This window comes from Balaenoptera acutorostrata, chromosome 9 (assembly GCF_949987535.1).
Source record: "Balaenoptera acutorostrata chromosome 9, mBalAcu1.1, whole genome shotgun sequence".
NCBI lineage: Eukaryota > Metazoa > Chordata > Mammalia > Artiodactyla > Balaenopteridae > Balaenoptera > Balaenoptera acutorostrata.
In genome coordinates, this window is record NC_080072.1 from 72,828,286 (window position 1) to 72,972,464 (window position 144,179).

The 144,179-nt window shown below is 41.9% G+C and overlaps 5 protein-coding genes, 1 long non-coding RNA gene and 1 other non-coding gene across 7 annotated transcripts; 3 read left to right on the plus strand and 4 right to left on the minus strand.

Moving 5' to 3' along the window:
* Window positions 1-5,252: 5,252 nt before the first annotated feature.
* On the minus strand, window positions 5,253-6,818 carry LOC130708882 (lysine-specific demethylase 4D-like). The gene has a single exon (XM_057553277.1). The coding sequence runs from the start codon at window positions 6,816-6,818 to the stop codon at window positions 5,253-5,255; it is 1,566 nt and encodes a 521-aa protein (XP_057409260.1).
* A 22,524-nt stretch (window positions 6,819-29,342) lies between these two features.
* On the minus strand, window positions 29,343-30,266 carry LOC130708883 (lysine-specific demethylase 4D-like). Its single transcript, XM_057553278.1, is given in 1 exon segment — window positions 29,343-30,266. A coding segment is annotated over 1 exon segment (921 nt). The 5' UTR covers window positions 30,264-30,266.
* Window positions 30,267-45,762: 15,496 nt separating this feature from the next.
* On the minus strand, window positions 45,763-47,328 carry LOC130708884 (lysine-specific demethylase 4D-like). Its single transcript, XM_057553279.1, has one exon. The coding sequence runs from the start codon at window positions 47,326-47,328 to the stop codon at window positions 45,763-45,765; it is 1,566 nt and encodes a 521-aa protein (XP_057409262.1).
* A 23,906-nt stretch (window positions 47,329-71,234) lies between these two features.
* On the plus strand, window positions 71,235-85,795 carry LOC130708885 (uncharacterized protein C11orf97 homolog). Its single transcript, XM_057553280.1, has 4 exons — window positions 71,235-71,376; window positions 76,084-76,188; window positions 83,666-83,791; window positions 85,782-85,795. The coding sequence occupies exons 1-4, from the start codon at window positions 71,235-71,237 to the stop codon at window positions 85,793-85,795; spliced, it is 387 nt and encodes a 128-aa protein (XP_057409263.1).
* A 13,073-nt stretch (window positions 85,796-98,868) lies between these two features.
* LOC130708969 (U6 spliceosomal RNA) lies at window positions 98,869-98,975 on the plus strand. The gene has a single exon (XR_009009379.1). It is a non-coding gene; the product is annotated as a U6 spliceosomal RNA (small nuclear RNA).
* A 3,734-nt stretch (window positions 98,976-102,709) lies between these two features.
* LOC130704532 (alpha-(1,3)-fucosyltransferase 4-like) lies at window positions 102,710-109,693 on the plus strand. The gene is made up of 2 exons (XM_057553622.1): window positions 102,710-102,841; window positions 103,239-109,693. The coding sequence occupies exon 2, from the start codon at window positions 103,354-103,356 to the stop codon at window positions 104,545-104,547; it is 1,194 nt and encodes a 397-aa protein (XP_057409605.1). The 5' UTR covers window positions 102,710-102,841; window positions 103,239-103,353; the 3' UTR covers window positions 104,548-109,693.
* Window positions 109,694-125,687: 15,994 nt separating this feature from the next.
* LOC130708795 (uncharacterized) lies at window positions 125,688-128,812 on the minus strand. Its single transcript, XR_009009160.1, has 4 exons — window positions 128,700-128,812; window positions 126,915-127,668; window positions 126,109-126,156; window positions 125,688-125,851 (listed from the first exon to the last, which is right to left on the minus strand). It is a non-coding gene; the product is annotated as an uncharacterized LOC130708795 (long non-coding RNA).
* Between the last annotated feature and the right edge of the window lie 15,367 nt (window positions 128,813-144,179).

The window sequence follows — 144,179 nt, forward strand, 5'->3', positions numbered from 1 at the left end:
AAGTAGGGAAGTATTCAAACAACAATCTCCATGATGATTCCTTAAAAGAAGAACAAAGTGGGGTGACTTCTCCTTTACCGAACTGTGATATTTGAGCTTCAATGGACAAATATATCTACGTACAAAATAGAGAGGCCAGACACAGACACATGGATATGTGGGAGTGTGCCTATGATGGAGGTAGTGTAGTGGTAGTAAACCAATGGGGAAGGATGGGCTATTTAATATGTGGTAGTGGCAGTGGCACTATTTTGGGGGGTGGAATTGGAGCTTGACCTCATACAACTTACCTAAATAAATTTGAGGTGCATTACAGACGGATACAACAGAGAATTTTAAGAGAAAATATTGAAGAATGTCTTTATGAACTCAGGGTGGAACAATGGCTTAGAGAACCAAAAGCACCATGATGGGAATGTCTGATATATTTAAATGATTCCAAACTAATGACTGTGATGGTTAATTTCACATGTAGACTGGGCTAAGAGATGCCTAGATAGCTGGTAAAGCATCACTTCTGTGTGTCCTACATTGCTCTTCAGGGAAGAGATTAGCACTAGCATCAGTAGACTGAGTAAAGAGCGCCTTCACCACTGCAGGTGGGATCACCCAAACCACTGAGAGCCCAGATTCAACAAAAGAGCAGAGTAAGGGTGAATTTACTCTCTCTGCTTGAGCAGACGCATCCGTCTGCCCTTGCTTTGGGACACCTGACGTGGGCACTCCTGGTTCCCAGGCTTTCGAACCCAGACCCAACCATATTCCCTGTTCTCCATCTTGCTGATGGCCCACCTGACAGATCGTGGGATTCCTCAGCCTCCATAGCCAAATGAATGAGTTCCTCTACTAAGAGCTATACACATATGTCCTACCGGTTCTATTACTCTGAAGAACCCTGACTCATACAATGACTTAAAAAATTAAAAGAAATTACAGTCTAGGAGAAGTTTGTCATCATACATGAAATAGACAATGAATTAGTATCCTGAATATCACATAACTTCCACATAACAACAACAAAAAATAGTCAAACCAAAAAAAGTAGGCAGAGCTTTAGAATAGGTAATTCAGAAAAGAGGAAATCCAAATGGCCAATAAATACAAGAAGATGTGCAGGATCACTAGCAATCTGAGAAGCTATTCTCTGCCCATTTCGATTAGGTCTGACAATATAAAAAAGTGGGTCAAGATAGGGAGAAACCAGAACTCTCCCACACTGCCAATAGAGGTGGAAATTGGAGGGCAAGCTGGCTTTTCCTAAAAAGTTAAAAGTGAACATAAATACAACCCAGTAATCCTATATACAAAGCTGTTCTGTAAAGCATAGTTTGAAATAACAAAGATTTGCAAATAACCCTATTGTCCATCAGCAGCAGAAGGAATAAAATAAAATAAATTACACAGATCTAGTTGACTTTGTTGAACTGACTAAGAACTATAGATAAGAAAGTCTTTAGATCTTGTAACTGTAATATTGACTTTTTTAAAAGTTGATGGTGCGGGTATGTTGTTTAAACCACATGACATACTACTTTTCGATTTCGTAGCCTTTGTCTACAAACTTTATGAATATACAGTGGATTCGTGTTTGTTATTTCTCAGGAGTGGAGAGAGGCCTAAGAGAGATCGTGGCAGTGAGAACAAAGGTGGCTCTATCCTTGCCTTTATGTAATTGTCATTGTCAATGTCCCTTGCTTTTCCAAGATTAAGTATAGCAACAACTTACTGACCATGGAAGAAGAGCTGGATCTGGGTATCTTTTCCTGAGAAGAGTGGTCCAGATTGTGAGTATCTAAATGAGTGTGCCGGTTGACTTGAAATAAAATAGAATTTTCAATAGAATTGCTTGATGAACCCCCTTCATCACCACCCCCAGCTCCTGATCCTTTCAAGAAGACTAATTTTTTTTTTAATGGAAGTATAGTTGATTTGCAATATTGTGTTAGTCGCAGGTGTACAGAATAGTGATTGTGATATACATATGTTTTCAGATTATTTTTCATAATAGGTTATTTCAAGATATTGAATACAGTTCCCTGTGCTATATAGCAAATCCTAGGGGTTTTTTTTGTTTGGTTTTCGTTTGTTTTGTTTTTTTGTGCAAATCCTTGTTGCTTATCTGTTTTCTGTACAGTAGTGTGTATCTGTTAATACCATACCCCTAATTTATCCTTCCCCTGCTCCCTTTCCCCTTAGCTAACCACAAGTTTGTTTTCTATGTCTGTGAGTCTGTTTCTGTTTTGTATATAGATTCACCTGTATTGTTTTTTAGATTACACATGTAAGTAATCTATTTGACTTTTTCTGTCTTACTTACTTCACTTAGTATGATATTCTCTAGGTCCTTCTATGCTGCTGCAAGTGACAATATTTCATAATTTTGTAGCTGAGTAATATTCCACGATATGTATATACCACTTCTTCTTAAACTAATCATCTGTTGATGGGAACTTGGTTTGTTTCCATGTCTTGGCTATTGTGAACAGGGCTGTTATGAACACTGGGGTGCATGTATCTTTTCGAATTAGAGTTTTCGTCTTTTCTGGATATACGCCTAGGAATGGGATTGTTGGATCATATGGTAGCTCTATTTTTAGTTTTTTTAAGCAACCTCCATACAGTTTTCCATAGTGACTGAACCAATTTGCATTCCCACCGAAAGTGTAAGAGGGTTCCCTTTCATCCACACCCTCTCCAGTATTTATTATTTGTACACTTTTTGATGATGGCCATTCTGACAGGTGTGAGGTGATACCCCTCTGTGGTTTTGATTTGCATTTCTTTAATAATTAACGATGTTGAGCATCTTTTCATGGGCCTGTTGGCCATTTGTATATCTTCTTTTGAGAAATGCCTACTTAGGTCAAGAAGACTAATTTAGGAACCAGTATACTGGTAAAACTAAACTGTATTTTTCACATTGCTTCTCTTTATTGGGCAAAGGAAATTTTGTTTCAAGTATAAAAGTGAGTGAAAATATAAGGAGTGTAGTGGAAGAAATATTTTCTGAAATTTATTTTTGTTTCTTGGCCTTCAAATCGCCCAATTTTGTTAGCCTAGGCTATTTGGAGCGTGTATCTGCCGGGAAGAGATTGTGATATCCCTGAAATATAACAAGGAAAATTTCAGTTTCTAAAATTTAAAATAGCAATATGAGCCAGGCTACTGTCTTCATAGAGACTTTTCAGAGTTCCCTTATTTCTCTGCACTGCCATATCCACAATTGACCTAAATGAAAGGACCAAAAGCCCTCAAGATCTCTCAGTTACTTATCACATGAATGTTTACTCCTTGCTCATATGAGATCTACTATGGTCCAGTTGCTCTCCAGGGCTGCTGCCTTCCCAGTAATTCCAGTCTGCTTCCATCATGCGGTTCCACCATCTCAATACAGGGCTTAATCATCTTTCCAGCCAAGCATCCCACTGCCATCCTCCACTGAGGAATCTGAGTTCAGGCTCTCAGCTTCAGTTTTCCACAGAATATACTACCACAGTGTTGCCTAGCTGCATGGTGATAGGGATGAGAAGTGGGCTTTTGCTACTCCTCAATCAGACCTTCAAACAAGCCTTACTTTTTCATTACTGCTGTCTTTACTTTTACATGGTGCTTCAAATTCCAGAATCTTACTGAACTTCTGTAGGGGAGAGCTGGAGGGAAGACAGATGTGGTTTGATTCTCTGAAATGTTCCCTTCTGCATCCAAACTATCATTTTCAATTTCCAAAATTTATTCTGAGTTTGGCCACTTCTGTGCATCTTCAACACTATGGCCTAAGTCAGTAACCATCAATTCTCACCTGCATTACTTAGATGTTCTAACTGCTTCTCCTGCCCCCAAGGGGTCCACAGAACAATTAAGGTGATTAGTTAAATATGTAAATTATATCATGTCAAGTGCTGTTTTAAACTTCCAATGACTTCTGATTTCAAGTTGAAAAAAACTCAGATATTTAACATGAGCTACAAGGTCCTGCATACCCTGGACCCTGCCTCTCCCTTCTCAGTGCCCCAGACACAAATGAGCTTCCTCTCTATCCACACAATAACACCAAGCTCTATGTTAGGGCTGTTACACTTGCTGTTTCATCCTAGTGGAAATCAGCTCTGGACCTTCCTTCTTGTCACTTGGGACTCAGAAAGGTCTCCTGCTCTACGAAGTATTCCCTGCCCACCGGAACCAAACTGCCCATTCTGCACTAGCATCCCATCCCCTTTCGTCTCTTCACAGAACATATGCCCACTTGAAATTGTCTTGTTCCTTTATTTGTGGATTTGTTTATTGGGTTGTATCAATGACTTAACCATGTGAAATATACATACAGCATTGAGAAGGCAGTGGTGACTTGCAGAGAAGATTTTCACAGGCTGGCACTTATTGTCCTATGTTTGCTCATCTCTCCTAGCAACTTGGATCAGCCAAGTGCCAGGTGATTTCCACCAAGTCATCCTTCAGATCGGGCTGCAAACCAAATCCCCCAACCGAGCCCGCCAGCTGGAACCCAACAATCAACCCCAAACTCGCTCACCAACATCACACAAGGCAACCAGCTCATAAAAATAAGATTTGCTTGAAATGTTTTGGTATAATTATTAAGAAAAGTGCAGAAAAAACGACCACCTGTCAGTTGACTGACTGAACAACACAAAAAATAAAGTCAGATTTTAACATTCTGGTTACCTTTAATATATTTAATAAAGTCAGATTTTAACATTCTAGTTACCATACTGGCAGAGAACACATTTTCAATACATCAAAGACTCAGAAAGATTATCAATTATTATCTTAGTCTCTACTGACCTAATTGGTCAAAAGGACCTAGTTTGGCAAGAAAAGTGGGAAGAGAAGGGGGAAGAGGAAAAGGAGAGAGACTGGAGGGTAATCAAAGCCCAGGGTTCTTTAGAAGTTCAGCAGCATCCAGAGCTGGCCCACAGGATGGGAGTGTGAGGTAGATTGGGCTCTGGCGACCTCAGCAGGACCTAGTTCCCAGAGACACTGGAGTGTCCAGTGCATGAAACCTCAGTTTGTGACACAGGAGTTAGCAGTGTCCAAAGATTCCAGGGTCTGGAAGGAAGAACAAACTTTGGAGAATTTGGTAAACACCACGGACCCAGCCCGTCCAGCGGCAGCACAGGAGGCACTCTCACGCAAGACTAGTGACCTGCAAATACCCAAAGCTCTGAAATGGAAATATGACCAGTCTCAAAGGATCCCCACGCAGGAGCAGTGGGGTAGAAAGGCATCCCCTGGGCTTAGGGGACGGGGCCACAACCACAGCCAGAAGCCGTGGAGGGATGCTGGAGCCCAGGGCTGAGCGGGGCGGCGCTGTCCGGCGAGGGTGCATCCAGAGGCAGGGGCTGAGCCTCTGGGTCCTGATCTGTGTCTAACGACAGCCTCCTCTTAGCCCTGGGGGGAGCAGCTGGCTCCTCAGTGCCCTGTTCCCAAGGACGACGACAAGGGCCACATCTTCCAGCTGGGTGGCGATCCGGGGCGGATGGACCTGGGGTCGGCGGCTGGGACGGGCCGGGCTCCCCGGAGGTGCTGGTGGCCGCATCCCTGAACTGGGCGGCAGAGCAAGAACCCCGGGCCGGCGAGGGGCGCCGGGACACAGAACGCACAGGGACTCGGTGGCTGGTCCCACCGCCCGCGGCTACAGCCCTAGGGGGGCGCAGAGCGCGGCGGGGCAGGTGGTGCCTCTGGCCAAGAGCGGCTCCCCCGGGCGCGCGGATCTCCCTCCAGGCGTTCAGGACCTGGCTGTCCGGCGCCGTGGGCTGCGTGTGGTCCACCACGGTCCGGTCCTGCCCGCGTTTCCACAGCTCGTAGCGCTCCGGTTGCAGGATGCGCACGAAGGCGTCCATGGAGAAGGCGACCCGGGCCTCCCCGCAGCTGCACTGCAAGGCCACTTTGCCATAATCGATCCAGCGCGGGGAGGCGAAATTGATGGCTTCCGCGCAGTTGAAGCCATGGTTGAAGCCAGAGTGGTAGCCATAGGGAAAGGTCACCATGAACTCTCCAGCCTCCTGAGTGACCCGATCGAAGGGGATGCCGTTGTCCTTGAGGACCGTGGGCGAGATGAGAGCCACCTTGTGCCGCAGGAAGGCCTCACAGCCCCGCGCGCTGCCCGGGAAAAGCTCCCTGGCCAGGCGTTCCAGGCGCCGGCCGTGCTCCGGGGGCACCGCGTACCACGTCTTGGGCTCCCCGAAGTGCAGGTAGTTGATGCTGTAAAGGTCCATGTCCTCCGTGTGCCAGGCGAAGGCGGTCTTCCACATGCCGAAGTACAGGTACGGGGTGTTGACGCCTTCGATGACCACTCCGCACTCCTGCTCCAGCAGGTCCTGAATGGTTCCCAGGTGTCCAAGGTTCCACTGCTCCGTGTTTTGATCGAATAAGGAGCCACTCACGTCCGCACCATATACTGGTGAATCATAGAGGCGTGTTTTCCAATATTTTCGCTCCAGCTCCTTAAAATCAAAGTGTGCTGGAGTCCGGTATTTTGCACTATTTGCTAAGTGGTGGTACTCACCCACGGTCATGGCTTTCTTCTTTTTGTGGTATTGAGTAAACACACCTGCCTGCCCAGAAGTCACCTGCTGGAGGGGAGCGGCTATTAAGATGTCATTGATATCATCATAGGTCTGTCTGGCTTTCCAGTCCTTGGGTGGAATGATCTTCGCCACGCCTGCTCGGTGTGCACCTTGGGATTCCATATAAGCAATGTATTTATCGAAATCATTAAATTCTTCTTTGGTTGGATGAAATACCATTATTCTACAACTTGGGTTCCGGGCCCAGTTGGACCTAGACTTCATAGCTTTCATTAATAAGCAGGAAACTCCCAAGTTCTGATGTGTGTTCTGGGCAGGTGAGGATGCTGGAAAACACTACTTTTTCAAAAATGGGTTGGAGTATATCAGCAGGAAGCCCCAGTAGACTTTAATGCAATGAGTTGATAATATTTCGTAGGCTTGCTGATTCTCCAGGGGACTCCACGCTGGGCAGAAGCCTTGCTCAGGACTGATGCCGGCTGAGCCTACAAGTCTGTGATGCCCTTGGTTGACACTTGGCTCTGTCCTCTTGAGATCTCGTGAATCACCCAGCCCTGGCTGGGTATCCCAAATGCAGTGTCTTCAGGGCAGAATTGAAAACAAAACCTAAAAAGAAAAAGAATAGAGACAGGTTGAAAACTGATGGTTGGAAATAGTTACAAGGCAATTAGAAAGAAAACACCACCATGGACTTTAATTGCATATTCAAATAAAGGCTAAAATTTCATAAGTTTGACAATACAAGAAATGGTGTTGTTGTGAACAATGGAAATTCTTGTACTCTAGTAAGGAGAACGGAAATCATTACCTTCACTTTGAAAACCTATTTGGACAGTATCCACTAAAATTGAACTTACCCATGTGCTATGATTCATGCCTAGGATATGTGTATGCCTGTGCAATGAAAGTCAAGTCCAAGAATGTTCAGAACAACATGATTTCAGTAGTCAAACACTGGAAACAACTCAAATGCCAGTCAACATTAGAATGGATAAGTACATTGTAGTATATTCATACAATGGAATACAATACAGGAATGAGATAAACAAAAACTACATGAAAACAAAAGAATAATTCTATAAACATACTACTGAGCAAAATTATCCGGACTCAAAAGAATACCTATTCTATGCTTCCATTTATATAAAGATAAAAAGGTACCTATAAGATGATGATATTTTTTGGTACCAACATAATGTATGTTAAAAGTCAGAGTAGTGGTTACCTTTGTGAAAGAGAGAGGTTGTGAGTGGGGCTGTGAGGAAGTCTCTAGAATAATGTGAATATTCTGTTTTGAACCCAGGTACTGGTTACACAGCCATCAGAGCGACTCAATGTCATAATTCTTCAAGTTATGATGATTTTCACAAATTTCTATCAAATAAATTTTTTAAAATTTATTTAAATTATTTAAATAAATTTAAAATTATAGTTTAGGGTGAAAAGCATTAAAACAGAATGATATCTTTCATTGTACAAAAAGGAAAAAGAAGGGTGATTGAAAATATATGAACTAAACATTCAATTGAAGAAACTATAAAATAGAAGAAGAGAAAGAAGGGGTAGGCATAAAAAAATAACAAAGAATAAAGACAAAATTAATGGAAGAAAACACATACAAGACAGAACACTGATGACCAAAAATATTCTTGGAAGAAATTAATGATAGCAATAAAGCATGGGCATAACTGAGCATAAGAAAGAAGGGGAAAATAAACCACTAGGAATGAAATAGTGCACAAAAGAATTTTTAAAAGCTCGAAAGAGAATCTTAGGAGAAACTTGACAGCAACATTTTCAAAAGATAAGAGAAAATAATAAATTTCTGGAGAGGAAACATATCCAAAATGGATGCAAGAAACACCAGAAAGCTTGAATAACACCCCAGTATAAGAAGCTGGTTCAAAGTATGACCCCTGAAAGTCCAGGAGACGCATCATTTTGCATGTGAATCTAGAAAAGTTTCAAGAAACAGTTAACTCTTATTGTGCAAATTGCTTCAGAGTATAGAAAAAGCTGGAAAGCTACTCAGATGAGGCTATTCTGCTCTCTGATAGCCAAAGGAAAAAAGGACAATAAAAAATAAAGCTACAGGCCATTTTTGTTTATAAGCATAGAGGAAAGCATAAAATGGAATGTTATCCAATGAAATGCAGCAATATAGTAAAAGAATAATACATGATGACCAAATAGAATGCAAGTATGATTGAACATTGGAAAATTTAATGATATAATTCAGAATATTAACAAAGTAAATGAAAAATATCATCATCTTATAGGTACCAAAAAAGCATTTGATGAAATGGAAAATCCATTCATGATTTTAAAATTCTTACTTGCAAAGCATCAAGAGACACTTTTTTTTGTAAGATAAAGAATTTCAAGGTAAAAATAGCAATGATCATTCTTAACAGTGAAACAAAAGTAACATTCTCATTAAAGTTAGGAAAAAGAGATGCATCAGCATGAAAAGCTGCTCAATATCACTAATTATTAGAGAAATGCAAATCAAAACTACAATGAGGTATCACCTCACACCAGTTAGAATAGGCATCATTAGAAAATCTACAAACAACAAATGCTGGAGATGGTGTGGAGAAAAGGGAACCCTCTTGCACTGTTGGTGGGAATGTAAATAGATAGAGCCACTATGGAGAAGAGTATAGAGGTTCCTTAAGAAGCTAAAAATAGAATTACCATATGATCCAGCAATCCCACTACTGGGCATATACACAGAGAAAACCATAATTGAAAAAATACATGCACCCCAATGTTCATTGCAGCAATATTTACAATAGCCAGGTCACGGAAGCAACCTGAATGCCCATCGACAGACAAATGGATAAAGAAGTGGTGGTACATATATACAATAGAATATTACTCAGCCATAAAAAGGAACGAAATTGAGGCATTTGTTGAGACGTGGATGGATCTAGAGACTGTCATACAGAGTGAAGTAAGTCAGAAAGAGAAAAACAAATATCGTATATTAACGCATGTATGTGGAATCTAGAGAAATGGTACAGATGAACCGGTTTGCAGGGCAGAAGTTGAGACAGAGATGTAGAGAACAAGCGTATGGACACCAAGGGGGGAAAACCGCAGTGGGGTGTGGGTGGTGGTGTGCTGAATTGGGCGATTGGGATTGACATGTATGCACTGATGTGTATAAAATTGATGACTAATAAGAACCTGCAGTATAAAAAACCAAACAAACAAACAAAAAACAACTAATACTAAACTTTTTTTGGGTTATTTGTATGGAAATATGTTAATATAAAGCTTTCAGACATTACATGAAATTTCCAGAAATCTTATATCTTCTGGTCTAATGTTATAAGTCATAATTCTAGTTATTACTTTAAAATGTATATCTCAGAAATAACAAAATTTCCTTGTCAATTGCATTATTATGAACTTTCATCCAATCTTTAACCGTGGTCATTTTCAAGTCTTTTGTTATTTACAGACAGTTCTGGGTGTTCTCTGATGCTTTTGCAAAAATGTTCCTATAAAAGGGTCTCATCTTCAAGGAATTCATGGAAAAGACTCTGACAAGTACAGGTTTCTGGTAACTGACTATACTGCTGAACTGAATGAATAAGCATGTTCAGAACACTAATGGAAAACTGATGAATTCATAAAAGTGCTAACAAAAGATCAAGATGAAAAAAAAATTAATTACGTGGGACTGAGTCAACTTATGAGGATGATTTAATTTTTGTGACTTTCTGTTTGAATTAAAAAAAGAGAAATCCCACAAGGACTCAGAGGCAAAAAATATACAAATCAAATTCCACTGCAAAGTAAAGGAGCTGTTACAGTGGAGAATTACTGGACTGAATCTCAATATTATGACATAGTATGAGTGAGTTTCATGTTTGGTAATTGCAATCATTGTTGCTTTTGTTGTGGTCATCCATTTACAATGCTTGGTGTCAGTTTATTTATCCCTTATAAAAATAAAATACAGTGTGTGTGTGTGAAAAGAAAAAAACATATTGAAAACAATGTGAAAAATAAATCTCACCATGTACACTCCACTTTCCACTTGAACTGTGTAGAGCAAATGTAATAGTTATGATTTAGGACAGAAAATATATGTGTACAAATAAGAAAACACAAAAATAACCAAAGCAAACTATCTCATTAACCCAATTTCAAGTGCTCCCTTATTACTGTTTCCTAATCCTCTTAAGCTCCCCTAATTTCCACCATTCAAATATTCTCTCTCACTTTCCCCTGTCCTCAAACTTCAGGCGCCCCTATTCCACCCCACTTAGAATCCTCCGAATGTCCGAGAAGTCCCTAAGTGATCTGGCCCACCAACACCTCTTGACCTCACCCCTTTCGACCCTGCTCCTTGCTCTCTCATTCCAAACACATTCCTGGCTGTGTCTCAAAAAAGGCCGCTATACTCTTGTCTGATGGTCTTTGCACCCAGGCAACTCTCAAGCCTCAGCCCAAACATCACCTTTTCAGGGAACTCTCCTCTGATTGTCTTGCTTTGGATAAAAGTAGAGACGATTTTCCTTCCAGGAAAACAGGTACTCTCTCAACAAAACATTTCCAAATGAAACTTGAACTGATGGGCAGTACCCATGTATCTCTTCCAGATATACTGACATCAGCCCCATGGTAACTCCAACGTTCCTGATTGCATCACAGTGGAATCCAACTGGCTCTTCCAACTGTCTACTAAAAGGCCTCCTTTTTAAAGTTATCAGCCCACAAAACACAGGTATTTTACCTGAAATTTTTCCTTTAAGATTTCTTACAAGAAAATAAATCAGATCTAAATATTATACAAATTTCAGGGTCCTTTTAGGTCCAGAGGGATTTCCCTGGGAAAGCTGCCAGAATGGGAGGAGCTAGCACAGTTGTCAGGGCATTAAACACCACTAGTATTGGGTCAGCACAAGAACCAGGGAGAGGAGAAGAAAACCATGCTACAGAAATTGGTGAGGAAGAGCTCAAATGCCTTTAGAGAACAAAGGCATTTAGTCTTCCTCACCCTGTAGTCTCCCCAATAAGACTTCGAAAGATCAGCTTGCCTGCCATTGTTCCAAGTAATAGAAACTCCCCACATCTCCTATGGTCTGCAAGAGGTGCCAGAGGTCCCTATATCTTATCTGGGGTCCATTCAAGACAAGAGGAAGCTGGGGCTGGGGCCCAATCCTCTAGCAGCCCTCTCCCCAAAGAGGTCAGCACAATTGGGCTTCAACATAAAACATTTCTCCTTTGGATCTGGGATCAGGGACAAAAAAATAGCCAAGGAAGGGCTTGCTCTCTGTGACCCCTGCTGGTAGCTTTTGTAAGAGTGCATCAAAGGAATGTTTGCTGCAGACCCGAATACTGGTGGCAGGGGCCCTTTGAGTGAGCGGTAGTAGCTCTGTGTACCTCTGCCCTGGAGCCTCATGCACCATGGAACATGCAGAAGGTAGGTAATGGAGGATTAAAACACTCTTCTCTTTTTCCAACTTTAATGTCAAAGGAAAAAAGAAACAATCTCAAGGTTTCTATAGAATTTGTTGGTAATAAATGGTGGGGAGGGGAAGTGGTTGACAATCTAGTTCATCCTTGAGGGAGTGTGACAAATGCAGTTCACTTAGCCTCTAAAGATTGGTTGGAAGTCAAATAATCTCTCTCTTCCTATTCCAGAAACACCTGATGAGCACTCAAGGGCTCCCCCACCATTGTCCTCTTTTTGTTTCACAGGTGCACTTATTTCATCTCTCAGAAAATACTAAAACCAGACACATATTGAGAAAGCAAGCTTCATGTAATAATCCTTATGCTTAAAATTGCCATTGCAATCTAGTATTTCTGTTGTGTTCTATTTTGTTCCCCTTTAAAAAATATGCTGCTGGTAACCCACATAGTTGTTTCTATGACCCACTAATGGCTCATGTCCTGCAGTTTGGAAAGATATATTCTATAAATCATGTTGAGTCTTTTGATCTTTCAATGGCGGAGACACAATCACATTTGCTTTCTGGGCAGAAATGGGCAGACTGGAGTGGCCTAGAATGAATGAAGGAAAACATTTATAAAGATCCAGATGAGAGATGGTACCTTGGAGTGGGGTGGTGGTTGAGACAGAAGCAGAGTGCCTCCTAGGGTGCCTTCACTCACATCTTATTATTTAATCTTATTTCCTCAGTGTGCCACGTGGGGAACTGGACCAGTGCATTCAGATGCTTGTCCAAGATGGCATAATCAGTGAGTCCTGAGCCAGATTTGAGCCAGGCCCATCTGCTTCCTAAGCCTGGCCTTTCCTCTAAGTCACAGCAAATCCATGAGGTTAGCCTATAAAATAGGAGAGAAATTGTCAGAAGAGCACATTTTGGAGCTTAAGAACCAATTCCTTGGAGGCTTCAATACCTGAAAAGTTTGACTATGTTTGGCCCCTGAAATGAAACCTAAATTTATTTCTTAATTAAAAAAAAACCAAACAAGACACATACAGTGTGATGTCACAGTAACAACTAGACTTGGAGTCCCCTTTGATCTGGAGTTGATGACCCTGGTCACGTGGTACTTGTCCCTCCGCCAGGTCATCCTTACCCTTGTACACCTCTGCCATGTCCTCCATGGCAGGCTGTGAGGATTATGGTTTTCATGGGATTTTTTAATATTTATATTACTATCTAGGATTATACATGTTCCCCAATGTCGATTCATGTTGTCAACTCTAAACACAATTAAACAAGGAGAAATCAATCCCTCTCTTTCTCATGTTCTTTATATATGCTCTATTATGCTGCTTGTCATGTAAGGGTATTAATCATTCCTCTGTCTGTCTTCTCTACTAGATCATGTACTTCGCGGAACAGGGTGGTCCCTTCTTAGTCTCTGGGTCCCATTGGCTACCACAGAGTCTGGAATAATAGATGTCAAATTTGATAATTATGTTGTGCTTGAAGAAATGCAGAATATAGAAATAAATTCTCAGTTTTTATGACTAAAGCATTTATATGATTTTCATTCACCGTTTTTCAAACTTTCTTGATCCCTGCCCCCTCCTTTGATAAGCATAACTTATCTCTGCCACTACTCCCCCACCCCCTTCGGCAAATTCTAGTTTTTCCCCAGACCCCTGTCAGTGACCAACATGCACATAACACAGAACATTTGCACATCCCACAGCCAGGGCGATTTTGTCTACTTTAGTTCCTTTTAGTTTATAGTACAAACAAGAGAGCTTTTTGTTTGCCTGCTTTCCAAAGATAAATTACATGATAATACTGAGTTTACTTTTGCAAATTACAAATGTCCTCACCCCAAAATTCTAGAACACAGTACGTCATGGGAGTACCTTGATCTAATTAAAGTTTTTACTGACAGCTCATTCTAGGGGAAGCCTGTCTTTTACAGCATCTTTATGAGCGATCATTCACTGTCTCCATTTGATCACCTCTGGTCCCTTTTCTTTGCCACTGACTCTCTTCTCCTGGGGACGAGGTTTCAAACCAGATCCTCTTAGGCCTCTGCATTCACACCCATGCCAATCCAACATCTGTCGATAGCTGTCAGCAAAGATCTGAAGGGAAAGAATAATGGCTGATGTGGAATAAAATGACATTCTATTTGGATTTCAGTGGTTTGGTTAATTATGTTCCAAGCTGTTTGAAGACATGAGTCAAACTAGACCCTTCTCCAGCCCTGCAGCCCTCACCACCTCATCTCTCATACCCAGTATTCCATCCCTTCATCCCCGCCAATCCATTCTGCAGCTGCAGTAACTTCCTAAAATAAATCTGATGACATCATCCTACTCTTACAGCCCGTCAATCGCTCTCCATTTGCCTTAGGATGAAACCCTGCTCCCTACCCGACCCCCAAAACCACTGAGATCTGATCCCTCCCTCTTGGGCCTCACCTCTGGCCTGTGCCACCTGGCCGTCTATGCTCTGAGCAGTACTTTTCAACTTCTTGCAGTTTCTACCACAGACAGTGCTCTCTCTTGTCCCTGCGACTTTGCATCATAAAATACTTCCCTTGGCCTGGAATTCTCACCTTGTATTCCCATCCCTTCATTTCTTTCATTTAGCTTTTTTTTTTTTTTTAACACAATCCAGCTAAACATTAGTTCCTCAGGTCATCCATCTTCCTAACAAGCATGTCCTCACTCACCCCTTGCCCTCCTCCTGCCCGTGAGGTTAAGGGCCCTTTCTGATTGTGCCTTTTTTTCTTGCAGCTTGTGGGATCTCAGTTCCCTGACCAGGGATCGAACCCAGTCCCCCTACAGTGGAAGCACGGAGTCCTAATCACTGGACCACCAGGGAATTCCCTGATCGTGCCTATTAATCCCAGTATTTCACCTGTATCTAATTGCTACCTTCCCCCTCAGACATAAACATCGTGCCTGCTATACAGTAAGTATTCAATACAGTGAGTAAATAAATGAATAAAAGACAGGGAAAAAATCCCTTCCATGAAATTTCATGTGGAGTTTCATGGCTCTAGTTCATTCATTCATTTTCAAAATGTTTTAAAAACATCTACCATGAGCACTGGCTAGATGCCGAGTATTCAGGGAGGAACGAGGTTAGACTTGGTCCCTCTCTCATGCCAGCACCTCGCAGGGCTCCATGGGTAACCAGAAAAGAAAGCAGAAGTCAACTGATGCTCTGCCTTAGACAGGGAAGGGCAACGCTGGGGAACTTTCTCGCCACGAGTGAGTTCTGTAACGTAGACTTCATGCTGTGTCACCTCTAGCCCAGGGCAAGACAGATACCGAACTTTGTACCACAGAACTTGAAGTAGGTAGGGAAGACAGACAGACAGACCAGACAAGGAGTTCCGATACAGTGTGAGAAGTGCTCCTTAAGAGAGCTATGTGCTATGAGGGCAGAGAAGGGTCGCTGAAGCTAATCTGGGAGAAGTAGCTCTGGAAAGACAGTAGCAATGGGGTAAAATCATACTTAATGATGAGATATGTTGAAACTGTGGCTTGTAAACTGCAATAATGATTAAATTTCTAGGTCCCTGAAGCTACTTCTTTGTCACTCCTCTCTGTTGATTGTCAAACGCTTGTATGAAATTGACAGGTATGGAGGAAATTAACCCCATTTGGATTATGAGGAGAGGCAAGGAGGCTGAGGAGTAGCTCCTATTTGGGTGAGCATGCCTGATTTATTTTCCTAATCATGACTAAACCTAAGAAAGCATACCAGGCTCAACCCTCAAGTGAGAAGCAGAAGGCCTCAGAGTCAAAAGTGGTGGTTGACACCCAAGCCAACAGGAGGCTGAATCACGCTCTCCTGAAACTGTGGACAGAACTGTCTTCTTTCTAGCAAAGCTACACCTTGGATGGTGTCTAGAAGTAACGCTAGACAACCGCAGTCCTCATAGAAGGAGCCATGTGTCCACAGGCACGCTCTCACCCCATGAGCTTGCACTAAAAATGACATATGCTCCATAGAACTCCTGAGCACTTCCGGATTGCTCAGCTTTGCGATATTGTTCCAGATGTTAGGGGACAACTGCGGACAGGAATAACTTTGAGTCTCCTCATGTGGAGAAATATTCAAAATAACTTTTCTTAAACTTATTTTTTTCGGCTTTCCTTATCTGCAGGGAGAAGAGTGTAGTGGTTATGAGCTGGGCCCTGGAGTTCGACTGTCTGGGTGCAAATGCAGTGAGATCCTGGGCACATTGTGGAACCTCTCTATGCCTCAGTTTTCTCATCTACAAAATGAGGATAAGGATAGAACCTACCTCCTAGAGTTGTTTTAATTATGACAACGTGCATTAATATACCATGTTTCATTGATTCTGAGACATGCATTTTTCACATTTTAACATGTCTGAAATTGAGGTGCAATTTAAAATCAATAGCATAGCATAGTTTGGTTGCCTCAGTGGTATGAAAAATAACGGTGTAGCTTGTAATCAGTTGCATCTTAGATGTGACGAAATTCAGGATACAAAGAGCTTAGAAAAATACATAGCACATAAACAGTACTAAATGAATATTTAATAGATGATATAGATATAAAGTATACATAGTTCTTCTAACTTCATCAGAGCCAACCTATATAGCTCATTTTTAAACAAATGTCCAATATCGCAACGGCAAATGATCACATGACTGACCCATTTCCCAGGAAAGAGAGAAGCTGCTCTTCATACTTGGCCTGCAGTTGGTGGAAGCATCTGGTACCCATCCCTTTATCTTAGCCAAAATCTCAGAGAGCTGATATAACTGAGACCCACTGAGATGTGGATACCTTGGACAGGTAAAATTTGATGCCTCTTTAGATCAACATTCTTCTCCTAATCATTTATTAGAGTGACTGGTTCTTCGAGACCCAGCAGAGAAGTAGGATCTCTGACAGTGAGGCTCAGAAATCCAGCTCTCACCCCAAACCTGCACACACCAGGGAACAAATCCAAAGCCCTAAGTTACCCAACTGCTCTTCTTAGGAGGATAGTGATCATTGGACTACCATTCCCCAAGTGACTAATGAGAGTCTTGTTCTCCAGTTACAGACCCCGCTATCCCTAAAAGAAGATGCAATAAACACATTTTCTAAATACCAGCAAATTTCCAGTGATGCTCTAGTGAACCTTGGAGACTGGTTCTATAAGCAACTCCTAAGCCTCCGCTACCAGCTTTAATTCAGCTCAACTCTGGGCCCCAAAAGGAGTTTATTCAGATGGCGGACACGCAGACATGAGTGAATGTTATATATTTAGACAGGGCATCAAAAGGAGCTTCCCTGGCCTTTTGTTTCTTGCTGATTGCGTATTCCCTTTTAAAATGTATTCGACTGTCAATGGGAGAAAGCAGAACATTCTGTTTTAAACTTCCACATTTTAAATTTTCTTCATTTTCAATAATCTGTGTATCTTTCATCTGTATTGTTTTATTTAACTGAAACAAACATATATTGCCTTTGTATTACGAAAGTTTTTTTTACTTTCCAGGAAAAAAGGAAAATGAAGTTCTATTAATATGTTTATAATAGAAAGAATAATTATAAAAGTAGAATAAAAAACTAATGCATGTTATGATCACAGTGTGTGAACATACGCAAAGTATAATAAAAGACTGAGAAAAGCTAAATAATTGCCTTTGCACGATAGGTAAGTAAAATTATTTTGTTTTATTTTTGTGTATTTAGAATTTTAGACAGAAAAACTATCTTACAAAAGAAAAAATGAAATTCTTTTTCAAAGCAAATAGTATTAAATTCAGCTGAAGTTTGGAAACCACTGTAGCTTTTGTAAATATAGCTTTTTAAAAAACTCACAGGAGTATTTCATTTTCGCTAGCTTTTCATAGATCACCAAGGCACTGAGTCATTTTATAATACAAACAGGAAATGGAGGTTCTGATGAAGCAAGATGACCAAAATCCACCTTCTCCAGATATTGATAAACTGCTTGGCTTGGCTCTCTGGCCTAACGCCTGTTAATATTATTTAGTATTTTCATAGTCCTTTCAGGATGATATAACAAAATATCATAGTGGCTTAGAAACAAGCATTTACTTCTCACTGTTCTGGAGGCTGGGAAGTCAAAGTCAAGGGGCCAGCAGAGTCAGTGTCTGGTGAGAACCAACTTCCTGGTTCATAGATGGCCGTCTTTTTGCTGTATGCCCACATGGCAGAAGGGGCAAGCAAGCTCTCTCTGGTCTCTTTCGAGAGGCACTCATCCCTTTCATGAGGGCTCTACTCTCATGACCTAATCACCTCCCAAAAGCTCCACTTCCAAATACCATCACATAAGTTTCAACGCATGAACTTTGGAGGGAGACAAACATTCAGTCTATGGCAGTAATGTTGAAGACAACAGTCTGTTCAGTGGGTGAAGGAGGACCATTTAACTTAAGTAGATGGTCTCTTTTTTTCCAAATATTGATGTGGATAGAGGAGACACTTATTTATTCATTCAGCAAACACTGAGTGCCTTCCTCCGCACTGTGGGCTAGGCTCAGTGCTAATTGCTGGAGACACAGAGTGTATAAAACATGGTCTCAGCTGTCCTGGAACTCACAATCTCAGCTTTCTACCAGGTCATCTCGATTTTCAATACAGAACTTTAAACATTTATTTCAGAAATCTATTTGCCTAAGTATCTATTTCAGTATAAGTACTTATGAATTTAAAATAATTTTTATTTAAAATTTAAATAATAAATAATTTAATAATTTAAAATAATGTTTATTTTTATCACTGCAAAATATATTAAGGAAAACCTTCAGTCCTATCTCTGTCTATATGTGTCTGTCTTAGTCTGAATATGACAGCATCTGGCAATTGCAAAAGAACTCCAGGAGTGCAGATAAATGGAAAAAGCAGAGGTCTGGGTATCAGGAGACTTTGATTTAAATCTAAGCTCTGCCATTTATCAGCTTTTGGAGCTCTCTGAGCCTTAAATCCCTCATTTGTAAAATGGGAATAATAAGACCTACCTCACATTTTTGACATGAGAATGAAATGAACTAAACAATGTGAAGCACTTAACCTATAGCAAAACTGAGCAAATGCTAGTTTGTTTCTTCCATATAGTTTCACTATTTGGAGGTGGACAGTCTTTCATTAAGGGGGGAAAAAATGCAATTACAAAAACCTTGAATTTACAAGACAGGTATTTTTAGGGCTCTGGCTTTCTTTTCAGAAAGATTAAATTCAGATTATAAACAGGTTAGCTGCAGGATTCACCTTGATAATTCAATTCCAAATCAAGATAGCACAGAACCTTCGCAGCACAACCCTCCAGAGACCAAAAAAACCCTTGATCCACTGGCCTTGACCAAGTCTCAGGTAGCCTTCCGAGGCACTAGCACTGGGATCACTGTGGGCAGAAAGTGCTCATTAGGACAAAGCCTGCTGTGTGTGGGTCCATGTAGCAGGCGAGACAGTCAGACGCGATCTCCACCTCGCTGTGCAGCAGTAACTTCACCAAGGTTCAGGCAACTAAATAAAAATATGGAAAAAAAAAACACGATCAGCAGATATTGAAAAACACAACACAGGGTGAGGGAGGGATGGATTGGGAGTTTGGGATTAGCAGATGCTAACTATTATGTATAGAATGGATCAACAACAAGGTCCTACTGTACAGCACAGGGATCTGTATTCAATATCCTGTGATAAACCATAATGGAGAACAACATGAAAAAGAATATATATATATATATATATATATATATATATATATATATATATATATATATAACTGAATCACCTTACTGTACAGCAGTAATTAATGCAACATTGTATTGATAAATCAACTTTACTTCAATAAATTAAATTAAAGATAAAACAGAACACAAATTATCTTGCAATAAGAAGATGAGGGAGGGGCAAAGAAAGTCCCAATGGTCCATGCTAAGACCCAGGAGGTACATAGTAGGTGACCACCCTCCTCTGATCTGTCTCAAAAGGCTTTATTGAGAAAAATGGAAAGGAGCCAAAAGAACCACGACTTTGGCCATGTTCACTGAACCATCTACTGTCTCCCTAGACTTGCTACCTGGTTCCCCGGCTCCTAATTTTGTCCACCAGTGGTGACTAGATGACCTGTCATTTTAACCACATTACTGTCTGTCTCCTCATGAAGATGCCTCTTCTTGATGCTTTATGCTCCCTGCCCGTTTACCCCAAGAGCTCTGCCTACAATTCCAATGGTGTTTAGACTGTGGTCTCAATTCCTGGTCTCTCCCAGGCCTGTCCCCTCACCTTGCCCAACACAGTGTAAGGCCCCTGTCCCTTGCAACAAATTCTGCTCTTCAAGTCACTGAGTATTTGAGGCCTTTGTCTTTGCTTTATTAATCTGCTCCACATGGACCCAGGGCCCAACAATGAGGGCATCTGTTACAGATCTAATATTAGCAACAGACACAAGTCACGTCATCTTGTATAAAGAAAATAATGAGGGAGAAACATTCGGTCACTAGCAGAGACGTGGCAGCGTTAAGCAAGGGGCTGTGTCAAACGCTGGGGCTGTCTGTCATTCAGGGAGGGCACAAAAGAGGGGAGGGAGAAGATTGGAGAGTGTAAACCGTCCTTTCTTTCCTTCTGTTCTGCTGTCCTAGGGAAATACGACTGCCCTGCACAAGTCCTACCATACCTGGCCCCAGGTCAGGCAGAGAGGTCCCCTGTCCCCCTAGGAGGACATCCAGAGGTCTTAGATGGTGAGTGTCAGAAACAGCCATGCTTAGGCCTCTGGAAGGTGTGCCTTCAGCAGAGGGGCTACCAAACTAACAAGTCACTGGATTAAAGACCCTTGGCCACGTGGCTTAGGGGACGCCGGGTGTCTCCCCTTTTCTAGCAGCTCCAAAGGTCCAGCGAGATCAGTTGGATTAGCCTCCATGGCTTGTGGAATCTCTGCAATCCCAATGGGCTGTTTAGAACAGGGGGCAAGTCTGAGCTCTAGAAATGTTTTATTTGGCTACGAGGACTTGGAAGTGTTTTTTTAACTAGCTGTCAACATTTACATTTTTTTTTTTTCATACAATCCCAAGTTGTTAGCTTCTCTGGAAAATTCAGAAAATGACAACCCCATGACCCTCATTCCCACAAAATAATAGTACACTGGCCCCCAGGAGACTCCTTGGCATTACGATGGGGCATGAGCCTCCCCCCTCACAGCAACAGTCACTTAGATAACCGGCCTGAGCCGGGTGGGAAAGGGAATTTTCTACCAGGGGTCAAGGGTCTCACAGGAAAGGTGAGCAGTGGGCAGGAGTGGATGAAGGAAGGAGATGAACCCCATCTCAAGGAAATACAAACTCCCACCGCCCAAAAGCCAAGCCCCAGGTACACGGGCCTGACAGAGAGACTGCCAGCCAGCCCAGCCTGGACACTGTGACCCACAACCAGAGACACAGAAACATTGGCCAAGAAGCCTGCACAGAGCCTTGTCACGTGTCCATAGTTGGAATGAAGATGGGGAATGCCGAGGGTGGGAGAGAAGAATGTGTTCTCTCCGTGTCCCTCCATCCTTCCACTGGGCCTGACGAGGAAAAAAACAAACCTTCTCACTGGCGCTTGCTGAAGAATCTAAACTCCCATCCACCCCTGCAGCCTGACTCCCCATGGACCAAAAGTTAGATAGGTGGGTGTCAACCATGACTGCACAGCAGTTGTAACATTTGTACTGCAGCCAATGCAGCCGAAATTTTGGGGTGGTGAGGGGATGGGGGGAGGGTCTAGACATCAGTGTGTTTCAAGTGTGATTCCAGTGGGTTGAGGACCAGCGCACTGCAGCGGTGCCTGTCCACCTTGAACATGCCCCTGACTCACCTGGGATCTAGTTTAAAATGCAGATTCTGAGTGGTAGGTCTGCGGCCGAAGTCTGAGCTCCTGAACTCCACCAAAGTCAAAGGCGATGTCCGTGCTGTGGATCCCGGCCTCACTTTGAGTGATAAGAATCTACAGCCTTTTCCAAGAGGCACAGGAAAAGATGTTCAACATCGCTAATTATTAGAGAAATGCAAATCAAAACTGCAGTGAGATATTACATCACACCAGTCAGAAAGGCTATCATCAAAAAATCCACAATTAATAAAGGCTGAAGAGGGTATGAAGGAAAGGGAACTCTCCTACACTGTTGGTGGGAAAGTAAATTGGTATAGCCACTGTGGAGAACAGTATGGAGGTTCCTTAAAAAACTAAAAATAGAGCTACCATATGATCCCACAATCACAGTACTGGGCATATATCCGGAGAAAAACATGGTCTGAAAGGATACATGCACCCCAATGTTCATTGCAACACTGTTTACAATAGCCAAGACATGGAAGCAACGTAAATGTCCATCGACAGGGGAATGGCTAAAGAAGAAGTGGTACATATATACAATGGAATATTACTCAGCCATTAAAAAGAATGAAATAATGCCATTTGCAGCAACATGGATGGACCTAGAGTTTGTCATACTGAGTGAAGTAAGTCAGACAAAGACAAGTATTTTATGATATCGCTTATATGTGGAATCTAAAAAAAATGATACACATGAACATATTTACAAAACAGAAATAGACAGACTTACAGAAAAAACTTACTGTTATTCGCAGGAAGATGGGAAGGGATAGTTAGGGAGTTTGGGATTAACATGTACACACTGCTATATTTAAAATGGATAACCAACAAGGACCTACTGCATAGCACAGGGAACTCTGCTCAATATTACCTAACAACTTAATGGGAAAAGAATTTGAAAAAGAGTAGATACATGTATATGTATAAATGAATCACTTTGCTGTGCACCTGAAACTAACACAACATTGCTGTTCACCTATACTCCAATATAAAATAAAAAGTTAAAAAAAAGGAAGAAGAAAAAGCTATAGCCATTTCCTTTTTCATTCTCCTTTCAAGTACTTTAGCAGGGACAACCCCAGGTCTGTCACCTCTAAGTCTGAAAGTAATAATAGTAATGAATAATATTATTAAAGTAATACAAAATAAGTAATAATAATAACTTCAATAATAGCTAGACTTTGTTGTGTGCTTCTTGTCGAACACTGTGCTGAAATCACACTTTTTTAAACAAAATCTTCAACTAGATGTGAAATAATAGCTTATTTTTACTTCAAGCTGGTTACTACTCTAAGTCTCTTACTTATATTAAGTCAGTTGAGCTTCACAACCATCCTATTGCTGTGAGTACTGTTATTATCATGTCCAGAAGCAGCCCGCTGAGGTCACACGGTTTTATGAGCGCAGCCCTGGTGTTTGGACACAGGGTGTGTGCTGGGCCCCACTGGCTCTCCCAGGAGCAGGGGCCTAGGAGTGCCGAGTCACTTGCCCGTCGCCCTAGCAAAAGGCAGAGCTGGGCTTCCAATCTCCATCTGCCCGACTCTACAGACTGAGCTCTTGGAAAGAAAAGTGAACGATGTATACAAATTGGGAGTCAGGGTTCTTGGCACATTGTAGACACTCATAATATGATAACCACGTTTCCTGTCTCTAGCCTACTTGTTTTTACCTTTCTCCTAGAGTAGCCAGTGTGAACTGTAGACAAGCAGTTACGAGGGTGTCTTTATCCATTTGGGCTGCTATCACAAGGTACCATAAACTGGGGGGATTGAACAACATTTTTTTTTCACGGTTCTGAAGGCCGAAGTCCAAGCCTAGGGTGCCAGCATGGTCAGCTTCTTGGTGAGGGCTCTCTTCCTGCTTTACAGACAGCCACCTTCTTGCTGCATCCTCACATGGTGAAGAGAATAATCATCTCTCTTTTTAGAAGGGCAATAATCTCATTCATGAGGGCTCAACCCTCATGATCTAATGACTTCCCAATGGCCCCACCTGCAAATCCCTAATTGGAGATTAAGGTGTCAACATATGAATTTTAGGAAGACACATTCGGTCCATAGCAAGGGGGGAGAGAGTGGGAAATCGGAATGAAACACAAGAAATGGGATTGAAATGACCCGGCTCCCTAAAAGAGCCAAGGAATGTCAATGTCATGGGCGGAGGAAGGGGGGGATTTGACAATAAGCCACACTCATTCCTAGAGTGAAGCAGCCAGTGGGGGCATTCAAAGCCAGTCCCATCCCCCTGCAGCCCTGGTAAGAAAAGAATACCTGGAACAGCCATCATTCTCCCCAAAATGTGACTTGTGCCCATTTGTCAGGTACGATTGAGAAAAGTGAACAAGAGAGCTGCCATGAGCCCGAGAACAGACTGAAACACGTCTGAGAGCCCCAAGAGGCTTTGGCCCTGAACTTGAGGCTGACTGTTCCCAGTAAAAGATACCTTTCTTCACAGGCTCTAAAACCAGCAGTTTGGGGGAGAGCCTGCCTATGGTTATGGTAGCTGGGAAGAAGCTGTGGCGTGGTGAAACTGCCTAATTGCCTGTCTGTTTCCAAGCAGGTCATAAACTTCATAGTATGTTCCCTTAGCATGTAGTACTAGACTGGCACGGTGAGGGGGCTTAACAATATTTGTTGCGTCAATGAATGAAGATCTCATATCAGAAAAGAGAAACAGAGTTTATTCTCTGGCTCTGTAAGTTATTTCAACCCCCATCTTAGAACTGTATATCTTATTTTAAAAGACATTTAACATGGAAGCAATTATACTATAATAGGAATTATTTATTTATTTTAGGTGTTTCTTATGATGCTAGCTCTTGTTTCATTTCTATTGTTGGTTTCAAGTCATTCACTTAGTCGACAATTTTCATTGAGTCTTCACTAAACAGAGAAAGCCAAGAAAGGTAATTATCAACTGTATTAATCTGGTTCAATCCATGAGCTAAACCATAGGTTAATAAAGTTCTCAGGGTCCTAGACGGTCATGTGTAAGTACAGTCAAGGTGATATACCACAGGAGAGGTGAGGTTAGGTCACCTGGTTACTAAGGAGTTTCTCCGGAAAAAGAAACTTATGCAATAGACCCTTGACATTCCCAGGGAATGGATCCTGAGCTCTTTCTTTGCAAATTCTTAATCCTAGCTCTTTCCTAAAAATTATCCTTATCTGGAGCCAGGATTTCCCGCGCATAGCCTCAAATTCTAAATCTATAGCCCGTTCAACTCTGACACCTGATCTCTCACCTGGTAGCCGTTTTTCCAGAGAATTTCTCCTGAAGTCTCCTGAGGAGCTTCGTTCACTGCTCTCCACATTATTTGAATATGGGCCTCAGCACAATTCCAAAATATTGACTGCATTGATTTGGAGTTGCTCATAAGTAGCTGGGATGGCTGTTGTCAATTTAATGAATGCCAGTGATCTGCTGGGTCTGTTAAAGTCCCACCTAATTCAATACGAGTCAGAAACGTGACATGTCAGCTGATACAGCAGGAAACCAGAACCTACAGACCTTCTGCTCTCAGGATTTGCCTCTGGGAGGAAAGATAGAGCCATTTCCAGGGATGGCTGTGAATTATCAGTGCTTTCAAAGACTCTGTGGCCCCCAAATTCCTCCATCCCCAGCTCACCTAAAACACCAATGGCCCCGATCACTCAGTGGGAGGAGTTTGCATTAACTGAGTTATGACATACTGTGCCTTCCCCCCGCCTCAGCTCCCGCCGCCTCTGTCCTGCTCTCCAGCCACGTTGCTAATCTGTGAGCACCTTAAGGCTGCCCCCACCGCAGGTATTTGCATGTGTTGTCCCTCTGCCTAGAATGATGCTCTCACTCCCTTGTCCACAGGGCACACTCGAAGACCACACTCCCAAGAGACCACCCTCTCCGACATAGCAGTCTTGTCACTCTCTAACCCCTTACTCTGCTTTATTTTTTCTCCTAGCCCTTATGACTGCTTGACTTGTTATGTGTCTCTTTATAATGGGAATATAAGATCCAGGAGAACTGAAACTTTGCCTTTTTCACTGTTGTGCCCCAATTCCACAAACAGTGCCTGGTACACGGTAAGTGCTTAGTAAACACGTGCTGAATGAATGAATGAATAAGTGAGTGAGTGAACGGGCCCTGAAATATATAGGCACCATGTGAATCTTTTGAGAAGAGGCTCTCTGAGAGATGGGACAGAGAAAAGCTGCTCTCTGAAGTCTACAGGCCTAGACGTAGCTCTGTGTTAGGTAGAGGGGCCTGAACATTTAGGGCACGAGGATACTGGATGCCAGGATCCTAGAAAAATCCAGAAACCTGGCCACACAAATGTTGCATTTTCATAGAGTGGCACCTCCATCATGTTACCCATGTCCAACAGGGCTCAGTTGTGCCCTTCCTCTGTCCTCCCTGAAATTGCTTATCCCCCTAACACCCACCACTTGCTGAGGAACCGTGAGAAGGGTCTCATTATTACCCTGTAATCACTGCAGGTCAATGACAAGGAGCTTGTGAGGCATTTCAGTTTGAGAGGCTGGTGAGCAGAGCGGGATGGGCAAGGGCTGTTCCTCACCAGGATCTGTTCAACTCAGCTCAGCGTCCATTCCACTTATCTCGGTAGCCAATTCCTAGCATCTGTTTGTGGTTTCCTATTTAAAGTGATGAAAGGTAACACAAACATTGGGGGAAAAAGCAACTTCAAAACCCATATATGGGGCTTCCCTGGTGGCGCAGTAGTTGAGAGTCTGCCTGCCAATGCAGGGGACACGGGTTCGGGCCCTGGTCCGGGAAGATCCCACTGCCGTGGAGCAACTGAGCCCATGCGCCACGGCTACTGAGCCAGCGCTCTACAGCCCGCGAGCCACAGCTACTGAGCCTGCGTGCTGCAACTACTGAAGCCTGCACGCCTAGAGCCCATGCTCTGCAACAAGAGAAGCCACTGCAATGAGAGGCCCGCACACCACAACGAAGAGTAGCCCCCCGATCGCCACAACTAGAGAAAGTCCACGTGCAGCAACGAAGACCCAATGCAGCCAAAAATAAAATAAAGTAATAAATAAATTTATTAAAAAAAACAAAAAAAAAACAAACCCATATATGGTCACCATCTAACGACATAAATATCATGGTGAAGTTATTTCTAAATATCTGGAAAGGAGTCCTTACTCACACGGAAACTGAATTGGTGTAATGGTTAATCTCTTTGAATAATTCATTGTGGCCAGGTAGTCAGACAAATCCATAACTGATGCTTTTTATAAATCTTAGAGGAGTCCCAAGACCCGAACTCCAACCTCTACAAGTTACGTTTAAATACAGGTTCTAATGTTCATCTTACAACTTTGGGTCCTAAGTAATAGTGATAATAGGTAATATTTAGTTAGCACAAATTATGTTTGCCCGGATCTGAACTTGTTATGTGCAAACTCTCTCAGAGGTGCAATGTGGGTAAGAGCTCATTTTGCCTAAACTGGCAAGTGGAGAGCCATCGAAACCTGATTTGTTGAAGGACTACTAAACAAGTTGGTGTAGGAGTCTGAATAGGCTGGGTCCTCTGGCTCTTGACTGATTGTGAAATCTTTACCTTGCCTTTGTAACACTGTAACAAGGAGAAATACCCCAAGGAGTGGAATTTGCAAATGGGTATGTGTGACCTTTTGTGCAAACATGAGGTAGATCAGGAGCAAAAAAAAAAAAAAAAAGATCAGTTTTCTACCGGTAAGAATAATTGGCAGTTTCTTACAAAACTAAATATAGTCTCACCATACAATCCAGAGATTGCACTCTTTGGTATTTACTCAGATGAGCTGAAAACTTACATCCACACCAAAACCTGCACACAAATGTTTATAGTAGTTTTATTCATAATTGCAGAAAAACTTGGAAGCATCCAAGATGTCCTTCAGCAGGTGAGTGGATAAATAAAGGGTGGTACACCATACAATGGAAAATTATTCAGCAACAGAAGGAAATGAGCTATAAAACCACTAAACGTGGAGGAAAGTTAAAGGCATATTATTACGTGAAAGAAGTCATTTGGAAAAACAAAACTATGGAAGCAGTAAAATGATCAGGGGTTGTCGAGGGAGGGGGGAAGGGGAGATGAATAGGCAGAGCACAGAGGAGTTTTAGGCAATGAAACTATTCTGTATGGTATTATAAGTGTAGATACACGTCATTATACATTGGTCAAATCCATAGACTGTACAACACCAAGAGTGAACCATAAATTAAATTACGGACTCTGGGTGATAATGAGGTGTCAGGGCAGGTTCATCGATTGTAACAAATGTTCCTTTCTGCTGTGGATGATGGTGGAGGAGCCTGGGAAGGAGTATGTGGGAATCCTCTGTATTTTCCACTTAATTTTGTTGTGAACTACTCTGAAAAAATAAAGTCTATTAATTAAAGAAAAGTAACGTGTAAGCCTGGGGGGTGGTGAGGAAAACAACAGAAGAACTGAGCATCAGAGAAAGAATATGAGCGGATGTCCTTGGCCTTGGGCTGGCCCTAGAGGCCAGGAGAGTGTATGAATGCACATCAAATTAACTGAGCACCTCCTACATGCCTGTCACATTTACATCCCCAGTATCTTCACAAAACTCTCGCACTGTAATTCTGGCTCAGAGAAAATCAATGATTTTTTTGCTGAAGGTCCCACGACTAGAAAGTAGCAAAGCGCAGGTTTGAATGCCATTTCTGCTGACTCTAAGTCCAGTTCTCCCCTCTAAGTAACTGTCGGAAAGGTCAAAGCAGTGACTGCGGAAAAGTTTGCTTTACGAAAGACAACATGCTTCAGATTCAACTTTGCACCTATGCATACAGAGTGGGTGCATGGATGGACTGAGTTTGTGGATGGAGGGAAAACACAAAACCACATCAACAGCATCACATTTATTTACTTCACCATTAAAAGAAAAAGAAGAGGCTGCAGGGGAGGCGATAGGGAAGGAGTACTGAATAGAGAATCATTATTACTATCCAGAGTAATAGCCTTTCTGGAATTTCCCATACCAAGGACAAAATTTCATAATGGGCAGAGTCAGGTTCTCCTGGGAGTCACCCTCTCTGCCATGATGAGGAAGGAAAGCTTCTGCAGCTCTGGAGAGAGGCCAGGGAAGGTGGCCTCACAGTCTGGTGACAATGCAGACCTCCCCAAGTCTCCTTTCTTCTCTGCAGTGCATGCCAGAGACAAAGCTCATCTTCCTCACCTCTTCATGGCCACACTCATCTTATTCTTCCATCTCCAAGCCTGCTCCAAGAAAACAATGTCTTCATTCCATATTGCTTCAGGAAAACAGGAGGCAACACACACACACACACACACACACACACACACAACACACACACACAGTTTCAGTACCTTATAAATCTCTGGTCTTAATGCTACTATTCTACCCTCCAACTCCCTTCCCAGCTGGTAATTATAGGTCCCCTTTAGAGCCCCCACCCAGCCACCGACTTTTAATCTCCTAAGGGTGCTCACCTGAAATCTCCCTTATTCTGACCCAGATTTTTCCAAAAGTCATGCAGAGCCCTATTCCCAGGCCACTTTGCCATAATCGGTCCAGCGCGGGGAGGCGAAATTGATGGCTTCCGCGCAGTTGAAGCCATGGTTGAAGCCAGAGTGGTAGCCATAGGGAAAGGTCACCATGAACTCTCCAGCCTCCTGAGTGACCCGATCGAAGGGGATGCCGTTGTCCTTGAGGACCGTGGGCGAGATGAGAGCCACCTTGTGCCGCAGGAAGGCCTCACAGCCCCGCACGCTGCCCGGGAAAAGCTCCCTGGCCAGGCGTTCCAGGCGCCGGCCGTGCTCCAGGGGCACCGCGTACCACGTCTTGGGCTCCCCGAAGTGCAGGTAGTTGATGCTGTAAAGGTCCATGTCCTCCGTGTGCCAGGCGAAGGCGGTCTTCCACATGCCGAAGTACAGGTACGGGGTGTTGACGCCTTCGATGACCACTCCGCACTCCTGCTCCAGCAGGTCCTGAATGGTTCCCAGGTGTCCAAGGTTCCACTGCTCCGTGTTTTGATCGAATAAGGAGCCACTCACGTCCGCACCATATACTGGTGAATCATAGAGGCGTGTTTTCCAATATTTTCGCTCCAGGTCCTTAAAATCAAAGTGTGCTGGAGTCCGATATTTTTCACTCTTTGCTAAGTGGTGGTATTCACCCACGGTCATGGCTTTTTTCTTTTTGTGGTATTGAGTAAACACACCTGCCTGCCCAGAAGTCACCTGCTGGAGGGGAGTGGCTATTAAGATGTCATCGACATCATTGTACGTCTGTCCGGCTTTCCATCCTTTCGGTCGAATTACCTTGGCTAGGCCAGCTCAGTGTGCACCTTGCGACGCCATGTAAACAATATATTTGTTGAAATCTTCAAATTCTTCCACGGTTGGGTGGAAGATCATAATCTTCCAACTTGGGTTCTGGCTACCAAAGTGCTTAGACTGCATGGCGGCAATAGAATAAGCAACGGACTCCCAGCTTCTTAGGTATGCTTTGGATACCTGAGAATGCTGGGGAGTAACCCCTTCCCTATACTTTCTTTATTTTTAAAGAAGTTTAGATATATCTGAGAGGCAGGAACTCAGACTTGAACTTTTAAACAAACGAGGTGGTATCTTCTCCAGGCTTGTCAATCCACCAGAAGGACTCCGCTCTTGTCAGCATTTTGGAGCCAAAGGTAATAGAGTATTTCATAGAGGAGAGGGCTCTCTGAGCCAAGTCCTGCCTCAGCCTGCAGCTCTGTGAGTTTCCTCTGTTAGGGATATAAGTGCCTGAGGCCTCTCCAGTTTCCCAGGCTTGAGTGCATGGGTGGCTTCTCACCTCACTGTAGCAGAAAGTCTCTTCATGGAAGTTTCCAAGCCAAACCTACAGAAAGTACAAAATATTGAAAATAAGTGGATGACAAAACAAAGTGATTTAACATCAAGTTAAAGAAAATTGTATAGCAATCTTAATTTCAAAGTTTGAATTTAAGGGCAAAAAGTACACTCTTTTGGTAGGCATGTAAACTGGTGCAGCTATGGTGCATACTATGGAAAACAGTATGGCAGTTCCTCAAAAATTTTAAATATAAGCAACATATGATGCTGCAGTCTCACTTCTGGGTATATATCCAAAGGAAATAAAAACAGAATATCAAGGAGATATCTGTCCTCCCTCATTCTCTGAGGTATTATTCACAATGGATAATATATGGAAACAACGAACATGTCCAGCGATGCTTGAATGGTTACAGAAGATGTGGTATATATATACAATGGAATAATACTCAGCCATAAAAACAATGAAATTTTGCCCTTTGCAACAACATGGATGGTCTTGGAGGGTACTATGCCCAGTGAAATAAGACAGAGAAAGACAAATATGGCATGGCATCACTTATATGTGGAATCTTAAAAAAAAAAAAAAAAGTAAAACTTACAGAACCACAGTAGAAAAGTGGTTGCAGGGGAGGGCAGGGAAAGGAGGGTAAAAGGGTACACAGTGAAGAAAGTCTCAGGAGCTAATGTTAACCATGGTGATTATAGTTGATAACACTGTGATATATAGTTGAAATTTTCTAGAAGGGTAGGATTTAAATGTTCTTACCAAAAAAAGTAAATCTATGAAGTAACTGTTTTAATTAACTAGATGGGGGGAATCCTTTCACAATATATATCAAATCACTACAAAGTTCACTGAATATTTTACAATTTTCTAAGTCAATTATACAGCAATAAAGCTGAAATGTAAAAATAAAAAATTAGGGCAAATCATAAGACAGAAAAAGAGGACTATCTAACTGAAGTGTAAGGACATTAAGCAAGCTTGAAAATAAAGGAGTTAAGCACTCAACTCAAGAAATTGGATGGCTTAACCCAAAAGATAAATTAGTGAAAGGAAAACAATGATATAAGCTGAAACAATTACAAAAGAAAACATAACACCCAATAGAAATGATGACTGAAACCAAAATGCAATTTGTAGACCACTAAAAGTGTAAAAACATAAGCATAAGAGAAAAGAGAGAAAAGGACAAGCAAATCACATTATAATAAAATAAGGGAACACAGATAAAAATCTACCATTATAGAAAGAGTGCCTATGTAAACAAAAGCAGGAAAAAAGTACAGAACACAAATGTACACATCCTTAACAAGCATTATCCTTAATGTGTAAATACTTGAAACATTCTAATTAAAATCTAATCATTACTTTTCATTGATAGACAAATTATTAGAAATATAGCGTTCACTCAGAATACGAGAAAATATTTGCAAATGAGGCAACTGACAAAGGATTAATCTCCAAAATTTACAAGCAGCTCATGCAGCTCAACATTAAAAAAACAAACAACCCAATCCAAAAATGGGCAGAAGACCTAAATAGACATTTCTCCAAAGAAGATATACAGATTGCCAACAGACACAGGAAAGAATGCTCAACATCGTTAATCATTAGAGAAATGCAAATCAAAACTACAATGAGATATCATCTCACACCGGTCAGAATGGCCATCATCAAAAAATCTACAAGCAATAAATGCTGGAGAGGGTGTGGAGAAAAGGGAACCCTCTTGCAATGTTGGTGAGAATGTAAATTGATACAGCCATTATGGAGTACTGTATGGAGGTTCCTTAAAAAACTAAAAATAGAACTACCATACGACCCAGCAATCCCACTACTGGGCATATACCCTGAGAAAACCATAATTCAAAACGAGTCATGTACCAAAATGTTCATTGCAGCTCTATTTACAATAGCCAGGACATGGAAGCAACCAAAGTGTCCATCAACAGATGAATGGATAAAGAAGATGTGGCACATATATACAATGGAATATTACTCAGCCATAAAAAGGAATGAAATTGAGTTATTTGTAGTGAGGTGGATGGACCTAGAGACTGTCATACTGAGTGAAGTAAGTCAGAAAGAGAAAAACAACTACCGTATGCTAACACATATATATGGAATCTAAAAAAAAAAAAAAATGGTCATGAAGAACCTAGGGGCAAGATGGGAATAAAGATGCAGACCTACTAGAGAATGGACTTGAGGATATGGGGAGGGGGAAGGGGGGGCTGGGACAAGGTGAGAGAGTGGCATGGACATATATACACTACCAAACATAAAATAGATAGCTAGTGGGCAGCAGCTGCATAGCACAGGGAGATCAGCTCAGAGCTTTGTGACCACCTAGAGGGGTGGGATAGGGAGGGTGGGAGGGAGGGAGATGCAAGAGGGAATAGATATGGGGACATATGTATATGTATAACTGATTCACTTTGTTATAAAGCAGAAACTAACACACCATTGTAAAGCAATTATACTCCAATAAAAAAAAAAGGAAATCTGTATCTGTATTCTATAAGGAATTTTAATTTCAATTCTGTCTGCTCTTATAATCTGTGCATTATGAATTATTTTTCTGAATGGATACACATCTGTGTATTTTCTTCCCCATCATGTAAAATGATAAAAATAATTTACAAGTGGAAAAATGTAACATGAACTACCAAAGTGACCCAGAAGGCACATATGATAGTGATGAGTAACTATAATAAAGAGAATATATCTTCAAAAAAAAAAAAAAGAGTAAAAAGGTTTTAATTCATTTAATAACAGAAATACATGGCCCCAGTGAAGAAATCTAAAAATGATATGCATGCAATGCTTGTACTTTAAATGCATAAATAAATGAGAATTTTACCAGGGAAAAAATGTTGCTTTCTGATATAAAATGTCATCCTTTTCACCTTTATGCTTTAAAGGAAAAAAAAAAAAGGCCAAAGCTACAGTAATCATGACAACATGGTACTGGCACAAAAACAGAAACATAGATCAATGGAACAAGATAGAAAGCCCAGAGATAAACCCACGCACCTATGGTCAACTAATCTATGACAAAGGAGGCAAAGATATACAATGGAGAAAAGACAGTCTCTTCAGTAAGTGGTTCTGGGAAAACTGGACAGCTACATGTAAAAGAATGAAATTAGAATACTCCCTAACACCATACACAAAAATAAACTCAAAATGGATTAGAGACCTAACTGTAAGAGTGGACACTATAAAACTCTTAGAGGAAAACATAGGAAGAACACTCTTTGACATAAATCACAGCAAAATCTTTTTTGATCCACCTCCTAGAGTAATGGAAATAAAAACAAAAATAAACAAATGGGACCTAATGAAACTTCAAAGCTTTTGCACAGCAAAGGAAACCATAAACAAGACGAAAAGACAACCCTCAGAATGGGAGAAAATATTTGCAAACGAATCAACGGACAAAGGATTAATCTCCAAAATATATAAACAGCTCATTCAGCTCAATATTAAAGAAAAAAACACCCCAATCCAAAAATGGGCAGAAGACCTAAATAGACATTTCTCCAAAGAAGACCTACAGATGGCCACGTAGCACATGAAAAGATGCTCAACATCACTAATTATTAGAGAAATGCAAATCAAAACTACAATGAGGTATCACCTCACACCAGTTAGAATGGGCATCATCAGAAAATCTACAAACGACAAATGCTGGAGAGGGTGTGGAGAAAAGGGAACCCTCTTGCACTGTTGGTGGGAATGTAAATTGATACAGCCACTATGGAGAACAATATGGAGGTTCCTTAAAAAACTAAAAATAGAATTACCATATGACCCAGCAATCCCACTACTGGGCATATACTCAGAGAAAACCATAATTCAAAAAGACACAAGAACCCGAATGTTCATTGCAGCACTATTTACATTAGCCAGGTCATGGAAGCAACCTAAATGCCCATCAACAGACGAATGGATAAAGAAGTAGTGGTACATATATACAATGGAATATTACTCAGCCATAAAAAGGAACGAAATTGAGTCATTTGTTGAGACGTGGATGGATCTAGAGACTGTCATACAGAGTGAAGTAAGTCAGAAAGAGAAAAACAAATATCGTATATTAACGCATGTATGTGGAACCTAGAGAAATGGTACAGATGAGCCGGTTTGCAGGGCAGAAGTTGAGACACAGATGTAGAGAACAAACATATGGACACCAAGGGGGGAAAACTGCAGTGGGGTGGGGATGGTGGTGTGCTGAATTGGGCGATTGGGATTGACATGTATACACTGATGTGTGTAAAATTGATGACTAATAAGAACCTGCAGTATAAAAAAACAAACGAACAAAACAACTAATACTAAACTTTTATTGGGTTATTTGTATGGAAATATGTTAACATAAATGTTTCAGACATTACATGAAATTTCTAAAAATCTTATATCTTCTGGTATAATGTTATAAGTCATAATCCTAGTTATTTAAAATGTATATCTCAGAAATAACTAATTTTCTTGTCAACTACATTATTATGAACTTTCATCAAATCTTTAACCGTGGTCATTTTTAAGTCTTTTGTCATTTACAGACAGTTCTGGGTGTACTCTGATGCTTTTGCAAATATGTTCCTATAAAAGGGTTTCATCTTCAAGAAATTCATGGAAAAGACTCTGACAAGTACAGGTTTCTGGTAACTGACTGTACTGCTGAACTGAATGAATAAGCATTTTCAGAACTCTAATGAAAAACTGATGAACTCATAAAAGTGCTAACAAAAGATCAAGATGAAAAAAAAAATTAATTACATGGGACTGAGTGAACTGATGAGGATAAGTATAATTTTTGTGACTTTCTGTTTGAATTAAAAAAAAAATCCTACAAGGACTCAGAGGCAAAGAATATACAAATCAATTTTCACTGCAAAGTAAAGGAGCTGCTACAGTGGAGGATTACTGGACTGAATGTCAATATTATGACATAGTATGAGTGTGTTTCGTGTTTGGTAATTGCAATCATTGTTGCTTTTGTTGTGGTCATCCATGTACAATGCTTGATGTCAGTCTATTTATCTCTTGTAAAAATAAAATACAGTGTGTGTGTGTGTGTGTGAAAAAAAAAAAAAAAAGAAGTGAAATCTGGGAATCTGAGAGCAGCTCATCCAGGACATCTCAGTAAATGCTGAATCCCAAATGCGATGAGTTGTGTGGGGCTGCTTGTGTTCACTGGAACAGCCGATTTAGACTCTAGCAAAGGGCAGGGTGGGTCAGAGAGGAGAGCGGAGGGTTTCTTTTCTGTAACTAGAGGACTCGATGGATCAAAGGATCCCAGGCCATTAAAATCCTACCTTGATGTAGTTTGTTCATTGATCCACAGGCTTATGGAGGATTCCCTCCATGTGGATTTTTGTGGATTTGGGGAGAGATTTCCCCTGCCAAGGCCCACTGGCTACCTTTTCCAGAACTGGCGATCACAATTTGCCCATCTCCCTTGGTAAAGAAGGACCACCTGGGTCTGCTTGTCTAAGCAGGATTTCCCCCCTGCTCCACATACACACACTGCCTCCCCCCTTCCTGCTTCGTATCAGGGCCTGGGCAGACTGGCCCTGAGGAGGGGGAAGAGGGCCCCTCCCGATCTCCCCTCCGCATTTTCCTGGGCCGTGGCTTCCATGTCCCACGTTGTCCCACCCTCCAATCATGTGTACAAGTTGTCATCAAGAGAATAAGTAAAAATGAAAGTATGTAGGCTCATATTTTCGAACTGTCACCTTTGTTCCCTCATGTCCCCCATCTTCTAGTGTCTTCCGTCGTCCCTGGCTCGTCCAGCCTCTCATCGTGGCAGCAACCAGACCAGTCTTGTTCTCTGCCTTACGGATGTATTAGCAGAAAACAGAGACAAAGGAGCAGATTCTGGTGTCTGAGTTGTAAATGCCTAGCCCCTGAGAGGAAACAAAATAACTCCAGTGGATCCTCTCTGTTTGAGGTGGTGACTGATGAGTCCAAGCCCCCCCAGACCACACAAAGGTCCCCTGGGCTGAGGTGGGTTGGGAGGTGTGGTAGATGCCGGAAGACCTGCTCACAGCCCAACATTCGCAGAGAGCTGCCCTCAGAGGGGCCCACAGATGACAACAAGATGCAGATGTAAAGGTACATGTGCTTCTGTTCACAATCACCAAAATGTGAAAACAGCCCAAGTGCTCATAAACAGCTGAATGGATACACAAAATGCGGACTATCAACACAATGGAATATTATTTGGCCATAAAGATGAATTAAGTACTAAATACCTGCTACAACATGGATGAACTTTAGAAACATTGTGCTGAGCGAAAGCCAAACACAAAGACCACACATTGTATGATTGCATCTAAGTGAAATGTCCAGAATAGGCAAATTCACAGGAACAGAAAGTAGATTATTGGTTGCCAGGGGCTGGGGGGAATAGGGAGTGACTGCTAATGGGTGTGGGTTTCCTTTTGGGATGATGAAAATGTTCTGGAACTAGAGAATGTTGATGGTTGCACAACGCTGTGAACGTATTAAATGCTACTGAATTGTAAAAAAACAAAAAAACAAAAAAACTCAAAAGGATATCCCAATGTATAGTTCCCTCTCTCTCTCTCTCTCTCTCTCTCTCTCTCTCTATGCATAAATAGTGTCATTTTTTAAAACTTCTGGTAGGAAAATAACTCTTTTGCTCATAAGCACAAATTACAGAAATAAAGTGACCTACCTTCTACCAACAAAATCCTGATTCCAGTTGGAGATATTCAAGGACCCAGAGAGAGAGACAGTGTTCTCTGGGCAGCTGGCCTCCAAATGCAGACCCATATCCTGATGGCTCTGGCTTTCTACCGGGGCAAAGGTATAATTTGATCAGCACCAATCATGGGTAATTGCTCTGCTTGGTCAGCCCACTTTGTCTGAGCCCTTTTGATTTTTTAAACCAACCTTACAGCGAGCTAAGAGGTTGAAAATAAAAGGAGTGGGAAAGTCAAACCAAGCAAATATTAAACAAAAGAAACCTGGTCTAGCAGCAATTAATATCGAATGTATTTATAAGGTAAAAGAAGGACAGCTTATAGTTATCAAAAAGAAAATCTCACGGGAAAGATTACAGTGATGCACTTTACGCACCTAGACACACAGCACTGAGATATAGAACACAAAGACTGAGAATTATAAGGTAAAACTGACATATTTGCAATCATGGTGGGAGGTTTGTTTTTTCAAACACTGTTCTCCCAGAAACTGATAGACATGGAGAGAAGAAAATTAATAATGTTATAAAAGTTTAAACAATAAATTTAACAAGTTTGATTATATTACCTGCAGCAACCACATAGCAAAATGTTTTTCAACACATATAAAACATTTACAAAAATTTACCACTGTAAGACCACATAATAAATCTCAATAAAAATTCCATAGAATCAACATATTGAGTACCATCTTGATCAATCTTTTATTTCAATCATGAAATTAAAATTGAAAGTCAATAATCAAAAAACTAAACACAACCATATTTATTTAAAAATGAATATCCACATAACATATACAACAATATCCATATAAGAGCTAAAAATCTATTGATTTTTAGTTGTACGCAAGTAGTTAGTAAGAACTAAACCAAAATACCTCCGAATTATTTGAAAGAAAAAAAAGATAAAAATGATAGAACAATTCAAAAAACAAAAGGGAAACAACCATATACAAAAATATAAATGATTAATAAAATAGAAGTCTGTTACGTAAAAAATAAAGAACTGGTTAATAAATTATATAGTCCTCCCTGCTACAGGAAAGGAGTGCTCCCTGAGCGTGAGAAGCAGGTGCAGAGTGGCAATCGGGGATGGGAGTCGGGGAGGGGCAGTGATTTTATAGAGGAGGACCCTGCCAAACACCATTTTTACCAGGTCAACATCAAGAGTCATAAACTGGGAATTCCCCAGCAGTACAGTGGTTAGGACTCCGAGCTTTCACTGCCTAGGGCCCAGGTTCGATCCCTGGCTAGGGAACTAAGATCCCACAAACTGCGAGACGTGGCCAAAAAAAAAAAAAGTCATAAATTACTTTGATAGTATATGTCCTTGATATGATGTGATTAAAATGTGATAAAATTCCCTCCGTAATCTTCCTCCAAAAACATACAGAAACCCAAGATAATCATAAGAAAAGCATCAAATTCCAATAGAGGGGCATCCTACAATATACCTGACCAGTATTCCCCCAAACTGTCAGGTTTCTATACAAACTTTTGGTCAAAAACGAGGAAAGTCTGAGAATCTGTTACAGCCAAGAGAAACCTAAGGAGACATGAAAACTAAATGTAATTTGACATTTTAGATGAGATCTTTGAACAGAAAAAGGACGTTGGGTAAAAGGCAAGGAAATCTGAACAAATGACAGCCTTTAGTAGACAATAACATGTTGACATTGGTTCATTAATTGTAATCAATACACCATGGGAAGTAAGATGTTACTAATAGGGGGACATGTGAGTGGAGTCGGGTCAATACTCCCTGATCCACGTGCTCAAATTTTTGTAAGTCTAAAACTGTCCAAAAATTAGGTATTACTAAATATAATATGGTAAATAATAAATAAACAGTAGAAGGCATCAATAAATAATATTAGAATGAAAAAGATTAGAAACATAATCTGAGTTTTGGAAACAGTCTACAATACAACACACTATAAACCAAATGATTCTATGAACCACTATGTGACAATTTTTTAGAGCACTTTTAAAAATATTTTAAATTATGAAATAAAAACTGTTCACAGAAATCTGTAAAGCATATATGTACACTTCAGCAAATCACTATAGAGTGAACAGAAGTGGAACCACTACTCAGGTCAAGAAATGCAACATTGCCAGGCACCTGGCTGCCTGACTTGTGCTCTTTTTCCCAGATTACAGCCCCTTCTGCCTCCTACACTGACCTTATCCTAACTATTCACGTAGTAATTTTGGTAAACATTATAAAATTAAAACTCTGTCCATTTTTGAAAACTTTATATAACCTTGAAGAAACACAACTGTATTCATGTACTTTAGTGTATTTTTGGTGTATTTTTTCATCATTTACACCGTTACATGCAGCTGGAATTTTCTGTTTCAGGGCTGTAAAGTATTCAACCATATAAACTTTCTACTGTTGATGGGGCTTTGGGTTGTTTCCACTTTTGGTCTCTTACAAACAGCGTTGCTCTGAAACTTCTCTGACGTGTATACTGGCCATAGAATATGTAAACTTCAACTTGCCAAATTATTTCAACACATTTTACCAGTTTACGCACTAGCTGCATGCAAGGGTGCTCATCACCCTTCACTTTTGCAAACCTTTGGTGATTTTCTGCCTTTTTAGTTTTAGCCGATCAGGTGAGGGCATAGGGGTAGCTCATAATGATTTGCATTTACTTGGTTCCTAATAGGAGTGAACCAATTTTCTGATGATTATTGGCTGATTGGAGGTGCTCCTTCAGGAAGTGCCTCATCAAGTATTTTGTCCATTTTTCTGCTGGGTTGTCTGTCTTGGTAGTAGTTATATGTTCTGCTTATTACTTCTTTACTGGCTATGAGTAACACGATATCTGTTCTCACTCTTTGATTTGTCTTTTCTCTCTCTTTTTCATTGTTTTTGATCCACAGAAGTTTCTCTGTACCTCTAACAGAACAAATATTATTAAAAATAGCTAATATATGGTGACTATCTAATGCCAGACACTGTGCAATGCACTCTGCATAGAATAATTTATTTATGCCTTATCTTCATAATGACCCTATAAGGGAAATCCTATGAACCCTATTTCTCATATGAGGAAACCGCATCAAGGAGATATTAAGAAACTTGCTCAAGGTGACAGATCTAGTAAGTAGGGAAGTATTCAAGCAAGAATCTCCAAGATGATTCCTTAAAAGAAGAACAAAAAAAAAAAAAAAAAAGAAGAACATAGAGGGGTGACTTCTCCTCTACCGAACTGTGGTATTTGAGCTGCAATGGACAAATGTATCTGCGTACAGAATAGAGAGGCCAGACACAGACACATGGATATGTGGGAGTCTGCCTATGATGGAGGTAGCATACCAAACCAATGGGGAAGGATGGGCTATTCAATATGTGGTAGTGGCATTGGCACTATTTTGTGCACGGAGTGGAATTGGAGCTTGACCTCATACCACTTACATAAATAAATTTGAGGTGCATTACAGATGGATAAAATACAGAATTTTAAGAGAAAATATTGAAGAATGTCTTTATGAACTCAGGGTGGAACAATGGTTTAAAGAACCAAAAGCACCATGATGGGAACGTCTGATATATTTAAATGATTCCAAACTAATGACTGTGATGGTTAATTTCACATGTAGACTGGGCTAAGAGATGCCCAGATAGCTGGTAAAGCATCATTTCTGTGTGTTCTGCGTGGCTCTTCAGGGAAGAGATTAGCACTTGCATCATTAGACTGAGTAAAGAGCGCCTTCACCACTGCAGGTGGGATCACCCAAATCACTGAGAGCCCATATTCAACAAAAGAGCAGAGTAGGGGTGAATTTACTCTCTCTGCTTGAGCAGACGCATCCGTCTTCTCTTGCTTTGGGACATCTGACATGGGCACTCCTGGTTCCCAGGCTTTCGAACCCAGACTCAACCATATTCCCCATTCTCCATCTTGCAGACAGCCCACCTGACAGATTGTGGGATTCCTCAGCCTCCATAGCCAAATGAGTGAGTTCCTCTACTAAGAGCTATACATATATCTCCTATCGGTTCTATTACTCTGAAGAATCCTGACTCATACAATGACGTAAAAAATTAAAAGGAATTACAGTCTAGGAGAAGTTTGTCATCATACATGAAATAGACAATTAGTATCCTGAATATCACATAACTTCCACATAACAACAACAAAAAATAGTCAAACCAAAAAAAGTAGGCAGAGCTTCAGAAGAGGTAATTCAGAAAAGAGGAAATCCAAATGGCCAATAAATACAATAAGATGTGCAGGATCACTAGCAATCAGAGAAGCTGTTCTCTGCCCATTTTGATTAGGTCTGACAATATAAAAAAGTGGGTCGAGATATGGAGAAAGCAGAACTCTCCCACACTGCCAATAGAGGTGGAAATTGGAGGGCAAGCTGGCTTTTCCTAAAAAGTTAAAAGTGAACATAAACATAACCCAGTAATCCTATATACAAAGCTGTTCTGTAAAGCATTGTTTGAAAGAATAAAGATTTGGAAATAACCCTATTGTCCATCAGCAGCAGAACGAATAAAATAAAATAAATTCCACAGATCTAGTGGACTTTGCTGAACTAACTAGGGACTATAGATAGGAAAGTCTTTAGATCTTGTAACTGTAATATTGACTTTTTTAAAAGGTGATGGTGGGGTAAGTTGTTAAAACCACACGACATACTACTTTCGGTTTCGTAGCCTTTTGTCTACAAACTTGATGAATATACACTGGACTCCAGATTGTTATTTCTCAGAAGTGGAGAGAGGCCTAGAGGAGATCGTGGCAGTGAGAACAAACGTGGCTCTATCCTTGCCTTTATGTAATTGTCATTGTCAATGTCCCGTGCTTTTCCAAGATTAAGTATAGCAACAACTTACTGGACATGGAAGAACAGCTGGATCTGGGCATCTTTTCCTGAGAAGAGTGGTCCAGGTTGTGAGTATCCAAATTGAGTGTGCCGGTTGACTTGAAATAAAATAGAATTTTCAATAGAATTTCTTGATGAACCCCCTTCATTACCACCCCCAGCTCCTGATCCTTTCAAGAAGACTAATTTTTTTTTAATGGAAGTATAGTTGATTTGCAATATTGTGTTAGTCGCAGGTGTACAGAAAAGTGATTGTTATATACATATTTTTTCAGATTATTTTTCACAATAGGTTATTTCAAGATATTGAATACAGTTCCCTGTGCTATATAGAAAATCCTTGAGGTTTTTTTTGTTTTGTTTTTGTTTGTTTTGTTTTTTTGGGCAAATCCTTGTTGCTTATCTGTTTTCTGTACAGTCGTGTGTATCTGTTAATCCCATACCCCTAATTTATCCCTCCCCTGTTCCCTTTCCCCTTAGCTAACCACAAGTTTGTTTTCTATGTCTGTGAGTCTGTTTCTGTTCTGTATATAGATTCACTTGTATTGTTTTTTAGATTACACAGATAAGTGATATATTTGTCTTTTTCTGTCTTACTTCACTTAGTATGATATTCTCTAGGTCCATCTATGCTGCTGCAAGTGGCAATATTTCATCTTTTTGTGGTTGAGTAATATTCCATGGTAGGTATATACCACTTCTTCTTAAACTAATCATCTGTTGATGGGCACTTTGTTTGTTTCCATGTCTTGGTTATTGTTAATAGGGCTGCTGTGAACACTAGGGTGCATGTATCTTTTCGAATTAGAGTTTTCGTCTTTTCCGGATATACGCCTAGGAATGGGATTGTTGGATCATATGGTAGCTCTATTTTTAGTTTTTTTAAGCAACCTCCATACAGTTTTCCATAGTGGCTGAACCAATTTGCATTCCCACCGAAAATGTAAGAGGGTTCCCTTTCATCCACACCCTCTCCAGCATTTATTATTTGTACACTTTTTGATGATGGCCATTTTGACAGGTGTGAGGTGATACCCCTCTGTGGTTTTGATTTGCATTTCTCTAATAATTAGCGATGTTGAGCATCTTTTCATGGGCCTGTTGGCCATTTGTATATCTTCTGTTGAGAAATGCCTACTTAGGTCAAGAAGACTAATTTAGGAACCAGTATACTGGTAAAACTAAACTGTATTTTTCACATTGCTTCTCTTTATTGGGCAAAGGAAATTTTGTTTCAAGTATAAAGGTGACTGAAAACATAAGGAGTATAGTGGAAGAAATATTTTCTGAAATTTATTTTTCTTTTATGACCTTCAAAACCCCCAATTTTGTTAGCCTAGGTTATTTGGAGCGTGTATCTGCCGGGAAGAGATTGTGATATCCCTGAAATATAACAAGGAAAATTTCAGTTTCTAAAATTTAAAATAGCAATATGAGCCAGAATACTGTCTTCATAGAGACTTTTCAGAGTTCCCTTATTTCTCTGCACTGCCATATCCACAACTGACCTAAATGAAAGGACCAAAAGCCCTCAAGATCTCAGTTACTTATCACCTGAAAGTTTACTCCTTGCTCATATGAGATCTACTATGGTCCAGTTGCTCTCCAGGACTGCTGCCTTCCCAGTAATTCCAGTCTGCTTCCATCATGCGGTTCCACTATCTCAATACAGGGCTTAATCATCTTTCAGGCCAAGCATCTCACTGCCATCCTCCACTGCGGATCCTGAGTTCAGTCTCTCAGCTTCAGTTTCCCACAGAATATACTACCACACAGTTGCCTCGCTGCATGGTGATAGGGATGAGACATGGGCTTTTGCTACTCCTCAATCAGACCTTCAAACAAGCCTTACTTTTTCATTACTCCTGCCTTTAGTTTTACGTGGTGCTTCAAAATTCCAGAATCTTACTGAACTTCTGTAGGGGAGAGCTGGAGAGAAGAGAGATGTGGTTTGATTCTCTGAAATGTTCCCTTCTGCATCCAAACTATCATTTTCAATTTCCAGAATTTATTCTGAGTTTGGCCACTTCTGTGCATCTTCAACACTATGGCCTAAGTCAGTAACCATCAATTCTCACCTGCATTACTTAGATGTTCTAACTACTTCTCCTGCCCCCAAGGGGTCCACAGAACAATTAAGGTGATTAGTTAAATATGTAAAGTATATCATGTCAAGTGCTGTTTTAAACTTCCAATGCCTTCTCATTTCAAGTTGAAAAAAACTCAAATATTTCACATGAGCTACAGGGTCCTGCATACCCTGGACCCTGCCTCACCCTTCTCAGTGCCCCAGACACAAATGAGCTTCCTCTCTCTACACACAAAAACACCAAGCTCTATGTTAGGGCTGTTACACTTGCTGTTTCATCCTAGTGGAAATCAGCTCTGGACGTTCCTTCTTGTCATTTGGGACTCAGAAAGGTCTCCTGCTCTATGAAGTATTCCCTGACCACTGAACCACACTGCCCATTCGGCACTCTCATCCCATCCCCTTTCATCTCTTCACAGAACATATGCCCACTTGAAATTGTCTTGTTCCTTTATTGGTGGATTTGTTTATTGGGATGTATCAATGACTTAACCATGTGAAATATACATACAGCATTGAGAAGGCAGTGGAGACTTGGAGAGAAGATTTTCACAGGCCGGCACTTTTTGTCCTATGTTTGCTCATCCCTCCTAGCAACTTGGATCAGCCAAGTGCCAGGTGATTCCCACCAAGTCATCCTTCAGATAAGCCTGCAAACCAAACCCCCTAACCGAGCCCGCCAGCTGGAACCCAACAATCAACCCCAAACTCACTCACCAACATCACACAAAGCAACCAGCTCATAAAAATAAGATTTGCTTGAAATGTTTTGGTATAATTATTAAGAAAAGTGCAGAAAAAACGACCACCTGTCAGTTGACTGACTGAACAACACAAAAAATAAAGTCAGATTTTAACATTCTGGTTACCTTTAATATATTTAATAAACTCAGATTTTAACATTCTAGTTACCATACTGGCAGAGAACACATTTTCAATACATCAAAGACTCAGAAAGATTATCAATTATTATCTGAGTCTCTACTGACCTAATTGGTCAAAAGGACCTAGTTTGGCAAGAAAAGTGGGAAGAGAAGGGGGAAGAGGAAAAGGAGAGAGACTGGAGAGTAATCAAAGCCCAGGGTTCTTTAGAAGTTCAGCAGCATCCAGAGCTGGCCCACAGGATGGGAGTGTGAGGTAGATTGGGCTCTGGCGACCTCAGCAGGACCTAGTTCCCAGAGACACTAGAGTGTCCAGTGCATGAAACCTCAGTTTGTGACACAGGAGTTAGCAGTGTCCAAGGATTCCAGGGTCTGGAAGGAAGAACAAACTTTGGAGAATTTGGTAAACACCACTGACCGAGCACATCCAGCGGCAGCACAGGAGGCACTCTCATGCAAGACTAGTGACCTGCAAATACCCAAAGCTCTGAAATGGAAATATGACCAGTCTCAAAGGATCCCCACGCAGGAGCAGTGGGGTAGAAAGGCATCCCCTGGGCTTAGGGGACGGGGCCACAACCACAGCCAGAAGCCGTGGCGGGATGCTGGAGCCCAGGGCTGAGGGGGGCGGCGCTGTCCGGCGAGGGTGCATCCACAGGCAGGGGCTGAGCCTCTGGGTCCTGATCTGTGTGTAACGAAAGCCTCCTCTTAGCCCTGGGGGGAGCAGCTGGCTCCTCAGTGCCCTGTTCCCAAGGACGACGACGAGGGCCACATCTTCCAGCTGGGTGGCGATCCGGGGCGGATGGACCTGGGGTCGGCGGCTGGGACGGGCCGGGCTCCCCGGAGGTGCTGGTGGCCGCATCCCTGAACTGGGCGGCAGAGCAAGAACCCCGGGCCGGCGAGGGGCGCCGGCACACAGCACGCACAGGGACTCGGTGGCTGGTCCCACCGCCCGCGGCTACAGCCCTACGGGGGCACAGAGCGCGGCGGGGCAGGTGGTGCCTCTGGCCGAGAGCGGCTCCCCCGGGCGCCCGGATCTCCCTCCAGGCGTTCAGGACCTGGCTGTCCGGCGCCGTGGGCTGCGTGTGGTCCACCACGATCCGGTCCTGCCCGCGTTTCCACAGCTCGTAGCGCTCCGGTTGCAGGATGCGCACGAAGGCGTCCATGGAGAAGGCGACCCGGGCCTCCCCGCAGCTGCACTGCGAGGCCACTTTGCCATAATCGATCCAGCGCGGGGAGGCGAAATTGATGGCTTCCGCGCAGTTGAAGCCATGGTTGAAGCCAGAGTGGTAGCCATAGGGAAAGGTCACCATGAACTCTCCAGCCTCCTGAGTGACCCGATCGAAGGGGATGCCGTTGTCCTTGAGGACCGTGGGCGAGATGAGAGCCACCTTGTGCCGCAGGAAGGCCTCACAGCCCCGCGCGCTGCCCGGGAACAGCTCCCTGGCCAGGCGTTCCAGGCGCCGGCCGTGCTCCGGGGGCACCGCGTACCACGTCTTGGGCTCCCCGAAGTGCAGGTAGTTGATGCTGTAAAGGTCCATGTCCTCCGTGTGCCAGGCGAAGGCGGTCTTCCACATGCCGAAGTACAGGTACGGGGTGTTGACGCCTTCGATGACCACTCCGCACTCCTGCTCCAGCAGGTCCTGAATGGTTCCCAGGTGTCCAAGGTTCCACTGCTCCGTGTTTTGATCGAATAAGGAGCCACTCACGTCCGCACCATATACTGGTGAATCATAGAGGCGTGTTTTCCAATATTTTCGCTCCAGCTCCTTAAAATCAAAGTGTGCTGGAGTCCGGTATTTTGCACTATTTGCTAAGTGTTGGTACTCACCCACGGTCATGGCTTTCTTCTTTTTGTGGTATTGAGTAAACACACCTGCCTGCCCAGAAGTCACCTGCTGGAGGGGAGCGGCTATTAAGATGTCATTGATATCATCATAGGTCTGTCTGGCTTTCCAGTCCTTGGGTGGAATAATCTTCGCCACGCCTGCTCGGTGTGCACCTTGGGATTCCATATAAGCAATGTATTTATCGAAATCATTAAACTCTTCTTTGGTTGGATGAAATACCATTATTCTACAACTTGGGTTCCGGGCCCAGTTGGACTTAGACTTCATAGCTTTCATTAATAAGCAGGAAACTCCCAAGTTCTGATGTATGTTCTGGGCAGGTGAGGATGCTGGAAAACACTACTTTTTCAAATATGGGTTGGAGTATATCAGCAGGACCCCCCAGTAGACTTTAATGCAATGAGTTGATAATATTTCTAAGGCTTGCTGATTCTCCAGGGGACTCCACGCTGGGCAGAAGCCTTGCTCAGGACTGATGCCGGATGAGCCTGCAAGTCTGTGATGTCCTTGGTTGACACTTGGCTCTGTCCTCTTGAGATCTAGTGAATCACCCAGCCCTGGCTGGGTATCCCAAATGTAATGTCTTCAGGGCAGAATTGAAAACAAAACCTAAAAAAAGAAAAGAATAGAGACAGGTTGAAAACTAATGTTTGGAAATAGTTACTAGGGAACTACAAGTAAAACACCACCATGGACTTTAATTGCATATTCAAATAAAGGCTAAAATTTCATAAGATTGACAATACAAGAAATGGTGTTGTTGTGAACAATGGAAATTCTTGTACTCTGGTAAGGAGAATGGAAATCATTACCTTCACTTTGAAAAACTATTTGGACAGTATCCACTAAAATTGAACTTACCCATGTGCTATGATTCATGCCTAGGATATGTGTATGTCTGTGCAATGAAAGTCAAGTCCAAGAACGTTCAGAAAAACATGATTTCAGTAGCCAAACACTGGAAACAACTGAAATGCCAGTCAACATTACAATGGATAAGTACATTTTAGTATATTGACACAATGGAATACAATACAGCAATGAAGATAAACAAGAACTACATGAAAATATAGAAATAACTCTATAAACATAATATTGAGCAAAATTATCTAGACTTAAAAGAATACCTATTCTATGCTTCTATTTATATAAACATAAAAAGGAGGCAACGTAATCTATGTTAGAAGTCAGAGTAGTGGTTACCTTTGTGAAAGAGAGAGGTTGTGAGTGGGGGTGTGAGGAAGTCTCTAGAATAATGTGAATATTCTGTTCTGAACCCAGGTACTGGTTACACAGCCATCAGAGCGACTCATTGTCATAATTCTTCAAGTTATGATGATTTTCACAAATTTCTATGAAATAAATTTTTTAAAATTTATTTAAATTACTTACATAAATTTAAAATTATAGTTTAGGGTGAAAAGCATTAAAACAGAATGATATCTTTCATTGTACCAAAAGGAAAAAGAAGGGTGATTGAAAATATATGAACTAAACATTCAATTGAAGGAACGATAAAATAGAAGAAGAGAAAGAAGGGGTAGGCGTAAAAAAATAACAAAGAATAAAGACAAAATTAACGAAAGAAAACACATACAAGACAGAACACTGATGACCAAAAATATTCTTGGAAGAAATTAATGATAGCAATAAAGCATGGGCATAACTGAGCATAAGAAAGAAGGGGAAAATAAACCACTAGGAATGAAATAGTGCACAAAAGAATTTTTAAAAGCTCGAAAGAGAATCTTAGGAGAAACTTGACAGCAACATTTTCAAAAGATAAGAGAAAAGAATAAATTTCTGGAGAGGAAACTTATCCAAAATGGATGCAAGAAACACCAGAAAGCTTGAATAACACCCCAGTATAAGAAGCTGGTTCAAAGTATGACCCCTGAGAGTCCAGGAGACACAGCATTTTGCATGTGAATCTAGAAAACTTTCAAGAAACAGTTAACTCTTATTGTGCAAATTGCTTCAGAGTATAGAAAAAGTTAGAAAACTACTCAGATGAGGCTATTCTGCTCTCTGATAGCCAAACGAAAAAAGGACAATAAAAAATAAAGCTACAGGCCATTTTTGTTTATAAGCATAGAGGAAAGCATAAAATGGAATGTTATCCAATGAAATGCAGCAATATAGTAAAAGAATAATACATCATGACCAAATCGAAAGCAAGTATGATTGAACATTGGAAAATTTAATGATATAATTCAGAATATTAACAAAGTAAATGAAAAATATCATCATCTTATAGGTACCAAAAAAGCATTTGATGAAATGGAAAATCCATTCATGATTTTAAAACTCTTACTTGCAAAGCATCAAGAGAAACTTTTTTTTGTAAGATAAAGAATTTCAAGGTAAAAAATAGCAATGATCATTCTTAACAGTGAAACAAAAGTAACATTCTCATTAAAGTTAGGAAAAAGAGATGCATCAGCATGTAAAGCTGCTCAATATCACTAATTATTAGAGAAATGCAAATCAAAACTACAATGAGGTATCACCTCACACCAGTTAGAATAGGCATCATTAGAAAATCTACAAACAACAAATGCTGGAGAGGGTGTGGAGAAAAGGGAACCCGCTTGCACTGTTGGTGGGAATGTAAATAGATAGAGCCACTATGGAGAAGAGTATAGAGGTTCCTTAAGAAGCTAAAAATAGAATTACCATATGATCCAGCAATCCCACTACTGGGCATATACACAGAGAAAACCATAATTGAAAAAATACATGCACCCCAATGTTCATTGCAGCACTATTTACAATAGCCAGGTCATGGAAGCAACCTCAATGCCCATCGACAGACAAATGGATAAAGAAGTGGTGGTACATATATACAATAGAATATTACTCAGCCATAAAAAGGAACGAAATTGAGTCATTTGTTGAGACGTGGATGGATCTAGAGACTGTCATACAGAGTGAAGTAAGTCAGAAAGAGAAAAACAAATATCGTATATTAACGCATGTATGTGGAATCTAGAGAAATGGTACAGATGAACCGGTTTGCAGGGCAGAAGTTGAGACACAGATGTAGAGAACAAGCGTATGGACACCAAGGGGGAAAACCATGGTGGGGTGTGGGTGGTGGTGTGCTGAATTGGGCGATTGGGATTGACATGTATGCACTGATGTGTATAAAATTGATGACTAATAAGAACCTGCAGTATAAAAAAACAAACAAACAAAAAACAACTAATACTAAACTTTTTTTGGGTTATTTGTATGGAAATATGTTAATATAAAGGTTTCAGACATTACATGAAATTTCCAGAAATCTTATATCTTCTGGTCTAATGTTATAAGTCATAATTTTAGTTATTACTTTAAAATGTAGATCTCAGAAATAACAAAATTTCCTTGTCAATTGCATTATTATGAACTTTCATCCAATCTTTAACCGTGCTCATTTTCAAGTCTTTTGTCATTTACAGACAGTTCTGGGTGTTCTCTGATGCTTTTGCAAAAATGTTCCTATAAAAGAGTTTCACCTTCAAGAAATTCATGGAAAAGACTCTGACAAGTACAGGTTTCTGGTAACTGACTATACTGCTGAACTGAATGAATAAGCATGTTCAGAACACTAATGGAAAACTGATGAATTCATAAAAGTGCTAACAAAAGATCAAGATGAAAAAAAATTAATTAGGTGGGACTGAGTCAACTTATGAGGATGATTTCATTTTTGTGACTTTCTGTTTGAATTAAAAAAAAAAGAAATCCCACAAGGACTCAGAGGCAAAAAATATACAAATCAATTTCCACTGCAAAGTAAAGGAGTTGTTACAGTGGAGGATTACTGGACTGAATGTCAATATTATGACATAGTATGAGTGAGTTTCGTGTTGGGTAATTGCAATCGTTGCTTTTGTTGTGGTCATCCATTTACAATGCTTGGTGTCAGTTTATTTATCCCTTATAAAAATAAAATACAGTGTGTGTGTGTGAAAAGAAAAAAACATATTGAAAACAATGTGAAAAATAAATCTCACCATGTACACTCCACTTTCCACTTGAACTGTGTAGAGCAAATGTAATAGTTATGATTTAGGACAGAAAATATATGTGTACAAATAAGAAAACACAAAAATAACCAAAGCAAACTATCTCATTAACCCAATTTCAAGTGCTCCCTTATTACTGTTTCCTAATCCTCTTAAGCTCCCCTAATTTCCACCATTCAAATATTCTCTCTCACTTTCCCCTGTCCTCAAACTTCAGGCGCCCCTATTCCACCCCACTTAGAATCCTCCGAATGTCCAAAAAGTCCCTAAGTGATCTGGCCCACCATCACCTCTTGACCTCACCCCTTTCGACCCTGCTCCTTGCTCTCTCATTCCAAACACATTCCTGGCTGTGTCTCAAAAAAGGCCGCTATACTCTTGTCTGATGGTCTTTGCACCCAGGCAACTCTCAAGCCTCAGCCCAAACATCACCTTTTCAGGGAACTCTCCTCTGATTGTCTTGCTTTGGATAAAAGTAGAGACGATTTTCCTTCCAGGAAAACAGTTACTCTCTCAACAAAACGTTTCCAAATGAAACTTGAACTGATGGTCAGTACCCATGTATCTCTTCCAGATATACTGACATCAGCCCCATGGTAACTCCAACATTCCTGATTGCATCACAGTGGAATCCAACTGCCTCTTCCAACTGTCTACTAAAAGGCCTCCTTTTTAAAGTTATCAGCCCACAAAACACAGGTATTTTACCTGAAATTTTTCCTTTAAGATTTCTTACAAGAAAATAAATGAGATCTAAATATTATACAAATTTTAGGGTCCTTTTAGGTCCAGAGGGATTTCCCTGGGAAAGCTGCCAGAATGGGAGGAGCTAGCACAGTTGTCAGGGCATTAAACACCACTAGTATTGGGTCAGCACAAGAACCAGGGAGAGGAGAAGAAAACCATGCTAAAGAAATCGGTGAGGAAGAGATCAAATGCCTTTAGAGAACAAAGGCATTTCATCTTCCTCACCCTGTAGTCTCCCCAATAAGACTTCGAAAGATCAGCTTGCCTGCCATTGTTCCAAGTAATAGAAACTCCCCACATCTCCTATGGTCTGCAAGAGGTGCCAGAGGTCCCTATTTCTTATCTGGGGTCCATTCAAGACAAGAGGAAGCTGGGGCTGGGGCCCAATCCTCTACCACCCCTCTCCCCAAAGAGGTCAGCACAATTGGGCTTCAACATAAAACATTTCTCCTTTGGATCTGGGATCAGGGACAAAAAAATAGCCAAGGAAGGGCTTGCTCTCTGTGACCCCTGCTGGCAGCTTTTGTAAGAGTGCATCAAAGGAATGTTTGCTGCAGACCCGAATAGTGGTGGCAGGGGCCCTTTGAGTGAGCGGTAGTAGCTCTGTGTACCTCTGCCCTGGAGCCTCATGCACCATGGAACAGGCAGAAGGTAGGTAATGGAGGATTAAAACTCTCTTCTCTTTTTCCAACTTTAATGTCAAAGGATAAAAGAAACAATCTCGAGGTTTCTATAGAATTTGTTGGTAATAAATGGTGGAGCGGGGAAGTGGTTGACAATCTAGTTCATCCTTGAGGGAGTGTGACAAATGCAGTTCACTTAGCCTCTAAAGATTGGGTGGAAGTCAAATAATCTCTCTCTTCCTATTCCAGAAACAGCTGATGAGCACTCAAGGGTCTTGGGGATAGATTGTTATGAAGGAGAAGCATTGTTCAAACATGACCCTAGATGTTCGTCCTAAGATGCCTGAGCAATAGGCTAGCCTAGACTCCTTCCATGACTGGAGGGCTATAGCATCCAAAAGGGCCCAAGGTCCCCAGTTGCCTCCTAACATACAGGGCTGCTGGCTTTCCCGGACAGCTCCTGTAAATGGCTGGCATGATATCTAGGCCGCTTAATTCCTCAAGCAGTCTGAAGCTCCCTTTCCTAATAAGGTTGCTGTCTTCAAAGCCCTATATGAAGGAAGAGCACTGGGGAAGGGGCCTCCACTAGAACAAAACCCTCCTCAACATGGGCAGCCTCTCCATGTAGACGCTGAGGAAATGCAGAGCCGATGTGTGCCTTGGTCTTGATGTGTTTCCTGAACTCATATTGTATGACTCTGTGTAACTGTCCACCATTGACAAGGGGACCCAAAAGATGGGAAGAAAGCAAATAGTAAGGTTTCATCAGGGTTAGGGTTTTCCAGCCATGTGCATCTCAAGGAGAGAGGAACAAGTGTCTTGATGGATTGGATGGAGGGATAAGAGTGATTAAAATGATGGACCAGTAAATTTATCCTGGGTGAAAAAGGAAATGAGAACATGAGGGCAATGATGGAGAATGAAACAGTGCCTGATTCATGGGCTGAATGTCTCCATTAGGTCAAATACTTCTATTAGAACACTAGGAAATGTAAGCTAGAAAGAGAATGGGATGCTTGAAGCATAGCTGGTACTCTCATTATTCCCATTTTATGGAGGAAGAAACAGGTGTAGAAAAAGTTATATTTAACTTCATAGCTTGTGTTCTCAATCTCTAGAGTTATTTTTGTGCTTGTCTTATCTTCCATATAAAACTACTTTGAGAGCATTGTCTAGGTCTTGTTCATCATCAAATTTTCCAGGGGATCTTGGTACTCTATATCGTGCACACTCCAAAAATTTTTATTAAAAAAATAAGTAACTAAAATCATTTGGCACACACTGCAGTCTCTCTCCTCTTGGTTACACCTCATCTTTCTCCCTACTCTCCTATCTCAGGGGAAGAGAAGATACTCCCCCTCTCCAGAGCTAATCTTGCCATATAAACTCCTTAAATTGACACCTCCCGTGAATTCCAAAACTACGGTCAATTAAGTGATCACTATCGCCTCTGTAAAGACTTAAATCATCAGTCATCAGTCTGTTTCCTGATTTAAGTTACATCCTGTCTCTTACCTTCTCTCCAGAGCTCTCCAGAGCTAATCTTGCCATAGAAACTCCTTAAATTGACACCTCCCGTGAATTCCAAAACTGCGGTCAATTAAATGATCACTATCGCCTCTGTAAAGACTTAAATCATCAGTCATCAGTCTGTGTCCTGATTTAAGTTACATCCTGTCTCTTACCTTCTCTCCAGAGCTCTCCAGAGCTAATCTTGCCATATAAACTCCTTAAATTGACACCTCCCGTGAATTCCAAAACTATGGTCAATTAAATGATCACTATCGCCTCTGTAAGGCTTAAATCATCAGTCATCAGTCTGTTTCCTGATTTAAGTTACATCCTGTCTCTTACCTTCTCTCCAGAGCTCTCCAGAGCTAATCTTGCCATATAAACTCCTTAAATTGACACCTCCCATGCATTCCAAAACTACGGTCAATTAAATGATCACTATCGCCTTTGTAAAGACTTAAATCATCAGTCAACAGTCTGTTTCCTGATGTAAGTTACATCCTGTCTCTTACCTTCCTTTCAATACCGAACATGTCAAAACAGAAACAAAAATAATCTACCTTTACAAAAACATTTCCTCATCTCTCTCGTCTTCTGATTCTGACCCCACTTCTCCACTGAAATTGATCTCTGTCAATCATCACATTGTCTCCCAAGTGCGCCTCCATGGGTTACACTTTATCTCTCTACATCATTGATTGATGGAACACCTCCTTCCTCCTAAAATGTCTCTGACCTCTAGGGTACTGATAGTCTTCTCCGGTTCTTTTCTTTCTCCTTGGTTCCACTTCTTTTTCCACTATACAAATGCAGTCTTATTTCAAAGCTCAATTCTCATCTCTCTTTTAACTCTTTTTATTTCTCCCTTTCAATCTCCTTTTTCTGTTCATGGCTTTCTTTAGTATCACACTCTCTCTCTTTAAAGATATTATTTATTGCCATAGCTTTCTCTAATAGCACTGACTTTCTCCTGCGCTTGTGATTTGCTTTTCCTTCTTGACTGGCCACTGAGCCCCTGAAAACCAACTTATTTAGTACAAATTGATCATCTCTCTCCTGAAATTAACTTCCTCCTTTAGAAATCTTTTTTTCTAAGGATGGGAATACAGTATCCTAGTTACCGTTGGCTATTACAGCTCCGTCTCCCTAGACATATAGTCGGTGATGTCAGGGGATCCCACGACAGTCTACTGTGAGGCCCCAGGGACACCTGGTTACCCCAGGGAGGCTTCCTGTGCTCTCCTTCCTTCTATAAGGACCCAAGGATCCAGCTTGCCTACCTCTCCTCCTTAGAGCTGTCACCACTCAAGCTAGACCCTGAGGATCTACAAGTACCCGTCACCTGTATCATGTGATAATCTCCCCATCTCACTGTAATTTTTAATCTTAAAAATTCTTCTATAAGGATTTTATTTAAAACTATATAAATATATAATCAAATTTTTCATTCTATATGAAAACATCCTCTAGAGAAATGAAAAGAGAAGAGTGTAACAATTTACAAGGAAAATTAATGTCAAAAATTTAAATACCATGCTAAGGGTCTTTCCCCTAATAAACCCTAAAATGCTGATTATGAATATCACAGAGGCCCTCATTTCTTATTGAATTCTTAATAGACAACTAAAAGAAGCCTTGAGTTGAGTATTTGCTTTTGTTTTTCTTTTTGTTGGCTTTGCCACGTGGCATGTGGGATCTTCGTTCCCTGACCAGGGATCAAACCCGTCCCCCTGCAGTGGAAGCACAGAGTCCCAACCACTGGACTGCCAGGGAAGTCCCCTGTATTTGTTTAATAAACTAAATTATTTCCTTTTTACATTTCTAAGGATCCTAGGAGGTATGCGGCCGGGCTAGCATCTATATAAAATAAATAATCTAGATACACATTAATCTTCAGATATTGAGCATCCAAAGGAAACACTCTGATTCTGTAAGTGTAACTCTGTGCTCAAACCAAAACTTGTCAGAATTTGCCGGGTACAATTACGGTGCTCCTTCAGTGCTCCAGACAAATGTCTTCTCTCCGGGTCTCAGATGGTTGCTTTTACTGTGAAACCGCCTCCGTGTTTCTTTCAATTGGAGCCACAGGTACTAGCTGAGAATAAGCAGCCTTACATTTCAGTTACTCTTCCATTTTACCCTTATTCTTGGTATCCCCAGTAACACAGAAATTCTTCCTCTAAGGAAACTTGACAATTCTGACAATTGAAGAAAAGTATTTTTATCAGAATGATTAGACTTGATGGATTTCTGGATATTAGGAGTCTTTCAAAAATAATTCCACTAAGCTTTCCTGGGGTGTGTGTGTGTGTGAGTGTGTGTGAGTGTGTTTTAAACTGGGGAAGGTAAGAAGTGAAGTAAGTTTAATAAGTCCTCTCACTGTGGCCATTGTCCAGATTGCTCATTGTACAGATTGCTCAACAATTTCAGGACAGCAGGAAAGCCTTCTTGTCTTTCATGCTCCGTGCATATTTCAAAGCTATTCTTTCAAATGAGGATTGTTGACAGAATGCCTCAGACGTTAGCCATTGTTTCTGCTGACAGCCAATATCTAAATGCTGTGTTTAATAAATTTCTTCTCACATTAGAAAGTCTACTTACCGTTTATTGAAAATAATTATAACCATCATATTTGATGGCTAAATAAATTCTATTGGATGGAGATATGTGACTCAACTTTCCCCCTATTATTGGACAGTTATTTTGTTTTTTACTTTTCCACAAGTTTTACTAATCCCTTATAAATATCCTATATTTCAGTACCTAGATCAGTATATTTGGTAAAATATTAGTGAAATAATGAAATTCCTTGGATTAGATAACTAGAAATGGAATTACTGCATTGCAAGTGTTAAACATTTAAAATCCTTAACATGTATTGCCAAAACTTTCCAGAAACATATCACTTTACATCCTCACCATTAACTTTGCTCTGAAAAAAAATCTTTAATAATTTGGTAAGAAAATTATTGTGAAAAATTTTGGTGAAAAAGTGTAGCTCAAGTTTTAATTTATACTTCTTAGATTACAACTAAGATTGACTTGTTTTTCTTCAATGAATGCTAGCCATTTGTATTGGTTCATAACCTTTGCCCATTTTTCTCCAATATGGTTCTAGTGTTTTTTCTCATCTACTTACATGAACATTTTATATATTATGTGACTATTCTGCATATTTTACACAGCATATGAACATTTTACTTGTCATGGGAATATTTTCCATATTAAACCCTTTGTTTAATCTGTTCATAGATTTTTCCCAGTTTGCCATTTCTTTAATTTATATTTAATTTTAATTTTAAATGTTTTTCACATATATTTCAGTTTAATATATTAAAATGTTGAGTTGGCCTTTTCCTTTGTAATGCCTTTCATGGCCTTTATGTTTAGAAAGTTAGAAAGTTATTTGCCCATCCAGAGACAGATAAATATTCTCTTATGGGGTTTTTCCTTTTTATATGTTAATTGTACTTTTTTTTTTTTTTTTTTTTTTTATACTTTTAAATTTTATTTATTTATTTATTTTATGGCTGTGTTGGGTCTTTGTTTCTGCGCGAGGGCTTTCTCTAGTTGTGGCAAGCGGGGGCCACTCTTCATCGCGGTGCGCGGGCCTCTTACTATCGCGGCCTCTCTTGTTGCGGAGCACAGGCTCCAGATGCGCAGGCTCAGCAATTGTGGCTCACGGGCCCAGCTGCTCCGCGGCATGTGGGATCTTCCCAGACCAGGGGTCGAACCCGTGTCTCCTGCATTGGCAGGCAGATTCTCAACCACTGCGCCACCAGGGAAGCCCAGTACTTTTAATTTTGATTTAAATTATACCTTTAATTCTAACTGGGGTTTTGGGTTTGTTTTATTAACTTGTTTTATTGTTTTGTGAGTGTGGTACGAGGAATAAGGGAGATATAAGTATGATTTCTAGGCCTAGTGTGCTGTGTTCCTCTCTATTAGTTTATAAGAGCTTTTCTTTGTCCCAGTGCTCTTAAATGTTTTCCGTCTCAAAATTCTGGTTCTTTAGTTTTATGAAAGCTTTTTAGTTACTTCTTTGACAACTTCCTCTAGTTTCTCCCTCTGTACATTAACTCCTGTATTTGGATATCATACCTCATGGGCCGTACCTCCAATTTTTGTGTCTTTTCTTCTTCCAATTTTCTATCCCTTTATGACTATGCTTTACCTTCTAAAATTTTTTCTCATCTTTATCTTGTAAACCTACTTCTATTGTCTTTTTCATTTCTCCTATCAAACTTATAATTTTTAACAGCTCATTTCTGTCCCCTTAGGTTTTTCAAGTGTACATAGCTTCCTTCCCTGTCTCCCACCATTGTCCTCTTTTTGTTTCACAGGTGCACTTATTTCAACTCTCAGAAAATACTAAAACCAGACACATATTGAGAAAGCAAGCTTCATGTAATAATCCTTATGCTTAAAATTGACATTGCAATCTAGTATTTCTGTTGTGTTCTATTTTGTTCCCTTTTAAAAAATATGCTGCTGGTAACCCACAAAGTTGTTTCTATGACCCACTAATGGCTCATGTCCTGCAGTTTGGAAAGAAATATTCTATAAATCATGTTGAGGCTTTTGATCTTTCAATGGCCGAGACACAATCACATTTGCTTTCTGGGCAGAAATGGGCAGACTGGAGTGGCCGAGAATGAATGAAGGAAAACATTTATAAAGATCCAGATGAGAGATGGTAGCTTGGACTGGGGTGGTGGTTGAGACAGCAGCAGAGTGCCTCCTAGGGTGCCTTCACTCACATCTTCTTATTTAATCTTACTTCCTCAGTGTGCCACGTGGGGAACTGGACCAGAGCGTTCAGATGCTTGTCCAAGGTGGCATAATCAGTGAGTCCTGAGCCAGATTTGAGCCAGGCCCGTCTGCTTCCTAAGCCTGGCCTTTCCTCTAAGTCACAGCAAATCCATGAGGTGAGCCTATATAATAGGAGAGAAATTGTCAGAAGAGCACATTTTAGAGCTTAAGAACCAATTCCTTGGAGGCTTCAATACCTGAAAAGGTTGACTATGTTTGGTCCCTGAAATGAAACCTAAATTTATTTGTTAATTAAAAAAAAAAAAAAAGGCACATACAGTGTGATGTCACAGTAACAACTAGACTTGGAGTCCCCTTTGATCTGGAGTTGATGACCCTGGTCACGAGGTACTTGTCCCTCAGCCAGGTCATCCTTACCCTTGTACACCTCTGTCATGTCCTCCATGGGAGGCTGTGAGGATTATGGTTTTCATGGGATTTTTTAATATTTATGTTACTATGTAGGATTATACATGTTCCCCAATGTCGATTCATGTTGTCAACTCTAAACACAATTAAACAACTGGAAATCAATCCCTCTCTTTCTCATGTTCTTTCTACATGCTCTATTATGCTGCTTGTCATGTAAGGGTATTAATCATTCCTCTGTGTGTCTTCTCTACTAGATCGTGTACTTCGCGGAACAGGGTGGTCCCTTCTTAGTCTCTGGGTCCCATTGGCCACCACAGAGTCTGGAGTAATAGATGTCAAATTTGATAATTATGTTGTGTTTGAGAATATGCAGAATATAAAATTAAATTCTCAGTTTTTATGACTAAAGCATTTATATGATTTTAATTCACTGTTTTTCAAACTTTCTTGATCCCTGCACCCCCCTTTGATAAGCATAACTATCTCTGCCACTACTCCCCCACCCCCTTCGGCAAATTCTAGTTTTTCCCCAGACCCCTGTCAGTGACCAACACGCACATAACACAGAACATTTGCACATCCCACAGCCAGGGCGATTTTGTCTACTTTAGTTCCTTTTAGTCTATAGTACAAACAAGAGAGCTTCTTTTTGTTTGCCTGCTTTCCAAAGATAAGTTATATGATGATATTGAGTTTACTTTTGCAAATTACAAACGTCCTCATCCCATGATTCTAGAACACAGTATCTCATGGGAGTACCTTGATCTAATTAAAGTTTTTGCTGACAGCTCATTCTAGGGGAAGCCTGTCTTTCACAGCATCTTTATGAGCGATAATTCACTGTCTCCATTTGATCACCTCTGGTCCCTTTTCTTTGCCACTGATGCTCTTCTCCTGGGGACGAGGTTTCAAACCAGATCCTCTTAGGCCTCTGCACTCACACCCATGCCAATCCAACATCTGTCGGTAGCTGTCAGCAAAGACCTGAAGGGGAAGAATAATGGCTGATGTGGAATAAAATGACACTCTACTTGGATTTCAGTGGTTTGGTTGATTCTGTTCCAAGCTGTTTGAAGACATGAGTCAAAATCGACCCTTCTCCAGCCCTACAGTTCTCACCACCTCATCTCTCATACCCAGTTTTTCATCCCTTCATCCCCGCCAATCCATTCTGCAGCTGGAGTGACTTCCTAAAATAAATCTAATGACATCATCCTACTCTTACAGCCCGTCAATCGCTCCCCATTTGCCTTAGGATGAAACCCTGCTCCCTACCTGACCCCCAAAACCACTGAGATCTGATCCCTCCCTCTTGGGCCTCACCTCTGGCCTGTGCCACCTGGCCGTCTATGCTCTGAGCAGTGCTATTCAACTTCTTGCTGTTTCTACCACAGACAGTGCTCTCTCTTGTCCCTGAGACTTTACATCATAAAATACTTCCCTTGGCCTGGAATTCTCACCTTGTAATCCCATCCCTTCATCTCTTTCATTTAGCTTTTTTTTTTTTTTCTTAAACACAATCCAGCTAAACATTAGTTCCTCAAGTCATCCATCTTCCTAACAAGCATGTCCTCACTCACCCCTTGCCCTCCTCCTGTCTTACGTGATGTTAAGGGCCCTTTCTGATTGTGCCTTTTGTTTTTGCAGCTTGTGGGATCTTAGTTCCCTGACCAGGGATCTAACCCAGTCCCCCTACAGTGGAAGCATGGAGTCCTAATCACTGGACCACCAGGGAATTCCCTGACTGTGCCTATTAATCCCAGTATTTCCCCTGTATCTAACTGCTACCTTCCCCCTCAGACATAAACATCGTGCCTGCTGTGCAGTAAGTATTCAATACAGTGAGTAAATAAATGAATAAAAGAAAGGAAAAAATACCCTTCCATGAAATTTCATTTGGAGTCTCATGGCTCTAGTTCATTCATTCATTTTCAAAATGTTTTAAAAACATCTACCATGAGCACTGGCTAGATGCCGAGTGTTCAGGGAGGAACGAGGTTAGACTTGGTCCCTCTCTCATGCCAGCACCTCGCAGGGCTCCATGGGTAACCAGAAAAGAAAGCAGAAGTCACCTGATGCTCTGCCTTAGACAGGGAAGGGCAACGCTGGGGAACTTTCCCGCCACGAGTGAGTTCTGTAACGTAGACTTCATGCTGTGTCACCTCTAGCCCAGGGCAAGACAGATACCGAACTTTGTACCACAGAACTTGAAGTAGGTAGGGAAGACAAACAGACAGACAGACAAGGAGTTCCGATACAGTGTGAGAAGTGCTCTTTAAGAGAGCTATGTGCTATGAGGGCAGGGAAGGGTCGCTGAAGCTACTCTGGGGAGAAGTAGCTCTGGAAAGACAGTAGCAATGGGTAAAATCATACTTAATAATGAGATATGGTGAAACTGTGGCTTGTATACTGGAATAATGATTAAATTTCTAGGTCCCTGAAGCTACTTCTTTGTCACTCCTGTCTGTTGATTGTCAAACACTTGTATGAAATTGACAGGTAAGGAGGAAATTAACCCCATTTGGATTATGAGGAGAGGCAAGGAGGCTGAGGAGTAGCTCCTATTTGGGTGAGGATGTCTGATTTATTTTCCTAATCATGACTAAACCTAAGAAAGCATACCAGGCTCAACCCTCAAGTGAGAAGCAGAAGGCCTCAGAGTCAAAAGTGGTGGTTGACACCCAAGCCAACAGGAGACTGAATCACGCTCTCCTGAAACTGTGGACAGAACTGTCTTCTTTCTAGCAAAGCTACACCCTGGATGGTGTCTAGAAGTAACGCTAGACAACCGCAGTCCTCATAGAAGGAGCCATGTGTCCACAGGGACGCTCTCACCCCATGAGCTTGCACTAAAAAAGACATACGCTCCATAGAACTCCTGAGCACTTCCGGATTGCTCAGCTTTGCGATATTGGTCCAGATGTGTGGGGACAACTGCAGACAGGAATAACTTTGAGTCTCCTCATGCAGAGAAGTATTTAAAATAAATTTTCTGAAACTTTTTCTTTTCGGCTTTCCTTATCTGCAGGGAGAAGAGTGTAGTGGTTATGAGCTGGGCCCTGGAGTTCGACTGTCTGGGTGCAAATGCAGTGTGATCTTGGGCACATTGTGGAACCTCTCTATGCCTCAGTTTTCTCATCTACAAAATGAGGATAAGGATAGAACCTACCTCCTAGAGTTGTTTTAATTATGACAACGTACATTAATATACCATGGTTCATTGATTCTGAGACATGCATTTTTCACATTTTAACATGTCTGAAAAGGAGGTGCAATTTACAGTCAATAGTATAGCATAGTTCAGTTGCCTCAGTGGTATGAAAAATAATGGTGTAGCTTATAATCAGTGGCATGTTAGATGTGATGAAATTCAGGATACAAAGAGCTTAGAACAATACATAGCACATAAACAGTACTAAATGAATAGTTAATAGATGATATAGATATAAAATATATATAGCTCTTCTAACTTCATCAGAGCCAACCTATATAGCTCATTTTAAAACAAATGTCCAAGATCGCAATGGCAAATGATAACATGACTGACCCATTTCCCAGGAAAGTGAGAAGCTGCTCTTCATACATGGCCTGCAGTTGGTGGAAGCATCTGGTACCCATCCCTTTATCTTAGCCAAGATCTCAGAAAGGTGATATAACTGAGACCCACTGAGATGTGGATACCTTGGACAGGTAAAAATTTGATGCCTCTTTAGATCAACATTCTTTTCCTAATCATTTATTAGAGCGACTGGTACTCTGAGACACAGCAGAGAAGTAGGATCTCTGACAGTGAGGCTCAGAAATCCAGCTCTCACCCCAAAGCTGCACACACCAGAGAACAAATCCAAAGCCCCAAGTTACCCAACTGCTCTTCTTAGGAGGATAGTGATCATTGGACTACTGTTCCCCAACTGACTAATGAGAGTCTTGTTTTCCAATTACAGACCCCGCTATCCCTAAGAGAAGATGCAATAAACACATTTTCTAAATACCAGCAAGTTTCCAGTGATGCTCTAATGAACCTTGGAGACTGCTTCTATAAGCATCTCCTAAGCCTCCCCCACCAACTTTAATTCAGCTCATCTCTGGGCCCCAAAGGAGTTTATTCAGATGGCAGACACGCAGACATGAGTGAATGTTATGTATTTAGACAGGGGATCAAAAGGAGCTTCCCTGGCCTTTTGTTTCTTACTGATTGTGTGTTCCCTTTTAAAATATATTCGACTGTCAACCAGAGAAAGCAGAACTTTCTGTTCTAAACTTCCACATTAAAATTTTTCTTCATTTTCAATAATCTGTGTATCTTTCATCTGTATTGTTTTATTTAACTAAAACAAACATATATTGCCTTTGTATTATGAAAGCTTTTTTTACTTTCCAGGAAAAAAGGAAAATAAAATTCTATCAATATGTTTATAATAGAAAGACTAATTAGAAAAGTAGAATAAAAAACTTATGCATGGTTTGGTCACAGTGTGTGAACATACGCAAAGGATAATAAAAGACTGAGAAAAGCTCAATAATTGCCTTTGCCCGATAGGTAAATAAAATTATTTTGTTTTATTTTTGTGTATTTAAAATTTTATACAGAAAAACTGTCTTATAAGAGAAAAAATGAAATTCTTTTTCAAAGCAAAGAGTATTAAATTCAGTTGAAGTTTGGAAACCACTGTAGCTTTTGTAAATATACATTTAAAAAAAAACTCACAAGAGTATTTCATTTTCACTAGCTGTTCATAGATCACCAAGGCACTGAGTCATTTTATAATACAAACAGGAAATGGAGGTTCTGATGAAGCAAGATGACCAAAATCCACCTTCTCCAGATATTGATAAACTGCTTGGCTTGGCTCTCTGGCCTAACCCCTGTTAATATTATTTAGTATTTTCATAGTCCTTTCAGGATGATATAACAAAATATCATAGTGGCTTAGAAACAAGCATTTACTTCTCACTGTTCTGGAGGCCGGGAAGTCAAAGATCAAGGGGCCAGCAGAGTCAGTGTCTGGTGAGAACCAACTTCCTGGTTCATAGATGGCCGTCTTTTTGCTGTATACCCACATGGCCGAAGGGGCAAGCAAGCTCTCTCTGGTCTCTTTCTAGAGGCACTAATCCCTTGCATGAGGGCTCTACTCTCAAGACCTAATCACCTCCCAAAAGCTCCACTTCCAAATACCATCACATAAGTTTCAACGCATGAACTTTGGAGGGAGACAAACATTCAGTCTATGGCAGTAATGTAGAAGACAACAGTCTGTTCAGTGGGTGAAGGAGGCCCATTTAACTTAAGTAGATGGTCTCTTCTTTTCCAAATATGGATGTGGATAGAGGAGACACTTTTATTCATTCAGCAAACACTGAGTGCCTTCCTCCCCACTGTGGGCTAGGCTCAGTGCTAATTGCTGGAGACACAGAGTGTATAAAACTTGGTCTCAGCTGTCGTGGAACTCACCGTCTCAGCTTTCTACCAGGTCATCTCGATTTTCAACACGGAACTTTAAACATTTATTTCAGAAATCTATTTGCCTAAGTATCTATTCCATTATAACTACTTATGAATTTAAAATAATTGCTGTTTATTTTTATCACTACAAAATATATTAAGGAAGACATTCAGTCCTATCTCTGTCTATATGTGTCTGTCTTGGTCTGAATAGAACAGCATCTGGCAATTGCAAAAGAACTCCAGAAGTGCAGATAAATGGGAAAAGCAGAGGTCTGGGTATCAGGAGACTTTGATTGAAATCTAAGCTCTGCCATTTATCAGCTTTTGGAGCTCTCTGAGCCTTAAATGCCTCATTTGTAAAATGGGAATAATAAGACCTACCTCACATTTTTTTTTTAATTTTTATTTATTTATTTATTTATTTATTTATGGCTGTGTTGGGTCTTCGTTTCTGTGCGAGGGCTTTCTCTAGTTGTGGCAAGCGGGGGCCACTCTTCATCGCGGTGCGCGGGCCTCTCACTATCGAGTTCTCTCTTGTTGCGGAGCACAGGCTCCAGATGCGCAAGCTCAGTAATTGTGGCTCATGGGCCCAGTTGCTCCGCGGCATGTGGGATCCTCCCAGACCAGGCCTCGAACCCGTGTCTCCTGCATTGGCAGGCAGATTCTCAACCACTGCACCACCAGGGAAGCCCCTACCTCACATTTTTGACTTAAGAATGAAATGAACTAAACAATGTGAAGCACTAAACCTATAACAAAACTGAACAAATGCTAGTTTGTTTCCTCCATATAGTTTCACTGTAGGTAGGTGGCCAGTCTTTCATCTGGGGGAAAAAATGCAATTACAAAAATCTGGAATTTACAAGACAGGTATTTTTAGGGCTCTGGTTCTCTTTTCAGAAAGATTAAACACAGATTATAAATAGGTTAGCGGCAGGATTCACCTTGACAATTCAATTCCAAATCAAGATAGCACAGAACCTTTGCAGCACAACCCTCCAGACAAGGATGTCTGCTGTCACCACTTCTATTAAACAGTTTACTGCAGATTCTAGTCAGGGCAGTTAGGCAAGAAAAGAAAAGAAAAGACATCCAGATTGGAAAAGAACCAAAAGTACCTCTATATGCAGGTGATATGATCTTGTATATGAGAAATCATAAGGAATCCACTGGGAAAAAAGTATTAGAACTAATAAATGAGTTCAGCAATGCTCCAAGATACAAGATCAATATACAAAAATCAACTGTATTTTTATATAGTATCAATGAGCAAACTGAAAATTCAATTAAGAAAACAATTTCATTTATAATAGCATTGAAAAGAAAAAACATACTTTGGAATAAACTTAACAAAAGAAATACAAAACTTTTGCTCTGCGAACTATAAAAGATTGTTGAAAGAAACTAAAGAAGCACAAAATAAACAGAACGACATCCCATTTTCATGGATCAAAACACTTATTATTGTTAAGATGGCACTACCCCCCATATTGATCTATAGATTCAATGCAATTCTATCAAAATTCCAGCTAACTTCTTCACAAAAATTGACAAGCTGATCCTAAAATTCATATGGAAATGCAAAGAACCCAGAAGCGCCAAACAATCTCGAAAAAAAAAACAAAGTTGGAGAACTCACACTTTTTTGTTTCAAAACTTACTAGAAAGCTTGTGGTACTGGCATAAGGATAAACATATATATCAATTTTGAATCCGGAAATAAACCCTCACATTTATGGAGCACTGAATACTTTTGACAATAGTGTCAAGACAATTCAATGGAGGAAAAAATAGCCTTTTTCAATAAATGGTTCTGGGAAAACTGGGTATCCATGGGCAAAAGAATGAAGTTGGACTCCTACATCACACTATAATGTTAATACAAAAATTAAAATGATCAAATACTTAAATGTAAGAGCTAAAATTATAAAACTTTTAGAAGAAAACATATGGAAAAAATCTTCATGATATTAGATTTGGCAATGATTTCTTGGATATGTCACCAAAAACACCACATTAAAGGAAAAATATTGATAACTGGGACTACATCAAAATTAAAACTTTTTTAAAATCAAAGAACACTATCAACAAAGTGAAAGGCAACTCATTAAATGGGAGAAAATATTTATAAACCATATATCTGATAAGGGATTAATATCCAGAGTATACAAAGAACTCTCAAAACTCAACAACAACAAAAAACCCAATTCAAAAAAGGATAAAATACTTGAATAGACATTTCTCCAAAGAAGATACACAAACAGCCCATAAACACATGAAAAGATACTCAAATCACTAGTCATTAGGAAAACGCAAAGCAAAATCACAAAGAGATACCACTTCACATTCATTAGGATAGCTAGCTGTTATATTTTTTAAAAGGAAAGTAACAAGAGTTGGCAAGGATATAGAGAAATTGGAACCTTTGTGCATTGCCGGTGGCAATGTAAAGTGGTGCAGGCACTTGAAAAAGTTTAATGGTTCCTCACAAAATTAAACACAGAACTACCATATGATCCAGTAATTCCATTTCTAGGTATATGCTCAAAAGAACTGGAAGCAGGAACTCAAAACTGATACTTGTACACCAGTGTTCATTGCAGCATTACTTGCAACTGCCTAAAGGTGGAAACAACCCAAATGTCCATCAACAGATGAACAGATATACACAATGTTGTATGTACATACAATGGAATATTATTCAATCTTAAAAAAGGAATGCAATTCTGATTCATGCTACAACATGGATGAACTTTAAAAACATTATGCTAAATGAAATAACCCAGACACAAAAGGAAAAGTTTGTATGATTCCACTTATATGAAGTACCTAAAGTAGTCAAATTCACAGAGACAGAAGATAGAACAGAGGTTACCAGAGGGCAGGGAGAGGGGGAAATTGAGAATTATTGTTTAATGGGTACAATTTCTGTTTGGGATAATGAAAAAATTCTGGAAATGGATAGTGGTGATGACTGTACAACACTACGAATGTACTTAATGCCACTGAATTGTATACTTAAAAATGGTTAAAAGAGTAAATTTTATGTTATGTACATTTTATCACAATAAAAATAAAGCAGTTAGACCTCCAGATCCCCCATACCTAGCAGCTAGATGGTTGACCACCCCCCCACCGTCCACTCCAGCAGAAGATTGGAGGTAATTCACTGAAGGAAGTCAAACAGGCTCTCTGGATGGAAGGTACAAAGCACAGTTGAAGGCAGGACCACCATACTGAAATGGGAATTTCATGAATACTTACATTCTACATATTAAGCCTTCAGTTCTCTTCTCCCCCTCACTTCCCAGGGTGCTGGTATCAGACTGATTCCCTCCAGCAGGGAGACCGGAGGAGTCACTCCATGGAGAATCAGAGCAGTTCACGAGATAAGACCTTAAAATACCAACATGAGGGCTTCCGCAACTGAACAGCCGAGACAGATCACCCGTCAGTGAAACCCCCAGTTGATAAGCCCACCTCTATGCACAGAATCATATGCCCACTACTAGATAGGGCAAGACAGTCAAAGATCACCTGAAGGTAGAGGAAAGCTACTAAGAGAACAAAACAAACTAGAACAGGTAACTTGGGGGAAGCAACAATTATACAAGAAGAAAGTAACATTGGAAATGAGTGTATCATTAATATCCTTAGACAGATAAGATATTGCATCCATGGCATAAGGCCAAAGTGTTATACAAAAAAGAGAGTTCTGAGAAATTAGAAACTTGATGGCAGAAGTGAAAAATAAACAGCATTGAAAGTACTGTTGAGGAAATCTCCAGAAAATAGTGCAAAAATACAGAGACATAAAATAGAAAAAAAGTCAGAAAATTAGAGGACAAATCAGGAGATCTAATATATAAATGACAGGAGTTCCAGAGGGAACAGAGAAAAAATAGACATTACAATAAAACAATTCAAGAAAAAGTCTCTAAAATGAAGGACATGAGTTTCTAGATTGAAATGATCTGCTGAGTGCCCAGCAAAATGGTTGAAAATTTACCCACATCAAGGGGTATCATCATGAAATTTCAGAACATTGAAGACAAAGAGAAGATCCTCCATGTTTCTAGAAAGAAAGAACAGGTCCTATCCAAGAGGTCAGGAATAGAATGGCAGTAGAATTCTCTGTGGCAGCAGTAGATGCCAAAAGACAATGGAGCAATGACTTTAAAATTCTGAAGAAAAATTATAGCCAAATTAGAGTTCTTTATCCAGCTAGACCCTCACTTTAGTAGAGAATAAAATAAAGATACTTTTAAACCTGTAAAAACTTGGACATTTTATCTCCCATACACAATTTCTGAAAAAGCTCCTGGAGATATGCTCCACCAAATAAGTAAGGAAACCAAGAAAGAGAAGAATATGGACTCTAGAAATCAGGGATTCAAGGCAAGAGAGAGGCATGCTGGTGAAGGGAGATCCTTATACAACAGCTGTGCAACCACAGGTCTGGAGAGCGACCAGTGCAGACTGGGGCAGGTCAGAGGTCTCTCTGGAAGGGACTTTTTCAAAAGGATGAAATTGATAGAATTCCTCATGTGTTTGGATATATTAAGAGATTTACACAAGGAGAGTTTGGGAATTAATTAGTGATAATGACATTAAAAATCAAGCAAATTGGGGTTTCCCTGGTGGCGCAGTGGTTGAGAATCTGCCTGCTAATGCAGGGGACACGGGTTCGAGCCCTGGTCTGGGAAGATCCCACATGCTGCGGAGCAACTAGGCCCGTGAGCCACAACCACTGAGCCTGCGCGTCTGGAGCCTGTGCTCCGCAACAAGAGAGGCTGCGATAGTGAGAGGCCCACGCACCGCGATGAAGAGTGGCCTCTGCTTGCCACAACTAGAGAAAGCCCTCGCACAGAAACGAAGACCCAACACAGCCAAAAATAAATAAATTAATTAAAAATATATATATATATTTTTTTTTAAAAAAAGGAAAATGTTGAGTGGCCTTAGACTTGCCAAATATAAATTAAAAAAAAAATCAAGCAAATTAAAGAGCAAGGGACCTAGAGAGTCTCATATTAAGTGAAGTCAGAAAGAGAAAGACAAATACCATATGATATCACTTGTATGTGGAATCTAAAAGAATGACACAAATGAATTTATTCACAAAACAGAAACAGACTCACAGACATAGAAAACAAACTTTTGATTACCAAAGGGGATGGGGGGGAGATAAATTAGGAGTTTGGGATTAACAGATACACACTACTATATGTAAAACAGATAAACAACAAAGACCTACTGTGTAGCATAGGGAACTATACTCAGTATCTTGCAATTATCTATAATGGAAAAGAATCTGAAAAAGAATATATATATATATAACCGAATCACCTTGCTGTGCACCTGAAACTATCACAACATTGTAAATTAACTATATGCCAATAAAAAAAGGAAAAAGAAGCAAAAAAAAAAAAAAAAATGCAAGGCAACTATCAACTCCAGGTAATTAAAATGTTGTACAGAAAGAAAAAGTGAGCCTAGGATATTGTGCAGTGGATAAACTCAGCTGCGACTAGAGTTTACATAGCCATAGTAAATGAAAACCCTCTAGGCAAAATTTCAATTTATCTACATTGGGAGTTTGAAGGTGCAGTTAAGTACATGTGAGGTGGGAAGCATGGAAGAGAGCTAAATCTTCACTCTCCCATAGCAGGAAATCAAGACATGATATCTGAAACTAAAAAATCTAAAGAGCAGCAAAATAAGCAGTTGGTTATATGGTTGTAAACGCTAACTTATCATCCAGAAGAGGTGAAAAGTGGAGTAAAATGGAGGTAAAATGGAGGCAGATGGGGTCCCCTGTATTTGGCTACAAATCTTGTAGAACCATTTAATTCTGCACGTTTAGCTTTCATAAAATTAACACCACAACATATTTTTAAATGACTGCAAAAACAAAAGAAAAGCAACTTCTTGCTCCAAATAAAACTCTAGATTTTCCCATTTTCTATTCAAATTAAACTTTTCTGAGTTTGATTTCTTCATCTGTAAAATTTAGTTTTTATATGGATTCAAATAGATTGTGAATACAAAAGTGCTTGGACACTACAAGAGTTGTTTATTAATAATAACAACAACAACACCTTACAATCCAAAAGTTGGGAATCCTCAACATTGATTTATTTGATCATGTGTGTGTAGCAGGGAGCGGGACACGACAAGCAAAGCACTGCGTGAAACCAGAGACCTTTCCTTGAACTCACTGCCCAATCCCTCCTCCCGCCCCTACTTGTTCCAGGTGGTGATTTATTCTTTAGCCTTTGGGGCCAAACTTTTCTGAATTCGGATTCCGGCTGTGCCACTTCTAGCTGTGTAACCTCAGACAATATCCTTAGCTTTTCGGAATCTCAGTTTCCCTACCAGGGAATAGTAAACCCCCTCTCGCCAAACTGGTGTCACAAACAAACGAGAGATTAATGGAAAGAAAGTCCTTTGCTTTGGTCGGTAAGTAATTGCAGCTCCCCAACTCCAGCGCCTTCCTGGGCGCGCGGGACACCTGCAGACTCCCGCTGGGAGCGGCTCGGGGCGGGGAGGACCCACAGTCACCATGGCAACCGGAGACGCCTCGTGTTCCCCAGCAGCTTGCGGCGGAGCAGAGAAGGCCAGCCGGCCGCGCGCCGCGAAGAAGACCCCCGCGGCATGAGGGGGGAGGAGGCGGTGACCGCGGTGGCGAGGCCCGAGGCGGGCCGCGACGGCGAGCAGTCTCGGCCGCCCGCAGGCCTGGGGTGCGGGGCGCGCGGGGAGACCGGAGGCCGCGGCTCCCAAGAGTCCCGGAAGCAGTGTGAGTTCCCTTTCAGCCTCGGACCCCGCGGGAGGGACGTGGACGAGGAGAAGTGGTGAAAGATGAACTGGGGGAAACCGGAGTAAGACTAGCTGAAGCCGCAAAGGTTTTGTAGGGAGGGGGCGAAGCTGCTGTTTTGGCAAAGGCAGGGGTGATGGTTTTGTGGCCGAAGGCATCTGGTCCATTTCCGCAAGCCCTCCTTCATAAAAGGCTACCTGAGTCCAGGTAGCCTCCAACTTAATTGGTAGTGGCATTGGCCTGGAAGGTATTGAAAAAAATTGTGTGTGTATATATACATACATATGATATTAAAAATATTAAATTATAAAATATATCTTAATTATAAAAATGTGTAAAATATAATATATAAGTTTTAAATATATGTAAAAATATGTTTAAATTATAAAAATGTGTAAAATGTAATATATAAATTTAAATTTTACACATAATAAAACTATGAAATTTATTTTTTAAATACATAAATGATATACACACATGGAAATATGCAGATCATTTTTGTCAATTCCTTCATTTTACAGGCCAGGAAACTGAGGTCTACACTAGAGGAAAGGAAGTGACTTGCCTACCATCATTCAGTGCTGGAGAAATCCTTCAAACACTTAAACCCCCATCTCTTGGATTATCAGTTCATAAATTATGATTACCTGATCCTTTTAGAATCTCACAATCATGGGCCACATTTTAACACACTGCTGTTGTTTCCTCCCTGCCCTGCCGAACACACAAACAACATTCAAATAACTAGAAGCAGTTCTGGTTCACAGTCACAGCCAACATGGTTGAGTCCGCGCTAGGTCGAAGTGCTCTTCCATACTGTTCCATAAATGTACAGATATTTCACAGCCCTTTGTGTCCCACAGGTCTTCAGTAGGTGGTAAGGAATGATGAAGATGAAAATAATAGGCCGAAGAGGAAGGCAAGCGTTCCCAGCCCTTTTGCAGCGCCTCCCTGATTGCCTCTCCAGAGCAGCGTGGCTTCCTCTGCACCAGGACAACAGAGGAGCGAGGGTTGGGCTGAAGCGGCTCAGCTTCCGCTCCTCGAGGGACCACGCACCCTCCTCTTGGGAGACGGAGACCCCCCGAGGAGCCACAGAACTGCTGCCGCCTGGTGAAAGGACCTCTTCCCTCAGCATCAGCCACAATGTGCCTGACTATGATACCTCATTCCTGTTACTGTCAACAGCATGCAGAGACCTTATTTACAGCAACTAAATTCAGTATATATAAGTATTCAGTACACTTAAGTAATTCCTTACTCCGACTTAAAATTCTATCTATCTGGGAATTTTCCTGTTAAAGATGCTATAATTTAAAGGTTCTGTATTCCCCATGACTGTAGGAGTAAAAGGTGGAATTAACCATTCACTCATCAATTTGACAACTATTGAGTCCTTTCTGCATGTCAGGCATTGGGCTGGTTGCTGGGAAATGGGTAATGGATTAAGGCAGGTGTCCAGACTTTCAGGAGCTCACAAAGTCAGGGTGGGGGGCATATGAAGAGTTCCTGCCTCAGCCTTCCTGAGCTCCTGGCCTCAGCTGAAGTAGAGACAGAATATTTACACCTGCACAAAGTACCCATTCAATTTTCAAATTTTTTTTTTTGAAAGGTCTTCAATCTCTATTTTTTGGAAAGGTCCCCAGTCTCTGTACAGCTTCTACTCCCTAATCACACATCTGCTCCCAAATATACACAGATAAAATGTGGTGCTTTCCCACTGAAACATTTTTGAATTATATAGTGGCGGCTATTTGAGCACCCACCAAATCTTTCATAGACTCAGTGTTACCTTTCTTTTTTTCTTTTTTCAGTGTTACCTTTAAAATAATTTGTAGTGCTTTCACCACGCTGGCTGAACTATCCCAGTATTCTCCATTTTATTAAATCAGTGAATCCAGTACAATCAGGTTAGTGTAGTGTGGTGGGGCTATAACCTCCCTTGATCTGAAAATTATACTTCTATTAAGTGGATCTAAAATTACATGAGCTGTTTTGACAGACACATTATATTATTAACACACATAACAAACGCAGTCTATGACATCCTTAGTTTCTCTTTCCCCCCCTGTCCAATTGAAAACATTTGACCCAGGCCTTTTCTGTCCTATGCTTATGCAATTCCTTTGTTTGGTCCTAAATACAGGTCGTTATATGTATCCCCAACCATCCCGTCCTATGAATTTTAGCACTTCATTCTGGGTGTAGAAGGCCCTTTGAGTCCTGAGTTTGCCATTCAGCACATGAACCGTTCACCAGGTTTGTGCCATTCTCACATTTGGTGAGTTTGCTGAAAGTTCCTATATTCAAATTAACAAATTAAATGGTGACCCCAACAGTTCCAAGTAGAGTCTCTAGAAGCCCCTGATCTGTCAGTCAGCATCTTTGGCGTGGGCGCTCTCTGCCAAAGAGAAATGCACGTTATCAAATGCCTTGCTGAAATGCGCACACTGCACCGTGACTACAGCGTCTCCCTGGTCTGTCTAGTTTAGTAACTTGATTTGAGAGAGGTAGGTAGGCACGACTTTTAGTTTTTATGACTTCTGGAAGTTACTTTTTCGTCTATCAAATAGGAATAATTATACCTGCCCATAGGTTGTCCGGAAGAGAGATTATGTATGTAAGATGCCTAGGGCACGGTAGCATTCAATAAATTGTAGCAATTGTTATTAGCCAGCTTGTTTGCTTGCTTTCTTTCTTTCTTTCTGTCTTTCTTGGAGCTGGGAACATTTGTCTATACTAGCTCTTTACTACTATCTCATTTTTCATAGTTCCTCAAAACCTTTGGTGATTTCCTCTGTAAATTCTCATAACAGAAGGGCTGAAATTTGTCAAGAGACTTGAACTTAGAGCAAGTGATCTCCTCCTCTCTTCTGAACTATTATAGGCTTTTCTTCTTTCTTGGCCACATTTCTTACACCCTTTTTCTGCCTGAAGATCATGATTTAACCAAAAAAGTTTAAACCAAAGTTAAGCTAGAGTAATTCTGACCTTCATTCATCTCTCATTCATATGACTCCTAATTTGGGGGAAACAAGATTCAGAAAGTATCCAACTCTGCCTTGTTCATGTCTGAGGGTGTGTTTGGGTCTCATGACCAGGAATGAACCAGACCCACAGCCATATGCAGCAGGTCTTTTTCCCCATTTGGGTCAGTCTGCACACAAGTCAAAAGTATTTACTTGTCTTCCCTATCGGTTAGTCAGGAAAAGATGACACCTGCCATAGCTTTGTGTTGGTTAGTTAGGTTTTCCATGGCTCCTTGGATTGAGCTTTTGGGCACTAAGACTAGAGCTACCGGATCCCTGATGTTCACAAGGCTGCGTGCGCAGACATGCATATAGAAGAATATTTCACTAATTGAACAATGCTTAGTTCCACTTGAAACGCATTTGTTGAGCATCTATTATTATGTCAAACTCTGTTCTAGGACTCTAATGAACTGAACAGACAACATCCCGGCTCTTATGGTATTTATGGCCTGGTAAGGGAGACATATGGTAAACTAATAGGTACACGAATAATTGTATATAAAGTAAATGAGGCTGCACACACATTGCAATAAATCAAATGAAAGAAAAGAGGAGAGTACTATGAGAAAAAGTAACCAGGGGCATTTCAAGATTGTGGAGCCAAGGAAAGTTTCCTTAAAGAACTGACATTTCAGCATAGACCTGAAATTCAGGTAGAAGTTACCCGGGGGAAAAAAAATTAGGAGAAAGGCAATTCAGGCAGAGAAAATAGAATGTTCAAAGGCTTCCATGTGGGGATGGACAGAAGGGCCATGTGGTCGGAGCTCAGAGAGCAAGAGAGAGAAGCTGACAGGAGAGATTAGAGAGATGGAAGGGCTCAAATGACACAGCGCTCCCTGGGGTGAGCAGAAGAAATGTAGCTAAAGTACTTAGAACAAATAATCCATCCTCAACTATAGCAGTGTTGTCTTGTGGGGGCAGGTTTAGAGGACAGGAAAAAGTCCTATGTCCATTAGTGGCTCACTACTACAATTCAGGTTTATTCTTTAAAAGATGATGAGGGACTTCCCTGGCGGCGCAGTGGTTGAGAGTCTGCCTGCCAATGCAGGGGACACGGGTTTGATCCTTGATCCGGGAAGATCCCACATGCCATGGAACAACTAAGCCCGTGCACCACAACTACTGAAGCCAGCGCGCCTAGAGCCTGTGCTCCACAACAAGAGAAGCCACCGCAATGAGAAGCCTGTGCACAGCAACAAAGACCCAATATAAATAAATAAATAATAAATTTATTTTTTTAAAAAGATAATGAAATACTGCTAGACTCTTCTGTATTATGTATCTGGATTGTAGGCTCCAAGCATACATCTTTCTTATTCATTGCTGTGTCCTCTGCCCCAAATGCCTGGCACAGAGTATGTCTTTAATAAGAATTTGTTGAATAAATGAAAGTTTTCTTCAAGCTAATGAAGAAAACTTCATATATTACTTCATAACACCTAAAAGAGGTATCTGAAACTTAACCCCCAAATGTAAAGTTCCCCCCAAAACTAAAAGTTACAATGGAAGAGATCTTTCCAAAATAGAGTCTGCAGGGTGAATCGTCTGCTGTTTATATGGAAGGATTTGTCTCTTTAAAAAGTAGTTATTCATGTAGGTAGTGGCTAGAAGGTTGGGCAGAATTTATGATAAGTAACCAGTTTTGTTAATGTCTTTTTAGGGAAGAAACTTTTATATTGTGAGCCACATAAGAGAATTAAGGAAGTACTGGAAGAAGAACTTTATATTAAGAGAGATGAATGCCACATTAAACATCCACCTGCAGGTAATCTCAGTAACAAATGAGGTATATTTGCAAAATGGATATAAAATTGTCTGTCTGATGGCAGAGCGATTATTTTATTTATTGCAAAACCATGACTATTAAAAGAAAAATGGGTCCCTGGGAAATTCTTGGCTAATTTTATAATTATTTTGCCTATTCCAAATAAAGTGTTGTATTTAGAAAAAAAATGAGCTAGGTATCAGAATCTACATTGCTGTCCCACATTTTTGGTGGAGTTATTTGTATTTAATGATAAGTAGAATTTTTTTCCAAGTGCCTGAAAAGCACAATAACATATTCTATCTTTATCAATATAAGTATGAGCAATAACAGTGGTTCTCAAAGTTTAGACTGCATCAGAATTACCTGGGAATTACCTGTTAAAAGCAAATAGCTGGGCCTCATCCATCAGTTACTTCTGAGTAACTGGCTCAGAACGTCTTTGGTGGGACTTCCCTGGTGGCACAGTGGTTAAGAATCCGCCTGCCAATGCAGAGGACATGGGTTCGAGCTCTGGTCTGGGAAGATCCCACATGCCGCGGAGCAACTAAGCCCGTGCACCACAACTACTGAGCCTGCGCTCTAGAGCCCATGAGCCACAACTACTGAGCCCTCGTACCACAACTACTGAAGCCCGTGCACCTAGAGCTCGTGCTCCTTAACAAGAGAAGCCACCTCAATGAGAAGTTTGCGCACCACAATGAACAGTAGCCCCCGCTCACCGCAACTAGAGAAGAGTCTGCGCACAGCAGCAAAGACCCAATGCAGCCAAAAATAAATAAATAAATTAATTAATTTAAAAAAAAAAAAGGTCTGGGGTGGGGTCCAAGAATTTGCATTTCTACCAGGTTTCCGGGTGACGTTGATGATGCTGGTCCAGGGACCCCACTTTGCAAGTCACTGACCCAGAAGAATCTAAGTCATTTAAATCGGTCAAAGCAGCCAAGGATTTTATCCCACATACACATGGTATATGAGTTACATGGCCTGGGCATTGAGAGCTTGCACTGATGCTTCATTTGAAAAAAGATATGCTCTCAAGAATCCCTCACAGATGTTATTTTGAAACTGCTGGATCCCCTCATTTTCATAGTTCCTTCTCAATGATTGCTAGGTGCATATTTCATGCTTTTCAAACCATCAGGTTTTTATTGCAACCCTCTTGGGTACCAGCAGTTGCTTGAAGATATAAAAGAACTGTTAAGGCACGACTCCTATACTCAGAGAAGTTGACATTTTCTGAGGAGGATTGTTAAACAACTGTCTGGTGGGACCCAAATTCACTAAGAATTCCTAAGAGAAGATGCTGCAGGCCCAGAGGTACATCTTTTCAGACTCCATGGTGTATTTTCCCACTTTTTTTTTTTCGTATTTCTTCACTCTTTATTCGGTCCTCTTGATCTATTTATTGATCTCAATACCAGTGCCACATTGTCTTTGTTACTATAGCTTTATAATAAGTCTTTTTTTTTCCAATTTTTAAAAATGTTTTCCCACTTTATGTTTTAAAACCAGCATAGAAACACCTTTTAGGGCTTCTTGTGTCACCCATTCTTATGGAAAGAGATCAACAAAACGGCTCATTTTGTTCATATAGTGTCTTGAAGGAAAGTTGAAAGTCTTAGAGTGTGAACTCTATGGATGGATGCAAAATGACCTACTAAATTACTTCTCTGAACCCCAATCTACATATACTACTTCCCTGGTGATTAAAAAAAATAGTTAAGTCCATACTATTATATTTTGGGTCACCTTCATTGTTTTCAGTGATTACATAAAAGCTGATTTATACACTAGTTGGATGTTGTATTATTCTTAATGGATACATTTGATTATGAGACACTCTAAATGATTAGGAAAAATCATTTGGTTTATAAAAATTCATTTTTCTAGGCAGTGTTTTCAAATATTCTTCATGTAAAACGGAGAATGCTTGGGCTGCATGGGGAGCTGCATTTTAAATAACATCCACCAGAGGTCGCACGGAGGTGCTATTTTAGCTTAGAAAAATCTTTCAAAGCTGAGGATTGATTCTGTAAGGTTAAGTCTTAAAGGGCTCTACTGATGAAAAACAAAAACCTACTATATTTTTTCTTTTCCTTTTCTTCTTCTCCTTTTTTTAATGGCTGGGGGCGCCACGTCCTTGGCCAGAATAGGAAACTAGCACCCAGGGAGAATGCCACACTCTTCCAGCCTAGCCCAGAGGGCTGGCAGCTCGGGTCAGCCACTGGACCTTCTAGAAGGAGGTTTTCAGTGACACACTCTTTTAAATATCAGAAGAAAGCTATGGCTTCTCTTGCTGGAAAACACACCTTGTCACGTACACCCATAATTCTGCATAAAATTCTGAGGGGCTTGTATGATTTATATCGTAGCTATTCCCAGATGTTAGGAGTAAGTATGCTTGACCCATTCATTGTCTTCACTTCTTTACTTATCGTTTGCTCCTTCACCCATCCCAAATAGGCTTTTGCTTCCATGAGTGCAGGGAAATTGTTCTTTTCCAGATTGCAAATGACCTTTTTCTTGAAGGTCAAATGCAGTGATCTTGAAGGTCAAATTCAATCTCCTGGTTTCAATCGTACCATCTATTGAGGGGCATTTGTTCTGAAGTTAAGCAACTTAAAAGAGAGCATGTTTTACTTCCGATTGAGCTAATGATGACAATAATGGACGTACCCCAAAGCAGTGGACTTAAGTTATTTCTGTCCTTTTTTCTTCTCCTTTGGTTGAATGAAATTGGTAAAAGGTCAAAAGTTTCTTCTCTTTGGGTTGCACAAAATCAACCAAAGGTCAAAAGATCCAGAAGTTAGGTTTTAAGGATGTTTAACAGAGTGAACATTACATTTATTTTAGAATATTGTTATTTGGGTAGCAAGAAGGGACTCAGGAAAAAGCCGTTCAGTGAGGGACCCTCAGGTGATTGAGCTATGCCACCTGTTCTTGTGGTCATGTATGACAACAGTTAATAAGAGCTGTGAAGACCTTGCAGTGGCCAACATGTCCCAGGTGATTATTACTGTGCACCCCATATTTGGGTCTGGGGAATGGCATCAGTGACAACAAGAAAAATGGACTGCCAGGCCTCTAAGCCTTCCCTTCTCTGGGTTTTTGAGTCCTTCTAGGTTCCTGATGTAGAGCTATATGGGTTCAGTGAGAAGGGGAGGGGTAGGTGGGTGAAGGGAGGCTCTCTAATGATGATGATGATGATGATGGTGGTAATCATTCATAATTTTATTTATTTATTTATTATATTGGCCATCATTCACAGTGCGTCTCCTGGACATGAAAGTTTTTACAAATTACCTCTCTTAATCTTTGCAACAACCCTATGCTCTTATTGAAACTGCAGAATGCGTTTTGGGACTTAGTAGAGCGTAGAGCTTGGTAGAGCTTCTGTCTCCGTGCGGAAAGAATTCAGTGAGAGACAGAGTGACAGGTAAGCAAAGAGTTTGTTAGTATAGGACACTTGTGAGATTTACAAGTGGGTGGGCAAGAGGGTGGCACGCCAAGAACTTAGTGGGCTGCAGTTTTATAATCAAAGGAAAAGTGGGGAGAGTAGACATCAAGCTTCCATCATCAGTTTCTCCTCCACATTGGGCAGGAGTATTCTTGTCCCTACATGGTCAAACTGGGACTATCACGGAGCAATGGAAATAAGCAAAAAGGCGGTTACATATACTAAAATATGGTAAATCATCTCAGGTTTCAGTTTAATGTCACCTTTTCCTCGTATTTTTGTTTTTAGTGTGCACAGAGAAGCATGTCCTAGGAATCATTAACTTACTGGCCTCACTGGACAGGATGTGGGTCTCATTCCACCATTGTTTCATTGTTTTGGGACATGTCTCATGCTTCTGGTGCATGGTTTTGTTGCTAAGCAAGCCCACTTGGTTTTGTTGTTAAGCAAGCCTGCTTTCTTGAGTGATCATTAACTTATAGGGGTCTCCCATACTTTTTTCTTTACTTATGATCCCTTAGTGGGATTAACTATTTAATCACCTACTTTGTCCCTGTACTCTGTCCCTATCATTATTATTCCCATTTTGCAGCTCTGGAAGCTGAGGCTTGGGGGAGGTACAATGACTTGCCTGTTGTCACACAGTGGGATAACTGATACTTGAATGTAGGCTCATCAGAAGCTGATGTCTTTGCTCTTAGCCATTGGGATATACTTTAAAATATAAGATTATGTTTTCTTAGAGGAAAAAAGATTTGAAACTGTACTGGTAGCAAATAGTATTCTCTTCAGTAACAACAAAGTTGTCACAATCTTCTCCAGGTTTAAGTTCAAACTTGAGGTAGAAGAGGTTTCAGAGGCTTTACACATTCCTGCCCCAAGCACAGGGACCTGGATCTACAGGGTCTCATCATCCTGAAATGATGAAAAGAAGAAATGCAATTTTCTGATCAGATCTGCTGTCAGGTGTAAATGGAATTTGGGCAACCTATGGAACCTTCTGGATAAGTAAGAATTTAGCTAACATCACAATTCATATATTCTTAGTGGTTCCCTGAAGATTTCCCCCTCCTTACAACTTTTTTAAAAAGAAGAGGTAGGTTTATGAGACATGCATTATGGGACTATTGCATTCATTTTGCCATTTATTTTAAAGCTATTTCTACATTTTGAAAATTTTCTATAGAGGACCATGTGGAAATACATTAATGTACTACTTTAATGTTTTCAAACTGCAAGGGCTTTTGTACTTTTCTGGCTAAAACCTGCAGAGTTTATGGTAGTCATGAAAAATTTGATTCATGAAGCTCACTAGTGTTCTCTTATACATTTCCTTTCCCAATGAATTTCAAGAGTGTACTGTCAGATGCATTCATTTGTGTCTACATGTGCCTGAATGCATGCAAACTTAATGTTGAGTCTGGTTTGTTTATTATGTTTAGTACAAATTTAAGAAATGTGAAATATTACCCAGCAAGTGTGGATATTTTTGCTATTCATTAATTCATTCAACAAAAATGTTTTTGTACCTATAATATACAAGGAACTTACTAGACACCAAAGGCATGTCAAGATAATTACAAAAAAAATAATAATAATTACGGAGCTTAGAAGTCACCAAATATAAATTTAAATTACTTAAAATTTTCTTCCTCTGAACATGTTTACACAAAGGAAGAATAGACAATATGTTTCTCAACTGGCTTTTAAAGCTCCAAGGTTCCTTATTCACAGTCCTGAGACAGCTGGGGAAACAAAAATATTTTTAAAAGGCGACCTTCTGATAGACCAGGTCAGATCCCATTGGGATCTAAAATTTTACGCTAAAATTTTCAGCGTAAAGACTTGGTTTTGTAACTTTAAAATTCAGGATAAAAACACACCTAAAAAGGTTTTTGAGTAGAAGAGGTTTGGGGGCATGAGAAGAGGAGAGAGAAGAAGAATCTCTAAGATTCTGAACTTCAAGGAAGGATTTGATTCCTTTCTCTTAGCGTCTCTCTTATGCTTGCTGCCCTTTTCCTTTTCAGGTTAAGCTGCCAACATTGAGGTCTCTCTGGCCCCATTGTTCTGCACAACCCCCCTTTGTCTTCCTTCCTCCTCCTGGAAAACATTTGCCCAGAGCTGAGAGAGTTGAATTTCCCTTTAAAGAAGCCGCTGCTTCAAAGGATAGTCACACTTCTTTTTGGTCCTCTTTTCCTCCAGTTGAATATATCACTTTCCGTAATGTCTTCATGCCAATATCCTATCAAATCAAAGTCATGCTATTTTTCCCAGCACCCTCTATCCCCAAGTACAGTAAACACTTACGTATAACAACATTTTGCTTTGAGCGGTTTTTTTCCATGCATTTCTAGGCATATGCATTTACATTTCAGGTATTTTCTCTATTAAGCCATAAATGTGATTGCATCTGAAAGAGCCACCTAGATTAGACTAGTACAATTCTTCTATCTAATTTGATGTGGGTTTTCTACAGAGTTCTACCTCTGGATTTTTAACCGTTTTCCATTTACCAGACCTTCCCACAATGTGGAACAAATCTAAATCTATTTTCTTGGTTTCTCACAGGGTGTCACGGGGGTTATTGAATAAATGTTTGCGGACTCCTACGTCTGAGAGTTTGTTACCCTTTTCTATCTCTAGACGGGTCAGGAAAGGAAACTGGCTTGATGAGTAAGGGAAGATTTGGGTTAGGTATAAGGAACAGCTTGAACTTTGTAAGGTCTTGGCAGAAGGAGATTGTGGAGTCTTCCTTGAAGGTCTTTGAAGAAGAGGGAGGAAACGAATCTTGACAGATAGCTCCAGCCACTCCATTCAGGAGCCGGGAAGGAGGGGAAAGGACTTACATTCAGCCTGGTGGGTCAGCTCAGTGACTGTGCCTCTGGAAATAGAATCTGAGTCCATGCTTGTACAGGAAAATCATTGTCCCTGTAAAAAGAAAAAGAAAAAAAAAAAGCTACTATTTATTGAGTACAAAGCACTTATGTCCATTTCATCCAAATACTATAATAGTCCTTCAAGGTAGATATTATTGTCATCCCCATGAAGGAACTGAGACATCGTAGATTAAAGAACTTGCCCGAAGTCATAGAATTGGTAGGTGGTAGAGCAGAGATTGAAACCCAGATCTCCTCTGAACTCAAAGGCTGTGCCCCTACTCATTGCATGGTACAGACTCCTTTAGGGAGAGATCATGTCAGTGGGTATGCCAGTGGGCAGCCTTGGATCTGTGGAGACTATTGGGCATTGACATTTGCAGCTTCAGAAATGGGAAAAACAGCTTACGGCATTTACCTGAATTCACTTCTTTGTTTGACTTGGGTCACAGTTTTCTACACAGTAGATTTTCACTAAATGCTTGTTAACTGATTCCCAGAATCTAAACATGTGATTTTAGGATATGGAGAAAAGCCCAGTGCAAATCATTACTAAACCAATACTTATTGGTGGTATTAGGATTTAGGACTATAATTTGCCTTGCACAGTGCATAGACATCACATTACAGATATTTTGTTATGATGTTTTCCAGTGAGTTTACTATTTCTTTCAAGGGGGAGATTAAACAACAACTAGTTTAGAAGATTGTTGGATCTATTGAATGAATTACTCTGGTAATTTTGGGTTATGTTATCTTTGGAAATACTTGTGCTTCTAGGAGTTAAAGCAGAATCAGACAAGATTGCCTGATGAAGCCCATATATTAATGATTATTTATTCCTGATTTCTCTGTGTCTTGCTATTTGTATTTCTTAATTGACTTTTCATCTATTTCTTTAGGGGCAGGTTAAATTCATAACACTGTAGAGGTTTAATTGCATAGGGAATAATTCAATGAATGAATTAGAATTACAGATTAAACAAAGGCTAAAGACCTTGGGTGGTTTGATAATCAAACCAAATAAACCTCCACCCAAATGGCTAAAGAAAATAATCACCAAGTAAATACTTTAGGAACGTTTTGTGCTGAAAAGAGAAGAAGCTAATAATCATTATCTTGCTTTTGAAAATATTGACAGTGGCCCTGGAAGGGATTTGGAGCATTAAAAGGAATCTCCCTGTGGGAGGCTTGAAGCCAGGACTGCCGAGCAGAAACAGTTTACTGCCACAAGCCAAGTACTATTCGAGGCACGGAGGGCTACAAAGTAAGACCTGGATACCCTTGACTTCCACCCCAAGTATGGAAGATACTGAGCTGTTTATAAACCAGTGGTGTATGCTTTATTTACAGCTCCCAGTCAAAATCCAATCTTCTTTTGACTTGCTTCTCTCAGGTTACTTGCAGTTTAGCTACATTGCCTTATTGTGGAACTTAAATAGTAATAGTTTAAGTAACCAATTTACCCCATGGATACAATAGAAGTTCACACTCTTGAGTTATACTCCTGACTCTTTCCTTTCCTTTTTATCCACGGAAGGCCTTCCAGCACACAGGCTCAGTGGGGAGGAATCTTGCACTGTCCTTTCTTCTAGACAGAAGATCTGCGTTTACTAGTGGAAATGAGGAAAGGGAGAAGAGGGAATTCAGGAAGAATAAGGCAACTGCTTTGCTAGGTTCCATTAGTTTTACCCTATTTTAGGTAGGAGGCCACCAGGCTGGCCCCAGTAGACTCTTCCTCACAGACATTATGTTTGGGGAAAGAACTGTTACTCATTCCTCACTGCCCCAGCCAGCGTCTGCCAGTGATATTTGTGGCAGGATGTGGAGAAGGCAGGGGTTCTGACATGGAAGCACAAGCAGTGTCCAGATAGTGTACGGACATACAATTGGGTCTGTAAGTCCTGAAAACAGCTCTACAATTGGGAGGGAACCCTGGGCTGAGAGGAAAGAAGTGTGTAAGTGCCAAGCTTGGGTCCTCTTAACCAAGATATGAGTCATACTGGCAAATGCTATATAGCACTTCATATTCTAGATTCTTCATATATAATTATCTACTAAATCTTTACAACAATCACATGAAACAAGTACAGTTCATTTCACAGATGAGGAAACTGAGGCACAGAAAGGTTTGAATAATTTACCCAAGTCACTCAGCTAGTGAGTAGAAGTCACGAGGCACCACCAACTCTGTGAGCCAACGATGCACAGGAACTGGGCTGTCTGGTGAATCTGGAATGGGGTGAGGGCTCAGCCCAAGTGCCACAAAGGAGGGGCGTCCCCAGGGAGGAAGCCTCCAGAATATGGATTCAATAGGAGGAAAATACAGCCACTAAAGACTGCAACACAAGGTGAAAAAATAAACAAACTTGTTACTTAAGGGGATTCATGTAGCAAAAAGGAACCAGTAATAGAGACCTGGGTCTAATAATAATAAAGTAGTAGTAGCCACCATTTATCATGTGCCAGGCGTGGCAGTCTTTTATAGTTATGTAATCCACAGGGTCACATGAGATGAGGGATTCAATCTTCATTTTTCACGTAAGAAAACTGAGGCTTGGAGACATTACATTACCCAAGGTACTATGTCTAGCGGGTAGTGAGGCCAGAACTACAAACCGGTTTCCATCTGACTCCAAGACTATGCTTCAAGCTTTGGGCCATCATGGCAGAGAATTCGCTCATCAGAAAACAAGGGTGGAATAGTAGTGGTTAAAGAGGTACAAATGCCAGGGCCATGGGAATGCAGGGTTAGGAACCTGGGAGTCAACTACATGCAAAATCCACAGAGATGTGAGTGACCTGAAGTAATGGTTGTTGCACCCAAGTCTGGGACACTTGCCCAGTGGGGGCTATTTATTTCAGCTTTCCACCCAATTTTTCAGGTCCCAACTCTAGTGGGCAAATCCATCATTCCAAGAAAACTCACAAAGCAATTTAGTTTAAAGATGATTTTCTAAATGCCATATTATAAGACTGGTTTGAAGAACAAATTACCTTCATTTGAAGACATAGAAGTGCAACAGATTACCCGATTTATCAATTGGAGGCATATAATAAAAAATATATGTTTGATTTTGACCATAATTACATTACTTTCATCCATACGGTTTAGGAGAAACTTATTCACAGCTCCCGCTCATTGATACTCATCCACACTACCTTCCTAGTGGCCCCCAGCCCTCTATCTCCAGCCTACATCAAGCCCTTACAGTGGTCATGTTATAGTATGTAACTGACATTGTTGTATGTTTTAGCTTCATCTCTGTAAGTTACCAGCTGCATTTTGCCATATAAACTGCTACTATCTGCTCTACAAATCACAACTGATGAATCCATAAGAATTAGCTGATAACTGATAACTGAGAATTAGATATTTCTCATTATCAATTAGAAAAGTTAGATGCAAGACAGAAATATCACAGATGAACAAAACCCACAGATAACTCTCAAAAATGGGTCAGTATTAATTCAGAAACTGTCAGAAACCCAATGAAGGCGGGACCCATGTCTCTCTCACTCACCACTGTTTGTCAGGCACTTAGCACTGTACCTGGCACGGTAGGTGCTCAATCGCTATCAGTCACAAGAATGACCACGCGAATGATGAAACAGGAAATACATAAGTGTTGAATGCCTCCTGTATGTTCGGAACCTTCTTGCTGCTACCCTACACGTCTCCCCCTCCACAAAAGTATATGGTTTTCCCTCTTTGAAGTACTAAATTAAACAATGTAAACAATAGAAGGAAAAGCAAGGGAACCCATTGACTTTAGTGTATGAGTCATGAATAGTTGTGCATATCTTCTATACACGCTGATGCTTTCAAAGAGAGGTTTTCCTTGGAATACAATATTTCCAGAAACCTCTCCTATAAAGTGTACTTTAGGTAGATAATTTGGGCAATCCTCACTGCCATCTTTTTCCTATTCATTTGTGCTTCTTTTCCTTTTTCTCATGAACAACACGATCACTGTAGTTGTAACTCCTCCAACATTTAATACACGTCATTTAAAATTTAAATTTAGAATCATGATCATCTAATTGTAGTTCTAAATCCTAAAACAGTTTTTGGTTAGAGACTATGAAGCATCTCCTGCTTTCATTATACTAACAAGACTGAGTCATTTACCTTGATCGTTTTCTTCTTATTCTGTGGCATGTAACAACAACAATAAAATCATAATATTAAAGTTGTCCAGCCCAGCACTTCTCAGGCTTTAATGTGCCTACAAATCACATAGGTATCTTATCAAAAAGCAGTTTCTGATACAGTCGATCTGGGGTGGGATGAGATTTTGCATTTCTAACCAGCTCCCTGCTGGTGCTGATGTTCAGACACTATACTCTGAGTAATGAGGGTCTAGAAGACCGAGGTTTCTCCAGTTACTTGAATCACATGGGTAGGGCTTTTACATTCTGCTCTACCAAATGAAGCACTGTTAAGAAAATTAAATCAATTTTAGATTAAAACGGGGTTGGAATTAAAGAGCATTTCCCCAAAGTAAAAACTTACTTATTTGTTCACTTATTGCTTTACTCTAGGATAAGATGAACAATTTTTCCATTGAGAAGAAACCTCTTTCTCCTGATGTCTGAAAAAACGGAAGAAACCCAGGCTTGTTTCACAGTTTAGATGTGTTTAAAAAAATGTATATTAGCCTGTAATTCCTATTATTGATATTAGTTCCTATCTATAAATTAATCCAAAGCAATGAAAGACGATTGGTAAAGTTTTGCTAAGCACCTGAAAACAATGGAGGAAAATATATTTATTTTTAGTTATCACAGTTGGGATACACTGGCCTTCTATTTCAGCTTATTTTATTAAGTATGTCAAATATGATAAAACAAAGGCATGTTTATTGAGTCTACTTCAAGGAAAACATTATAAATGTTAACATTTCACTGTAATATAATTGTGGTCATCCATTAAAAAAAAATTACAGGTATAGGTAAAGGTTAGTAAATGAATGGCAGAGACGAAAAGTCTCTGACTCAGAGACAACCATTTTAATGCTAGCCTTGGTAGAGCTCATCCTTTCTCTAGAATTTGTCACTAAATAGTAAGGAGCCAGGAAATTTATGAAGAGATTTTAAAGGGAGGGGGGCATTTTACAAATTCTGTAATACTGCTGGGCTAAAAAGAGGTTAGTTAAAAAGGAGAAAAAAACCTTAACCTTCCTTTCCCCCCAGTTGTCAAAAGTAACATATGTACTGTGTAGAAAAATTGGAAAATAAAAAAAAATAAAGGAAAAAAACCCATCTGTAATTCAATTCCCAGAAAAAGCCACTGATAACATACTGATATATTTTTATTCTTTTTTCCTATGCATGTTTTACTTTATATGCATAGGAAATATTTGAAATCACATTGTATGGTATATATAACACAACATATAATTTCCCACTCATTAAGATATAAATGAATAATTATATTAAAAATCTTTATATGTTTGTACTATTTTTTTTTTGCATTTATTACTCTATGTTTTGGACCTTTGGATTTTTCAGATTTTTCATTTTATACATAACTGCTGTGATTTACTTACACCCCCTCACCCACTTAAAAAGTTCTTTTTCCTAGTATTCTGGTTATACACGTTTCATTCTCCTTCTTCACTTAAGCTCATCTTAAAACTTCCTCCAGTTCATGGTTCTCAAGTTTATTTCTCAGATTAATGAAATAAATCAAGTCAGCTCAACAAAGATTTGTTGACTGGGTATGTCTCTTCCCTACTTAAAAATATTTACACTGTGAAACAGTCAATAATCTCTTGAGTCAAAATCCAAACTTTTCCAGATTTAATACAGAAATTTCCATTTAGTTAATACACACTAAGAGATCCTACATGTAAGCCACTTCCAGCCATCACCATGTTAATGGAACTCTCTAATCATTGGCTACTTAAAAAACAGTGTTGTGAGCCAGTGGCTAAAATTGGAGAGATTACATCTTCAATTAGTCAAGAAATATAACACCCCAAACTACCTGAAAATGGGGTAAAGCATTTACTATGCTTACGAATCTAAACTCTTAACCTCCCCCAAATTCTTACCATCAACCTTTCTGCATGTATATTAGGATGACACACAAAAGGAGCAGTGGCTGGGGAGTATTGACCTTTATTCACCCATTAGAAATGATGCCCTGTTTGCACTTGGGCTTTCAGGGTTACTTTACAAACACGTGCTCAAGGATTTCCTCCCTCATTTCCACTCTACTTCTGCCCAATACACAAGCTCCCCCCAGTTTATTCTTAGCCTTGCCACTCGGGCTGGGGCCTCTGCGTCAGCCTCTCTATTCCTGGTCAACCGATAACACACACTGCACCCTCCCCACTGCAGGACGGATTTCATGGCACGGTTTCCTTGCTAGGGCTTCTCTCCTTTCTCCACTTTGGGGCCCTGGTCCTTTTGGGGTTAAGTCCTGTTTTTTATTGCCCCACTGCACATCTTCCAAACTGGCTTCATGTACAGGGTTTTTCATCCCACGATTATTTATAATAATGAATAACGTAGAGGATGATTTTTTAAATTGCTACATAATAGGATGCATCTGTTTGGTTTCTTTTAATTTAAAAAGCATCTTTAAATGAAAACTTTTTGAAAGCCAGGGTCACAAGGACACTTCTTTAAAGTGATAAAAATCTATAGCAATCTTAAACCAATGGCTATTTTCATTATTGATGAAATACGACAGAAGCATTCTTTCTGAGGTCAGAAAAAAAATAAAAATGCTTTTTTTCTAAAGATGTTTGCAACTTGCTCACTTTCCTCCTTCATTTTATGTGCTCCTGGCTCTGGAATCTTTGAACTTCCTGGGTTCAGGCCAGGGACAGTTGCCATGGGTTGCTGGGTCACTTGTGTCATAGGGCTTGCACCCCACTTCCTAATTTGGCCAAATAGTCATGGCAAAAGTATCTGTGAGCCACCCAGACTAAAAGATTAGAAGTAAAAAAAAAAGCCAAATTGATTGGGAACACTCTTTAGTTGCATGAGATGGTGAAACAGAGCAGGACCCTTTGGTCCTTGAGCCCCATGTCCTCAGCCTGCCTTTTGTCTGTGGAAAAACTTTAGCCAAAGAATAAGTTTAATCTGAGAAGTGAGAAAATGCAGAAAAAAAAGGAAAACAGTCCAACAAGACTAAATAATAATAGTGTAGTCATTAAGCAAAGTCAAAGGAACATCTAGTTCCTTCGCAAGGGCTATAGATAATATTCTGAACCATAACTTTTGAGCTGTTTTATAGATACTGAAACCCTCACCAGGTGGAAGAAGTTAACTACCTGATGACCAGACAGTAGCCATGACATAAGCTGCCACAGTTCCGAGAACTGGCCTCAAAGAAATGGGGACAAACCGACCCTGGAACTGAAGGTTAACTGTACTTAAAACAATCAAGATGACGATGATCAAACAACTGCATGACCAGTTTCAAGATGACTGTCAGAGCTGACTGTGCTGTTTCTGCATGTAGCTCCCTCCCCTCACCTATGAAAGCTCTTGCCCACTGATTGTCTGTGGGGGGGAGTTGGCCTTTGGACAGGAGTCCGCCCTTCCCCCCAGGCTGCTGGCCTCCGAAATACAGCAAACTTTCCTTTCCACCCATTTGCCTCTTTACTGGCTTTAGACCTGCGAGCAGCCAGACCCCCACTTTCAATGGGACAAAATTTTTTGGAAAAGACAATGTTTTAGTCTTACTTTTAAAGAAATGTATCCTCTGGTTTGTCTTATTAAGATATCCTTTGTTTACAACCAAAATATTTATAGAGATAGAAATCATACAATGAGGATTTTTTTAAATAAAAATACTATCACATTACACCTATTTTATAGCCTGCATTTTTTCACTTAGTCAGACATTATGACCATTTTCCTATATCATATATGTTTGTCTAAATCATGATTTTACAGTCTATATAGTATGTCCTGATATGACAGTACCACAATTTACTTACCTTCATGTTGCATCTGATTTTTCTAAACTTGGCATTTTAAGAAATATTTCTACCTCCTCCCACTGATACAACAAACAGGAAATGCTTTATATTTTCCTCATAGCCAAGATGACTCCCTAATCCTGATAGAAATCTGCATGTTTACACTCTAGATGGAATAAGCTAGAAGGTGTTTGGATGAAATAGGGTGATCAAGTTGGGAGTCAACATTGTCCATTTCAAGAGCCCAAATCACCTTAGTTCCCAGAATTTTTCAGCCAGAGTCACACTCCTGCCTACACAGCACACACACGCGCACGTGCGTGCACACACACACACACACGACAGGAGATTGGAAATTAACAGGGATGGACCTGGAGGACTTTATGCTAAGTGAAATCAGCCAGTCACAGAAGAATAAATACTGCATGATTCTACTTACACCAGGAATCTAAACTAGTCAAACTCACAGAAGCAAAGAATAGAATGGTGGCTGCCAGGGGCCAGGGTGAGAGAGAATGGGGGGTTTGCTAATCAACGGGTATAAAATTTCAATTGTGGAAGGTGAATAAGTTCTAGAGATCTGCTATACATCACTGTGCCTCTAGATAACAAGACTGTATTGTACACTTAAAAATCTGTTCAGAGGATAGTTCTCATGTAAAGTATTCTTACTACGGTAAAATTAAAAAAAATTTTTTTAAGTAAGTAAGCGACTAAATGCTGATTAAAACTGTGTGCATAGACAGGGCTTTTGACTCATGGTTTTCCCTGTACCTGGTGTGGTCCATCCAGCACCTGTACCATCAGTAACTACAGATCCTTTTTCTTGATCATATGATAAAACTATTAAAGTCATGTTTTCAAAGTGCATTTAAAGACATGGGACAAAGCTGATGTTAAAGGAGGAGAGATGACTACAAATAGTATCACAATATATAAACCATATATATATAAACTATATTATACTGGATATTCGTTAAATACCCAAATACAAACAGTGGTTATCTGGGGATGGAGTTGGGGGAGGAGCAATATTTTCTTTATCTTCTTCTTTATAGTTTCTATATTAAAAAAATTTTTATATAGTAAATATGTGCTGTATATATGAGACAAACACAATAAATGCTATGAAATAATCTTCCCTGACCGCACCAAGGTAATTTTATATATTTTATTTCTTGCCATGTCTCAGTTACTTTTAGTCTTGTTTTCTTACTATTTAGATGCCCTTTTGATGGTAAATGGTAATGATATCTCTTAAATACAAAGCCATATTTTTTTATGGTGCCTGTACAATAGATGATGCCACCTAAAAGGACAGTAAAAAAATGTTTATGATGGCTTTATTCAAAATAGCCTAAAAATGGAAACAACCCAAATGTCTATCAACAGGAAACTAGATAAATTGTAATATATTTATACAGTGGAAAGATACAAGAAAACAAAAAAGAATAAACCATATGAGACCAATGACTCTCACAGTCATTATGATGACAAAAAGAAGCCAGACACAAAGAGAACATACTGGAGGAATCCATGTATAGATTTGGAAAAACAGGTAAAACTAACCTAGAGAGACAGAAGTCAAAATAGCAGCTTCTGAAGAACCTGAAAAAGAATACATAAATGTATATATATATATAAATATATATTAATATATATATACATATATATACACATATCTGTATAACTGAATCACTTTGCTGTACAACTGAAACATTGTAAATCAACTATACTTCAATTTAAAAATAAATAAAATAAAACAATAAAAAGTAACAGAAGACAATATGGGCAGATTTTAAAGAAAATATTGGGGTGGAGAAGTATGATTTTCTAAGTATGATATGAAAGTCAGAAACAATAAAAATGATAAATTTAACTATGCAAAATCGTGGTTTCCTTTGGGAACTATTGACTAGAAACAAGCATGAAGGATCCTGTTGTGTTTTATATCTTTATCTGGGTAGTTGTTACACAAGTAAGAGTATGTGTGTGCTGCATGTAAAAAGCATTGAGCTGTGCGCTTAAGTTTTGTGTTCTTTACGTATATCTTCAAAACAAAACAAAGCAAAACATAACATAGGAAAATTATCTTGGGAAAGAAAGGACTGCTTCTCAGAATGCTAAAAAGCAAAGAGGTTAGGATTTCCCCTGCAGCTGGGATTGTGTTGAAACTCTAATTAGGCTTTCTATATTCTGATTTAATAGTATTACCTATTTCCTAAGAAATAATATTACAATAGGTAAAGAGAAAATGAAAAAGAAAAATATACCCAAACTAATTATCCAGGGACATGGGGGTAGGGTGCAGCGTCATTGGGCCTAAGATTTAGTTGTGTCCCAACAATGTAGATTTGGATTAGCTCCTAATCTCTCTTTCTCTGTCTCTGTCTCTGTCTCTGTTTCTCTCTCTCTTCTCCACCCCTCTCTTGCTCCCTCTCATTGTCCTCCCTTCCTTCTCATCTTTCCTTCCTTCCTTTATTCTTTTCTTTCTGACTGCCTGTCTGCCTTACTTTCTTCCTTCCCCATCAACCCTTTATTTCTTTATACTCTGGGGAGTTTCAAAACAGATTTACGGCTTCAGATTGTTTAACAATGAGATTTTTGGTCCTTCTATTGTAAGTGTGCCTGGATCATTAAGCTATGTCTTTTTCCCCTGATCCTGATCTTTACTTCACTATATTCTTTCATTTAAATTCTAATTTAAAGTTTATCAAGTTTGATTCTGGTAGCCAATATTGAAAGGAAAACCTGGTAAATTAAACAATTCATACTGTTCATAACATTTTAAAAAATTCCCCATGTTGAATATAGGTTGAATTATGTCTCCCCAAAATTCTTATATGGAAATCCTAACCCCTAGTACCTCAATAAAGTTGAGTTTTAAGAACACTTAGATTAAAAAAGAAGCCATGGCTCCTTGGAGGAATGTCTGATTCCAGATCTGAGGCAGGAAATCTCCAGGATGAATTTGGAGCATCTTGTACAGAAAACAGGGAAGTTTCCAAAATTAATAGGTCATATCCAAAGGACTTAGGAGCCACCGTGAAGTAATCCTCTGGCCAAAGATGGGGAAATTTTAGCATAAAAAATTTGGCACTCACTGAATATATAAAAAGCCATGAGTTCATAAGTGTATTTTTTAAATGAGAGAGCATAAGGCAAACAGCAACAACAAAGACAAAACCCAGCTTCACTAAACACTAATCGAAATTGCAAAGGCATTAATTCTTACTTACAAAGGCAGCGACTGAAAAGAAAGAATTATCTATTATCTTACCTTTTCTGAACAATTTGGTAATTTAGGTACCAAATAGCCCTAGTAGATTAAGGGAAGTCCTCTTTACAGAATTTCAGTTAATAAATGTGGAAAGAATGATAGATTAGTGAAACTACCATTTTATAATCCCCAAAGCATTAACTGACTCTGCTCATCAATGGGTGAAACCATTGGACGAATGTGGTTTTTTGTTTTTTTTAATTTCTTTGTTTTTATTTTTGGCTGTGCTGGGTCTTTGTTGCTGTGCGTGGGCTTTTCCGTAGCTGCGGCGCGCGGGCTTCTCATTGCGGTGGCTCTCAGGCTCTAGAGCGCAGGCTCAGTAGTTGCGGCGCATGGGCTTAGTTGCTCTGCAGCATGTGAGATCTTCCTGGACCAGGGCTCGAACCCGTGTCCCCTGCATTGGCAGGCAGATTCTTAACCACTGCGCCACCAGGGAAGCCCTAGACAGATGTCGATGGGAGATTCCTCACTGGGAGAGAAGGCTAGGCACCACAAGAACCTGTGATTAATCTTAACATCACACAAGTGCAACAATTGGACACCAAGTGCCACCTGGTGTGAAGTTACCTGTGGCTTGATTGGATTCAGGTTCAGCTCTTTTGGTAAGTAGACTTTGTAGGTGACATACGTAATCATGAAGGAATGAAAGATGATATATGGGATTTAATTGAAAACATAGAAATGGTTAGGTGGAGCATATGTGAGCAATCTTAATAATCGCTGAATCTTGATGAAGGGAACTGGGGGTTCATCACCTTTTTCTTTCTACTTTTGTATGTGTTTATAGTTTTTCATAATAAGTTGTTTGCAGGTATTTATTTTAGACATAAGGAAGCATTTGTTTATGGAAATAATAGAAAGACTGAGAAAGTTCCTTCCTTGGTCATCTGTTCGAAATCAGAACAAACACAAGAGGCAGACACCTCTCCAGAACTGTTCAGCTCACAAAGGTGTTCATTTCTCTGAGAACTAGTACCCTCACTCCCTGCCCAAACCCACCTACTGACCACCACTGCTCTGGACCCAGTGCCAGACCATAGCTAATTTCACTAGAGTGACACCAGGCCCAAGGTAGTCCAGTCAGATTTTTGCTGCCAAAGACTTAAAACTGAGATTCAAAATCTGCTTGTCACACTCTGCTGTTGGAGAACTATGGAGCTAGGGAGAACTATATTCTGCCCAGTGAACTGGAGAAACACAGAAAGCTGATGGGGATGGCGGGGTGGAGAGAAGGAAGGAGATGTAGCATTCTGACGGCATTCTCTGCCCTGTAGTCCTCCTCTTGGGCTTTGTAAGAACCCCTTCTCACAAGATAGTAAATTTTGTTCAAGGGAGCTCTCTGTCACAGACTAGCCTTGGGTGCAGGACACCAAAGCCTTAGCTACCAGTGAGTTTGTCAGATGAGAGCCTGGGAACCAGTGAACATGCAGGGCATCACTGGAGACTGTCCCTCGGTGGAGGGGCCTTTGGACTCACGGAAAGGTTGTCTCTCATCATTTAAGGAAATTTCTGCCTAATGACTCTTTAACTTAATTACATTAGCTTTTTTTTTCTTACTATTTTTAATAAAACTCTTCAACTATTAAAAAAAAAAGGTGGGTCTCTATGAGACACACTTCTTACATGACAGTAAATTTTGTCCCCCACCCTGCCCTTTTTTTTTTTGGTCTAATGCTGGGACTTCCCTGGCAGTCCAGTGGTTAAGACTCTGCACTTCCACTGCAGGGGGCATGGGTTTGATCCCTGGTCAGGGAACTAAGATCCCGCACGCCGCACCGCGTGGCCAAAAAAAAAGAAACAGTCACCATAAAGCTGTCTCTAGTAAGTCACTGTAATGGCAATGAAAAGAATCCTTAGTAGTACAGCTGCCTTTAGTTTTATCTGGCTTAATTATAATACCTGCTTGGAGCACGTGTGTGGGCTAAATAGCTTCCTTCCGGTTCATAATTCCAGGTCTCTATAACTAAAGGGGATAGAGTGGAAACTTTTGGGTGGAGAGACCCAGGTGTACACCCGACCCCTCAAAAAACATTGCTTCCCTTTAACTTGAAAAACGTCTTTGATAATATGAACAAACCTTGCTTAACTATTTACAAACGGATATGAGAAAGTTGCAAAGATAGGTGTCTGAAAGAACTTTCTACCCTGATAATGACACTTGATCAGTTCAGAAGTGACAAGGCAATCAAGGAAATGTTGCCTCAAGAAGCAAATAGGCAGGGTTACTAAAGACCTGACACATCATAGCTTCTGAAGTCTACCTTTGGATTCTTCAGATCTGGAATTTCTCTAAAGCTATAATTTACATGGGTGGGTTGAGTGTGATAGCTAGCATGTCCCACAAGGGCAGAAATTTTTGTCTGTTTGTTCAGATATACCTCATGTGTCTGGCACATAACTGACATCCAGTAAGTGTTACTGCATGAAGTTACAGCCTTTGCAAGTTTTTAAGCCCAAACAAGTTCTGACCCTAATGTAGCCCTCCAAATATCAATATAGAACAACTCTCAGTCCTGTATTGCTTGGAAAACACTTGAGAAATAGCTCTGCAAGCTGATAATGACAAAGGAGTCGTCATAATATATCAAAATAAAGAAAAACTGCAGTATTTTATCTTTTAAAGGAACACAGCCAATCCTGGGGTCATCCTATCAAAATCTGCTAACAACAATCCCCAAAGTTCTTTCTCAAACTGTGGACAGGGAAATGGGCCCTTGAGAGTTTCAAGGGAACGAAAGAGGCACAGCAGATTTTCAGTGACGAACAGTGAGAATGTGTGAATGGTGGTCAGGCAGCATCTACGGCTTTTATTCACATCTAATTTCTCTTCTCTGACTTCAAGAGGGGCTGTTACTCCCCTGCTGTCTTGGATGATCCTGGAAATTAAGTCTTTGAGCAGTGAGCTCACTCAAAGAAGTTCCCTTTTTTTGCAGAAGTCCAGTGGTGCTTCCAGGACAGAAGTAGTTCCTGCAGTGCCGTCAGACAGTTGGGGCAGTGTTTATTCACCTGTCTTTCTCTTTCTCCCAAGATCAAATACTTGCTGAATTGGCTTAAACATTGCTAAGGGTAAATACAGACAAAAGGTTCTTTTTGGAGTGGTTGAAAATAACATAACCAGCACTTTTATTGTGATTTCACCCTGGTGAATCTTGCAAGATTTCTGGGCTGTGGTTTATTTGGCCACGGTATGCTGGTGGTGGAACTATAAAAAGTGGCTGTCCCACTTATTCAAGAATGGTTTTTCCTTGCCATGCATAAGCAACATGCATTTACCCTTCCATTCTCACACTCTTCCAAAATCATTTGTATGTCACTAATTTTGTTGACTTTAATCCAACAAGTATTTCTTAATATTTCAAGTGCCTCAGAGCCCTTTTAGAAGAATCACAGGAACAAGTGTGATGGAACCTGGTCTGACCACTTTTGTGCTCTCAGTGGCTGCTTGGAGGTAATTTGCTGGTCAAGACAGAATTCCCTGACTTCTATGGAAAAGGCATCTTCTCTCCATTTTCTTTACTGAGGTGTGCCCTGGGTCTGTGTGAGAAGTGGGGTCAGGGCAGGGGGAGGGGAGGGGAGTCACGATCCCTTCCTCCAATTGTAGAGATTTGGGCTGCCTGCCAGAGTTAGGGTCTTGTCTTGAGCTAGGGTCTGATTGCCTTGAGTAAGGCCACACATAAGTTCTGATGTGGAGCCAGGACCATAGTAAATCCAGATCAGACGTGTTTGAGTTCCTGAGACTGTACGGAATTTGAGCTAACTCATTTGACTGAGGACCCAAGTAGACTTCAGGTGAGGTACAGAGATAATGCTGGTGAACCTGAAGAGGATTTGGGGAGGCCAGTATGATACTTACCATTTTCACCCTACACTTGTGCTATATTATTTATCTTAGTCATTACTTTTTAGTCCAAAGTCTTTTGCATACTCTCCGTGAATGAAGAAAGTGAACTGTTTCATAAGTGCCTCATGAAAAGTAAAATTAACAGTGGCGTTCACTGATTCACTCATCTATTCATTTATTTAACATTTATTAAACACTTCGTATGTGCCAGGCATTGCACTGTGTGATATTAACATGCTTATTGCAATGTCAAAATAATTTCCTTTTGTGTGTCTTGTATTCCATAACTTCTACATGTGACTGCAAATAAACTCTCTTTTAGGAAAGAGTAGTTTAACAAGAAGAATGCAGAAGTAAGCCCTATAAATATTTTAAATATGGTGCAAATATTTCTGACTTTAACCAGAATTTCACAATGTACCTTTTTCTGAACATCCAAAATTCTTGCACTACCTGTTCAGTCAAGTAAGAATACAGGAAGAACTTGAGTGCATAAGAGTAAAATCCTAAAATAAATGTAATAAATTCTCATATTGACCATTCATAACAGTACCTTTTAGGGGCAGTAAATTTTTGCACTTAGATAAAAAGAAATGACCTTAAAAGTTGGTGTTAGTTTTCTTTTTTCTATCAAGGAATTAATAGGGCAATGAACAATAACTTGTGGATTGTTGTGGAATTTATACAAGTCCTAACACTTTTTAACTAACAGTCATTCCATAATCATCTGCCCAATTATACACAGTTAAAAACTTGTATCTGACAAAAGAAATAATCTCCACCTTTTTTTGCATACGGGTTAGCTTTTCCAGTTGAACCTGCTCACTGGCTGCACCCCATTTCCTGGTAAGTACGTAACACTGGGAGGAACTTTCCCCTTTTATCTCTTCAAGAAAAAAATTTGAAGTATACTTGGCAGGTCAATGTTCAGTCACAGAAGTCTCAACCAAAAATAGCCACCCATCTGAGGGCAGCCTGGTTCTCATGCACCTGCAGCTGACCGAGCTAGGTGCTGGTGGGCAGACTCAAGGCAGTCGGAACATGTTCTGAGGCATCCCTGGAAAACAGCAACTGTCTCTGGTGACGAGCAGTAGGAGAGACTTAAAATGAATTCTTTCCCTGGGGAAGAACAAAGCACAAGTCAGATTTTTAGGAACCACAGTTGGCCTGGTTCTTGCCCCCAGAGAATCCTGTCCTATATTAAATTTTGGAACTGAATAGGCCATTCTTGGCCCCATTGTGCGTGGAACCCTCATCTTTCTTGATTAAATGAGCCTTGAGTGCTCGCTCTGGCAGCACATAGACTAAAACTGGAACGATACAGAGAAGATTAGCATGGCCCCTGCACAAGGATGACATCTAAATTCGTGAAGTGTTCCATATTTTTAAAAAAGAAATTAAAAAATGAGCCTTGAATTTTGGAGCTCCCCTCTACACACCTTTAGCAAATTCAGGAGCCAAAAGCCCTTCTTGATACCTGACCTTGTCATCATGCTTGCGACTGAAATCCAGTTCTTCCTGTGTAATATTTTGTGGAAACTGGGAGGCCTTTAAATACACGAAAGAAACATTTGTTTATTATGACCAAATTAAAAAGAATCATAGAATGTTTAACGTTCTAAATTGATTTAGAATTCATTTAGAATAATAATAATTCCTTGCACAAGGCTAGTAGACACGTTGTTTTGGCCTCTGCCCACCATCCCTTCCCTCTTCTTCAGGGAACAGCACTTCACTTTTTCTTTTGGGCAACTACCTTCACCCCACTATTAGTTCATGAGGTTTATATGGGACTGATTCCACCCCCTGGATCCAGAAGAGGGTCTAAAGAGAGTCCACATCCCCTGACCACAGTGATTGCTTCGAGAATGAGCACCCTGCCCAGGTTGGGCCGATGAGACGCAGCCTAATTTGATGGAGTTTCCGAAGCTTGTCCCCAGGGTCCTGATTAATACATGTGTAGCATTTTACACAGAAAGCTTAAGGAGCTTCTTAAGGTCACAGCAAGCCATTCACATAGCCAGCTTCTCCTGATACTGGCCCACTTTCTAGATGGGGAACAGTGATACCAACAGATCATTTCAATAATACATTAAGAGCATTCATTCATTCATTCAAGTATTCATTGAGATGATGAATACTACTAGATGCCTGGTTCTGTGCAAGAGATGGAGTTTGACTGAAACAGCCATGATTGCTGCCCAATGATGTTCTGAAAGATGTGTATATGGGCACACACAGGAGGGGCATGTAACCTACCCTGGATGTGTGCGTATGGGTGTCCAGGAAGGCTTCCTGGAGAAAGAGACTGGCTTCCTAAGTACCTCTGAATCTATTCTCCTTTAATTTTAATTTAATCTCATTCTCACAGCTACTGTCTTAGTTCAGCCTTTTTTGTTTCACATCTGAATTATAGCAAGAGCTTTCTAACTGGACTAGATACTTCTACTCTTATCCTGGTCCCTAATATCCAACTCATTCTTTAGTGATGACAGAATGATTTGTTTCTTAGCAACATTTTACTGACATATTATATACATACATAAAATTACATATGTAAGCATACAGCTTGATGAATTTCCTCAACCAAGCACACCCATTAACCAGTGCCCACATCAATAAACATGGCCACCACACCAGAAGCCCATCTCACGTCCTCTTCTGTATACTCACCTCCTCCCACAAATGAGTGTTTAAAAATACTAATCTCGGGGCTTCCCTGGTGGCACAGTGGTTAAGAATCCGCCTGCCAATGCAGGGGACACAGGTTCGAGCCCTGGGCCGGGAAGATCCCACATGCCGCAGAGCAATTAAGCTCGTGTGCCACAGTGACTGAGCCTGCGCTCTAGAAGCTGCGAGCCACAACTACTGAAGCCTGTGCAACTAGAGCCCGTGCTCCGCAACAAGAGAAGCCACCGCAATGAGAAACCCGCGCACCGCAATGAAGGGTAGCCCCTGCTCACCACAACTAGAGAAAGCCCGCGCACAGCAACAAAGACCCAACGCAGCCAAAACTAAAATAAAGAAAATAAATAAATTTAAAAAAGAATACTAATCTCGTTATATTGCTCCCTTGCTTTGTTACAGCTTTTCAAGGACTCTCCACAGGCTTCAGGATAAAACCTCATCTCCTTAGCCAAACTAAACTCTTGTAATTCCTAACCTACTATCCTGGTTCTCACTGCCTGGCCTTTGCATATGCTGCTTATTCTGTTTAGACTAATGTCTCCGCCCTCTTCCGCCCCCATTTTAATCATTCCTAATTATTCCAGGAACCACCTTCTCAAAACCTTCCAAGATCCCTTCTTCTCCATTGTCTGCACTTCTCATAGATTCTGAAAGGTAGAAATAGTGTTTTTCATCCCAGTTTCCCAGTTGGCTAAATGAATAAATGAGAACACCTGGCTTTATTACTTTCCCTTAAAGCCTTTCCTCCTCTTGCCTCCTCCCCTCCATTCCTTTTAAGTAAGAACAAACCACTGCCCGGTGAATAAATGCATATAGTTTGTAGGTAAGTCATGACTTTTTCACTGATCCAGCCACAAACTTCTGCTTGGTATCCCCTCGCATACACCAAGATATGACTGAAGTAGGGACAGTTTGTGGTCCTGCACCCTACCAAGATAAGTGGACACAATGGAAATTGATATTCATGAGATCTGAGCCATTCTGCCAGTAAAAAGTTGCTTTAATTGGAATATCTGAAGGATCTAAGGGAAAATTGGGAGTGGAGGGAGGATACAGGCAAGCAGGCTAACATTTACCAAATGCCAAACACAATGTTAGGCTCTATCTATGATGTCTTATTTAACTGAAGTGGGGGAGGAATGGGCATAAACGTATAGGTTTTTGAATTGCATAAAAAGAAAAGCCAATATGTCCTTTCCTTCCTTTGGTTGAAAAAAGTTATTCATGCATTTATAGCCTTTTCTTTCTAATTAAAAATAACAAGAGTGGAGAATCACTGAAATTTCTAATTTCAAAGACAATTTGTTTAACTAGCTTGAAAAATGATTCTATAAAAACATTATTATAAAAGCTTTTGGTGTGTAAGAGAAAGTATCACTAGGCTGATGGGTACAGCCAGAGCACCTAACGCTGTCCATTCAGCTCCCAAACTGTCACTGTGGGCGGGCAGGTAATGCCACTTGAAACTACCTAAATGAAACCATTTTTATAGAAGCTTTTACAATCTGTACTTGGTTTTCAATGAAAAAGTTCTTCATAATAAATCCAAATGGCATAACATCAAAAATACCTGACAGGTTGGCCCCATTCCCAGCAAGTCTACTTCTTCCCAACATCTTGTAACTTACATGGCACTGGGCTGAGGCACCACCAATGCACCGCTGTGATCTAAAAATTCTCTCAAACTGCCTCCTCTCCTTAGGTCAACAGCCCACCCATGCCCTATTTAGAACTTTGCTGAATAAAAGTTTAATTACCTAAATGAAGGCCAAAATCCAGAAATTCAAATTCAAGCCATCGAGAAAAAAAACCTCCTTAAGTCACGGTAGAAGTAGATGCCTCAGTTGCTTCATTGATAAACCTGAAGAGGCCACTGTGATACCCTTTATACTCTAAACTTGGATGCTATAATATTTATCTTAGTCATCGTTTTATAGTCCACAGTGTTTTGCTGGATCTTCATGAGCCCAGATATTAAGCTGCTTCTTAAGTGCTTAGTAAAATTAATGGTGTTGTTCATTCATTCATCTCACTGAATAGGCAGGAAGTTCATAGCTCTGGTACAAAGAAAGCTATGAGCCAGCAGGCAGAAGCGTTCATTCAGTGGGGGACGGAAGAAAAAGAACGTGTTTTCACTGCTCAGGAAACTTTCGATTCTTCTGTTTCCACTGCTGGGGCTGTAGGCAAAGCGAATGTTCTCCTGACAGTAGGGTTTCCTTGAAAACTTGGTTTCCCAAAATGCACCACCTCTGTGGGCCGAGCCTCGGGAGCTGACTGCGCTACCTGCCTGCGTCGGCGGCAGGTCACGAGGTAAAGGTCCGCTTCGCGTAGGCTGCGCGTCTGTCAGCACGTTTCCGCGGCCTCGCGGGCTCCCTCCCTCCGGCAGGCGTCGCTGGCCATTGATGGGGCGAGAGGAAGGAAGAGGATCTTCGATCCCGCCCCGAGGCTCGGTACCCCTGGGCCGCCTTCCTCCCGCGTCCGTCTGCGCTCGCGCCGCCGCGGCTTCTGGAGGGTCTCGCACCAGCTGCCGGCGCCCAGGGATGAACCGGGCCCTCACTCTGGAAGGCAAGAATCTGGGCGGCCGCGATTGAGGGCTCGGGCGCAGCTGGGAAGGAATCCCCGGCAGGCGAGAGCGCCAGCGCCAGGCCAAGGCGTGGGGTGCGCGGAGAGGTCCGGGATCACGGCGACGGCATCCGGAGTCGCGGGCGGGGGCGGGGGCGCTGCCGGGGAGTCCGGGAACCCTGGAGGGGCCGGGGAGTGGGCGGAGGTGCAGCAGGAGGCGCCCGGGGCTTGGCCGGGCTGGTCTGGTCGGGCGCGCGGTGGAGGGGAGGGACGGGGCTGCGCTGGGCTGGGCCGCCGGGTCCGCTTCCCTCGCCCTGGACTCTCGCCGGGCGGCGAGTGGTGGGGAAGAGAGCAAGACCTGCGGGCCTTTAGATCCTGGGACCGCCCTTTCCCGCTCCAGGTCGGGCGGCGAGCAGCAACGAAGGCTGAACCCTCAGTGGCAGCATGAGAGCGGGCACCGCCGCTCCGGGCTTGCGGCCGCGCGGCGGGCGGCGGCGGCTCTGCCGGCGCTCGCCATGGGCGCGCGGTGGGGCCGGCGGCGCACTCGGCGTGGAGGCCTGAGGCTGTCCGAGGCCCAGGTGGCGCTGATGGCCGCCAGCCTGGTGTGCAGCGCCGTGGTCGTCTATGTTTGCTGGAAGCAGCTGCCGCCGCTGCCCTGGACCTCCTCCGTCCCGCCGCGGCGGGTGAGCGTGCTGCTGTGGTGGGAGCCCTTCGGGGGCCGGCACAGAGCCAAAAGGCTGCCCCCTGATTGCCGGCTGCGCTTCAACATCAGCGGCTGCCGCCTGCTCACTGATCGCGCGGCCTACGGGGAGGCCCAGGCGGTGCTTTTCCACCACCGAGACTTGGTGAAGGGACCCCCGGACTGGCCCCCGCCCTGGGGCGTCCACGTGCGCCCGGCGGAGGAGCAGCAGGTGCTGATCGACGACGAGGAGGAAGCCGCGGAGGCCTTAGCCCTGGCTGCCTCGGGCCCCAGGCCCCCGGGCCAGCGCTGGGTGTGGATGAACTTCGAGTCACCCACCCACTCCCCGGGGCTGCAGAGCCTGGCACGTAACCTCTTCAACTGGACGCTCTCCTACCCGGCCGACTCGGACATCTTCGTGCCTTATGGCTACCTCTACCCTAGGACCCATCCCAGCGAGCAGCCGGCGGGTCTGGTCCCGCCGCTGGCCCGGAAACAAGGGCTGGTGGCCTGGGTGGTGAGCAACTGGGACGAGCGCCAGGCGCGGGTCCGCTACTACCGCCAGCTGAGCCAGTACGTGACCGTGGACCTCTTCGGCAAGGGCGGGCCCGGGCAGCCGCTGCCTGACGTCGGGCTCCTGCACACGGTGGCCCGCTACAAGTTCTACCTGGCCTTCGAGAATTCGCAGCACCTGGATTATATCACGGAGAAGCTGTGGCGCAACGCCTTCCTGGCTGGGGCGGTGCCGGTGGTGCTGGGCCCAGACCGTGCCAATTACGAGCGCTTCGTGCCCCGCCGTGCCTTCATCCACGTGGACGACTTCCCTGATGCCTCCTCCCTGGCGGCCCACCTGCAATTCCTCGATCGAAACCCAGCTGCCTACCGCGGATACTTTAGCTGGCGTCGGAGCTATGCCGTGCACGTCACCTCCTTCTGGGATGAGCCTTGGTGCCGGACCTGCCAGGCTGTGCGGATGGCTGGGGACCAGCCCAAGAGCGTCCCTAACTTGGCTGGCTGGTTTCAGCGGTGAAGCCACCTTCCCCTGGCTGTAACCCAGGGAGGCCAAGTCGTCGGCTTTTGGATCCTCCGGATCCTCCGCTGTGCATCTCCTTAACTGCCGAATCACGGGACTGTATTTTCCAAACACCCGTTTTTAATCTATTCCCATAGACTAAAGCTGATTTACCAAGTAATATTATTCAGCACAAAGACTGGGAGGGAAGGGTCCTGGGTGCTCATGGTTTTTGGACAACTAGCAGTTGGGCTTCCTCTGCTGTCCAAGGGCATCTGAGCTCTGGGGTTAAGATGGGGGCCCTTCCTCCCCTTGTAACCAGTGCAGAGGTGAAGAAACAGCTTACCTACAAGAAACAATTGTCAGTGGCTCTGAATTTCTTCATCTGCCACAGGCCATATTTGTGGCCTGTGCTGAGTCCAAATCTCACACAGTGCTCGTTCACTCATGTGACTGGGCCAAATGCGGCAAACCCCTGGTTTCAGATAGAGCCTTGTTGCGGGATAGTGAAAGGACTGTGGCCACAAGTGGGTCTTTCTCTTTGTGCCTGGATTTCTCAAAGCGTCATCTCCTAAGAAGGGTGAGGAGGGTGGTCCAAGAATCCATTGACTTCCTTAACAGGTGCTGTTGTTTGTTCCCTTGCTCTATGAATGGAAACAAGATGCTGGATTGTCCTTGGAGAAGAGTTAGGATGAATATTTGGTGTACCTCACTTTACACAAATGTATTCTTGAAAAGCCGCTTTTAAATCAAATTCACTGTTTTAGAAGAGCGCAGTATTTAATGGAACCCTATGGAGAATCCCTTTATAATGTGAATAATCATCTCCTAACTGATTTTTTCTGTGTCTATGTTTTTCTTTAACCTGGATCTTTTAAAAAAGCATATTAAAATTACAGATGTGAAAATAAAGCAGAAGCGACCTTCCTCTCCCTTCCTCCCAGAAAACCAGCCTGTGTTTACAAACAGAAGAGAAGGAAGCCATAGTGTCACTTTCCACAAAATTATTTATTTTGTGTCTTTACTGGAGCTGAAATTTAAAACTGGAAAGTCAGTCCTCCATGGGGTCCTGGCATTACCTGTCTGCAGAACAATGAAAGGGATTGCACTGTATTATGGAATCATGCAAAAGGAAAAACGTTTCCTGGTGTCTGTTAATGGCAGTTTTTGATTCTGTCAGTTTTAAGTTAAATGTTTAGTTGCTAGGGAACAGAACTAAATCAGTGCCTGCAGTAAAAACTTTATCTTTTGTTACAGAAATCTGCGCTTCTCCCTGGGGCCACCAGGTTCCCCTCCTGGTCTGCCCAGTAGTACAGTGGGTACATCCTCACATTTCTACTGCCCCTGAGACTGTGCTATGGGACCAACTTTGAAAATATATGCATTGACTTTAAAAGTTGTTGAATGAGCAGCATATTAGGTGTCACCATGTACCTGCGCCATGTGAAACACTGAGCTTGGGAAAAACAAAAATGTATAAGGCAAGGTTCCTCTCTTTAAGGCTCTTACAGTCTACCACTGTCAAAAAGTAAATAGTGGACTTTGATAAATCAGTTGGCAGAACTTATTTGTTTAAAGTAATGTTCTTTTTTAAAAAATTAGTTAATTTATTTTTGGCTGTGTTGGGTCTTCGTTACAGTGCGCGGGCTTCTTATTGCGGTGGCTTCTCATTGTGGAGCACAGGCTTTAGGCGCCCAGGCTTCAGTAGTTGTGGCACACGGGCTCAGTAGTTGTGGCACATGGGCTCTAGAGCACAGGCTCAGTAGCTGTGGTGCATGGGCTTAGTTGCTCCGCGTCATGTGGGATCTTCCCGGACCAGGGCTCAAACCCATGTCCCCTGCATTGGCAGGCGGATTCTCAACCACTGTGCCACCAGGGAAGCCCCAGGCTACTCTTTGTTGAGGTGCGCGGGCTTCTCAATGTGGTGGCTTCTCTTGTTGTGGAGCACGGGCTCTAGGCACGTGGGCTTCAGTAGTTGTGGCACGCGGGTTCAGTAGTTGTAGCTCGCGGGCTCTAGAGTGCAGGCTCAGTAGTTATGGCGCACGGGCTTAGTTGCTCTGCCCGTGTCCCCTGAATTGGCAGGCAGATTCTTAACCACTGTGCTACCAGGGAAGCCCCCTTTTTTTTTTTGATTTACATATAGTTGACTTACAGTGTTGTGTTAGTTTCAGGTGTAGAGCAAAGTGATTCAGTTAATATATATATTATATATGTAGTATATATATATAATATATATTCTATATAACATATATATTATAGATAATATATATTCTTTTTCGGATTCTTTTCCATTATAGGTTATTACAAGATATAGAATATAGTTCCCTGTGCTATACAGTGGATCCTTGTTGTTTATCTGTTTTATATATAGTATTGTGTATCTGTTAATCCCAAACTCCTAATTTGGGGGGGAGGGATAAATTAGGAGTAAAGTGACATTCTTAATAATACCATAAATCAATTATTAGAAAGCAAGTTGATTTAAAGCCTGAAATAATGTGTTTTTTTTTCTCCTTGATTTATTATAATAAGCACCCTCAGTGACCGTTGTGGGTAAGGTCCAAGATTAATTAGGTTTATACAGAATTCTGCTGTAAACAGTAATTTTGCATGTGATTAGTACAATTAGCTGAATCATAAAGTAACTTTTATCTCTATGCAATTGTTCGAAAAGCTCACCAAAGTCTAGGTGCTTCAATTCTCCCTTTCTCTTAAAAGGAGAAATTGAAATCCCTGGATAAAATTTCCTCATTAAAATATTATAGTATGGGCAGAATTGCAATATCAAAAGAGAACCTCCAATAAAGAAGGAAAGATTCTATTCTTAAAATCAGTATTTATGATTTATTGGTCAATGGTCTTGGTGTTATTGGGAATCTACATGGGACAGTGGGGGATAGTTTGGAGTTTGAAGGTAATCTGGCTTAACTCTGAATTCCAGCCATGTGACCTTGGGCAAATTAGTAATAACCCTGAGCCTCAGCTTTCTTAACTGTAAAATGGGGCCAGAAATGACTTCACAGCTCCTTATGAGCTGTTCAGGTAATAAAGTAATAAGGTGCCTAACACAGCGGTGACTCAGTTGGTGACAGACAGGTTTATTTCCCTTCTTGCAGTGACTTCAGGGTGCCTCCATGGATTGCAGAATTAAATCTCAGGGTATGTTACAGAATATATCTAAAATAAAAAGGAAGTGGCCTCAGAGCATGTATTTCAAATGAATCCCTAAAGCTCAGCCATACTATTTCAAGAGTCATTACTGCCATTTAGATTGAGCTTGAATTTGCAGACTAGGAAGAAGCACTACGCTTTCTTTGAAATTTTTTTTTAAAAACTTGTTTTTGTTTTGGTTAATTTATATTGTTAAATAAGTATTATTTTACTAATGCTCTCCTTGGTATTAACTCTATTTAAAACTAACCATGTATTTATTGAATAGTTAGCATGAGGAAGGTACAATTGCAGTTTTATGTGCAAATTTGGGGTAAGGAACAAACTATATTTTTAGGCTAATTTCATCAAAGAGCAAGAGAAATGCAGCAATTGCTCATTTTATGTGATTTCATTTTTCAAGTCATTCTAAATTGAGTAGGTTAAAATTTCACATATGCTAATATAAAAATACATAGAGATGCATCACATTATTTCAAAATGGCTTTCATAAACTTTTCTTTCAAATGTATTACAAATTTAATTTAATATTTTTAGTGCTTGATGACTTTAATTACACGAGTACGCCTGAAATATTTGCATCAAGAAGACAGTCTGACTTGCTTTCAGTATTCACAGGTCCTTTCCAGTTTCCAAACCCTTCCTCAGCAGTAATTTAGAGGAGACAGGGTAGCTGCATGGAAAGAGCTCGCAATTTGGAGTCAAAACCTGGGTATGTGGTTTTGCCACTTTCTGCCCCTGTGGCCCTGATTAGGCGAGTTACTTAAATTAGCGTCCTCCTTTATATGCATGAATGCCCCTGCAAAACAAAGATTAAATGTGTTTGCCAGGGTGCTTTGTACATTGTAAAGTGCTATACAGTTACAGGATGCTCCAAATTTTCAAAGCTCTAGAGCAGGGATCAGCACACTTTTTCTGTAAAGGGCCAGAGAGTAGGTATTTCAGGCTTTGCTGGCCATACAGTCTCTGCGGCCACTACTCACCTCTGCTGTTGGTAGTACAAAAGCAGCCACTGACAATCTGTAAACAAAGGCAGTGCCTGGATTTGGCCTGTGGGCTATAGTTTGTTAACTCTGCTCTAGACTTTTAGAGATAGGAGGAATTTGAGAACCTACCTGCTGGGGTTTTCTTAGAAGGGATTTACGAATTGGAAGTAGAGAATTTTGGAGGCAGTTATTCCTGGGTTACTAGACCAGCTTTGCAACGTTTCCTAATTGTCTCATCTCGGGTAAATTATTTAAGCTTTCTGTGTATTGATATTCTCATCTCTAATTGAAGGTAACCATATATAATTTATGGAGGTGTTGGGAGAATTAGAAAAGACCCTTAAAGTACTCAAGACAATGTCGGGCACACAGGAAGCACCTGGAAGATGTTAGCTGTGATGATCACCAGTCCATTTTATAGAAGAAGGGACCTGGTTAAGGACTTACCTAAGGTTACAGCAATAGCGGCAGAACCAGCCGTGCTTGTGCAAGTCACAACTCCTTTGAGCCTCTGTCACTTGAACTGCAAAAGGAAGGGGTGGGACAACATCTTCTCTTGGGACCTTCTAGTTCCATTGCCCTCATTCTACTAACTGGCACCCTAGGGCTTAAAGAACTAATTTACCTCCCTAAGTGCCTTCCTTACAGTCTGGAAATGACTTAACTACACAGCATCAGTAAACTGGCAGAAAATCCAGGCACCAGAGAGGGAGACTCTGATGTAGCATTAATAAAATATATATCTATTTATATATAATATGTAATTATTATATTTTATAGATGTGTGTATATATGATATATATCGTTTTTTAATAACATGCCTTAAATATCAGGGAAGGGAGCCAATTTCTTGGTAATTAGTATGGTGAATAATTGCACTGAATACAGTTCAAGTCATTCTTGGATATGTCTCAGGGACTCTTATGCTACACATTCTTATAACAAATCAAGTATTTATGTACCCATGTTCAGATTGTTTTGACAAAATGATTAAAGATGGAAAATGACTCCTTGTTTATAATGTATATTTCCCAGGCACTAATGTATTCAGCGATGATACATGGGATGTTTCTTGGTCAAGGGGTTTCTGTAAGTTCTTTGGTTCTAGAATGGTGACTGAAATGTGATGGCTTTGCCTTTTCTGAATTACACAAGGTCTCATGCAGCTCGTCCTCTGCTCTTTCTTGCCTGGCTTCTTCACTTTAACCTAGTGACTCATCTCCAAGGGTGTAAGTAGTGTACTCCTTTCTCTCATTCCAGTTTACTTCACTGAGTGCTCTGATGCCCTCTGTACTGTCTCTAGCTCCTGTGCGCTAATTAAATAATGCCATTTTTAAAAGAGGTAGAATAATGGGAATTCCCTGGCGGTCCAGTGGTAAGGACTCCTCGCTCTCACTGCTGAGAGCCCAGGTTCGATCCCTGGTCGGGGAACTAAGATCTCACAAGATGCACGGCATGGCCAAAAAATAAAAAAAATTTTTAAAAACAGAGGTAGAATAAAGATTAGGAATGTGATGGTGGGCAGAGGCATCTTTCTTCTTAACAGCTTATGCTCAAATTATTAAAAGGGGAAAATATGAACTTGGAAAAACACTATTTTCTCTACTTTCCCTTCTCCAATAGATACACACTGATGTGCTCATTTAAGTATAGAGTTTGAAAAATGATGATAGCCAGCTGAGGGTAGAAGCAGGTGTGACAAGAAAAGAGGACTCAATAATGAAAGAGTTTTAAAAAAAATGCGTTATAAAGCAGAATGGGTGGTGAATATATGTGGGGAGTGAAGAGGAAAAAGGAAAGACGTTGGGGTAAATGAGTAAGAAGTGCTTGAAGAGAAGGTGAGAAGATTCGATGGAAAAAGAAGAGAGGGAAGATGAGGGTGAAATGACAAAGAAGTACGATAAAGGAGGAACATGTGCCTGGAGAATGAGAGAAGAGAGTAAAATCTACCATTCGATGCCACTTTCCTCAAAAGAAACCTTTGTTCCAACTTGAAATGCAGCATCTGTTGGCAAATGGGGAATGAAGTGACAAGGAGTCAGGAACTTAACAAGGAATAAAGTGACATTTCAGCAGAAATATAAAACTGTCCCGTGATTGGTTACAACAGATTCTTCGGATTGCTTCTTTTTCATCTTGGAAAAATCACTTTCATTGCAGGTTTGTTTTTTTTTTCTGTAAATTTCCAGTCAGCATACTTGAACTGTCCTCAATATCTACTTTTAGAGAAATTTATTATTTTTTAAGATAGCCGTAATCAATTGACTCCTTTGAAGAAGAGTCAGAGGGAAAGATGGAGAGGATTCAGAACATTTGATACCTTATTAGTGTCATGGGGAACCCTACTATAAAACTATTTCAAGTAAGTTGTAAAGAATTGGATTTTTTGAGATCGTCAAATGAATGTTTCTGAAAATTACTGAATCTTCCCTAAATATACTAAAAAATGATGCCCTATTAGGTCAAGTGCTAAAATCTTAATCTGAATTATTTTGCAAAGAGGGGGAAATGGACTATTCAGCAACATTTTACAAATATTTCTTGGTTGTCTTCTCTGTAGGCAGTATGCTAGGACTTGGGGATGTAAATAAAACTAAGGCAAGGACTCTGCAGTCAAAAAGTGTATGTTCTAGTGGGAGAAACAGACATTTTGACAAACAATTCTAACACATAAGTGCTGGCATAAGAAAGACGTCACAGAAAGACGTATTAGATCATGTGCAGAATCACAGCATTTAAGGGGACAGAAAGCAAACTCTCAGTAGTAGCCTCAGAGGGGTGGGAGGATCACATGTCAGGAATGAACTTCCTTCATCACAGACTAAGTCTTCGTAATGTTCTTTATGAAAAATACAACTGCTACAGCCTCTAGTCTCAACATTTATCTACCTGATTATTTTCACTAACACTACAGTTAAAAATAAATGTCATTATTAAGCATCACCTTCAAAATGACTAATCTCTAAAGGGATTTTGCTCTCCTAGCAACTAGGCACACCTACCCTGACCTTATGATTTTCTCCTTATAATGTCAGATAAACGTTTTAGAAATCTCTGTTCCACTTCCTGAAACTTATTCTGAAATACGATGAAGCACAACCATCTTACTGATCAAACAGAAACACCTTCTGATAAAAATGAGTCTCATCTAAGGATTTATCAAGGCCTCCTTCTTTGGGAGGTATACATTTGTGGTTTTAAACAAGGATTCTTTGCTAGAAATTGTAGTTCACCAATATGTGTTGTTTATTAAGCTCTTACTGTACACGGGATACTTTACATATTTTTTTCCGATTTTTTAAGTCTTTACGTTAAAGGCATTGTAGTAGTCAGTCCCTAAGATAGGAATCTAAGATTCATCCCTAAGATGACCCCCATTGGCTCCTCCTCCTGGTGTCCACACCCTTGTGTAATTCTCTCCTTTTGGGTTTGGTCTGGATTTAGTGACTCATTTCTAAAGAAGAGAAGAATATGGCAGAAGTGAAAGACTGACACTTTAGAGGTTAGGAGATAAAAAGCCTGGTTTTCCATTCTGGGGCCCTTTCCTGCTTTCTAGCTTGCTTGCTCTGACCAGCTGTGAGCTACCCTGGGGCAGGAAACAGAGGGAGGCCCTCTGGCCAACGCAGTGAGGAACTGAAACCCTCAGTCCAACAGCTCAAGAGGAACTGAGTCTGGCCTCCCAGATGCGTGAGCCTCCAGATGAGACTCCAATCCTGGCTGACATCTTAACTGCAACCTCCTGAGAGACCCTGAGTCAGAGGCCGCAAGGTGAAGCAGGCCCAGATTCCTGACCCACAGGATCTATGAGGTAATAAATGTTTGTTGCTTTAGGGTTTGTTTGGGGTATTAGATAACTAATGCAGGTATTATCCCCATTTTAGAGATAAGAAAACTGAGAAACAGGTTAGGCATGTACAATACTGCAGATAGTACCTGAGCCAGGATTCTAATATATGTCCATTCAATTTCAAATCTTTTGTTATAGTACTCTTTCATTAAGTCCAACATTTGCAGTAACTGTGATGTGTGCCCCTCTGTCCTAATTTACGTAAGTTTTGCTAATCTTCCACTGCTTATATGGGTAATCTTCTCAACTACTCATTCATTCAACTACTCTGAATCTGGATTTTCTCATCTGTAAAATACGGGGGCACATATTTAGCACTGGCTTACCAGGAAGCTTGCTGGAAGCAAGCTGGAAGCTTGACTCCAGTGTCTGGACACTTGGAAAGAAGCAGGAGCCAGAACTGGGAAGGGCTTAGACCAGGTCAACAGACTCACTAGAGGCAACGCCTTTGGGTGGTTGCCAGCAGCTCTTACCATGGTATTGACAAGAGCCTGGAGACCTCATGGTGAGGGCCAGTATCAAGTTAATAGCAGTTGTGATCTTGTGGATTGAGTACAAGAGTCTCCAGGTGGACATAACTTGGGGCCAGATGGGTAGCAGCAACCTTGCTGTTTCAGGTGGTCAGTCCATGAGGTTTAAAGCAGGATCACAGCTGGGAGTGCAGAAATGGGGTCCAGTCCCTAGGTGGATAAGGTAGGCAAAAGCTAGAGAAGATTCTAAATCTTCTGAGTAGGGCTGGGGAAGGAGACTAGAAAACCTAACTGCTCTTCTCGATGGGTCCCTCTGGTGCCAGGTTCCCCATTATGTCACTAGCTTTCTAGTTCTCTGCGTTCTCAGTGAAGGAACAACAGGGAATGCTGGTAATGTGAAGAAATAGTGCTGACTCCAGAGCAATATGGAGCCCTGGCCATTGATTTCAGCTCTCGACTTATTGCAGCCATGGCCCTGGATTTTCTTAGATGCCTCAGTTTATAGCATTTTTTGTAATGTACGCATATTTATCCCTGTTTCTCAATTTTGCATTTAAAAATGTGCTTCCATAACTTTGGCGGTCAGCCTTCCTGCTCATGGTGATTGAGGGTTTCTGACGTCTGTGGTGGATGCTGCAATCCAACCTGGACAAACTCCTTTTGACTGTGAGTGAACGGGGAGGGGAGGTGTGTGCATGATGGGGGGCTAGGAAGATGCTGCTGAGCTGCCCACTGGGGGCTTCTGATTAGTTCTTTGCTTTTAGAGAATCAGAAGTTTAGGGATTAAAAAAGAGTTTATTCAAGAGATGCTCTCTTGGATTGAAGCTGAAGAATTCCAACACTAAAAAAAAAAAAGCGCTTTGCAAAGGAATTTAGTAGCTAGCTAAAGCATTTTGATCTAAGTGTTATTGACATAATGTGGATTTGTAGATTTCTCCTTATAAGGGTTTCTCTAAAACTGGAACACTAGAACTATCTATCCCCTCTTAAATATGAGCTGTTTCCTGTCTTGTTATGGTGTCATTACTCTGGAATTATGTTCATATCAAAGGCATCGTTGTTCTAGAATTATGTTTCTGTTATTAATAGATCTATATTACTTAAACTACAGACAAACAGAAATAACTAGAAGCTATAATAAAATTTAAGCAATAGGGGACTTCCCTGGTGGTCCAGTGGTAAAGAATCCACCTTCCAATGCAGGGATGCGGGTTCGATCCCTGGTCGGGGAACTAAGATCCCACATGCCATGGGGCAGCTAAGCCTGCATGCCGCAACTACTGAGCTCACACATCTCAACCAGAGAGTCCGCGTGTTGCAAACTACAGAGCCCATGCACTCTGGAGCCCACACGCCACAACTAGAGAGAGAAAACTCACACACCACAACTAGAGAGAAGCCCACGCACCGCAAGAAAGAGCCCATGCACCACAACGAAAAAGATCCAGCATGCCGCAACCAAGACCCAACACAGCCAAAAAAAAAAAAAAAAATTAAAAAAAATTTGAGCATAGTTATTCCAGTTACCACAACTCAGAATTATTACATTGACTTTCAATACTATTTTAATAATACCAGCCTGATAATTGGTTGCTTTTCTTTTCATACCACGTTATGTGCCTATTTATAGCTATCATTTATATTACTTGAATTCTATATTGTAGCCAACTTATTAAATTTAAAAGATATTTGGAAGAAACCATTGTTATGCCAAAATTACAAATGAAAAGTACTTTTGAATTTTTAGGTTTTCCCTCATGTGTAGTTAATTATTTTTTCATTTTTGTCTCATTCATCTAAACCTAGCTCCATCCCCAATAATTATCTAAGTAAAGTATATTGTCTTCTTCTCCCCATCCCTGTCACTTCTCCTTTTCCTCAATGCAGAGCAGGAAGTTTTATAGTTATATTTCAGTTATTTGACATTATACTGAGATTAAATCTGGGCCTATAGAACCATGATCAAATTGGAACAGTATGTAGTAACTTTGGCTAGTCTATTTGTCTGGTCATCTTGATATTGTGTAAGCCATGAGACTAGTATTTCCTGAATGGTGCTGCCATATAGGTGATCAGTGCTAAAACATGAGCCCCCTCCAACCTGGTATGCATTATCTTCTACCGCTATTATAGTCTAACTTAATCTGTATAAATTTCGTATCTGGAAACAGAGAGTGGTGGTGTGAAAACTAGAAATCCAAAGTCAGTCAGTCAGTCAGATTTGTTAATGCACAAGAAATACAGGCATACGTTTACAATTCCCAGAGCAGATAGCAGTCTTAGGTGTTCAGTTCACCATGTTCATTTGCATGCCTTAAGCCTAATGAAATTTAGTTAGTTCAGTTAATTCAGTTCAGTGATTCTGGTGGTACAGCCCTGCCAATGCCACTCCAGGATCTAGAAACCAGGTCTTGTGGTGAAGTTCCATCTTTCCCAAAATTTTCCTCATGCCTCTTTGGGCACAGCTTCTCCTACCGGTCCCAGCTCTTGACAACCACTGATCTGTTTTCTATTGCTATAGTTTGCTTTTCTGAAATGTCATAAATAAAACTGAGTAGTAGGTAGCCTTTCAATATGGCTCCTTTTCCTTCACGTAATGCATTTGAGACTCTTCAGTATTATTGCATATGTCAGTAGTTCCTTCCTTTTTATTGCTCAGTAGTAGTCCATTAAATCTTTGTACATTCTGTAAACAAGTTGTCTATTTTTTAAAATAGATTTTATATTTTAGAGCCGTTTTAGGTTCATGGCAAAATTGAGAGGAAGGTACAGAGATTTTCTGTATTTCCCCTGCCCTCACACATACATAGCCTCCCCCATTATCAGTATCCTCCGTCAGAGTGGTACATTTGTTACAACTGATGAACCTACATTGACACATCATAATCACCCAGAGTCCACGGTTTACATTAGGGTTCACTCTTAGTGTTGTACCTTTTGTGGGTTTGGACAAATGTATAATGATGTGTATCCACCATTGTAGTTTCATACAGAGTAGGGTCACTGCCATAAAAATTCTCTGTGATCCACCTAGTCGTCCCTTCCACCCCACCCCTCCACGCCCACTTCCAACCTCTGGCAATCACTGATCTTTGTGCTGTCCCTATAGTTTTGCCTTTTCCAGAATGTCACATAGTTGGAATCATACAGTATGTAGCCTTTTCAGATTGGCTTCTTTCACTTAGTAATATGCATTTAAGATTCCTCCATGTTGGGACTTCACTGGTGGCGCAGTGGTTAAGAATCCACCTGCCAATGCAGGAGACACGGGTTCGAGCCCTGGTCCAGGAAGAGCCCACATGCCGCGGAGCAACTAAGCCTGTGTGCCACAACTACTGAGCCTGCGCTCTAGAGCCTGTGAGCCACAACTACTGAGCCTGCGTGCCTAGTGCCCATGCTCCACAACAAAAGAAGCCACTGCCCTGAGAAGCCCGTGCACCGCAACAAAGTCATCCCCGCTCACCGCAACTAGAGAAAGCCCGCGCACGGCAACAAAGACCCAACACAACCAAAAATAAATATAAAATAATAAATAAACTTATAAATAAAAAGAAAGAGAGACTACTATGAACAAACAGATGCCAACGAATTGGATGACCTAGGAAAAAATGGATAAATTCCTAAAAACATACAACCTACAAATACTGAATCAGGAAGAAAAAAAAAAAAGATTCCTCCATGTCTTTTCATGGCTTGATTTCTTTTTAGCACAGAATAATATTCCACTGTCTGGATGTAGCACAGTTCATTTATCCATTCACCTACTGAAGGGTATCTTCGTTGCTTCTAAGTTTTGGCAATTATGAATATGAGTAAAGCTTCCAAAAATATGAGTAAAGCTTCCAAAAATATTTGGAAGTAAAGCTTCCAAAAACCGTGCAGGTTTTTAAGTGGATGTAAGTTTTCAACTCTTTAGGTAAATACTATGGAGCTTGATTGCTGGATCATATGGTAAGAGTTTGCTTATTTAATTTTATCCCTTGAAATACCACTCATCCACATTCTCTCAGGTTTTTATGTCCTAAGAAATAAGAAGAAACTATTTTTTTTTGTTGCCATACTTGCTACCACAACATTCTTCTTCGTTGTTGTTTAAAGGCCTGACAGGGGCTTCCCTGGTGGCGCAGTGGTTGAGAATCTGCCTGCTAATGCAGGGGACACGGGTTCGAGCCCTGGTCTCGGGGGATCCCACATGCCACGGAGCAGCTGGGCCCGTGAGCCACAACTACTGAGCGTGCGCGTCTGGAGCCTGTGCTCCGCAACAAGAGAGGCCGCGACGGTGAGAGGCCCGCGCACCGCGATGAAGAGCGGTCCTCGCACCGCGATGAAGAGTGGCCCCCACTTGCCGTAACCAGAGAAAGCCCTCGCACGAACCGAAGACCCAACACAGCCAAAAATAAATAAATAAATAAATAAATAAAGTAGCTATAAAGGCCTGACAATACTGTCCTTTTACTTGAGTACTGGAAAGGAAATGGTTCGAGATACTCTTACCCAGGAGACTAAAATGGCAAATGTGCCAACTCTATGTGACACCATCTTTGGTTTTAAGTCAGTACTACTGTTTGGGTCAGAACACAGGAAACCTCGAGTAGACCACCCCATACAAATAAACAGGCAAGTCCTGCTATTCATTTATTGAGAAGGATTCATGTGATATTAAGGTGATTAATTCATAGTAGAACAGGCAGCTTTGTTCTCTAATTCTCAATCTGTAAAGCAAATCAGTAAGACTGACTACAAAGTTCCTTTTTATTTCCACTTAGCCATGTATCTCTTTGAGTTTTCAGGGTATAGATACTTTGTCTGCAATAAATTCTGAGTTACAGTTTTCTTAATTTATTTATTTAATTTATTTATTTTTGGCTGCGTTGGGTCTTTGTTGCTGCGTGCGGGCTTTCTCTAGTTGTGGCGAGCAGGGGCTACTCTTCGTTGCGGTGTGCGGGCTTCTCATTACGGTGGCTTCTCTTGTTGCAGAGCACGGGCTCTGGGTGTGTGGGCTTCAGTAGTTGTGGCATGCGGGTTCAGTAGTTGTGGGTCACGGGCTCTAGAGCGCAGGCTCAGTAGTTGTGGTGCACGGGTTTAGTTGCTCCGCGGCATGTGGAATCTTCCTGGACCACAGGGCTCGAACCTGTGTCCCCTGCATTGGCAGGCAGATTCTTAACCACTGCGCCACCAGGGAAACCCAAGATTCAAGTTTATTCCTGTGTGTTATAATGCATGAGAATAAATGATTTTGTCTTATGTTAGTATTCTGCTTTCATAATTGCCAAAATTGCTGTGTCATTTGGAAAACACAATTAAAGAGCTGGAATAAAAGTTCTTTATGGAAAAGTGTGAAGTGATGGGACAATATAAACCAGAGAAGAAAAAGCTAAGGGGATTTTTCTCATACTCTTCAAGCATCTTCAGACATCCAACAAATATTTTGCCAAGTGCTAGGCCCTGATTAGTTGCTGGGGATAAAGAAGCCAACATACAAAGTTTAATTCCTCATGGTGGAACCATATGGAGGGAACAGAAAATAAATAAGTAACCAAATAGATAAAGTAACTCTCTATAATACATGAGGGCTCATTGTTCAGAATGATATACAGCATTTTTTGTCTTTGTTGGAGCTCAAATAAGAGTTTTGCACCGTAGGGTAGGAAAGAAGTTCCTTTCACAGGGAGAGTTCATGCACAGGGTTGCCCTAAGGAGAAGGGGAGCACAGAGAAGGTGAGCTTTATTGACACTGCTGTGTGCCACCTAAGCTGGCCCACATACGTTTCCCACATGCATTATCCCATTTTACAATCACAACACTCCCTGAGGGTTAACTTTTATGATCCTCATTATATAGATAACTGAGAGGCTGAGTTACTTGCTGAAGATCACTGAGAGAGCTGTGATCTCTCAGCTGTGAGCAGAGCTGGGGTTGATTCTCTTGGACTTCAAGGCCACTTGTTTCTACTAAGCACTACCTTGAGTGCAGGTGGATGGAATATTGCCATTCTAAATCTTTAAGCTTCTCTAAAGGATTGTTTAGGTAGTTTCTTGCCCAATAGTAAGGAAAAAGACTGTATGGGTGGCTTTCATACCTCTTTTTTTAGGAGCTGAATCTAATTTTCAAACTAAATTTTATGTCATTTTTGTTTTCATATATTTGGTGCTCAGTTATTAGGTGCATATGTTTATAATTGCTTTATCTTTTTGGTCATTATCATTTGTTTTATCTTGTATCATTATAAAATTTTTCTGTTTATCTCTACTAGTATTTTTTTAAAGTTTCTTTTGTCCAGTATTAGTGTGGCCACCCCAACTTTCTTATGGTTGCCCTTTGCCTGAGGTATCTTTTTGCATCCCTTTAATTTTATTTTTAATTGAATCTCAAGTGTGTCTACTGTAGACAGGATAGTTGAATCTTGTTTTGTTTTCAGTCAACCTTCTGCACTTTGATTGACTTATTTAAGCATTTACATTTAATGTTTATACTGATACAGTTGGATTTATGATGCCATTTCACTTTTTGTTTTCTGTTTCTCATGTATTTCCTCCAATTTTCTTTTACTGATTCTTTTTATTAAGTAGATATATTCTACTATAAATTTTAAGTTATTTATGTAATGATTTTTCACTATATGTTTGAGTTAGTTTCTTAGCAGTTGCTCTTGCTTTTATCATTTTTTTTCCTGCAGGCATTTTCAATTTTGTGATGTTTTTTCTTATATCATGTATAATATATATTTACATTATACAATATATTTATATATTTATATAAAATCCTGGTTATGCTATGTTCTATGTTTCCTAATTCCAATATTGAAGTTTTATTAGCTTCTTTTTACTACCTATTCTTTCTACTTATCAATGAAAATTCAATTAACTGTCAAGAAGAAAAACGGAATTTTATCTGAGCCAAAATGAATATTATAACCTGGGAAGCAGATTCTCAGAAAGCTCTGAGAACTGTTCTTCCTGTTAGAAGTCGAAGATACAGTCATATACATTTTTGAGACAAAGGATCATACATCAAAATGACATACTGATATTTTACATAAAGTTCACCAAGGATACATAGTTCAGGTAAACATGTACAAAGCGAACAGCAAGTCACCATGACCCCCTACAGAGCTGGGAAAGAACACTATTCTTTTAAGAAGTTACATTGCTAGCGTCAGAAAAAAAAAAAATCGATCTTTACCCCCCAAGCAGACACTCCCAACTTTGAGGTGCTCTGGTTAATGTGTAACGCAGATGCACACTGTATATTAGGGAGGAAGAAGGCCCAAACAAACACATAGAGAGAATTTTATGTTTAATTTTTTCTTGTCCTGCCTTAAATTATAAATTTTATTTCATCATACTGGTTCTCATAGTCTTTTTCTCCATTTGTTCTCCATACATTTCTTGCTATGAGTTGCTCTTTCTCCTGGTGCAATTATTTGTGTAAATTCTTTGACACTTAGGTTAAATATAGATTTCTCTAGAGATTTTTGTTTCTTCCTTCCAATCTTGGGGTCATCACAAATCCAGGGCCATTATAATGTAAAATCAAGGTTTGAGGTTATTTGGCCCAAAACAGTAAAGCAAATTTAGACTGCAAATCATAGGAGGGCTTGCTCATGGTTGGAATTCTCAAAAACAGTTGTTTGCTCCTTTTTTTTTTTTGCTGGCTCAAAGGCAAATTTCCTTAAGAATACTCTTATATTAGAGGATAGAGCAGATTTTCTTTTGTTTCACCCTTACTCTGAGGATATGAATCTTGGATCCCCCGATTTTCAGGGAGAGGTGTCTCATAAGTTCCCCATGTGATTAAGCTCTGGGCATCATTTTCCTGTCTCTTACAGCTCATGAGCCTGAGAAAATCCAAGCTAAGATTTTTCCAGATTTGGAAAATGCTCCAAGGATAAAAACAACTTTTCTCTCTGGATTATTGCCACATTGATATTTTTGGCCTAAATGATTATTCTCTTGATTGTTTTAGTATTCTTTTGGATGCTTTTATATTTTATCTATTACTTTTAATCACTTTTAGTGGAAGAGACAACTTTAAAACCTATCATGTAATTGGAAATGGAACCCCATTAACTTTTGTTTTTTTTCATTTCTGCTATTTATCTGGCACCAGGATAGGTGCTGGAATACAAGTCCACCTAAACCAATGCTACTCTCTGTGTTCTCTGAGCCAGTGCTGGTTTGTGAACTGTTTATTATCTGCCCACAATAAGATACATACAGGAATTGAAAGTGAGTGTAAGCAAGTAAACCTCTACCTTATTTGTCCCAGATGGATAACTGCCAAGAAAAAGATGAGCATTTATATCATGTCATTGGATCTGCTAAAAAGGTTGTTTGTTAGCTCTTCATGGACCATTGATTGAGCAGCATAGTGTCTAAATTAGGGTGGTGTTATATACTTTTACTGGGGTCACATAAAAGTTGATAAATGTTATAGATATTCTCCCCAGAAATATGTTCATGTAAAAAGAAATAGAAAATTTTATATAAAATGTCAGTAGATAGGTAGGTAGATAGATAGACAGACAGACAGATAGATAGATAGATAGATAGATAGATAGATAGATAGATAGATAGATCGATCGATCTTCTGAAGTCTTATAGATCTTAGTTTTTTAATCCTAGCAAGAGACAAAGTGCAGGAGAAGATTTTGAGTAATCATTTCATCATTCAACAGTGCCTTTCCACTTATTTGTGAGAAGCCAAAGGGGGACCCCCATAACAGACCATCAAGGGAATAAGTTGAAAGGTGCCGTTTACCAGTCACTCATCCATCCAACCAAACCTGAGTAACTACAGCATACCAGATCAAGTTCTAGTCTCAGACCACTGATCCAAAAATTGAAATTTGTCACTATTTTTCCATCTCTCACCCCCAGAACCCGTACCCTCTTCCCACATTAGAATTCCATACTTAAAGAGTCTTGGTAGGAGGCAGACTACCTCCTACCAGGTATCCCCCTCCGTAAGAGAGGAAAGCTCACTTTCCCAAGCATTCTCGCAGATGGACAGGACATGAAGCTCTACCGGTCAGGTGACCACATGCCAGTCTCTGACTCGGGACTTGGTGACCGATAGATTGGGACAGTGCAGAATGCATTTGCCACAGACGGCATGAGCGGCAGTAGTGTCATCCAGTTGCTGGGAGCAGCAGAGAAAGCAGTCCTAGCACCAGAGTCCAGTGTTAGCATCTCGGGAGTCAGTGGTGTGAACAGTGGCATCTGGGCTTAACAGCAGGGGCAGTAGTGCCTTTGTGGGACCTGACCTAGGGTGGGATTTTGGATCCTCTTCTTAGCTGTATAGTCTCAAGCCTGTTCCATGCCTTTCCCTGAAATAAAACAAGGACAGGCTCAAATTCATATACATATATTCATATATATTCATTTATGTTTCAGTTAGAACAATTTGGAATCCGTTGTTCACACCAAGAAGTGAGAAATCCATGTAGGGAATAGTCTCAGAGAGCAAGGATTCAGAGATTTTTTCCCCAGCTTTATTGAGATATAACATTGTGTGAATTTAAGGTGTATAACCTGTTGCTTTGATACACTTATATTTTGCAAAATGATTACCACCATAGCACTAGCTAACACCTGCATCACGTTACATTATTACCATTTCTTTTTTGTGGTGAGCACATTTTAGATCTAAGCTCTTAGCAACTCAAGAGATTTTCTTTATGCTGAGCTGATAACCATGTCCTAAATCTTCCACCTGCCTCTACGCCATGGTAGAGCAAACAACATGTATCGCCTATCATATGTCTTGTCTTTTTTTCCTTCCCAGGAAAAAAACATTGAAATGTAGATTTAAGACCCCTCCCCTGCCCTGAGTGCTCTCTGATCTCTGACCTCAGTGGTTCCAATCTGGCTGGATTGCTTGTGGGTTGATTACAAAATACTCAGGCCTCTCCCCAGACCCATGAGCTTAGAATGTAGGGCATGGCGTCAGGATCACTTAACAAGCCCTATGTGCGAGGCTGATGCGGGAATCCAGCCCAGATGCCACTGTTCACACCACTGACTCCCGAGATGCTAACACTGGACCCTGGTGCTAGGACTGCTTTCTCTGCTGCTCCCAGCAACTGGATGACGTTACTGCCTCTCTTGCTACTAAAGACAACTAGCAGCATGAGCACCAACCTTATTATAAATTCAGAATCTCATGCTCTGCTCCAGACTGTCTAGATCTTAATGAGATGTGCAGGTGATTCTCGTGCACAATAAAGTTTGAGACTCCCTGGTCATCATGCCCTCTAGATGCCATGTCAGAACTGTGTAGTCTGTTCTTGGTGTGTGGTCTGATCAGATCACTTGGGAGGTGGGGTTGGGAGCGTGTGGAGGGGAAGAGTTCCAGGGTTCAGGTCTGTTTCTTTCTCTTCTATAGTCATCACTCCCTTGGCAACCTCATCTGTTCTCAAGGCTTTAAATGTCATTTATATGGCATCACCTCCCATTTCTCCAGCCAGGATATCTGCCTAAACTCTAGACTCATATATCCAACTGCTAACCTCGCTTGTTTTCTCTAATAGATATCTCAGTTTCAACTTTCCTAAATTAGATGCCTACGATGTCACCTCCTCAAACGTGCTTCTTCCGGAGTCATCCCCATTTCCACCAAAGGCCCTCTGTATTTCTACTTGCACTGTCTAAAGTTTTGTGTGTCCTCCTTGATTCTTCTTTCTCATAACCCAGATTTAATCCAGTAGGAAATGCTGTAGAGTCCATCTTTAAATATATCCAGCGTCCAGTCACTTTCTATTATTTTCCCTGCTCACATCCCAGACAAGCAACTGACACCTCTAGCCTAGACACTGCATTCGTTTCCTACAGTTTCCTCTGGCCACTCGCCCTTTACCTGTCAATTCTGCACAGCCGCCAGACTAATGCTTTTAAAGAGAAGTCGTACCAGGTCTGTCTTCTGTTCAAAACTATCTTAAAACTTCACATCTTACTCAGAGAAAAGTCAAAATCTTTCCAGTATCCTTGAGGCCTTACATGATCTATTCAGGTCTGACATGATCAGACCTCATGTCAGTTCCTCTCTGCTCCGGCCACACCAGCCTCCTCACACTTCCTTGAACACACAGGCAGACTCCGGCCTAGTGCATTAGCACTGGAGGCTTTTCTTGTCTGGAAAGAACTTCCCCAAGATATCCTCTTAGACGATTCTCACGTCCTTCAAATCTTTTCTCAAAGGTCACCTTCTCAGTGAGGCCCGCATTGACCACACCAGTAAAATAGCCATCTGCCCTCCCCCTCACATGTATACTCTGAATTACTTTCCTCAAAGCTCTAACCAACCCCTAACATAAACACTTCCCTCATTTACTATGCTTATACTATACAGTCTCCCTCTTACCAACAGAACATATACTCCACAGGGCCAGCAATGTTTGCCTGTTTTCAGTTCACCGAGGTTAGATGTAGAATTACTGTGTCATATACCTGACACACACAAATATCAGTTGAGTGAATGATCAGTGTAGAGCACCTCCCTGTTCTAGAGACAGTATCTTTATTAATGGAACCTTAGGCCACATGCTGTTGCGTGACAGCTTCAACACAGCAGCCTCTCACACTGACATCAGTGCCGCCTGTACTTTCCTCACAAGCACTGCCTTCCCTTGCCTCCACCAAGCTCCCCCCTCCCACACCAACCCTCCTGCACACTACAGCACAGAGTTAAGTTTCTCTCTTCAGAAACAATGAGCCTAGGCTTGTAGGTCCCATTTTCTAAGCAACTGTGAGTTGAATTAGACTCTATAAATCCATGAGTTTGCATTGGGGCCAGCACTCAGATTACGAGAGCTAAGGGCAGAGAGAGGAGGCAGGTTGCAGAGAAGCTAGAAACCCAGCAGGAATTTAATTGAGATGAGAAACTACCAGCTCCCTCTTCTCTGCTCATTCCAGGATCTGGTTCTTTAAAAAAAATATTGGTAAAGTATGGGAAGAATAATCCAGGAAACACCCCTAGAAAAAGGGCAAGAGCTGGATGAGTCTGAAAATTCATCTCAATACCACAGAGAATCCTGTGTGCAGGGGCTTCCCTGAGACTTGTGGGGACACTGACTGGCAAAATGACTCCTGCTGTCAGAAAGCGGGGACACGCCGAGGAGAATGAGACCAGAACTCTGAACACGAAAAAGAACAGGCATAATCCAAAAAAACACCACAGAGGCCAAACATAAACACACAGAAGATGGGAGCTGAGGGGCTGGACCCAGGCCTGAACCTAGGCTGACCCGGCTACACGAAGCCCTCACTGCCCGTGGTGCTAGAAACAGGACGGGAACAAGGTGATGTCCAAGTCCCTGTGATCACAGGTGCCGGTGGGACAAGGCTCTGCCAAAGGGACAAGGACAAAGGAGCAGAGAAGATGACCCAGCTGAGGAGTGACCACACCCAAGCCCAGGATGCACTGTGCCCTGATTGGGCACACGCCCCATCCACGCTCAGGCTCCTCAGTCCTCCCCGTCCCACCCCTGCCCCCGACAGCAAACACGTGCATGCTGGAAGGTTCTCAGTGCTTCCGTTTATTTCCTGTCTCAAACTTTAGGAATCTTCTCCTTTATTAACCCATCAACCCCACAGGACACAAATTAGAAACGAGAAATTCATATCCGGTTTTTTATTTTCCATAAGGAAGTAAAACATTATTACTCAGTACAACATGGGGTCAAGTCAGGGATGGAGATGGCCCAGCCCTGCCTCTGATGGTACAGGAAAGCTGACCAGGGAAGAGAACACAGGTCATGTGGAGAGGGGGTCCTGGTGGGCAGGGGTGGGCCAGTCTCCCTACCTCCTCACGTTATGCTTATAGGAACACAGACACATTCAGATACCAGCTGCGAAAAAAGAGGTCAGGGGATCTTGACATCACATGGCAAGAGAGTGAACAAATTTTGCATCACTAGTCTCACACAGAGGCAGCTGTCTCACACCGCAGAAGAAAGAATCGCGAACAAATTCAGGCCAGTCACTAACTGTTGACATTCTCAACAGTCCACGCATGCTCAAAATGTCCCACTCAAAGAATCTCCATAACCCTGTTATGTCCCCTCTGCTCCAACCCCTCCCTCACTCCAGGCCCCCAGGGTCTCACCTTTAGGATCCGTGAAAGACACATCAGAGCACTGACCATTTTCACTGCCTGGGGTAGAACAAAAACAGGATGTGGTCAAAGCCCAGAGGTGTGACTAAGGGAGAAATTATGGGCTGGGTGAGGTCCCGGCCATGGGCTCCTGCCTACACTCTCCCAAGGTTCTCAGGGATCAACCCTCATCCCCACCCAAACTTAGGTGCAGCCTGAGCAGAGCTCCCTCCTTTTTTTGGCTGTGGGAAGAAAACATCACGTGAGAGGCCAGGGAGAAGACTGGACCATGAGATCCTAGAAAAACACCCTAGTCCTGGACTCAGGAGAAGTTCCTAGAACTGTGACTGAAGACTCAGGGCAGGACGGGGAAACATGAAGAAAGGGGATGTAGAAGAATTGGGCCAAATGCCCTCCTGGACGTCTGTCCTCAGCAGGGACCTTCCCCTCCGATCTTTGAGTGTCAGGAATCAGGTCCGCACACCAGAATTATCAAGGCGAAAATGTTGTCTTTCATTCTCACGAGTGCTTTACAAAAAAGTAAGGGTTAGCAGTTAGCTCCAGACTGGGCAAGTACCTGTGCGTGGATGATATTTCCCATTAATGAGGCAGGGCCAACTTCTACCTAAGGCTTAAAACCCTCCAATGGGATAAGAAAACTTGGATCCCCTCCCTCCCTTCCCTACCTGACCTGCTTCTTCCTTTACATCACAGTTCTAGTCACCACAGCAGGGACCACAAACAGAACCAGGCCAGCAAAGATGCCCATGGTGGGGATGGTGAGATGAGGGGCCCAGACCTCAGGCTTGAGCCCTGACCTTGCTGAAGGTGTCCAGAAGGGCTTCTGCTTTCTCTGAGAAGCTCCACCTCTGAGCCCCCTCCTTATACCATCTCAGGGTGATGGGCTTGTTGCAGTAAGCGGATGTATCTCAGCTCCTCTCCTGAAGGCATGCCCATGGCCACCGTCTTCTGGAAAGCCCTTGTCTCCGCAAGTTCCATGTCCTGGCTCTGGACCTTCCTGTCACACTGCCAGATCAGAGCGATATCTGCAGGGTAGAAGCCCAGGGCCCAGCACCTCAGGATGACCTCATGGGCAGAGATGAGGTGGTGGGCTGCATGCATCTTTGGGGATACTGAGGAGGAAGACTCAGAAAATTCCCACTTTGGGCGACCTTCACAGGCCACTGAAGCAGCACTCATGCCCATCCTGAGAATGGACAGGACAATTGGTTTAGAAGGAGGAAGCAGAAACCCCAGACATCAGCCTGGACTGGGGAATCTGGGATAATCTACTCCTTGGAAAGTTCTAAAATCAGGGTGAGAGCCTGTGGTAGGAGGCTCCAAGTCTCTAAGAAGGAGAACACAGACTGCTGTTCCTGACCTGGGTAGAGGGTGAATGACTTAGAAATACCGGAATCAGGCCTCCAAGGATGTTCTCAGGCAAAGAACAAGGGCTTGAGAGAGAAAGTCGTGGTGCACAAGACAGCTGCCGGGGTCAAAGGGAACCGCTGATCAGTCGTTTCAGGGATCATCTCCCCCCTCCATTACGAGAGACTGTGTTCCTTAACAGTCCTTTAAGGAAACCAACGTTAAAAATTATATTGTATTATTTGGTTTATGTAGCAGTCTCAAAAAGACAGAACCGTAGTGGTGGAGAACAGATTAGTGGTTGCCAGGAGTTGGAGTGGGGGGAGGATGTGAATACAAAAGGGAAGCCTGAGAGAGTGTTTTGGGGGTGACTAAACTGCTCTGTTTATATATTGGATTATGGTGATGGTTGCACGAATCTATACATGTGTTAAAATTTATGAAATTGTACATCAAAGAGTCAATTTTAATGTATGATAATTAAAAATAAAAACAAAAATAGAAAAAAGAAAGAAAGAAAGAAAGGCGGGTCCTCTGGGCCAGTCACTCTGTAGTACAGAAGATGAAAATCTAGGTGGACTTCTACAGAGCAGCAGGAGGGGCGGTATTCTGACGCTGATTCCACTTTTCCCGCTTGTGGGAAACTAGCCCCAGCCCAAGGGGAGGGCTCGGGGAGATCCGCTTCAGCGTCCCCGTCCTGTCAGGTTCCCTGGATGTCTAGGGTACCACTCCACGCACTCCCGCTCCAAGTAGTTCCTGTGGCGCTCCGCCTCAGCGGTTGCCTCCCGCTCGCGCGGGTGATGTGAGCCGCCCTGCCCTCCGCTAGCCCAGACCGCGCCGTCGTTCAGGGCGAGGTAACCGGCGCCGTCAGGGGCATCCGAGGAGGCACGCAACACGGGCCAGGTCGCATCCACCAAACCACTCAAGTGTCTGAGACTCTGGCCCCGCCCCCGGCCAACCCCGCCCACACAACCCCGCCCACGTTAAGCCCTGCCCACTTAGCCCCGCCCCAAAGCCAGCCTCCCCCGGACCTCCGGGCAGTGATTATAGCCTAAGCCAGGGATCCGCAATCCCTGGGCCGCTGGCCGGTCCCGCTCCCCGGCTTGTTAGGAACAGGGCCGCTCAGCAGGAGGTGAGCAGCGGGCTAGCGAAGCTTCATCTGCTGCTCCCCATCGCTCGCATTACCACCGGAACCATCCGCGCTCCCCCGCCCCCCCACCGAAAATTTGTCTTACACAAAACCGGTTCCTGGTGCAAAAAAGTTGGGGACTGCTGGCCTAAACTGAAAATGAAACCGGGTGAAAGAAGCCGAGGGCTCCTTCCGGGTGGAAGGGGCGGAGCGGGCGGATCCCTCAGCCTCCCCGGCGAAGCTCGGGGCGACCGCGGTCCATCTGCGGGGATGGGGATCATGACCTGGAACCAGGCACGGGTCGCTCACAGGCTTCGCTCTGGTTGTAGTAGCCGCGCAGGTGTTCGGGCTCCTGGTGAAATACCAGGGCTCCCCGCCACCGGCTGGGACGCAGTGTTGGAACACTGCAGAGAGTGGGAGCATGGCGGTGGGGACGCGCTGAGAGCCCCCATCTCCCCACCCCCGCGCTGGTGCCGGGGCCGAGGTCTACGCGGCCGGGAGGGGAGGAGAGGGTGAGGGGGGTCGAGAAGAGGGGAAAGGGACAGCGGGACAGAGAGAGGCCGCGACTTTAGGGGTGGGCGAGAGGAGGGGGCGGGACACAGGGTAGGGCCGGGCCCGGGTCCAGGTGGCGGAAGGGTCGGGGCAGAAGAGGCTTTCCCCGGGGTCCTCAGCTCCGGCCAGGCGGTCCCTTAGCTCTTCCTCCACAAATGCCGTTTCCCTCTTGATCCCGCACTCCAGGGTCCGTCCACCCCCTCCCCGTCCCCGAGAGCAGCAAGAGGAAGGGTTAGGGCGCCGTGATCTGGCTCCAGGGAGTCTGGGAAGAATCAGTCCCGGCTCGTGCGGACTCTTTTTTTTTTTTTAAAGGTCACAGGAACTAATTTTTTTTTTTTTTTTGAAATTCACGTTCTTTTTATTTATTTATGACTGTGTTGAGTCTTCGTTTCTGTGCGAGGGCTTTCTCTAGTTGTGGCAAGTGGGGACCACTCTTCATCGCGGTGCGCGGGCTTCTCACTATCGCGGCCTCTCTTGTTGCGGAGCACAGGCTCCAGACGCGCAGGCTCAGTAATTGTGGCTCACGGGCCCAGTTGCTCCGCGGCACGTGGGATCTTCCCAGACCAGGGCTCGAACCCGTGTCCCCTGCATTGGCAGGCAGATTCTCAACCACTGCGCCACCAGGGAAGCCCCCGTGCGGACTCTTAACCGAGAATCTCGGTGACCCTGATTGACTTCCCCAGGAATCGGACCCGCTATGGGAGTGCGAACTGGGGCAAGACCGCGTACTCTAGCAGGAGGGTCTGACACAGATTGTGAGAGGAAGAAGTGAGCCTCCTGGGAGATGGGGATGCCCCAACACTGAGCTTTCTCTATCCGAAACACTGCCCTCAGGTCCTGAGACCCTGAGAGCCACACCCAGGACCTGGTGCTTTGCCCCGGCCCCTCTCCTCCTGCCTTGAGCATTCTTTGTCACACTGTCTCCCTTAGTCCTGCCCCAGGAGCTGACTCATCCATTCTCAAAACATTTTGATTCAATATTATATGTACATAGTCTTAGAATTAGTGAGGACCCTAAGGATAATTTTTTAAAAATTTTTATTGGATTATAGTTGATTTAAAATGTTGTGTTACAGACCTACTAGAGAATGAACTTGAGGATACGGGGAGGGGGAAGGGTAAGCTGGGACAAAGTGAGAGACTGGCATGGACATATATACACTACCAAACGTAAAATAGATAGCTAGTGGGCAGCAGCTGCATAGCACAGGGAGATCAGCTCGGTGCTTTGTGACCACCTAGAGGGGTGGGATAGGGAGGGTGGGAGGGAGGCAGACGCAAGAGGGAAGAGATATAGGGATATATGTATATGTATTACTGATTCACTTTGTTATAAAGCAGAAACTAACACACCATTGTAAAGCAATTATACTCCAATAAAGATGTATAAAAAATAAATAAAATATTAAAAAAATAAAATGTTGCGTTAGTTTCAGGTGTACAGCAAAGTGATCCAGTTATACATATACATATATTAATTCTTTTTCAGATTCTTTTCTCATATAGATTATCACAGACTATTGAGTAGAGTTCCCTGAGCTACACAGTAGGTCCTTGTTGGTGATCTATCTTATATATAGCAGTGTGTGTATGTTAATCCTAAACTCCGGATTTAGCCCTCCCCACCCACATTTCCCCTTTGGTAACCATAAGTTTGTTTTCAATATCTGTAAGTATGTTTCTGTTTTGTAAGTAAGTTCATTTGTATCATTCTTAAAAATTAGATTCCACATGAGTGATATCATATGATATTTGTCTTTCTCTGACTTACTTCACTCAGTATGATAATCTCCAGGTCCATCCATGTTGCTGCTAATGGCATTATTTCATTCTTTTTTATAGCTGAGTAATATTTCATTGTATATATGTACCACATCTTTTTTGTTGTTGTTGTTGCAGCGTGCAACTTGTGGGATTTAGTTCCCTGACCAGGGATTGACCCGTGCCTCCTGCAGTGGAAGTGCAGAGCCCTAACCACTGGACTGCCAGGGAATTCCCAGTACCACATCTTGTTTTTTTCTTAATCCATTCCTCTGCTGATGGACATTTAGGTTGCTTCCATGTCTTGGCTATTGTTAATAGTGCTGCAGTGAACATTGGGGTGCAGGTACCTTTTCTAATTATGGTTTTCTCTGGATAGATGTCCAGGAGTGGGATTGCTGGATCATATGGTAATACCGTAAGGATAAGTTTGTTTATGTAGGTTTTATCAAGCAGTATTTACCATACTAGGAATAAAACAGTTTTTTAAATTTTTGTTAATTTATTTAGAATGGTATTAATAACCGATTACATGATTTTTTTGAGAGATCTATCCTTTATTGTAATATTTGTAATAAAACATAATTGCAGGGACTTCCCTGGTGGTCCAGTGGTTAAGACTCCACGCTCCCATTGCAGGGGGCATGGGTTCGATCTCAGGTTGGGGAACTAAGATCCCATATGCCACACGGCGCAGCCAAAAAATAAAATACAGGTGTATTTTAAAAATAATTGCATTTAACACGGAAATGTGACTTAACTGCCTTTTGTAATATTAACTAATGGTGTAATTGTAATGACTTAGTTGAACTGCTGTTTATGCTTCTCCCTTATGAATGCCAGGCAAAAAGAGTAGAGAACATTTGCCATAAACATATTTATTCTGAAGGAAAAGCAAAGGTATGCTAATTAGGCATCTGGCGTCAGCTGTCCACTTTGATACTTGCTGCCCTGTTGATCCAAAAAGTAGTATTTCTGCACATATTTTTCCGACTACTTTAAGCATGTCCCAGGTAGTACAGTGGGAACCAGTTACAAAACCATCAGTAAATATTCATCTTTAGTCCTTTGACACTGATTTTTTTTTTTTTTTTTTTGCAGTAACCTCCTATTTCTTTTAAGATTTTCATCTCCTCTCCATAGCTAGTTGCCTTCTGACTTTGCCTGTGGGTGGTGAACACTGTTCCAGATTTTTGTAAAATACCTTTTTTTTTGGCTGAACGGTTGTCAATTCTTTGGACTTATTCAGTGATTGATTCACAGATTCAGGAGAGTTAATGGAACTATACTTTACTCTCTCCATTTCCCATTCCCTCCTTCAAATAGGAGTTTTAATTTGAAGATGACAGTTAAATGTGACTCAGCTTCTCTAACTGAGCCCAAGACAGAGATTTCTCACTGACCCTGGGCCATGGATCTTGAGTCAAATCACAAACAACTCATACTGTTCTCATGACAGTGTACCAGGAAGCCACAATCAATCATTAAAAATCATTTTGCCATTTTTGCTTTGAAGTGAATGATAAACATTTTGTGTTTCTATTGTATGTTAAATAGTCTGCTTGGAGTTTTGTGTATATTATCTCTAATCCTCACAAGGTAGATTGTAATTTTCCATCATTCAGTTTTGGAAACTGAAGCTCTAACGTTTAAGTAACTTAAGTTCAGATTGTTCTTTATGAACTCTGAAACAGCTCTACCTGACCCTGAAGTCCCTTTTGTTCCACTAGGCGAGCCAGTTTGTCTTAAAGGGCTGGGTCTGGGGCAGCTGTGGGCCCAGGGGGTCTTAAGGCAGCAAGCCTGCCGATGGGTGGGGCTGTGTCCCTGCCTGGCCAGCTGCTTGGCTGGAGGGATCCTAGTACTGGTGCCAACAGGCTGGCGAGGGTTGCGGGGTAGATCCCAGTGCTAATAAGCTAGGGAGAGGATTCCAAAATGGCGCCTGCCGGCACCAGTGTCCACGTGGTAGAACAAGCTCCCCACAATGGCTGCTGCCAGGGTCTATGTCCCCAGGGTGAGCCCCAGTTGCCTCTTGCCTCTCTGAGAGGCCTTCCAAGATCAGCAGGTGGGTCTGATCCAGGTTGGTTTCAAATTACTGCTTCTGCACTGGGTCCAGGAGCTGTGAGATTTGGTGTGTGCTCTGTAAGAGTAGGTTCTCTATTTCCCACAGCCCTACAGATCTCCTAAAATAAGCCCTGCTGGCCTTAAAGCCAAACATCATTGGGGCTCCTCTTCCTAGTTCAGGACCCCCAGACTGGGGAGCCTGATGTCGGGCCTGGACCCGTTGCTGCTTGGGGAGAACCTCTGCAGTTGTAATTATCCTTCCATTTGTGGGTCACTCACCCGTGGGTATGGGTCTTGACTATATCACGACTCTACCCTGCCTACCTGTCTTGTTGGGGTTCCTTCTTTATATTTTTAGTTGTAGAAGATCTTTTCAGCTAGTCTTCTGGTTTTTTCTCATCAACAGTTTCTCTGTAAATAGCTGTCATTTTGGCGTGCCTGCGGGAGGAGGTGAGATCAAGGTCTTCCTCCTCCACCATCTTGCATCTTGGCTACTCCTCAACAGGGCTTCTTCTTCTTCTTCTTCTTCTTCTTCTTCTTCTTCTTTTTTTTTTTTTCACTTTCTGGCTGCACTGCGGCAAGTGGGATCTTAGTTCCCGGACCAGGGATCGAACCCACGCCCCCTGCAGTGGAAGCATGGAGTCTTAACGCCTTGACCGCCAGGGAAGTCCCAACAGTGCTCCTTCTTAATGAATTTATTTGCAACAGGAGTTGGGCATTTCTGTCTTCTCCTTCTGTACTGAGCCGTGGGGTGATGGCCAGTTAGGAACTGTTTCTTTCTTTGCTACCATCCCATTGAATTCATGAACGCAAGCTCCACTGGTCTCCAGATGAAGGCAGTCAAGGGGCATCCCTTGGGCAGCAACCCCTCTGCCCAAACTGGGCACCAGACACATGTACAAGCTCCCCTCTTAGAGATTCTGGCACTCTGGAGTACAGCAGAGGAAGAGTGTGACGATCGGGCCTGCCCTCCGAGGTCTCTGGATAGAATTACAGTCAGCCCTTAGATGTGTGTTTAATTAGAAGACTGGCCCTCAGGCCACAGCTGTGAAGATGGGCTAACAGGGCTCTTCCGCGGGCTCCTTAGTCTGTTGCCTCTCTGCTGAGTCCTGGGGGTGGTCGCTGGCTAAGAACTGTCTCCATTTATTATAGTCCTACGGGGCCCATGAGCATAAGCCCCGCTGGCCACCAGGACCAGGCAATCTAGAAGTGTCCCCTGGGCAGCAGCCACAAAAGTGGGACTCCAGGCGACAAGCTCCTCTCTGGGAGATACCAGCAGGCTGGAGTGAGACAGAGGGAGAGCACAAAGATGGCAGCCAGCAGCCTGTCCCTGAAGAACCCTTCGGTATCCCCCAGGTGTGTGCCAAACCAGAATCCTGCCCCTCAGGCCAAAGCTCCAGGATGAGCAAATAGGCCTCTTTCACAGAAAGACTGAGGCTGTGTTTCAGTAAGCTGTCTGTGCTATGCCCTGCTTGTGGTAGCTGGCTAAGAACTGTCCCTCTGTTGTAACAGTCTCATGGGACCCACAAACGGAAGCCCCACTGGCCACCAGAGCCAGGCCATCAAAGAGCCACAGCCACAGAAACCCAGGCAACAGACAAGGGTACAGGCTCCTTTCTGGGAGGTACCGTGAGCTGGAGCAGGGCAGAGGGAGAGCGCAAAGTGGCACCCACCAATCTCTGTCTTTGGAGACTGTTTCAGTAGGCCCCTAGACGTATGTTAAATTAGATGACTGTCCCTCAGGCTAAGGTGTAAGTTAAGCAAATAAGTGTCTTTCACAGAAAGTCTGGGCACTTTTCAGTCAGCTGCCTCTGTGCTGGGCCCTGGGGTGGGTGAATCTGCACAGGCAAGTCCTGTAGACTGTTTCTCAGTTCACCATTGCCTTGTAGGTCTCATGGTATTCAAAGCTAGCTGTTTTAGGGGCTTGTCTTTCAGGTCTAGCTCTTAAAAATTGGGGTACCAGATGTGGGGTTCAAACCCTTTACGCCTCAGGGAGAGACTTGGGTTTGTGAGAGTTCCCTCCCGACTGTGGGTAGCTGTGCCAGGGGTGCGGTAACGTCAAGGTTGTGTCTCAGCCTCTCCTGACTCCTTTAGCGTGGGAATTTCCTAGTTTGCCCAATGCGTAGAAGTCACCCAGCAGCTAGTTTGGGCTTTGGTGGTTGTTTTTTCAGAGTTAATTGTTCCATATATAGCTGTAGATTTGGTGTGTCCATATGAGGAGGTGAGCTCAGGATCCACCTACGTGGTCATTTTGAACCAGAACCTATAGTCTTGATAATATCTCTCTGTTGTTTTTGTTGAGAACAGAAGGATAATTATTTGTGTTCCATGAGGGCAAGTTGTTTTTCTGTTTCTGCTTGTTACGCCCTTTGTCACCTATTGCCATTTTTTGCAGACTGTGTTTTCTTTATTTTATATTTCTGCTTTCTTCTGTAACAAATCTTCAAAGTTTTAAAAGCCACCCTCCAATTCAAGAATTTCAACAAATATTTATTGATCATTTACTGTGTTCAAGGAATTGTGTTAAGTTCAGGGTGGGATTAGAGGCCAGGCTGGCTCCTGTGCTGAGGGAACTCATGATTTAATAACTTTGAGGGACTTCCCTGGTGGCACAGTGGTTGAGTCCACCTGCCAGTGCAGGGGACACGGGTTCGAGCCCTGATCCGGGAAGATTCCACATGCCGTGCAGCAACTAAGCCCGTGCGCCACAACTACTGAGCCTGCACTCTAGAGCCTGCGAGCCTCTACTGAGCCCACGTGCCACAACTACTGAAGCCTGCGAGCCTAGAGCCCGTGCTCCGTAACAAGAGAAGCCACCGCAATGAGAAGCCTGGGCACCGCAACCAAGAGTAGCCCCTGCTCGCCTCAACTAGAGAAAGCCCACACGCAGCAATGAAGACCCAACACAACCAAAAATAAATAAATAAATACATACATACATATATACATAATAACTTTGAAAAGACAAGCTTACCAATAAATATTGTGGTCAGTGCTGAAAGAAAGGTACAGAATGCTAAAGAAGTCAAAGAATGAAAAATGTTTTCTTGGAGATGCAGGAAGCTTTCAAAAAGTAAGAGACATTTGAGTTGGGTTTGAAAAAATAAGGTACCACTATACGTATTTTAATTAGGAAGGGATTTATCTTTTGTGTGTGTGTGTGTATTTCTTTATTTCTTATTTTTAATTAGAAAGGGATTTAATTCAGGAATGTTGGACATGCTGAAACAGTATGTTCTATATCCTTCTGGCATGACTCCTGGAATGATGCAGAACTGGCCCAGTAAGACACTTACTGCCTCTGGGCCACCACTGGGGTTGTGCTTTCTTGACTCTGGAACCCACTGCCATACAGCAGCCCTAGATACCAGGAAACCAGGGAAAAGGGCAACAGATAAAGTAGCCCTAACTACCCTGACAAAGTCTAGGGTATGGTTGGAAAAAAGAGCCCATACCAGGGAAACTAACTACAATAGTCTTTGAAGAACCCATGTCAAAACCATATGCTATGGCTGTATTATATGGGCATAGTGACTCAGGTGAGCAGGACCTACTCCCCTGGGCTGTTGTTTGTGGGCAGATCTGAATATGATTATGTCATAACTCTTGGCTCCTTTCCTCATGTACCTGTTCTTAGCTGGCCCGGGAGAGCTAACTCAAGGGAAGAAGGGATACCACTTCTACAGTAGTCATGTGCCTCTTTTAAATTCTCATTTCTAGCCACAAGGTTATGAGTATTTCTCCAGTGGTCAATGCTTCTAAAGGAAAGATGGGTCTGTCATGGTCAGAGTATGGAAGACAAACAGCTGTTTCCAATTAGTCATGGTTTTTATGACCCCTTCCAGGGCGGCTAGGCCAATCTAGGATCTCAGTTGGTGCCTGGGACTTATTTTCCAATACTGCGAATGATATAACCTTGTCTAGTTCATACTTATCTTTAAAATATCTCTGGTAAAAAGGATAAGAAAACAAATGATCACAGAGATACCTGTTTGGTTGTTAAAACCCAATTAAAGCATAGGGAGGGGAGTGACATCAGCATCACATGGTCTGAGCTGTTCCCTTCTTCTCTCCCCTTTGATTTACAACTAATGGGGCATCTATAACTGAACAAAAGTGTGTCTGCACGGTAAAGCAGGACACCTGGGAGATCTCAACCCACCTGCACATCTGAAAGTGGGTGGATAGGACCTCAGAGGGGGCTGCGAATCCAAGAGAGTCGGTAAGCCTGCCCCACCCCACTTACCAAGATTAGGAAAATGGGAGCCTGGAGAGTGCAAAGCTGGGCAGACACCACAGGAGACAGAATTTGTGGAGGTCCAGCCTGCCTGATGGGAGAAACTGGCATGCTATCAGAGTGGGATAGGGATGAGTTTGGAGGCAGAGGAGAGGGAGGACATGGCCAAGGCAGCCCCCTTCCTGAGGGCGACACTGCAACACACTGGACAACTGAGCAGTTGCAGCAGTTACCTCTCCAGCAGAGGAGGTGGAAAGCAAAAGTGGTGAGTGACAGACTGCTCTGCTACCCTGGTTGCAGCTGGAGGGACCCATTTCTCTCCAGCAGCACCCAGATTTCTGAGGAGGGACCTCTGTGACTTGGGGGAGAGAGAGGAAAGAGGAAGGAGGCAGACAAGAATATCAAAGGGCATTGAAGGAACACATTTCCTGCTGTATGCTTGGGGCCTTCAGCTGGATGTCCACTATGGGCCTCTGGGAGTCCTCCACTCAAGGATCCCCCTGTGAGGGCTATGGACACCCCCAAAGCCCCAGATGCTAAGCCCACACCTCTCCCCAGTCTGCTGCCAGCTCCTTGTGTGTGCCCTTGACTGCAGCCCTGAGAAACAGCTCCAGTAAGGGAAATCAAAAACTTGAGCAACTTCGCCACCTTCTGGAATACAAGAGAAAGGTTTCTAATTGTCAGCCTATGGAACTGTAAAAACCAAAGTAAATAAATACTTAACTCAGGATGGAGTCTGCTACTTCAAGTGTGAAAGCAGAAGTGCATATTATCAAATACTATGAAAAATAAAGGAAATATGATTTCACAAAAAGAAAATGATAATTCTCCAGCAACCAAATTCAAAGGCACAGAATATTGCTTTCTAAATGATAAAGAAATTATAAATAAATTAATAATTTATGAAGAAATTCAACCAGCTACAAGAAAACTCAGGCAATTCAAGGAACCCAGGAATAAAATCATTGAACAGGAATTCTTTACCTAAGAGACTGAAATTATAAAAAAGAACCAAACACAGATCTTGGGGCTGAAGAATTCAATGCATGAGATAAAGGATGCATTAGAGAGCATAAGTAACAGGGCAGATCAGATGGAAGAAAGAATAAGTGACTTGGAGGATAGGAATTTAGAAATAATTCAGTCAGAAGAAGAAAGAGGCTAAGACTTTTAAAAAGTGAAGAAGCTCTACAAGTTATAAAATTTAATTGGAAAGACAAATATAAGAATAATTAGTATACCAGAAGGAGAAGAGAGGAAGAAGGGTGCAGAAAGTTTATTTAGAGATGAGAATTTTCCAAACCTGGGGAAGGAAATGGAAATACAAGTCCATGAAGTTCATAGAACACCCTATTATCTCAATGTAAAAAGACCTTTTCCAAGACACGTTATAATGAAACTGTCAAAAATTAATGATAAAGAATGAATCTTAAAGGCAGCCTTGGAAGAAAAGAAGGCAACCTACAAAGGATCCCCTATTAGACTATCAGTGGATTTCTCCGAAGAAACTCTCCTGAGGCCAGGAGAGAGTGGAATGACGTGTTCATAGTGTTGAAAGACAAAAGATGCCAACCAAGAATACTTTATCTGGCAAAGTTGTCCTTCATATATGGAGAAGAAAGAAAGGTTTTCCCAGACAAACAAAAGCTGAGGGAGCTCACCACCACTAGACCTGCCTCACAAGAAATGCTGAAAAGTGTCCTTCAGGATGAAATGAAAAGATGATAATTAGTGACATAAAAACATAGGAAAGCACACAATACTCTGTTAAAGGTGAATAATAAAAAGTCAAAATTAGAAAATTGTAACTATATTAGAATGGTGTTTTCATCACTTTATTATAGTAAAAGGTTAAAGGTGAAGAGCATTAAAAATAACTATAGTTACCAAAATTTGTTAATTATATCACAGTATAAAAAGAGGTAAATTGTGGCATCAAAAATATAAAGGGAGGGCTTCCCTGGTGGCGCAGTGGTTGAGAATCTGCCTGCTAATGCAGGGGACACGGGTTCGAGCCCTGGTCTGGGAAGATCCCACATGCCACGGAGCAGCTGGGCCCGTGAGCCACAATTGCTGAGCCTGCGCGTCTGGAGCCTGTGCCCCGCGACGGGAGGGGCCGCGATAGAGAGAGGCCCGCGCACCGCGATGAAGGGCGGTCCCCGCACCGCGATGAAGAGTGGCCCCCGCTTGCCGCAACTGGAGAAAGCCCTCGCACGAACCGAAGACCCAACACAGCCAAAAATAAATAAATAAATAAATAAATAAATAAATAAATAAGAAAATCCTTAAAAAAAATAAAATAAAATAAAGGGAGAGGAATAAAAGGGTGGAATTTTATAGGAGAAGGAAGATAAGTTACTGTCAGCATAAAATGGACTACTTCTTTTTCTATAATGATTAGATCAACCCGTCAACGGAGCATTGCGCCTAGAACCCGTTTCTTCAAGGCAGGGTCTCTGGGCAGCAGAAAACTGGAACCCAATCAACTCTTCTCGGGTTAAGCTGGCTGGCCCACCCTCCTTCTATCCAATCACGACGGGTGATCCCGACAGACTTATAAGAGGGCCCTGGGTGGTTCAAGAGCAGTGAGTTTCCCGTAGGGCCCCTGAGAGGACAGGCCTGCTCTGCGGGAGATACTTCTGAAGGCTGCCCTCAGGACCAGGACGACGGTCGTGACTGCGGACACCCCTGGACTCCAGCGCCTCAGGCCCAGGCCCCTCTTCCCAGAAGGGTCTCCTGGAAGCCGCTCCGCATCTCCAGACCCCCAGAGCCAGCCGCAGAGTCACGGCAGGGAGACTAGATTCCTCATGCAGGAGCAGAGACCCTCCAAGCGCTTTCGCTCAATGGCCACTAATCAAGGTGTTCATCCCCAGGAGACAGGCTGCCCTGGTGCAGAAGGCGGAGATCCTGGGGGGACAGCCGGACCCCCGCAGCCAGGCCAGCCCTCGAGACCCTTTGCTTATGTGAACCCCATGAGATGTTAGATCCTCGCTTTCGTGGACTCGGCTCGCCTTGCACAGAGAGGGCGAGGCCGCCGCAGGGGAGATAGCCAGAGGGCTGAACGAGGCCGGCGCAGGGACCCCCAACTGCAGGAGGGGCCGGGACGCCTGCTGGGGCCAGATCTGCATTTGGAGCTGGACAGCGGAGAGGTGCCCGAACAGCCCGCGGAGCCAGAAGCCAGGGAGACCCCTTTCGCCAGAGCGGCCATGGCGGCCGCGGCACACGGACACGTGTTGCAGGACCCCGGCCCCGGCAGTGACGCACCTGGGATGAGACCCCAGGGGCTGCCCAATGCCTATGGGTTCTGGGGTCTCAGGGAGGTCCAGCCTTCCGCCTGTTCCTACGTTGGGTTCATACCCTCGGGCTCGGCTTTGATAGTCATGCAGACACCCTCCAGCACCTACCTGTATTCGGTCGCAGCGCCCTATGCCCACCGCAGCCAGCCCGTCTCTTTCTGACCTGGGCATTTGCTAAATACTCCAGGAGACCCTCCCCCAACTGGAGCCCCATTCCTGTCCCCACTGTCTCCCCCGCTACCTGCATTGCCCGGACTGAGCCTGCAAGCTCCCCCAGGATCCCGGCAGGCCCAGGTCTGCTTCCCACAGGACAGGCAGTGCTGAGGGACAGAGCAGTGCACCAGGCGTCTAGGAAGAGGGAGCCCCAGGATGCGGACGAGACGGAGAAGCTGTGATCGGAGCTTCCCAGCGAGCGGCTGCGGGGTCAGGATACTGAGGGCGGTCCCCCAGCAGCCTGTGAAACGTGGCCAGTGGTTCCCCTCTGAAGAAGAACACGGATCCTGACTGGGTGTGAGAGTGACACACGTGGATGAGGCTTGGTTAAAGAGGAAATTCCAAGAGCTGCCTGTGAGGTGAGACCTACAGGGAAAGCAGAACTGGCCTGACATCAACACTCCCTCAAAAGCATCGGTGATTCCGAGAAAGCCGTGAGGAGACCCCCTCGGATCCTGGAGAGCATACGACCCTGAGTCTTGAATTCCATAACCTGGACCAGGTGGTGCGTGGACAGGAGGGGCCGGGGCGCCGTCGAGGCACAGGAAAGGGGCCTGAATCCTAGTCAGAGCGGCCCGAAGTGGGAGCTTCCTCTGAGCTCGAGAGCTCACAGGCTCATAACAAAGCCCCTTCCTGTGAAAGCCGGCTCCGGGCGAGTTGTTTTGCTGCCTGCCCTGAAAGCACAGATAATGCTTCTCAGCCGGGAAAAAAAAAAAAGAAGTGGGAAGAAAAGAGGAAGAAGTGGGATGCAAGAAGGACCAGAAAGCAAGGAAATGGGTAAACTGTATTATTAAGTCTGAATAAGTATGATCCTCAAAGAAAGATGAATAATCTGGAATTGAAATTCCAGAAGGGGACTTCCCTGGTGGCGTAGTGGATAAGAATCCGCCTGCCTGTAGGGGCTTCCCTGGTGGTGCAGTGGTTGGGAATCTGCCTGCCAATGCAGGGGACACAGGTTCGAGCCCTAGTCTGGGAGGATCCCACATGCCGCAGAGCGACTAGGCCCGTGAGCCACAATTGCTGAGCCTGTGCGTCGGGAGCCTGTGCTCCGCGACAAGAGAGGCTGCGATAATGAGAGGCCCGCGCACTGCGATGAAGAGCGGCCCCCACTTGCCGCAACTAGAGAAAGCCCTTGCACAGAAACGAGGACCCAACACAGCCATAAATAAACAAATAAATAAATAAAATTTAAAAAAAAACAAAAACAAAAGAATCCGCCTGCCAATGCAGGGGACATGGGTTCGTTCCCTGGCCCGGGAAGATCCCACATGCCGCGGAGCAACTAAGCCCATGTGCCACAACTACTGAAGCCCGTGCGCCTAGAGCCCGTGCTCCGCAACAAGAGAAGCCACCGCAATGACAAGCCCGCGCACCGCAACAAAGAGTAGCCCCTGCTCCCCGCAACTAGAGAAAGCCCGCGCGCAACAACGAAGACCCAATGCAGCCAACAAATAAAATTAAAAAAAAAAAAAATTCCAGAAGGCATTGACATCGAAATTTGGGGGATGTAGGCGTTCAGAGGAGCTAAAAATTAGTGAAATTCTAGTCCTGGAATCCTGTAGATGCTCAACCTGAGGGAGAAGAGGAACCCTGGGCAATTGTAAGCAGGTGGCCCCACTGGTAACTTCTAAAGGAGATGGAGTAGAATGAATAATTCCAAACAGATTGAGGAACACGTGGATCCAAGAAAATTCGATGAATCAAACAAAAGGCAGAGGGGGTAATAGAAACAAGGAGAAAGCAGGACACATTTAAAACGCTAAGTAAGGAGCAAGTAAGTGGGTGGCAGCCTCCGTGCTCCTGGCTTCAAAGGGGATATTTTACACATTGACCATTAAGCAGGTGTTTCCTGTACTTTTCTCATAGACATGTTTGATCAAGTCTAGATCACTCCCATCTTCTGAGTTTGATAAGAGGTTTATTATGAATTGGATTTTGTATTTTATTAAGTAGGCTTTGACTGCCTGATTTTGATTCATTTGTAAGAGAAAACGTCCAAGGTAAATGAAGAGAATTTTTCCCATGAAAGATTTTTTTCTTGTGTATCCAACCATCCCCTTAAATAAACCCTTCTCTCTGGCTTTTTTAAAAAAATAAAAAAATAAAAAAAACTAAAATGGACTACTTTATCTATGAGGTGTTTTTTGTAATCCTCATGGTGACCACAAAGCTAAAATCTAGAATACAGTCACAAAACATAAAAAGAGGGGAGTCTGAGGACATAACCATAGAAAAGCACCAATTTACACAGGTAGACAGAAACAGAGGGAAGAAAGGAACAATAGAGATACAAAATAACCAGAAGGCAAATGATAAGATGGCAGTAGTAAGGCCTTATATATCAATAATCACTCTAAAGGTAAATGGGTTGAATTCACCAATCAAAAGGCACAGAGTGGCCGGATGGATTCAAAACAAAACAAAACAACCCCCCCCCAAAAAAACCAAGACCCAACTATATGCTGCTTACCGGAGACTCATTTCAGCTCTAAAAACACATATAGGCCCAAAGTGAAGGGATGGAAGATATTCCATGTAAGTGGAAACCAAAAGAAAGCAGGGGTAGCCATATTTATGTCAGACAAAGTAGACTTTAAGCCTAAAATGACAACAAGAGACAAAGAAGATCATTATAATATGATAAGGGGTCAAACTTCAAGAAGATATAATAATCGTAAATATTATATATGCACCCAATATCAAAGCACCAAAATATATTAAGCAAATACTAACAGATCTAAAGGGAGAAATAGACAACAATACAATAAGAGTAGGACACTTCAATACCCTGCTGTCAGCAATAGATAGATCATCCAGACAGAAATCAACAAGGCAATGTTGGAATTGAAACATACTTTGGAGCAAATGGACTTAGATATATAGAGAACAACTTTATATTGTTGTTCTATTTATAATACAGTGTGTATTCTGAATACACATTCTTCTCAAGAGCACATGGAACATTCTACAAGATAGATCATATGATAGGACACAAAGCAAATCTGAGCAAATTTAAGATTGAAATCATACCAACTATCTTTTTTGACAACAATGGTATGAAACCAGACATCATCAACAAGAGGAAGGCTGAAAAATCTACAAATATGTGGAAACTAAACAATACACTTGAATAACCAATGAGTCAAAGAAGAAATCAAAAGGGAAATAAAAATTATCTCAAAAGAAATGAAAATAGAAATACAACACAGCAAAACTTATGGGATGCAGCAAATGCAGTTCTGAGAGGAAAGTTAATAACAATAAATGCATATATTAAGACATTAGAAATACCTCAAATAAACAACCTAACTTTACACCTCAAGGAACTGGAAAAAAAGAACAAATTAAGCTCAAATTTAGCTGAAGGAAGGAAATAATAAAGATCAGAGTGAAGATAAATGAAGTAAAGGTCAGAAAAGCAATAGAAAGGACCAACAAAAGTAAGAGCCAGTTTTTCAAAAAGATA

Bases quoted from the DNA above. Each gene is read 5' to 3' on its own strand.
- LOC130708882 (XM_057553277.1), bottom strand. From the start codon at position 6,818: ATGAAAGCTATGAAGTCTAGGTCCAACTGGGCCCGGAACCCAAGTTGT.
- LOC130708884 (XM_057553279.1), bottom strand. From the start codon at position 47,328: ATGAAAGCTATGAAGTCTAAGTCCAACTGGGCCCGGAACCCAAGTTGT.
- LOC130708885 (XM_057553280.1), top strand. From the start codon at position 71,235: ATGAGGGGGGAGGAGGCGGTGACCGCGGTGGCGAGGCCCGAGGCGGGC. The intron at 71,377-76,083 runs GTGAGTTCCCTT...ATGTCTTTTTAG, and splicing joins CCAAGAGTCCCGGAAGCAGT to GGAAGAAACTTTTATATTGT. The intron at 76,189-83,665 runs GTAATCTCAGTA...AAATATTGACAG, and splicing joins CATTAAACATCCACCTGCAG to TGGCCCTGGAAGGGATTTGG.
- LOC130704532 (XM_057553622.1), top strand. From the start codon at position 103,354: ATGGGCGCGCGGTGGGGCCGGCGGCGCACTCGGCGTGGAGGCCTGAGG.